At 39.3% G+C, this 132290-nt stretch overlaps 11 protein-coding genes across 15 annotated transcripts; 3 read left to right on the top strand and 8 right to left on the bottom strand.

The window, feature by feature from the left end:
• Positions 1-17124: 17124 nt before the first annotated feature.
• On the bottom strand, positions 17125-18601 carry LOC135437364 (mitochondrial import receptor subunit TOM40 homolog 2). Its single transcript, XM_064695264.1, has 4 exons — positions 18168-18601; positions 17775-18100; positions 17404-17628; positions 17125-17338 (listed from the first exon to the last, which is right to left on the bottom strand). Exons 1-4 carry the CDS (start codon positions 18447-18449, stop codon positions 17218-17220), a joined length of 954 nt encoding a protein of 317 aa, XP_064551334.1. The 5' UTR covers positions 18450-18601; the 3' UTR covers positions 17125-17217.
• A 915-nt stretch (positions 18602-19516) lies between these two features.
• On the bottom strand, positions 19517-20648 carry LOC135435393 (tabinhibitin 6). The gene is made up of 3 exons (XM_064692423.1): positions 20490-20648; positions 20032-20432; positions 19517-19964 (listed from the first exon to the last, which is right to left on the bottom strand). The coding sequence occupies exons 1-3, from the start codon at positions 20622-20624 to the stop codon at positions 19679-19681; spliced, it is 822 nt and encodes a 273-aa protein (XP_064548493.1). The 5' UTR covers positions 20625-20648; the 3' UTR covers positions 19517-19678.
• A 10421-nt stretch (positions 20649-31069) lies between these two features.
• On the bottom strand, positions 31070-32213 carry LOC135435280 (tetratricopeptide repeat protein 12). Its single transcript, XM_064692260.1, has 4 exons — positions 31968-32213; positions 31658-31903; positions 31468-31590; positions 31070-31405 (listed from the first exon to the last, which is right to left on the bottom strand). Exons 1-4 carry the CDS (start codon positions 32078-32080, stop codon positions 31192-31194), a joined length of 696 nt encoding a protein of 231 aa, XP_064548330.1. The 5' UTR covers positions 32081-32213; the 3' UTR covers positions 31070-31191.
• A 20656-nt stretch (positions 32214-52869) lies between these two features.
• LOC135433131 (uncharacterized) lies at positions 52870-53384 on the top strand. The gene is made up of 2 exons (XM_064689099.1): positions 52870-53041; positions 53111-53384. The coding sequence occupies exons 1-2, from the start codon at positions 52947-52949 to the stop codon at positions 53382-53384; spliced, it is 369 nt and encodes a 122-aa protein (XP_064545169.1). The 5' UTR covers positions 52870-52946.
• A 790-nt stretch (positions 53385-54174) lies between these two features.
• Positions 54175-55233, top strand: LOC135434859 (tetratricopeptide repeat protein 12). 2 transcript variants are annotated; one of them, XM_064691592.1, is made up of 4 exons: positions 54175-54405; positions 54481-54720; positions 54784-54906; positions 54960-55233. In XM_064691592.1, the coding sequence occupies exons 1-4, from the start codon at positions 54299-54301 to the stop codon at positions 55174-55176; spliced, it is 687 nt and encodes a 228-aa protein (XP_064547662.1). In that variant the 5' UTR covers positions 54175-54298; the 3' UTR covers positions 55177-55233. The 2 variants fall into 2 exon arrangements, with proteins under 2 accessions (XP_064547662.1, XP_064547655.1); XM_064691585.1 differs by having other exon boundaries at positions 54176-54405; positions 54466-54720.
• A 3330-nt stretch (positions 55234-58563) lies between these two features.
• Positions 58564-59920, bottom strand: LOC135434798 (uncharacterized). Of its 2 annotated transcripts, none has more exons than XM_064691516.1 (2): positions 59513-59920; positions 58564-59433 (listed from the first exon to the last, which is right to left on the bottom strand). In XM_064691516.1, the coding sequence occupies exons 1-2, from the start codon at positions 59792-59794 to the stop codon at positions 58669-58671; spliced, it is 1047 nt and encodes a 348-aa protein (XP_064547586.1). In that variant the 5' UTR covers positions 59795-59920; the 3' UTR covers positions 58564-58668. The 2 variants fall into 2 exon arrangements, with proteins under 2 accessions (XP_064547586.1, XP_064547594.1); XM_064691524.1 differs by having other exon boundaries at positions 58564-59452; positions 59513-59637.
• An 8801-nt stretch (positions 59921-68721) lies between these two features.
• LOC135436960 (sodium-independent sulfate anion transporter) lies at positions 68722-73709 on the bottom strand. The gene is made up of 5 exons (XM_064694743.1): positions 73133-73709; positions 71889-72109; positions 71518-71839; positions 70404-70565; positions 68722-70345 (listed from the first exon to the last, which is right to left on the bottom strand). Exons 1-5 carry the CDS (start codon positions 73632-73634, stop codon positions 69642-69644), a joined length of 1911 nt encoding a protein of 636 aa, XP_064550813.1. The 5' UTR covers positions 73635-73709; the 3' UTR covers positions 68722-69641.
• A 4732-nt stretch (positions 73710-78441) lies between these two features.
• LOC135434833 (uncharacterized) lies at positions 78442-79836 on the top strand. Its single transcript, XM_064691557.1, has 2 exons — positions 78442-78851; positions 78939-79836. Exons 1-2 carry the CDS (start codon positions 78561-78563, stop codon positions 79710-79712), a joined length of 1065 nt encoding a protein of 354 aa, XP_064547627.1. The 5' UTR covers positions 78442-78560; the 3' UTR covers positions 79713-79836.
• Positions 79837-85934: 6098 nt separating this feature from the next.
• LOC135436923 (uncharacterized) lies at positions 85935-87283 on the bottom strand. The gene is made up of 3 exons (XM_064694699.1): positions 87015-87283; positions 86498-86943; positions 85935-86231 (listed from the first exon to the last, which is right to left on the bottom strand). Exons 1-3 carry the CDS (start codon positions 87138-87140, stop codon positions 86147-86149), a joined length of 657 nt encoding a protein of 218 aa, XP_064550769.1. The 5' UTR covers positions 87141-87283; the 3' UTR covers positions 85935-86146.
• Positions 87284-90262: 2979 nt separating this feature from the next.
• Positions 90263-91310, bottom strand: LOC135435140 (uncharacterized). The gene is made up of 3 exons (XM_064692041.1): positions 91100-91310; positions 90575-91029; positions 90263-90495 (listed from the first exon to the last, which is right to left on the bottom strand). Exons 1-3 carry the CDS (start codon positions 91250-91252, stop codon positions 90408-90410), a joined length of 696 nt encoding a protein of 231 aa, XP_064548111.1. The 5' UTR covers positions 91253-91310; the 3' UTR covers positions 90263-90407.
• A 5339-nt stretch (positions 91311-96649) lies between these two features.
• On the bottom strand, positions 96650-125240 carry pxb. 3 transcript variants are annotated; one of them, XM_064695319.1, is made up of 5 exons: positions 124877-125240; positions 116291-116670; positions 108689-108801; positions 100097-100364; positions 96653-98649 (listed from the first exon to the last, which is right to left on the bottom strand). In XM_064695319.1, exons 2-5 carry the CDS (start codon positions 116504-116506, stop codon positions 97204-97206), a joined length of 2043 nt encoding a protein of 680 aa, XP_064551389.1. In that variant the 5' UTR covers positions 116507-116670; positions 124877-125240; the 3' UTR covers positions 96653-97203. The 3 variants fall into 3 exon arrangements, with proteins under 3 accessions (XP_064551406.1, XP_064551389.1, XP_064551397.1); XM_064695327.1 differs by lacking the exon at positions 124877-125240 and adding an exon at positions 117238-117388; XM_064695336.1 differs by lacking the exons at positions 116291-116670; positions 124877-125240 and adding an exon at positions 112642-112762 and having other exon boundaries at positions 96650-98649.
• Between the last annotated feature and the right edge of the window lie 7050 nt (positions 125241-132290).

Raw genomic sequence — 132290 nt, 5'->3', positions numbered from 1 at the left:
TCATGTGTAAGATTGTAAGTTTGCGGCCAAAAAGTGCAAGGCAAAAAAAAAAAAGAAGAAATTAACTAAACATTTTGGCACAACTTTTATTAAAAGCAAGCGCAATGTGCAGGCGTAGTACGATTGCTGAAAATGGAAAAATGACTGTGGATTTTCCAACAATTGACAGCTAATTTATTGATAAATCACTGGCGCCAATCAATTATTTCATTATATGTACTTATATGTTGCGACGGCAGCCCGAAGATAAATGCCAAACTCAAATAGCCATAACCTAAACTAATCAGCAAACAGTCGTGAAACAGCCAACGGGGCAACAAGTAAACTGCCTTTTGGGGAAAACTAAAACTATCCAATCCACCCCCCACCTCCTCCCACTATCCCCATGTGCCCCTGCACTGTCACTGTCAACGGCAGCAAACTTTGTCTGCCGCTCAATACCAGAGGCTCGCGAGCGGGAACGTTTCTTGGGTTTGGGTTCAGCGACACCAACTGCCGGAAAACTATCGCTAAACTAATATACTATATGTCTAGTTAGGGGGCGTGGCTGGTTTGAGAAAATTTGCAGTCAGTTTTATGTTTTTTTTTTTGTTCGCATGGCCAGGAAGTCAACTTTATAGATTTCTAATGCTTCGGCAAAGTTTCAACATCTCGAGCTGCTTACATTTAGACACGAGAACGGGTTCGAATTTGGATACGGAATGGGGCTTACCCCATCTGTGAGTGTGTGTGCTTTGGGTTTTGGCCGTCAGAGGGCGCAGCTGCAGGAAGACCGCTGCTAACTTCAATGCAAACTGTACCAAAAACTTTGGCCCGAAGACCAAAGACTTTGGGTCTGTGGCTGGCTGTTTGGCAACTTTGGCGCTGGCGCTGCTGTTGCTTCAAAATTGTTGGCAAAATAATTGTGTACGCCTTGCGGTCGTCAGACACACACACACACAGACACACACACTCAAATACACAGACAGACATAGAGAGTACGTACGTATTAGCTACAGCATTTTGCCAAATATTTAAATGAAAGAGCTGACAACAACAATGACAGCAACAGCTCCAAAGAAATTGACCCAATTATATTATGTCGCTAAGCTGATGGCAATTTTACAATTCAGCTAACACATACACGCGCTCGACACCTTTGGCCCAATGCCAGAAGGAAATAGAAAGAAATTTGAAATTTTTTGTTGCACACTTTTGGGCGTCTTTTGCTTTGTGTCCTAGCAATGCACACAGCTACAAATATTGCGGCAAGATGGAAAATTTTACTTATTTTAAGACTTAGATTCGAATTTCCAACTAGTGTATAGATTACATTGTGTTGTCATATATATGACTAGCTTTTGAACTTTATATAATAATCCCTTATTCTTTGTATGCAATGATAGAAATTTAGACTCAGCTTGTTGTATATCGAATATCATTAAATAATCAAAAATTGTTTGTCGGGGGTTGAAATCTTTGAATTTCTCTCTTTTTGTTGTTTCTCAAAATGTTTCTCAATGCAACACTGAAGTCTTTTTTTTTATATATATAATTAGCCAGTCAAACTATCGTCACGAGCCATAAATTATACTATCGGTATTTTGAATGAATAAAAATATAAATATAATGAATATAAACTGCAGGATCATATTTCTCTGCTGTGTTAAGAATTAAAATGATTTATCTATAGATATATTTTTTCCATCTTTTTTACATTTCTGATTTCTTGAATATCTCCTCCATTTTTACAAACTACCGAAAGCGATAGTCTTTTACTGTTACCCTGAATAATGTCAACCATATTCCCGGCATCGAATAATTAAATATTAAAAGAATAATTTAGTTTTTCTGCTTGTTTAGTTCTATACGGTTAGTCGCACGTTTAAATCAATCAGTGCTTGATAGTCAAGCTACATCCTTAGCCGTCAGTTAAACTATCTAAACCCAAACTCATATTATCGATACCTCTTTCCATCTCTAGTAAGCGTATAAAATGATCGTAACCGTTCGGTTTTCGCAAACTTTTCAATATTTTAGTTGTAAGGCAGCCGAAAATGTAATTAGTTTCAAAGAAAAGTTATCGTAAAATCTAATCCAGAAATCCTACTACCGCATAAAGTTGTTAATCCAAGTTTGTGCTACAGTTGTTTTATTCAGTTATTATAAGATTTCACAGACACCGCGCCGTGAATTTCTTGCAGTGCACAGCCATACCAATACACACACACACACACACCCAGATACTCTCAGTGCGGCAAGTGTTTGTTAGCGCATTATGCTGACTTAGATGTTGGCTGTTGAGAGGGGGCTTGTGGCGGGTGCGGATGGGGCGACCGGCAACCACTTTTACTTACTGCAGCTGTGAGAGCTGCGATTTGGGGTCTGAGATGCTGGAGCTGAGAAGCATCTTTGGCTCGCTGGTCTCTTGTTTGGCAAGTGGCGTGCTGACAGCTGAAAAGGATTCCGTTTGCCTTGCCAAAGTTAAGCCTTAAAGCCAAGAGCTAATTTTACTTTAAGATTTACCGAGTGCCAAGTGCCCAACATATTTGGCACAAAGCTGAGGCAAATGCATTTTGTTAGCGTCACAAAAACGAAGAAGAAAGAGAAGCTAAGAAATATATATATAGAATTTACTTCGACATTATCCGTTTGTGATTAGGTGGCTGACATGCAAATGTCGCCGGCGCGCTGATAGTTCCTAGGAGGGGAGTGGGGAGGGGGGGGGGGGCGGTATGGTGAGGGAGCTGACTGTGTCTGGGCTTTGCTTGCAATTTATGCACTGTCATTTCGGAACAGAAGAAATGTCTTTCAACCAGCAAACGAACAACTTTTTGCACAGCCAGTCAGGATTTTTTTTTTTATTTTGGCTTTCTTAAATAATAAGTATCATAATTTCAAGGGTTGTCAAAAAAGTCTTTTAATTTATGTCTGCCATTTCCGACCAAGTCCAAGTTGTGCCTAGAAAATCAACATAAATAAGCAAAAGTTACTCGAAGACTCAGCCAGAGACTTCGGCTTCGTTACTAGGTTGAAGGTAGGCAACCTCTTTTTTTGTTTTTTTTGTAGAACCCATTCTGGACCTTGCCAAGGACCAAGTTTGTCTTTTGTGTCAATGTCCCAGTGTATGTGTGTGTGTGTGTGTGCTTGCTGTTGTTGTGTTTATGGAAAGTTGGCAACTCTGTTACAATTGTGCCTAATTTCATGCTTTACTTTGGCTGGCAAACAAATGTTGTTGCCTACTTTCAGGTAAATAACTTTATTAAAATAATGACAAGCCACACTGGCTGCTTGGCTGCCTGGCTGCCTGGTGGTTGGCGGGAAGCGGCTGCCAAGCGGCTGACAAACTGGCAAACTGGTTGTTGTTGGTTCTGTATTTGACATTGAGTTGCAGCACAGTGGCGTAGTCTTGGCGAACAAATGGGCGCTGCTTGTAGATCTCAGATATTTTAGCAAATATAATTTAGAAATGAACTTAACTCAGTTTTTATGCGGAAATAAGTTTTTTGCGAAAAAGTCAAAGTGTGTCTTATTGGGTTCGGTTGAGGTAGACAAACTAACATGCAAAGAACCCTAAAAAGAAACCTAAAAATGGAATATGGAAAACAATTCGTGTATAATTAATGAAATTTTTAACAAAATTAGTTTATAATAAATATAGATCTGTTTTCATTAGATAAAAACCTTAAAACCGTTTTGTACACCTTTTAAAACTGAGCTCTCTGGCCCAAGTAGTCCTAGGCATTGGGTAGATTTTTTTATACAATAATTTTTGAATAATAAATGCATATCAAATATTAAATAATTAAGGATTTATAACAGCTATTTACAATTCTTAATATTTAAGTGATTTTGAAAAAAAAATTAGTTGGTCATAGCTGAAGTCAAACTCGATCAAAGGATTGTTTACTGTCAAATGAAAAATAAATTTAAGTATATTTGAATATACCTAATTACAGAGTGTTCTGATCCTAGCTATATATAATTAGTAAAACCAAAATGAAGTATTCTTTTGATTTTAAAAGCTGCTTCACTTTGATTAAACTCCGTTTTAGCTATCTTCTAATGGATTTAAGGTATATATTGAAAATACATAAATAAAATTGAAAGATTTTCTAAAATGACTTTTAGTATGCGTATATTGTTATTTATATGTTAGCCTACAAAATAAATAAGTTAATAAAAATAATAAAAGTAATTATAGTAACAATAATTATACAAATAACAATATTAATAAAAAAATACTTATAATAATAATAATAATTTTAAAAATAATAATAACAATAATAATAATAAGAATAATTTTAAAGATTTTCTAGACTAGATTCGAGAAAATCTACAATACCTGGTTATTTCAGAATATTGTGAAACAAATAACTAAGTTATATATAGTCGGTTCAACTATATAAAATAAATTAAAATTAATATAAATGATGAGAGGCAGAGCTTCAGAAGTGTTGGTAGAATTTAAAAAAGGTTTTGATTATAACTTTGTTGTCCTGAAAAGTAAATCATTTGAATCTTGAATATTCCGTCTATAAAAGCTTGGCCCCCTCCGGTATAAAAGTCTTCAATTTTCGGCTACAGCTCTGTAAATTACCGTAGCTTACTTTATGCATTCTACAGGAAACATTTAACTAGGAATCGCTGCTGCTGCTGTACCCGTAGTTGTTGTTGTTGTTGCCGTTTGGTGTAATGCACAACGAGTTTTATGTCTGGAGCGTTCCGAAAATGTGACGCTTCTAATTATGAAACTAAGCAGCTTGTGATTTGTTCAAGCGTGAAAATGCTGTCGACAACAGGCGCTCGGTGGTGTTCGGCGGGTCCAAAGCTGGGTGGGGGCAATGGACAAGGCACGACTTTGTTGCGCGTCTCGACACGCAAAATAATATGGCAACTTGTAAATAAGCCGCAGCTGCCGCTGTCCTCAAAGCTGCAACAGCAGCAGCAGCAGCAGCAGCAGAAGCAGAGGCAGCAGCAGGTCAGGAGCCTGGCGAATAACCAGCAAAGCCAAAAGCAAATTTGCCCCCAAAATTTATGCAAAATTATTTTGTAAAGTTTGCGCTGTGCTAGCGCCCACTTTTTTGGTGGCTGCTTAAGCCTTTTGATGATGGCTGCCTCAAAAGCGTTGCGTGCCCCATGCCCCGTGCCTCGTGCACCGCCCACTGTGCCTTGTGCCTGGTGGTCGATGCCCCGCTTTGCCGAGTTTTCAGAATTTGAGTTTCGAGTTTGAGTTCATCGCCGTCGACAAAGTTTACCATTTTGCGCGACAAAGTGGCAAACAGTTTAGCAGAGTTTACGACAACAGGCGATGGCAACGGCGTTGCGTATGCGCCGTGTTGGCCGCCGCAGTTTATGTTGTGCGCCATCCTGTGTGTGTGTGTGTACGTGTGTGTGTATGCAGTGCTTAATAGCAGCTGCCATGCGGCCATGATGCTAATTACTGTTGCCATTTAAGTGGTTGCACCAAATGACGCTGCCATAGGGTATCTGCCTTTTTTATATACCATATTTCATCCCTTCAGCCCGGTTAAATGCTGTACAGGCGACAGGTGCTGGCCAAGTTGCGGCTAGCTTGATGAGAAACGTGTCATTTAGAAGCTGAATTTGTTTTAAGGTATCTTTTTGCGATCTCAGTTCTCGGTTATTTGTGAAAGAGTCGTACATCTTGTTATGCTAAGAGATGTAAATAGGAAATAAATATTTGTGTACAGAATGTGTACAAATTGAAAGTAGGAAATAAATGTGTGTGTATATAACAGTCTGACACTGACTAAAAGATTACTGATCAGCCGGATTTATCTGTTACTGGTACGGAAACTATGTGCGTTTTGTTCCCAACGTTTAATACAAACTTTTGCCTTGTTATGCTTTTCAAAGGAACTTCATTAAATAAAATTTTCAAAGGATTCTGTTGAAATTCATTTTATCGCCCTTTATTGCAAAATCCACGTGTTTGCTTGGAATTATACTTTTGGCTTAGCTTAGTTCGAGCTAACAAAACTCATCAGCAAAGAGAAGAAAATAATCCAAAAACACAAGCTCATCGCTTCGCTTTTCCAGGATGTACTTTTAATAATGCAGAAGTCCACGAAAATTTAAATTCTTATTAAATCATAAAGTAAAAAAAATGTATGAAAAGAAAAGCTTTACTCTGCCCTTTTTAAATGTTCTAATATTTTTTGATAATTATTTATTTATTTATTAATAGATATATGCGGACAAGCAGTTGTTTGTGATTGTATTTATACCCTGAACCCATTAAAAATGTGTAAAAAGGGTATAATGTATTTGTGCAAATGTATGTAACAGGCAGAAGGAAGCATCTCCGACCTCATAAAGTATATACATTCTTGATCAGCATCAACAGCCGAGTCGATTTAGCCATGTCCGTCTGTCTGTCCGTCCGTACGTCTGTCTTTCCGTATGTATGAACGCAAGGATCTCAGAACCTATAAGAGCTAAGGACTGTAGGTCCTCCGAGTGCCCGCGCAGATCGAGTTTGTTTCTGATATTCGATAACTTGCCCCGTTTCCAAGTAATCGATAAAACCCAAACTTGACAGGTAGCTTCTAGAATAGCATATAAATATCAAGTATTTTTCATTTTATACCTATCGCCTGTCGGAAGAAAAGGGTTCAGGGTATCCCCTAGTCGGGAGCTCCCGACTAGAACCTCTTACTTGTTTTAGTTCTAATTGTAACATTTAGCTTAATTCTTAATTATTATAAATATATTTTATGTAGGTTAAATAGTTTCTTCTTGTCTAATTAGCACAAAAGTTTCTCAAAATGAATTCTGCATAATTTAAATTTAATGTGAAGCCCAGGATTTCCAAGGTTCAAAATGCCAAAGGTTTATGGCACAGCTCTCGTCTGCCATATATCAAATATTCAGCGAATGGCGTCGCATTTCGTTTGCCAATTTCTGTAACAATTTGCGAAACACCCCATTCCCACCCACCGTCCCCCTTTTGCAACCCTTTAGCAACTGGTTTGAGTCTTTGCTGCTAAGCCGTTAGACTTCAACACGCTCGGCGCGTGTAATGCGCGTTTAAAAAGTTTACAAACTTTGCCAAGTTTCCGATGTGTTTTCATTTTTTTTTTTGTTCTTGTCGATGCTCGTTTCATATATTTTTTATTTTTTTTGTTGTATTTTCTGACTGCAAATTCATTTTTGTTCCTTTACACCGGGTGCAACTTTGTGCGCAGCCACGCCTACTTTTTTCTGCAGCGCCTGTTTACACTTTCGCGTCGCTTTCGCCGCTTTGATGTATTTGCTGCCTGCCTGGCGCTTAAACTGCAAAACGTGACCATTTAAAAATGCGCCACGTTTGCCAAAAACTTTGCCAATGCCTCGAACTTTGCCTCAACTACCCTCGCACCCTACTCCTACCAAACAAAAAAGAGCAACAAAAACCAAAATTATAAAAAAAATCTGAAAAGTTCGTGACAAAGGTGAGAAGAACAACCCAGCTGTTAGCTGGGCGTGGTGGGCGCGAGTCGTGGCAGTCATATGCAACTGGCGCATTGCAAAATTTATGAAAATTGATTTGCCCAAATGGAAGCTGAAAGACAACTTAATGCCAAGCCCACCTTCGCCCTGAACCTGAGCCAGGAGCATGCTTTTAATGACATTTGACCCGAAACGTGGGTAACTTGTTACAAAAACAAAACAAAAAAAAAAAGAAAGTAGGAAAAAGCTAGGTTCGAATTGTCGCAGATTTAATGCCCTAGCAGCCCTCATTAAACAAGTTACAATAAACTAGTTTTTTAAACATTAATTTTATTTAAAAAAGTTGTTAACAAAATTTGTTCAAATATGAAAAAAAGTTTTAAGGATTGTTTCTATAATATAAAATAAACTAATAACAAAGCGAGAAAGTAAGAATATCTTCGGAATGCCGAAGATTTAATACACTGTTGACATTTGCCTCACGGTTTTGCAGATATGTTAGAATAATGAAGTTCGCAAGTGCTGTGTTTAATGAAAATATCTTTGAAAACGGAATATTTTGTCATACCAGAAACTTATGTTGGACCGATCGTTCCTATGGCAGCTATATGATAAAGAGGTCCGATGCCAATAAGATTTAATAATATATTTAATAAGCATATATTTAGTGAGTATAGTGAAACTTAAAGATTCCTATTTTGGCCAACAACAAAGCTTTCCATACAAGAACCTTCTTTTCGAACGATCTTTCCTATGGCACCTTATGTGATATAGTTGCCTGATCCGACGGGCTCCAACATATCTACTGCCATAACGACTTGTCTGTTGATACTAATCAAGAATATAGTATATACTTTATGGGATCGGAGATGTCTCCTTCCATGCATAACATATTTCATGACAAAATTATAATACCATCTTAAAGGGTATAAAAAGAGGTTTGGGTATTTCAAAAGTTTCGATAAGCAATTTATTTGTCTTCAGTCAAATCGTTAAGGAAAGGGAATCGTAGCAAAAGCAAATAATGAAGCGAAATTTTCAGAATTTTTGCCAAAAACTTAGCGAAATTGTGGCGAATTCGGCTGGGAGAATGAAAGCTAATAAGCAATAAAACAGCTCGCAGCAAATACGTGCGGAAAAATGATGGCGGCTATACCAGTTCTGGTCAAGTTAATTTTCTATAGCGTCGCCTGTCGCACGTTGCTGTCATTCGCCGCTTTTATTGACAGGTCACGTCAGAGCGAGAGAGCGCGAGAGCGCGAGAGTGAGTGAGGGAAAGAGAGCTTTAATTGAAAGCTAAACAGCAGAGCGAAAGCGTTGAGGTGGTGAGCGTTTCGGCTAATTCGGTAATTTGCACGCAATTGCATGAGTTGTTGGCTATATCTATATAATGAGTGCGCACATGGGGCATACCGCACACATACACCCACACGCGTATACAAACACACACATGCAGCATATGGATAAATAGGTGTATGCGTGTGTGTGTGTGTGTTGATCGTTAGCTTTCGGCAATTGACTTAAATGGCAACCTTTGTTGCATGTGTGTATTGTATTTCATTTGGTAGTTGCCGAGGCACAGTCAGAGCCCGATTGTGGCTGGGGGTGAATGCCATATGGCGTATTCGTAATGTTCATTTGATGGGCATGCTTCAAGAGGCGAAACTGATGAGCCGTTTATTTAAGAAACCCATCACAGTGTATCTTTGTTTATTACAGTCGAAGTTTGAGTCGCATATTAAATGCTTCGCTTCTTGATAACTGAACCTCTTTGAAGGATATTGACGTTCACCTATCGCAGAAGAGTCCAACCGATAAATGACGATTATCGCCGCACATCCAATTTATTAAAGCTCGTGCTAAAACTCAATACGTAGTCAAGTGGAAGCTCAATGCTCTGAATAGTTGTTCTAAGACTGGTAGCTTTAAGCAATGCTTTTAAATAAGTTAATAGGCTTGTTTTCGAAAATTGCATATAGAATGATTAAGAAGCGAAGCTTTTGATACGACCACAAAAGCTAGTTGCTGCACAACACTTTATCTTAGCTTAAAGCTCTCTAAAAATATTCTTAAAGCTCGGCATCATAATTATTTAATTGACAAGTAGAACGTGTCCTTACTTTACACAGAACCTAAATAGACAAAGTTACTATTTACGTTATTAAGACCCTTTCGACACATAAACAAAGGCTAGTTGGTCTGTAACATTCGGCAGACAAGTGATCTTTAACTTAAAGCTCCCATAAGATGCTTAAAGCTTTGCGAGACCAACAACAAGCCGAATTTTCTAAATTATCATAACGTTGACATAGCAACCAGCTTATGATGCACAGAAATAGACAATTGATGCAAGTAAAAGCTTTCCACTTGGTGGCAACTGTAATCAAAGTCAGATTTAGTGTGTCGCTGTTGCAACTTGAATAGTTTACTTTAAAGTTCGCGCAGTGCTCCGGCTCTAAGCCCAAACAAAGTTTTCCAGTGCTCTGAAAAAAGTTCTGGGCTTACAGCAGAGCGAAGGGAAAAAGATAGTATGTCCGTGGATGTCTGTGTGTGTTTGTGAGTGTGTGTTTGTGCTTGTGGTTGTGTGCGTGTGTATCTATGTGCGACACGCTGCGTTTAACACAAATGAATATGAATGCGGGCACAGGCGACCGTAGCATGCGCCCAGGACTCCCTGAGGTGGGTGGGCGAGGACGAGTAGAGTGCGCTAAATAAAATTTAATGTAGTGCGAAACGTTTATGAGCTGCAACCGCAACTGATGACGAGAGCCGCCGGGTGGGATGCGAGAATTCGAAATGCCGAGCAGCTGAGAGCTGAGAGCTGAGCGCAACGAACCGGAGCGTTAAATAAACAAGTGGTAAAGTGCTCAAAAGTTGACGGGGTGGAGCTCAGCTCAGCTCAATTTCGTACAGTTCAGCTTCGGTTTCATTTGGGCAATTGAAAAGTTCCAAAATGCTTAAAGTGTTTTCTCCCCCACCCCCCTGTTGCTGGGGCTCTTGCCCACATTGCGAATACGCGTAGGTAAATTGCATTTGCCAGCATTGGTAAAAAAAAAGAGCTGAATTCCTCACGTTATTTTCCACAAAACTGCGTTCAATTTAATTGAATGTGTTCGTCAAATGTAACGCTAAAATCTTCCAATATATATTTGCATGCACACGCATATAGAAATCAGACACAGGTCGGCAGTCGCTATTTGAACAGTTGTACGCCTGCGACAGCCGCGCACTATTTGATTTTCAATTTAAATAAGCTAAAAAAAAAAAAAGAATTGCATTTGAAATACAGTTTTTCAATACTCTGCGCATCTTGTTATGCCTTTCGGTGCGGCCTCGACTGTAATTGACAGCCTCATGACAGTTTAATTATTTTATAGAATATCATTTCAGCCTGTATATCAAAACTAAATTGATTGCATTTCGCGCATACAACTTTTGCTATGGACAGGTCGAGATATGTGTATTATGCACTCACTCTCTACACTGGGATAAAAATCGTATATACATAGTATTGTATTCATATCATGAAAGTTGGCAGCTTCTTTTGCGGACTGGAATTTTATAATTTATTGATTTCTGAAAGCACCATTTTTTGTTTTAAAAGCAAATAAGATTTGATTTTAAAATGAATTTTATTTTTTTTTTTGGATACTTGCAATTATTTTATTTGTGAAATTCCTAAATCTGGTTCAAGTTTATAATATATAAAAGACTGGCTGGCATTACCTTGCCTTGCCCTGTCCACACATTTTGATTTTTATTTTAGACATCAATTTACCACCCATTTCCAGCCCGAGGTAAAGGGTTATCCTTAAGCTAAAATAATAATTATTTTATTTTTTATGATCTATTTCATTTATGCTAAAAGAATGTGAATTAAACTCAACTCAAACTCTTGACAGAAAAAGTTGCAGAAAGGAAGAAAATTTCTTTATTTGACACTGCATTTTTCAAAGCTACATTTTAAATAAATAAATGACATTTGGGTTTAAGTCTGTCTAACTTTTACTTGGCTGCTATTTGATTTTCAATCCAATTAAAGAATAAATTTTATTCACAAGCTCGAGTAACGATGCACAATTTAAAACATTTTTAAATATATTTAGATAAACGTATGTTAAATAAAGCAAACAAATACTTACATGATGTCAATAGCTATAAATACCTTTCCTTTTCTGAAATCGAAATGTTTACCTTGAGCAAACAATAGAATTTGGCCTATGCCAGGGCCGGCCGCCTCTGCTAGCTTCTCCTCTGCCCCTGTCACTGCCGCTGCCTCTACCTCTGCCTCTGCCTCTGCCTCTGCCAGCGCCAATAACAATAAGACAAACAGCCTATACAGACATCACTTAAACTGTCCAACTGTGTGCGGCTCATGGGATACTACAACCCAAAAAAAGTCAAACTTAACTTTTCCTTTTTTTTTTTGTTGCTCCGACATAAAACGCACTTTGGCTTCCACAGACAATTTCCGTTTCCTGTTGTTAGACGAACAGCTGCTGCGGTCTGTTACTCACGAAGGCACAAAAGTGATAGAGCCAATAAAAATGGCCGCCAATTGCGGTCGGCCTGTTGAGCAGCCTCGAAAGTATGCTGCACATAAAATACTCTAAATTCGAGTGGACAACTTCTAGCACTGATATAATGTTCTTAGAAATTACCTTATACAATTTTTATTTATTTTTTTTCCATGACGATTAAGCCTGAGGACCAGGCTTGGCGCGAAAACACCTGAGCTAGCTATTGTTATAAAAATGTGTGTTTTGATACAATATAAAGAAATTAACTACAAAAAAAAAAATAATAAAAATAATAATTTTTTAAACGCCGCAGTCTAAACTTTGAAAGCACATTAAAAGCTTACCACAATTTCTTTAAAGCTTTTGCATTATTTCCTAAGTTGTTAAGTAGGCTGAAAGTATAAAGCGGAGCTTTCAACTCCATAACTCAAGTATTTTACGGTAAAAGCTTACATGGTCAGGCGCTTTATGAGATTTTATAGACTAAAGCTCACAAATCGTGTTGTAATAACAACAAGTAAGAGTATGAATGAAAGATATCTCTCGTACGTATTTCCCTTCGCTTTGCTTAATCATTAAGTGCTATTCAAAGGAAAATCAAGACTTATTCTACCAAAGCGAGCTTTAAGACTTATATGAAAACACTTTGTGCCTGATTGGCACTTCAATTTAATCATAAAGCTTTTTGCCTGAGCACATATCACTGGTCAAAGCCGAGGCTAAGCAGCGTATTAGACCACTACTTAGCTCAAGGTAATAGGTATACCCTACCACTGGGTTTCATTCTCACCCCTTCTGTTACTCCTCTGCCCACTCCCAGCCCTCTGCAATTGCCGTTTTCTTCTGGTCAGTTGGTCAAAAGCTTTGCTGCCTTTTAAGCGCATTTACTTTGCTTTTTCCATGGCTACTTACTTGAAATTCTGTTCGGTTCGGTTTTAGTTCAACAGCTGCTGCTTCTGCTTGCCACTTGTTGCTGCCGTTTCTAGGGCGCGTCTTAAGCCCGTCTCCGCAACTGCGTGCCCTGCCTCGTCCTTCTGCCATATGTGAGCTGATTATGTTAATGCTGTGGCCCATTTAATACGCTGCCAAGTCAAATGGCACTTGGGTGCAAATTGAATTAAAAAGTTCACTGCAAGGCAACATCGCAATTAAATTAAAACTTTTCAATTTTATTGCGATTTTATGACTTGTGCTAAAAAGAAGTGAAATTAAAAGTGGAGAAAGTCGAACAATCATTAAAGACGAGTTACGAGAAGGCCAAGATGAGCTGCTGCTAATAAAGAGCGGTAAAAATAAGTTTAAAAAAGGTGTAAGTAAGATTTTGTTGGGTTTTTTCTTTAGCTTAGAGAATAGAACTAGAAAATGTTGTCATTTTCTCCCCTTCATTCCTTGAGGTTTATTTTAATTACTAAAGTTGTTTTAAGACCTAGTACTTCGATTGTATAACATTTTTAATTTAAGACTTTAAATAATATATTACAAAAATATTTTATATAAGAGACAGAAATATAAGCTTTTTTCCTTTTTGAATTTTGGAAAGTCTATTGTTAACAACAGAATTTACTTCTGGCCATCTTAGAGCAAATGAACAGCTACGCTGACCTGCATTTAAAGCTCCTTAAGTGGTCGTCAACCCTCGGGACATGCCAATGGAGTTTTGGGTGGGTTGGAAGTTAGTGTGGGGCGGTCGGGGCGGGTAGGCAGCAAACAAAAATTCATTAAAATTTTGCATATTTTTAAAACTTGAGTGACCCGCGTGCTGCCTTGGGGCACTTTTGGCCTTTAAAGTGGCTCCCACTGCGCCAAATTCTCTTGTTTATGCCTCGTAATGTGGCAGCTTAAGTATTTTACCCTGAAAAGTATGCAGCAAAAACCTCTAGCGAGTGTAAAATTTAAGCAAATGCAAACAAAATAACGAAAAAAAAGTTTTTAATATGCGGATAGCTTTAATTAAATATGTTTTCCACTTGGAAAAAACCAACGCAGAGGAGAAAAAACCAAAACAATAACAAGAATTACAAAACAAAGTATGCTGTGCTGGTCTCTATGTGTGTGTGTGTGTGTTTTTTTTATTTTTTTTTTTGGTTTTCTTTTTGTTTAACATAAACATAAATGTTGGTTGGTGTGCAAACAAACAAGTTTTTTCCGGTTTTTCTCGGGTTTCTCCATGCTAAAATACTTTACGGGTTACGGGCTTTATTTTCTGCTTACCATGTTAAAACATGGTTTAGCTAGCTTTATTTTGGCATGCTTAAGCATGCTTGTATTAGTTGCCTTAAGTTAAAAGGTGTTTAGCTGCAGAAGTAATTAATCTGACTATTTGTCTAAGAGCCACTTTAAAGGATTTATAGGCCTTATCATTATTTTTATCAGTCTGGAGAAAATTAGTTCAGAAATTGTACAGCCACGCTTTTGGAGAAACGTTTAAGGATGTCAATCAAAAAGGAATTGAAAAATTTACAGCTGTTAAAAGAGTGTACGAAGTGTACAAAAGTAAAATGTATCAATAGAATATTTCCAAAAAAAAAAAAAAGTTGTAAGAAACGCAGGTAAAAACGAAAAAGAAAGAAAGCAAATGGGTGAGAAAGACAGAGGAAAAAGATAGAATAAAGTGCAAAAAATAAGCAATGAAGTATGATTAAGACGAAAGATCAACAGAAAGAGCAAGATAGGAAGTGCTTAACGGGAAGATAAAGTCATCAGAGAAAGATGGATGGAAGTTACAAGAAATTTGAAGAAGAAAAGAGAGAGAGATCGCGAACAACATAGAGGGATTGAGAGGGAGATCGAGCGTGAGAGAGAGAGAGAGAGAGAGAGAGACAGCGAATTCGAGAGATAGACTGATCTCTCTTAAGAGTTAAAAACGCATTAGATGAGATTGTTGAGTGAGAACTTTAATATTAATACGCAATAATTAATATCTCGCGAAATTTTATTAAAAATTCAGCGTTTTATTCATTCTTATTCGATTATCAGGCGCCCAGCTTGAGGGATGCATCATCATTTATGCTACTTGTGTATAATGATATCTCATTATATATTTAATTTTCAGCTCTTCATTTCGTTTATCAGCTGGACGGCATCTTTATTATTAATTTCATTATTAAACATATATTTTCTTATGCTCTTCCTTTGGGTACTCCCAATTCGGGGAAAATCTGCTGAAAGCCTTTCAGCATTCCTTTCCTTTCGCTGCTGCCATTGATAATAATTTATTATGAATTTCTTTATTATTTTGCTGCTGTGCTGTGAATCAGTGGGCCTTGTTGTTGGTGTTGCTTTTTGTACTCGTCTTTGTCTCTTCTCCTCGATTTACATTCTCTTATTCGTTGTCGTGTGCCTACAAGGAAGTTTAAATAAACATAAAATGGCGACACGCGCATGAATAAGGCAGCAGGGCGTACGTCTGCATATGCAGCATATACACAATTTATGCCATGCACACTCTGACACCCTTTCACACACACACACTCACACACACAAGCCCACGCACAACATATGAAAACAAACAAATTGACATGCCGATGCCGAAAATGCAAACAAAATGTTGGCATATAGCGGCCGAGGCCCAGATATGGAAGTTGTGCAAAAATCTTTTTGCTGTTGGGTAAATGTTTTAAAAATTGTTGTAAAATTCATCGGATATGAAAATCTAATGATTTGTAAAGTCGCCGATAAGCGCGAGGCGCCCTCTGGCGGGCGGCAACCGACAACAACAAAAAGAGGCTGAAAAACTGTTGCGATTGGTGGGGAAAGTGTTAAAGGATTTTCCGCATTTATTGAAATATTAATATTTGCCTTTTCTCCCAGTCCTGAGCATTGGATTGTGTGCGTGTAAAATTATTGAAAACTTTGGCATGCAAAGTTTGCCGTAGCTATATTTTCGGGTCTATCCGTAAGTTTTCGCATGTGCGTATACCACAAATGTTTGAACAAAGAAAATTCAATGGGCTAAAAGTTTGTACCCGAAAACAAAATCAATTCAAAGTTTGTGTTTCTGTAACTCTTTTCCCTTTCTTTTGTGGGTCAATGGCGCTTAGCCTTTTCCATCGCCCCCCAAATTGATAAGCCATCTGGGGCCTCACTCGATGCATTTAAGAGGATTAACAGCCTTTAGATAGTAAATTATGCTGAAACTCAGCTGAGGTCTGTTCGCATTTCGCAATTGTATTGTATATATATTTGATTTATTTTAGAAATTTATTTTTGCTCTTAAGCAAAATCTCTGCTCAGTTTCCAGCGCGTGGCATTAAAAAATATTTACTGTGTCTAGACTTTGCTGCGCATAAATCAAATGCATTGGCCGAGGAGAGTCTTACTGCAGTTTTTCGGCCACAAAAACAAGTAAAACAGAAAGCAAAAGTGTGCTACTTGTAAATGTTTGACCAAGAAATACCCTGTACGCTCACTTAAGAGTTAAGAAAATGAGAATTCTTATAGAAAATATTTTATACCTGATACTAGTCGTTCCCTATAGAACTCTTTATTCAATATATTTGGAAAACAATGAGTTTGGAGCTAATTGAATTCGGCATGGATCGACCAAATTCTATAAAGTAGTAGCTCGAGTATACCCTTTCACTCTCTTCTATTACAGGGCATAAGAATATAAAAATAAATAAAATTGTAGCCATAATGTAGTTCTTATTGTGCGTGCTTGTGTGTCTGCGTTGCGTATACTTAATGTGCGGCATCGAGTTCTGTGAAAGTGCCAAAATGCGCAAGACTGTGTGTGCCCGTGTGTGTATATATACATATATATATATTTATGTGTGTTGGTATTTTATAAATTTTATTTATATGCTTTTAAGTCAAGTTTTCAGTTGGTTGCTTTGGTGTTTCCTTGCGAAGCACCGCAAATGTATTTAAAAGTCGAAATGTAAAGAAAAACAGGAAATGGCAATTAGTTTGGTCAAGTGCTAAGCATTGACTATAATTTAGGTTTTTCTATCGATTTCAAGAATATTGTAGCTATTTTCTGCTATAGGAAGTGTTATTGACCTGCGGCTGAGTTCACGTTTGAACTAATTTTATAACAGGATATCTTTAAACGCAACTAGTTTTAGAAAAAAAACTGGAAGTACCAACGTTTATATAATCATTTTTTTAAAGATATTTTATCGAATTCCTGCTTTTGTTTTTCAATATACACCTCCCATTGACTTGCAAATTTTCTGATTAAACACCAAACATTTCTTAAACTGTGTACGACATTATTTGACAATTTGGTAAAAAATATAATTTAAACATTAATATAAACATCTCAGTCGCCGCGTCTCAGACCGCTCGGATCGAGCACAAATCGCATTCCGAAAGCAAAACGATCAGTCGGCAGACTCATCACCACACTAAAGCCCATTTGTATCGGTATATAAGACAGATATCTAACGAATATCAACAATATATGATTATAAGATGCATATGATTATTACATCAGCTAAAAACGTACTTGGTCCACATGAAACCAACCAGCGCATCCGAATCGATCATTCCGTGTACGGCACAGTTCCAGAAATTCCATTGATAGCATATAGTGGCAATTGTTTTGCGTGTACTGCGATTCCAGGCTAATAGATTGGCCATCTGGATTTGTGGATGAATGCGCTGCCAATAGCTAACGTCCAGACCCTGACGGGAGGCGGTTGCCGCAAAGGAATAATGATGATGCGAGTAGCTGAAAGTCGGATAGTAGATATAGACAGAATCGCGTGATGATTATAGTTGTCAAGGTAATTCAAATGTCGGTTCAACTAAGCTTAGCATTCTATCTTCTCTATATATAAGAGGATTATATAATTCAGAGAATATCCCAACACTTACCGCGCAGCAAAAGCCAAGTCAGTCATGAGGTTCTTTGGCTCATTCCACTCTAGCAGTAGCTCGCCACCGATTGCCCAGTGCTGGGTAATGGAACGCATTACCGACAAAGTGCAACGTCCATTCTCATTGCGAACATTGTAAAAATTTGCTGCCCATGTGTCGCTGGGTCGCGTCCACTCAATAGTATATTGCGTTTCCACTGGCACATCCTCGCCAGGCTTTTGCAGAACGGCCTCCAGTCGCAGTGGCTTGAAGGGATAATACAGTATATTCAAATTGGCTGCCAATGTGGTGGGATGTATGTCGCCAACAATTGTTGGCGTCAGCTGAAAAGTCCAAAGAGTTGACGCATGTTAGATATGCTAATATGCTCATGTTCGTCCATTTACTTACCATGAAATCATCTAGTACACGGAACGTGTAGAGACCTCCAAAGCGAAAACCAGCGGCTCTCACATGACTTAATACCCAAGCGGCCGATATGAATTTATTTGGAGCCAATCGATGATAATAGTCAAGCTCGACGCCATCATAGAATTTGGGCATCACATTGTGTGCGAGACTGTGCAGGGTCTGTACATTGCCCGGATTCTTCTTGTTGGAGACGCCGCTGTGTCGCTGAAAACAGGATGGAAACTTATATCCACCAAATGGTGGACAAGAGTTGCAGGACATGCCACACGAACAAAATCAACTTGTCAACTATATGTATGGAAACAGCGTGAAAATGTATCTGAATTGAACTAGCTTTAGGCCTGAGAAATTTTGGGCTTTGTTTTGTTTTGTGGAAAACTGTTAATGTCTATTGTATTTACTAAAGTTTTCCACACTCAATAAACAACTAACGAAATGTTATATCGATCTCAGTTTCTCACTATACTCCAAAAACTCAACTACACAAGTGTAAATGTATGTGTGCGCGTGGCGTGTGCATGTGTGCGTGTGTGTGTGAGTGTGCAACATCAAAAATGTATGATACCCCCAAACATCAGCTGCCAATTGTCATTTTATGCGCCATTTCATGTAACGCCAGACCAAACGCCTGTCAACAGGAACTTACTCTCTCTCTCTCTCTCGCTCATAGTCTCACTCATTCTTGCGTTCTCTTTCGTTTTCTCTTATCTCTCTGCCTGAACTGTCATCCTTTTCGTCCTTTGGCACACCATTAGGCGCATTTCACACTTTTTACATTATTTATAAGACACACAATTTGCCTTGGCAATTCCTTTCTCTGAATACCCTAACATTGAGTTACTTTCATGCAATATGTGAAACGCTGCAGCCATATTTAAAACTCTAATCTCATTTACAATTATATTTTATTTATATTTCAATAAAATCAAGCTTAGTCGGATTTTAGTACGTTCACGTATTGAATTCAAATGGAAATATAAAGAGAGAGCAGTTAATAAAGAGTATTGGAATTTCAACCAAGGTCTTCTCGAATTTTACTTTGCCATTGCCGGCGACTCATTGGCGATTCGGTATTTCATGTAATATTTAAAGCTTTCCACGAGCCCGGCTGATTTAGTTTCCGGTTGGCTGAGGATCAACGTCAGCAGCTACTTTCCCCTACTTGAGGAAAATGTTGTAAGGCAAATGCAGCGCTTGAATAGTTTTTCTTTTTGCTTTTCTCTTTACCGATTATGTTGTTTGATTTGGGCTTGTGAACAATTTATTGCAAAAGATGACAACCGAAAGCAGATTTTGAAAGCTTCGTTGAATTTATAAATCATACAAAACTTGGTGCGGAAATATAATCTATTCAAGTGTATAAATGGGCTTAAGGCTAACAGAGAAAGTTTAAGTAAACGAAAGATATATAAATGCAAATTAATAATAGTATTAATTAAGTATTAGTTCTAGGTACAAGCGGTAGCTGTTCGCAAGCGTGGTTATATCGCTTACCACGCTTTCGACATTCTAATTGAATCCATTTTTCTATATAAATGTTCGTAACTGTATTTCTCCCCACTGGCGCATAGATTACGATATGTTGAGTCCAGATGTCGGCACTTGATGCCGGGACTAACGCCCCAATTGTACATCCGTTGCCCGTCCTGAGTGTCCGCGCCAAAGACGCAGCTGAGCATCAAGTACGTGTACAGGTTACTCGAGTAGCGGAGTACGGCGCACCCGAACTGCGTATTGTGCTCGATCAGCAGCAGGGCTGATTGCAAAATGTTTGTACTGAAAGGGAGAGAGAGAGAGAGAGGGGGAGTTAAAGGACTCTTTGCTCAGCCAGCGTAGCACTTACCTTTCATCAGATTTGGAGGGCAGGTGTAATGATTGGTATCGCGTTATGCTGCGTACCCGCGACATCCAGTTGCTTGCCATACTCTGTAGGGTCTCGAATGTGGTCGAAGTTAGATTATCGGTTTGAAAGCCATATAGTTCGGCTAGTCGGCCAATGGCATAGAATTTCTGCGAGCACATCCAGGGTCGGGGCGCTACGCTGCAGCGTTTGACGTCCAGTCTAGCAAATTCCGCCAATTCATTGTTCCAGGACATTTTTCCCATACGCGCTGCGGGCGGCAAATTTCTATATATTTTGCCACCGGCTACCTCATTGCGCAGCGTATTAAATGTTTCCTCAAGATCCTCTCTGAATTCTCGCTCTTTCAATAGCTGGCCAGACTCGGGGCATTCCAATATTGCCTATGATCAAAACGAAGATCATTATTCAATTTCCTCCAAGTACAATTCAAAACTCACGCCGCTATTATTACATGGCAAATTTCTGGCATAACAAGGACGAATATCACAGTAGGGACTATCCAAATTCCCTGCGCCCACAAATCCCAGGCAGAGCACAAAGCAAAGCGGCAACAGCAACTGGTTAACTTTCATCGCAAGACTAAATTAATCTAGTTAGAAAACTAAGCACTTCTGCATTTATATGCATCTAGCATCTAGCGAGCTAATATGCAATTGTTTCTTTTACCTTGGAATTGTTTAGAACAGCTGGCAAGCTGTTGGCCATTAGATATTTGTAACATAACAACAATTGATTACCAGCAGTTTTTTTTAGAATGTTATCAGAAAATTTAGGCTTAACTTATAAGTTTTCTCTGATTAAAAGAAAGTGGCTTGCGCTTAAACTTTATTAGAATTAATTTCTACAACCACGTAAACATTGTTTCCAGTAAAATGTTTGCGAATGCAACACAAGGCAGACAAAAATATTTCAATGCATGCCGATATTTATCAATTTAAACCCTACTGAAAAGCCAGACAGCAAATGAAAATAAAATAGTTTGTCATATGGAAAATATTTATATAAAGAATATTAGTTTAAATTGTTAAAATATTATAACAAGCAAAATGGATAAAACATAATACAAATGGTCAAAAACCTGACCTATTTTCGAGATGCCGAAGATTAAATACCCTAGCAGACATATATCAGATATGGCATGTACTAGGTCGTTGTTTTCATACGAAATATTATTTTTTAGCTATATATATGTGAGATTTTGATAAAGGAGCAAAAAAGTTATAGTTTTGTCAAACGAATTAACTTGCTTGGATAGAAGGAAACAGACAGAGTCTATCTAGATTATATTTTAATATATAAGAGAGTTCGTCCTGGCTGGTGTTAAACGCACATCCAAAACCTTAACTGAAGCGTTCTTTTGGGAATATTTAAGCTTTAAGCGGGAAAAAACGGTGTTAAAAGAAAGTACGAAAAGTATTAAAATTGTGCCTTGCAGACGTGACGTCATGAGCCTGTGTGTCCTAGGTGTCTGAGCATGGGGTTAACAAATGAGAAGAGAATTGTCAATTGTCAATTTTGATATTTGCTTATATCATTTGTGTTTATTTGCAAATAAAAAGAGCAATAATAATAAATTGAAAAACAACAAAGTAATAATAAACGAGTGGGGTTAACAATAAAGAACTTAGTCTTCTCATGTTTTGATTGTTTTGTCAAGTTGCAAGCGATTGATTCAAATTCAATTCGAATTGGAAAACATGTTTTTTGACAGATTTGAACAGAAGTGTTTTCTTTTGGACAAATTGAGTCAAGACAATAGGGCATAGATGCGTGGTAAAGTGGGGAATTCTATCGGAGATCTATCTGCAGTTCCTTGACAAAGTTATAAAAATGTCTGCAAGGGTATAACAAATTAGAAATACAAAGAATTTGTTATTTCACTTCTTAATCTAGTAAGTACTATATAATACTAGATGCATATAAAGAAAGTATCTGCTATGAAATTTTTGCTGGTTACCAAACCAAATGCATTAGTGAGCATGCCATTTGTTAGGGCATAAATACCAAGAAAATGACGCTGCCTGTTGGCTCTCCAAGCCGATTTCCAGTTGAGTTCATGAAAGCAAATGCAAAACTTGTTTATTCAACAGCTAAGTCGCGGCTTGGACTTAAGTATTATTCTTTCTGTTTAAGAATGAGCAGCCTGGAGAAACACAGAGAGAGAGAGAGAGAGAGAGAGAGAGAGAGAGAGAGAGAGAGAGAGTGAGCGTATACATTAGTTATTTAGACGTCGCACTTAAATTTGTCACTCAAACAAGCCAGTTGCTCCTCTGTCCAGACAACGACTTTGGACAACGCTTCTCAGGATTCAGTTTCCATTTGCCGCCATTTGCTCTAATTTAATATGCTAAAATATTGCAAGCCGCATTCGCAATCGCTAAATCAAAGCGCAGCGACCACAAAACTTTTGCCAACCGCAAAGCCCAAGCAGACCAAAGAGAACGACAGAGTTGGAAATGAGGTTGAAAATGGTAATGGGAATGAAGATGGAGATGGAGCAGGAGATGGGAATGGGTAGTGTATATAGATAGACTGTGTGACAAGGAGTCGGAATTATAATCATAAGTAAATACAGCAAGCCGCAAAATTTCAAAGACAATGCCGCGCCCCGAGTCTTTAAATGTAATTTAATAATGGGCAAGTAGTACAGCTTTTCGCTAGAAAATACATTGTTTTCGGGAAATGGATGTGAAGATGTCAACAAAAATTCTTTAGAATATTGTTTGTAGCTACAAATATTTAATTTAAAATTTTACTATGTTTAAAGATAATATCATAAAATACTTCTTGAGCATCGATATCTTTTGATTGAGAGAACTATCGATAGTTTTCCCACTATCAGTGCGTTGTGATTACCTTGTAAAGCTATTCTTACAGAGATTGATAAGCCCATACAATAGGCATTCACTTCTATATTAAGGTATATTTATATTTATTTATATTCACAATATAATTTTGGGTTCAAATATATTTGTGAATATTTCTTTTATACTGCTTGAATATCATATATGCAATATATGGTATCTTTTCATAGAATTCACTTTTTATGCGAGTTTATTTGATAGCCCATAAATATGTTGAACAATTGAATTTTGTATTTTTATTTTTTAATTTACATTTGTTGTGTATCATCCCTAGACACGCCCCCAAGAAAGACACGGACATTTAACTTATTAGCTTTTTCAATCAGTCTGATAAACGGGCGAGGGAATGTCGCGCCCGAACTCAGCATACACACACAAATGCGAGTATTCAAATGCATATAAATTAAAATTGAAATATAAATGATAGGGCAGGCAACAAACAAAACAAAAAAAAAGCTTAAAATATTTACAGTTCTGGGAAGTGGAAATTGTAAAACATTTCTCATATGCACGAAAATATCAGGAAGGAAAAAAAATGTGGAAAATGCGGAAAAAAAGAACACGAATTGAAAACAAATTCAATCGCATTGCAATCCACAAAAATGTATTTATTTATTTGTATCATATTTTATTTTATTTATTTGCAACTTGTTCGCTTGCGTAAAATGCTTGCTGCAAACGTGTTTATTTTTTAAATTGGTCATCGTTTTTTATGCATTCGCCATATAATTTAATTTTATTTATTACTCGTTAAAAAACACGGAATATACTTTATATATTCCATAGAATTTTTTCGACACCTATTTTTTATGCATAGCCCGCATTTGCATGGATCCATGTTTTTTTTTTCGTCCGAACTACAAACGTTTGAGGCGACTACAGAGGGGCGTGGCAGTTGCCACACTTGCAAATTCGTTATCGATAAAAGTTATTTGCGCTTCTGGTAATCTCGTTGTGGGCAGCCAAAGGGGAAACGGAAGAACAAAAATACAAGTATTAAATGAGAAAAGCACAAATCGCGTTTATTGTTTAAAATATAGTAAATATTTTTTATTAAAAACCTTTTTTTTTGTTATAGGCGTGTATTATATATGGCAAACAAAAAAGTAATAGAGTCAAAAATGTTTTTGGCAGTATATTAATTTCTCTTTGACAATATTCCATGGCTTTAATTGTTAGGTTGACCTAGATTGCAGGCTTATGCTGATTGCTCCCTGAGTACGTCAATTGATCACTATGAATAATTATTGCTTATCAATCAGATAAATAATATAATTTATATTGGTCAATTATGAGATGCTCGCTCTGAAAGAAGTTTCATACATTTTTTGAGCGTTTACGTTGGGCAGAATGTAAATTTTAGAGATTTCTCACACCTCTAAAACTGTAACTAAAACAATAAAATATTGCCGGCAGTAATATACAATCACAACTTATTTTAATGAGAGGAAGGAAGTTCTTAAAAAATAAATAATATTATTAGCAAGTAGTAAAGAACCAGTTTTTTTATTCCTCTATATTATCAAAAACACTTGCATGTCACAATTTGGTCGAATTTCTTTTTCCAGGGCGCATATAGAAAGCTCCTGCTTTAAATAATAATTCAAATCCGTATCTCAAATCTTTCATGTAGCATAGCTTACTTTTGTCTGCTTAACCTAATTAATAATTTATATTATTTTCAATTCACTTTCGCCACAATTTCGCTTTTACAAATAAAACCTTGCATACTTTTAGGCGACCGTGCATTTTGCCTTTTGCCATTTGAAACTGGAAATTTTTGTTGAGCCTGTGAAATTACTTACACTTATGTTTGAATAGTAAACTGAAATGTAAACACATCTCGGCGAGCACTCATACTCGATTTTGCTCTTACTTCTGGTCCATTAAATATTTACAAAAGGGGCGACAAATCAAAGTGACTTCAGATTGACAAACCGAAGCCCCACTGGCACTTTTACTGGATTTCGCTTCTCACAAATATTTGCATACCGTTGCCTCAATGCCTCAATTGCCGACTGACGACACGTTGTTGGCCAAAGTGAAAGAGTTTTCAGTGCCGGCTGGCACTTAGGCACGATTTGCATTACTAACAGGTTATCGATAAAGCAGCGATTGCAGCAGATCCACAATTCGAGTCCACTTGTCACTTGGACCAAGTAGCTAGTGGCTAAGTGTCTCCAGGTTGGGTCTGGCCCATCCATTATTTGGTAATTATTTAAGTGCCTTCCGGGCAGCAGGTGGGTGGTGGGTGTAACTACCCCAGCTACGTCCATCATTGACCAAGACCGGAGCCGGGGCCGGGGTCGGGGACAGGACCAATAAGTGAAAAAATCAAAAAGCCATAAAAACTTTACACAATCGAAACGTGCAAAAGTTGTTTTTTGCCAACGCTAGCAGAAGCAACAAAAACCCCAATGGAAAATCTATATTCGCCGACTATGGAATACTCTACAATGTCAACAACAGAAAAACAAACGAGGAAAACAAAAAACATAGCTATAAAAATAAACGCATTTTTGTACAACTATATTTTAGATCATAACGGAGCTTAAGCAGCTGAAAAATAATAGTCGACGAAAAATTTGTAAAAATTAGTTGCAAAGCAAACTTGGATTTCGACTAATCGTCGTTCGGGTTGAAGTTGTTCGATTCAAGCGGCTAGCTAAACCGAATAACAATTTATAATGTCATATAGATCCTTCTCATATTGCTACAAATTCCATTTATAATTTATTTTACCCTTAGTTAGGGCATACACAAAAAAGGCCAGACAACAAAATCAAAGTGTGGCATGTGAACTTTTGCTTTTCTTTTGTGATTTGGTTTTTATTTTTGGCAAGACTTTCTTTGGGGGCCGAGCACTAAGCGAAAATCGACTCATAAAAAAGGGAACGTTGGAAATAAAAAAGCGCAAGAAAATTACTTTCCGCTCTACAAATTTTGCAGAGGCTTCTCTTGGAGTCAAGCGTGTAAAGTAAGTAAAGTTGCGAATAAAAACCTTTTCCGGCTTTTCGGCTTCGATGACGGCCTTTGAGGCATTATGTACTGACAATTTTCATGATTATGCCGCTTACCCCTTGAGTGTCCAGCAACAACTGTCGCCCACTCTCGCCCGCTCGCCACCAGTTGGCAGCTCTTTCAGCCGTCTAAACGCAGCTGTTAAGCCTTTTCCGTTTCCGTTGGCCTTTTTTATGTGTGTGCGGCTTACTTGGACTTGGCGCCTAGAGGGTCGACTTCTATTGATAGCCATTGACAGCACACACACACACACACACACACACACACAATGCCGCTTCGGGCCAGCGAAACGGAAATGAACATGGGATTTCATTCAATTTTTTATTCGTACATGCTTAAGAGTGTGTGCACAAAACGTATTTTGTGTAGCTTTTGGCCTAGCGAGCTATCACTTTGTGCCACAATGTTGACTATTGCTGGCAGCTTGGCAATTTTCTGGTAATTACAGATAGGTGTCTGAATGCTGTCTGTGTGCAGGTGAGATAAAAGAAAACCCGACATTAAATGGTGCCATTAAAAGCAATGACAATAGGCGAGGCTCGACAGAAATTTACTAGATAAAACTGAAGCTCTATTAAAGTGTTAATATCTCAACAAAAGTTGTGGACATTTTGACATTGGAGAAAGTGCTATTTTATCAATTAATGATAGGTTCATACTTGTTATTATGAATACCTCCTCCCTGATTCCTGCACCTTAACTGGCTGAGACATAAAGACAAACGAAATTAAGATGCCACAAGTGCTTATTTTATTAATTGGCACAACCGAACCAAATGAACAGCCATATAAAATTGTCATAACTGGAAACGTATTGTGACATTTCCAATAAACAGCAAAAATGGAATTGGCAGCTGTGTGCTGCTGCTGCCCGGCTGCGGGTGGGGAATACTGTAGTTCGACTATTTCTAGTTAATTTACTGCGAATACAAAGCGCCCAATATGCAACATAAATAATGCTGAGCATTTGACATAAATAACTAAGGATGGCACAATTGCCAGAACTTTCCTCCAACCGACCGACCTCCCATCTAACCCCACTCTGGAGTGTCACAGCTGCTGCTGCTGCTATTGCTGGATGCTGCTGGATGCTGGCTGCTGGCTGCAAACGCTCTGTAACTGTTACAATTAATTAGAAACTAACAAAGTTCCACTTGCCAAGGCGCTAAACTTGTCCCAGCAGCCCGAACCGAAGACTGTCGCGCACATAAAGCGCTTTTAATTGATTTTCCCGTTACGTGCAATGGCAAATTGTCGTCCTGCGGCAGCTAACTCCTGTCAGTGTTAGAGAGGAGCGCGTGCCGCCCGCTCATTCGTGTCACGAAAACACACGAATACGCTTTGTTCGTGTTAAATAAGAACCCGATTGCGTGCGTCGATTAACACTTTACGGGGATTGAATGTTGAAAACGCGACCTTTGCAGATTCAAAGGATCCCTATAAGTAGCTGATGATAAGCATAAAATATATCATATATATGGTTTAATTTTGTGGTACATATTTAGTTAAGATATGGTCATACCTTTTATATAAATAATTTATGCAATCAAGATGTATTATTAGCAAAAAATTTTATCAAAACTCGTCCAGGAAGTTTTGTAAAAATGATCGTACATATTTTGAACTCTCATATGGTCACACCTTTTACAATTTTTTTTATATATTCAGTACATTAATATAATTTGTACTCTTAAAAATGAATGGAAGATTTATATAATTAACATACATTAAAATATATAATGAAGTACTTATTAAAATAAATGTATTGAGATGAAATTTTTTTGGACTCTTAGGCAACTGGCTACTAGTGTTATTTAAAAGTTAATAATATTATTTTTATATATATTTTTTTTTTTGCCAACTTTGCTTACATATATTTAAAAGTGATATTTAAAATAATGCACCAAGTATTTTATATATGAAAAAATGTATTTAAGAAAGTAAAATATGTTTTCGTGCTAAGTCAAGAATTGGGTTTCATATTCGTTTCATATCAATACGCGTCCGTCCGTCTCTAGTTTGGGGGCAACAGCTGTTACCGTCTTACCCACCGACCACGCCCACAAAGCAGTCTCATCTATACGCCACAATGGTACTGGCAGCTCCGGTAATCGTTCATTCATTCATTCGAATTGTAGTTAATTAATAAATTATTCCATGCGATTGAACTAAGAAAGGCAAAACTTTAGCATGAGTGTCGTCTCTGCCAACTGGACTTTAATTGCCCTCCTCGCCACACTCCTCATCAAGTCCAGCACCCTGCCCGCTTGTACTGAGCGGACTTTTTTCCGCACCATACGCATATAAATTACATTTTTTGCAATTAAACACATTTTGATGTTAAGTGCGAAACACAGAGAGCTGCACGAAAATGTTTACGGCCCGCACATGTTGCGTATACGCAATGTGCTAAGCTCGACACTCGTAAATGGCGCGTGGTCGTGTATTCCTTACACTGTTTAAGAGATATAACCCGAGGTATTAACATCGTGACCCTGCATTGTAGTAGAGCTCTGTTTTCTCAATAAATTACATTTTCATTTTATTTTATGTCCATTTTGAGGTCTGGATGTGGGTGGACTTCTCCTCCAACCCCCCCCTCCATCCCATTGCCCCTGTGGACTGTTGGTGGATCAGGTGTGCCGCACATATTGGAAATTTATTAAAACCGTAAAATAACTTTGCGAATTTCTCGCGCTTTTATGCGTGCTGCTTTGTGGTAAAGTTAAAATTAATTTTGTGGCTTGCGAATGTTGTTAACATTAAAGCGAATATTTTGTTTCAAGAAATTAAATGCATTAAATTTTAATACAGTAATTAAATGACAATATCACATTCAATCAATTAAAATGTTTAACTCTGTTCATGGTTGGGCTTTAACTGACCCTTTGTATATCTTTTGCTCTTTCGCTTTTGTTCATACTCTCTCTTCACATAAGCTTTGGACATTTTCAAGAAACTAGAATCTGGTTTCTTCCCTTTCTGCCAACTTTAACTAGTTCTTTTTCTCGCGAAAGTGAACTCAGGCCCATAAATCCCATAGCTCATTATTGGAGCATGCTTCAACAATGTTAACTTAAATAACTAACAGCTTTTTATTTTGATAGTTTTCTTTTCGACTTTGCTTTTGACGTTTTAAGAAATCAACTAATTCAGTCCAATCGATGTTTTGTCAATTGATTGAATTGAGGTTTTCAGCTTGATTCCCAGATGTCGGCGGCTGAGCTTGATAGTTTGTAACTATTATTATTTTAAAATCGATTTGTCACTTTTAATTATAATGTAACCTTTGTACACATGTACACTAAAAATGTTAAACGCCAAATGTATTGGCTCAATTATGATATGTTCCTCTAGATTGTGGTCTGTAGTTATGCGAATTAAAAGTGAAACATAAATATTTAATTGCAAATCCAGCAGTAAGAGCACTAAAAGTCATGAAAAAAAAAAAACAAAAAGTTACGAATTGCACAACACTGACGCACACAGTGTGCACAAATTGCATTAAACCAAGAGGCAGCCAGATGAAAAATACAATTTTCATAAAAAGTAATTGAATAAACAGCCAACAACATCTAGAAATAGAGGAAATTTCAATGCTCTGAACCGGAGACGAAGCAAAAGGCATTAGCAACAGATTAGTGTCAAGCTTTGAGGAACCGGAGCAGTCATATAGGATTGCATTTCCCATACCAAATCTTGCACAGAATCCAACTCTAAGCCGGAGTCGTTAGCAATGTGACCCAGAAATGAACTAAGCCACATCAAAATTTATGCCATTTGCTGCAATAAATTTAATTAAAAAAAAATCAAGTTGACAGAAAGTGCACCCAAAAACTTGGCCACTTGCCGCCACAGTCACACACACAATTTTTTGAGGCCTGCCCGGTTTGTGTTTTGCGTCCAGTTCTAATAACCTGCAGGCAATGGTTCCAGTTATCCGATTTTATTGCACTGCATTTTATGCATAGTTCAGAGTCAGGCCTCTGTCTAAAAAAGAAAATGAAATGATTGTCAATTATTTTTTCAATTGCGTTTCTTTGACCAATCATAAAAATCAATTGCTCGGCTCTTGGTTTTCAGCTTTCATTGCTGTCCTGCAACGCATCCTTCTTCGACTTTTATGAGCGAGTTACTTGCAGTTAATTAGAGAATGAAAGTGCACGGCTAATCAACTGAAAGTTGTTCACAGAGCTCAGCTCGCAGGGCGAAGGTGTTGTCTGGCCATCAAGTAGCTAGCGATGGCGTCGATAAGTCAGCCAAGCCATATTGAAGCGGAAATGAGAAAAAAAACGAAGAAAATGAAGAAGCAAGCGCAGGGACTGCCATTGTGGGCGATAATCCTAAATGATTGCCCCTGCTGATGGCTTTTATGTTCTGGAAAAGGGTTGGCTAGACTCCATATCCGCTAAAAAGGCAATCGATTAAACCAAGTGTTAAAGTGCGAAAATTAACTCACGGCATTTTGTATGAAGTATTCGTTGGGTCTTGTGCATGTGTAGAGGCGAGACATAATATTGTCTTGCTAAAAATTTTTTCTATTTTAAAATTAGTTGTGGCAGAATTCTTGCTTAGACTTAGACTCTTCACTTTTCTATTGAATACCTTTAATAGGTAAATACCTTTTGAACAAAGCAAAGCTGCCAGTAAACGTTTACAAGTGTCTCACAAAGAAATTAGTAAATTTTAAATTGTTAAAACGATTAAAGATGTCGCACAATGAGGAAATAGAAAATCGAACAATTTCCAGAGAACGAATGAAAAAGGAAGAGATAGAAAAACAATATTGACAGTTAGTTAAACGTGAAGTTAAATAAAGGGCCTGTTTTTAAGTTAAACGAAATGTTTTTCTTTTAATAAATAAAAACCATTGCCACAAACGATTAAGGATGTCGCGCAAAGAAGAAATATAAAATCAAACATTTTCCAGAGAAACGAATGAAAATATAGAAATGTTAACAAGGTATTGACAGTTAGTTAGACGTAATGTTTAGTGGGTCTGATCTTTAGCTAAATGAAGATTCATTCTTTTAGATTGTCTTGATTTATGACAATATGCCTTTAAGAGACACAAATAGTAAATAGTTAAGTTAAAAGCCTGTAACACTGAAAGTGACTAAAATAATAACAATATTTAAATGTTGCAAATTTCTAATAGAACCTGGTCAGATGCGTGTATTTTAACTATAATTTAGGTTTCTAGAACTTTGTAATACCAATAATTTACAATTAAAATATTTACACCAAAAGCGCGTTTACAAGGTGCGCATCTTTTCCAAAAAGCTATCGATAAACTGCATTTCCTTCGTGTTCAGACGCTTCACCTGGTGAACGCATTCTTCATAATTTTTCTCATCGTTGAGGCGCTTAAAGGCGGCAGCCCGATAGAGCCAGGCGCGCATATATTTTGGATCCAGTTTATTTAATATATAGTCACAATCCATAATGGCGCGTTTGAAGGAGCGTAGTCTATAAGGCAAGAGTCGGATTATTTCACAGAAGAATGCTATCGAAACGTAGAGTCCATTTACTTGAGATAGCAACAGGCGCGATTTATATATAGAACGGGCGTATCGCAAATATTCTCCAAGCCCTTGTTGTAAAAATCAATGGCTGTGTTGAACTGTTCTCGGCGATATGCCCAGTTGCCCTGTCTAGGATAATTATAATAGATGTACATTTTTCGTCATCCTGCGACTTTCTTTTTTGTTTTTTACCCACCTGCGGAAACTGTTGGCTATCCGTTCACGCTCAAGGCGCGACTGGACGCGCTCCTCAGTACTTTGATCGAATTGCCGCATGAATGTGAATTGATTGGTATTTGTCGTGAACTTGATCCTTGCCTTCGATCTCTTAACCGACATACGTCCGGATAGCGAACGTTGAGAGATGAAAAAGTTGTTATCCGTAACTTCTGCACTGTGATCCACAACGGGCTTCGCCTGCTTTTTCTTGCCATCTCGTGTGCTATTCATATATATTCTGGCATATATATTCTGGCATATTATAGAATTAATTGTCTCTCACTTACTCTTCCATTTTGTTGGCATCCGCCATAATATCGAGAAATTGTATAGCATCTACCACTTTTGACGGTTCCTTAAGAAATTTTTCATCGTACTGCGGATGGTTTGTGTACTCCATAGTGTGGTTGACAGAACTTTATTTTGTTTTTTTTTTATCAACTATATTCTTTTTTTATTTTTTGTGCTTTGTTTTTTATTTTTATAGTTTTTTATGTGGTTTTTTATGTTTCTTATGTTTGTGTGTACTATTATAGTGTGATATGTTTTGTTTTGTTGGGTGTGTATGGGCTACTTGTTTTTAAATTCATATTTGCCTTATTGTTTTAAGGGTTACTATCCCAACTTAATACTTTTTTGATTCTTTTAGGAATTTTTCGTCCTTTCTTCTAGACGTCTGTTTCTTCATCGTTTCATCGTTACTATGCATATAAATGTGGTAAGTGAATTTAATAATTTATGCATATAAATACAATTTTACAATTTTACAATATTACAATACAATTTTACCCTCCAAAGCATCATTTCATTTTTTCAGTCTTCTTTATGTCACATTCTTAAACTTTTTACATAAGCATGCTCTTATTGATACACAGATGTTATCTCTCTTCATCTCAATATCTCTCTCTATTGAGAGAGCAATGTGTTATTTCATTTCCTTTTGTGCGTCATTCTCTAACGTTTTGAATAATCACTCAATTCTTGATTGTTGGCCTAAAAGCTATTCGTAAGCCATTTATCTGCCCGATTAGTTGCCTGAACTTAAATTTGCGAAGCAATTAATTTATTCGGTTTTACGTTTATTTATTTATTTTTCCTTTTAATGTAAAAATCTCTTTAGCTGCTCAATTTGCAATCGTGCTGCAGGTGCTGTCGCCTGCCGCACTTATCGCAAAATTATTTTTGGAGCAAGCGACTCTTAATTTGAATTAAAAATGCATCAATGCGCTGATTTTAATGCACACAATTAAAACAGCAAGTCAGGAAATTGCGAAAGCATTTAAAATCCATGGGAAAATCAGATGAGCGAATTCAATGAGCGATTGCAAATTGCGAATCGCGGTGCCAGGATAAGCCAACAACAGCAATAACAGCGTGGAAATTTGCAGAAAATGCATATAAAGAAATTGTGACGCAACAAGCTAATGTGCTAATGCACACACACGAACACACACACACGCACACACACACTCATACCCACTCAAACACTTTTCTCCCCCTATTTGGATGCGTATGTGAAGGCTGATGCTTAAAAGTTTTACACGCTAATCGCTAATTGCTTTTAAAGACAGTGTTTGGGTTCGCGGATGCTTTTGTTTCTGGTTGATGGAGTGCCAGGGGGGGGGGGGGTGACAGTGGGGGCGACATGAATGGGGAGCTCTACCCTGTAATTGTCGCTCTTTAAAATGCGCAATTTGCAATGCAAATGTACGCATAAGTTTTTAGCGCCAACAGCCAACAGATGGCGCCAGCCCATGCCAAAGAATAGCGTGTTGGAGATATTTAAGTGTAAATGGGGGTTTGGAGCGTGTTTGATGTTGGGGATCGAATGTGTTTGGGTGTTTGACAACAGCTTAGCACCCAATCAATTAAAATATTTTGTGAATACTCATTGACTAAATGCCATCCAGTCGATAAATAAAGCAAAATGCGAATTAGAAATTTGAGACGTTTTATTTTAAATGCAAGATAGGCTAGCAATCATTATAAGCTCATATATAGTAATGCGTATAATATTACTAATGTACATATTTTTTTAAAATTAACTCTACAATTATCCTGTCCTTTTCTTATTACTACTCTTTAACTAAAATCTTACGATCAATGAAGTAGAACAGAAAGATAATTATTATAGAATCTCATTATATGTGTAGATTTTAAGCATTTGGTCCTGCTGGGTTGTCAATACACACACATACACTCAGAAACACACAGGCACGCAAAGTAAATGCAGCAATTAGTTGACTTAACTTCTATGACACACAATTGGCAATTTATTAAGGCGCAACAAAAGCATGGCGGCAAGGAAATTGAGTGTCCTTGCCAAGCAGGGATTTATTTATGGTTCATAGATTAAATACTAATTAACACTACGCAACACCAGCAAAGGCCAAAAACACACGCACACACACATAAGCACACACATTTGATTTATGCCAAATGAATGCAGAATGGCCGCCATCTCTGGGTCCCTCTCCCTCTCTCTTTGGCGTGTGTGTCCTGTAAGGATTAGGAAGCAGACAAAAACAGAAAAAAATTCACAACAGAAAACATTTGCCTGGCCGTTTTTGTCTGGGCCATTGACCACTTTTTGAAGAGGGGCTGGACACTGCGTCTGGTCTGTGCTGCGCATCCTTAGCTTAATGCCATAAATTGTGCTTAAATTATTGGGGTTGGTTAACACTTAACTACACACACACACACACACACTCATTAGGCATTTTCTCTTTTCTTTTGGTGTATTTGCTTAATGTTCCGTTGAACTTTTGCTGCTCATTTGCTTTACCGTAATAACCACTTGACCATGCTCGCACAGCCAATATTCGAACTAGAGTTCAAAAAATAAAGACACTGCGCCAAATTGGACTTGATTGTAAAAGGCAATAAAGCAAATAAAAACATATATATAAACTTGATCAGCATTTTCAAGCCTATTTTGTGTAAATATCGATTTCTGATCTAATCTAAACATAAGATAGAATTAACAAGATTTAACATTAATATAAGATACAAGGAAGACATTTATGTTTATTCTATCTGTGTATAAAAGAGTTTGTCCTTACTGACTGACTAAAGTTTCCTTGTGGGTTGAAAGTGGGGGGAAAATGTGGGAAAATGTGTATGAAAATATCAGAAATAATGCAGCCATATATGTTTGCCTTCGAAACGTGATGCCATGCGTTTGTGTGGCTGCGTCGGACCCACTAGCGAAACGCCGCCAGTTCAATTTGAAATATTTATAAAGGTTTAATTAATTAGTTAATATACAGAAACAGAAAAGTAACACAACAACAAATGAACAATGAATGTAAGTTAACAAAAATGATTAAAATTTTTCTTTTGTTTTATGAACTATTCAAATTAACATGATTATATATCGGTATAAAACCGAACTAGTGCGGCTTACAACTTTACTCTCTTGCCAAAGGCGAACGTGTTCTCGAAAAATATGTTCGCCTGGGCTCGCAGATTATAAGCATACATTGTGGAGTGTGTGCTGCGGTAGGGGTAGGGAAATCTCAATACAGGGGTCTATTGCATTGTTTTCAGAGTCTTTTGTATGTAAATCGTTGCGTATTCAGGCTGCAGTCCCTCTGTTTCAGCATGGAGTCGAGTCTGTGAAATTTATGTGTCTGCGTGTCATGAGACCGCGCATAAAAAACGGCACCAGCATCAAAATCTGTCGGGCATAATCAAGCGAGACAATGCGCCAACAATCCCCATAAACTGTGCTCCATGGTCCGCACGATATGAAGGTGGATATAGGTTTGGGTGCGTTGATTAACGCCGGCCATAGCCCAAAAGACAACTCGACTAGGGACCGACTGTCATTTATTTGGATTCGCTTGACACGAGCGTTGATTTTAATACCAGCTTTACGCTTAAAGCATGCATTAAAATGAGCTTTAAAAACGCTGAAAAATTAATTGCAAATTTTTAAAATATTATTTTACGAGTCGACTGAAGTGGCCAATGCAGAACACAGCACGGGCAAGCCATACAAAATCACTCACACATTTTATGAATAATTAACTTATAATTTTAACAAAATTTATCAAGCTTTTGTCTGGACTGTATCTTTTTAAAATATTTAAAGGAATATTATTTGTGGTGTTCTTAATAAACAAAGTTAATTAATGACAAATCTTAAATTTTCTTTGTTAAACAATTAGATATATTTTTTTAAAATACTACCAAATCTTTACATTACATATATTTAAACAATTTTTAAGGAGAATCTTGTGAAAAGGTTTATATCTTATTCCTACCTCTGTCCTTAAAAACGTTTAAGAATATGGCACAAAGAGGAATTGAATCAAATTTAATGCAAAAGCCTAAGCCTAGGCTAAAGGTATGTCATTTTTAAACCATCCATTGGTAAATGATTCCAAATTATTTCCATTGCATTAATTAAACGCACTGCAAACGTTGTACTAAGTGTTTAAGTCCGCGAATTAAAATTCTTTTTGGTCGATATGGGTTTGGGCCACACACATATTGCTCCCTCTCTCCCTCTCTCTCTCTCTCTCTCTCTCTCTCTCTCTCTCCGCTTTGATATTATTATAAAAAATGCAATACCAGTTGTGCATGTTTTTTTTTTACCACTTAATCGAATTAATTAAATTTTTATAACAATTGAACGGGCAACAAACAAAACCATAAAAGTCTGATATTCGCTGCAGCCCACAATAATAATAATAATATTGTGTCTTTACGTGGGCGTGATTTAAGTTCTATATTTATTTAAATTTAATTATAGAAGTAGTCAGTAATTCATATATGGTATAAAGTTCCACTCATGAAATCGAAGCGCATTTCAGTGCATTGTGAACTTTTTCATTTTACAAATTGCGGAGTGTGTGCTGGCTGGCTGTGTGTGTGTGTGTGTGTATGTGTGCATATGCACCCGCAATTAAGCAATAATAATAAGCATCATTAATAAATCATCACAAAAATGTTGCGCCAGTAACGAATCATACTAAATACAAAGAGTATCAATATGGAATTTTTTTTTTTTTGCAATAAAAGAATCCGATGTATGCTATTGATGGATGTGTGTGTGTGTGTGTGCCTGTGTGGGTGAGCATGTGTGTGGTTGAGTATTGTATTCGGGCGTTGAGCAGTCCAATTAACTTTTAAAACTCAATGCATGCCATTTTATTTAACATTTCCAAGCAAATGAAAAGCTCTATTGAATACACGTTTTCAATTCATTTCTAGAGCAGAAAAAACATGCCAATTGCCAATTCACAATTGACAGTCATATAATAAGCCCACCTTTCTACTGATTAAACACTTATTTCTTGGTATTTTGCAACTATTTCGAATCTTTGCAAACTGATTTTATTTGCCTGATTTGGGTCATTTTTAAGCTCTTGGTGGAGCGGAAACTTGTCGAAATTTAAGTCGAATTGGAGTTTTCCTATTTGTGTTTTATAATTTAGTTAATTGGATGGCACGATTATTGTCTTCAAAGAGATACGAAGAAATATATTAAACACGTTTCCAGCTTAAATATGCCTTTAAGTTTAAAAAGCTGGACGTACCCTGAGCCCAACACCAAGCTGCCTTTCCAAATTTTTTAGCTTCCTTCTACACTCAAGCATAACACAATGGGGAATGCTGGAATAGATATGATATTTATTATCCGATCTTTATGAAATTTTTAAGGAATACATCATTCAAATATGTATACTGAATTCTACTGAAAATATTGCAACAATTTAACAATTTTTGAATATGTTATTTTAATGTACACATTTTGTAAGGATAGTTTCAAAAATAGAATTCGAAACTCCGTCTATTGAAAGCGCAAAGTCAGTAGCATACATATGTGCAGATCCTTGAGTACATTAAATACTAGCTGGTTATTGCCTATAAACTAAACTAAGTTCTGAAATTCAATTTGTTTCTTCTTCTTTTTAGCCATAACTCATCCATCAAAGGAAGTCACGACTTGGTTTGCACAAAAGCAATTAAAACATATTGTTGTCATGTTTCTTGGCTGGTTTTTCCACTCACTTGGCAGTGCTGCTCTCTCTCTCGCTCTCTCTCTCTCTCTCTCTCTCTCTCTCTCTCTGCTCTTTTTGTTGAGCAGACTTTAGTAAAGTTAACCGCTGGCTTTTCTTTCTTTCATTTTTGTGTTCTTTCGATGCTCTCTCGTAAATTTCGCAATGGACGTTTTTATGTGTGTTTGGCGGGCACTTCAAATAATTTTGTGCACTAAAAATTTATTGCAATTTTCGGTAATGAGAGTGCAGAGTTCAAAAACGGTGGCCGCACAGCGGGTGGTGGGTGGCGGGTGGTGGGTAGTTGGGTGGGTTTGCAGTATCTCTCAGTTCTTTAATTTTGTTAGTGTTTGCCTGGCGCGCGGTTTTTCTCTGTTGCTTGTTTGAACTTTGTGGCATTTCCGTTGCATTTCTTTTGTATGTGCTTGTGCGTGTGTCAGTGTCTGTGTAACGGAAACGGAAGTTTTTAATGTTGCCCATTACCCGTGGGTTGACTGGCTCTTGCTTTATACTCCTTGTGGCCGCCCTTTTCGGTTGACCAGCATTGTTTTCTTCAAATATAAAGTGAAATGGATTTAATGGTATACCAAAAAGTTGCTTAAATGCTTTAAAGTTGATATCAACCGCCGCTCTTATAGCTTTGCAGCTCTTCCATGGCTGCCCCACCCTCCCCCCATCCCATTCCGCTGACCACCAAACTCCCTCCGCTTGCCACTTGTGTGCAGCGGGCACAAAGCGCATTTCGCTGTTTTATTTTCCCAGTTTTTGAAGCGGCTGCCCGCATTTTTGTTGGCCGCTCTTATGCCAAAAGCCTACCAAGCAGCCAGTTCGCGGCCAGGCAAGATAAACACACACACACACACACAAACACACTCACATTCTGTGCGTTTACGTTTTACCCCAAATGCACGGCACTCGTAAATCTCGCGCGGTAAAACATCAGTTTTGTTATTGCTGTTGTTCCGGGCTCTGTTTCTGGTTCGGCTCTGTACCAAGTTGTCCGACGTTTGTTGCTGTTGTATTACCCCAAAACTAAAATCTGGGCATAAAAAACACAATATTTACGTTAGCTACAATGTGGTTTTCAGATTAGATTTCATGAGACTTTCCGCTGCAGTTTTTTCTGGGTTCAATTCAAAACTGAGCGAAATTTGCTCCTTGCAATGCGTTTCAATTGCGTTCAAATAACTGCAAAGGAATATTTGCTTTAATGATATTTCTAATAATAGTTAAGCAGGGTATATATTATTTGAAATTCATTGTAAGACAATATAGAAAGTGTACTTTTACAAGAGATATCTGATTTAAATCTGAAAGGGACGGGAGCTGAATATATTTTTGAGTCGTTTTATTTTTATCGGGTTTCTGATTATATTTATTATTTTTTAATTTTCGTATATTATTATTTTAATAAATATTATTATTAAAATTATTATTATTATAATCATTATATTAGTACTATTATTATTTTTTTTTTAAATTTAATATCACTATTATTATTGTTAAGAAATAGTTTGGTAAAAACCATTCGTTAAATTCTATCCTATATTAGCTTCCCAAATAAGTCGAACTGTTATCGAACTTATTCCGTGCAAATCATAAAACAAAAATTATTAATAATGTCGAATATATCACAAAAGAAAATTCATAAAGGACTTTAATCTTATAACAAATCCTATTAAATCTGTAATATTTAAAAATTGATTAAAAGCTTCAAATTTTGACTTAAGAAGGTGACAGATAGTTAAAAATTCGTAAAAAATACACCCTTCATAAAATGATAAGAAGGCATAGAGTCTACTCCTCGGGGTTTACGTAAACCCGATTATTTCAGGTGCTTGACTGGATGGTTACAAACGTTCCCTGCACCTGTCATATGCATGTTAACCACTTGTCGTGGTCACACCACAGACACAAACCAGACAAAGCCGTAGCCCCCTTATGCCCCAACCAGTTTGGTCATTCCATATTTTTTTTTTGTTCCTATCTTATCTTTTTTATTTGTTTTGTGTTGCTCGGCAGCTTTTGATGTTTGCTGTTTGTTTTGGTTTCATTTTTAATGCTCGTGTCTGGAGCAACCCTAGCGGACAGAATCGCCCTCACCTGCTGCCACATCAACCCCGCCTAGCGCTTCGCTTGATGCTCTGATACAGAAATTAATTGCGTGGATCGAGTGGCAACAACTGGTTGAGTGCGAGAGTGTTGCCAAAATGTTGACGCATGCTAAGCCAGAATCACACACACCCAAACAGACACACACACAAATGGACACACAAACACAGACACACACAGACACGCACACACACTCGGAACCGCAGCGCGCTACAAGTGACAAACGCAAACACATTTGCCCGACTATCCGCCAAATATTTTATATGTAAATGTATCTGCAACTGTCGCTGTATCTGTATCTGTATCTGTGTGTTTGTATCTGTGTATATGAGCACTTGACGAGATTTGTTTATTTGTCTATGCGAGCCGACCGTCTGTGGCTAACTGTCTGTGTTTGGATTTGCCGTCTGGCAAAACCCAAAAAGGAAAGGAAAAAAAAGTTAAAAGAGAAAATCTGTAAAAATAACAGCTAAAGGAAAATCTGTCAAATCCTTTGTATTGTCTACTGATGCATCAAATTTCCTCTGAAGGACCCGCAGAAAATGCAACTTTCAAATACATTTTCAAGCGTACTCTCATTTGTTATAAGGTAATTTTTGGACTGAGAAAAAAAGTTGGAGAAATGAGGGAGAATACGTATTATGGAAACAAGAAAAGTATAGGGCATTTTATGGGGTTATGTTCTTCTCCTCTATAAAGTATTATAATTATTATAAAATGAACAACAATTTCTAAACCAAAGCCAGCATCATTTGTGCACACTCTAAATCAAATGGATTCATTATAGAGCAACCAAAGCGAAATGGCAGCGAATTGGTTTGTGAGAACACATCAAAGAGATGCATAGGTCCCCTCTATGATCCATTAACGCATATTTCGGGCATTTTCAAATGAATTTAATGAAGTGCAGTATCAGCCACGTGCAAATTTTCAATAAGTTTTGCAATTTCAATTTTTGATTGAATTTTGCATTGCATCCTCAACTGGTTCACTTTGATTGAGTGCGCAATTTGTTAATTTGATTTACCTCAATTGCCATCTCGCTCGCACACCCACGGCAGCTGTGAGGCGGTGCGAGCAGGAAAGCAAGCTTAATCTGATTTAATTATTTAATTTGATGCTTGTTTTATCCGATTTTGAAACGAGCCAAATGTCTGCAGCGAGGCCTTTTAATTATGCAAGTGCGTGTACTTGATACCCTGTAACCCGCAGACTATTAATTTTTAAATTAATGTTTTACAATCACACATGTCTTATAGAATTGATAGAATTAAGCATATCCAGGTGGAAACACTGCCAAGCTATATTTTAACGGGCAGATAAACTGCCTGATAAATGTAAAATATTGGACAAAGATATTATGAGAAAGCATTTGGCATTTTGATAAGAAGTTGTTAGCCCCGACATTAATGTTAAAAATGTGAACCTCATCACTATCGATTTACGTTTATCTCTCGTTAAGAACTATCCTTTTACCATAAGTACATGTTAAGGTCCATTTTAAAGTGCTTTTGGCTAACATTTGGATTCCGCAAGGGGTATTACTCAACTGAGCACACTCGACTAGCTGACTTAGCCCTGTTTTGCCGTATTTGCTTGTTGTTGTGCATAATTTAATGGAAATTCTGCTATACATATATAATTAATTATTAATGCGCATTTTCTATAGATAATGTTGTTTAATTTATTTTTATTTGCTATTAAATTTGTTTCCCTGATTATTCATTTGCTTATTCGCATATTAAAGAATACATATTGTAAATTGTGTCTATTGTGTGCACTTTAAAGAGTGCATTTTGTGTCGACTCATAATTTTATGATGATTAAATAATAGAAAATGTGGCTGCAAAATTAAATTCCCTTAATAGGAATCTCACATGCTCATTTGTAAATTTGATATTAATTTACCTACTTAACATTAGATATCATAAACATCTATTTAAGACATGTACTTGCACTTGATTTGCACAATAAATAAGAAATACCTTTTCCCGGAAATTCTGGACAAAAACAATATTTGACCAAAGCCTCTGACAAAGCTGCTCTAGAGTTGAAAACGGTTCTGGCTTCTGCTCCTTAACCGGGTGCTTCATTCCGGCTGGGTCACATTGGGCATGGGCGTAGAGTTTAATTGAATTGAGGGGTATATTCATGCCTTTTTAATAATTATAAATGTCTAGCAATTCTTGATGTACTTCATATTTATAATTCATATTTTTTATTTATTTATTTTTGTCATTCCTCTTTGTGCGACTTCGTAAACGTTTTGATCTGTGTTTTACACTTGCACAATTTGTAGGGACCATTTCATAATTTTAAATTGATAGCAAAAGAATAAATGATTTGACTTTAAGCAGAACCCTCCACCCCCTATACTACGCCTATGCCATAGCCAATTAATTTGCGTCCGCATCGCGTAAATATTTATACGCAATCGCATATGTCGAGTCGCTGGGCAGCATTTTCGGCATTTGCTCATTTGTGTAAGTCAACACGATTTCCATAATGCCAATGCCATAAGCTGGAACCCAGCTACCCAGGCCCCTTGATCCACCCACCTAGCATATTTTGGTCTGGCGCAGCTGGAGCATTTGGATTTGTGTGTGTCTCTACGCTGTAGCCGTTGCCGCCAGGTTATTTGTGCATTGTGATTTATGCATTCGGCCAAAAGCCTTCGAGCCTGCGCCACGAATTATGCCTTGGCTTCTTGGCAACCGGTGTGGGTGTGACCGCCCACCTGAGTGTCCCCACTCCTTCACTTGCAGTTGCATTATTCAAAAGCCTCGGCAAAGCAACCACCAGACCCCGCTGTCTCCCGTGGCCCGCAACCGTTGAGTGATTTAGCGTGCGTCTCGCCCGTTAACCGCAATGCAATTGTAATTACCCGAACTGCTTCCTTTGCTTCTATCAGCCCACAACTCTACCTCCACCCTATTCAGAATTTTCATCGGCAACGCTACCCATTCCGCTGGCCAAAACCCTGCTGGTCTTTTTTTTTTTTGTGTATTTACTGGTCGTGCAGTGCGCTGCAATTAGTTCCAAATCATAAACGAGGCTTCCGCTTGGTCAACGGGTCCCGCAGCCTCAGCTCCAGCTCCAGTTCCCGTTCCATACTCTCGCTAAGCCCCAACTCTTATTTGACTGCACAATTGCGTGTAAATTTAAAATTTTAATCGTTTTTGTGCACGCACTTCAGCAACAACAACAACAACAATTGCATTTTGTATGCAATTTTTGTAAAATGCATTTTCAGTGCTTTTGGTTTGCTTTTGCCCTTGGTTTCGGGCTACACAAAGGGTTGCTTTAATCCCAGTTGATTCCAGTTGATGCTGTAGATTTTGAAAATGAAATTTACGCACAGATTTGGAGTTTTGCGCACGCATTTGTGTGTGTGTGTGTGTTTCTATCGATTGTTTCTAAAATAAATGTAAATAACAGCATGTTAAAGTGTGCATAATGATGTTATTCACATTTCTGTTTTAGAAATGTTCATAACGTTTTTGAATTGAAGAGGCAATGAGTTTTTATCATTTAATATTGAACTTTTGTTTAAATCGAGGTAATATTTTATTTTCTTTTTCGAGTATATATTTTATGTAATTTGTGTATATTGCAGTACTTTTTGTTCAATAAAAGCCAGTGAGCATTCTCCAGTCAAGGGCAGGGGTCTAGGTAATACCCCTAACTCAAAAACACACATCACAAAGCTGAGCACAATGATTTTTGATGAGCATTTTTTTTTTTTAATTTTGTGAGATTGGGAGAAGGCAATTATACGTAAAATATACTTCATTTGTATATACTTTACGTGAACATCCATACTAAATTGTATGTAATAGATAATTTCAGAGATTTGCTTTAAAAACTTCAGCTGCAAATCGATATTTATCGATTTTCGATGATTTAAAGAGCAATAGGCTCTTATCGATGCGACGTCTGAGATCGTTATGCTTCCGCAAATGAACAGAGCGAGTTATGGTCGTGGCATGGGTCACCCGAATGTTGAAGCTGATCTTAATTACGTATATATAAAGTCGATAGAAGCTACGTGCTAGCGTCTGTTACAAACATTTGCACAATTTAATTAAACCCTATTTGCTGACCTGCATGGGTACAGGGTATGCGAAATATTTAATGTTATTTTTTTTTACTATTTGTTTTTAGACCGAGCAATTTTATGAACTTTCAGCTAAATTGAATTGTACAGCTATAAAAATATAGAATTTGAATTGATTGTGCTAAAAACAACAACGAAAATCTCTGTCATTTGTTTTTTAAATTAACGAAATTTAATTTATCCCAGATACAACAGCCCACAGGCCCCCAAATTAAACTCCATGGCCATCTTTATACAGTTTGCTGGGTTTTGCCTGGGAAGGGGTGTGCGATTGAGTGCATATCGCATTCATAATTTATACGCATTGTCAGCAAGCGCAGGTTGGCCGACCACCTCCCCCTCCTCCCCCTCCTCCGCTTTGCAGGCGTTGCACCAATTCACGCATTGCGCATTCAGTCGTTACATGCGATTGTTTTATGCCTGCCCCATGGAGCATTGTTGCATATTTAGCAATAATAAAATATTTAGTGCCATTGCAATCAATTTATTATCGTTGCTGCGAAACACACCCGCCCACACACTCACTAACACACACACAGATGGCAGGTTAAATATTATAAATGAGAACATAAAAATTGCAGCCGCATTTGTCGAGATTTGTCTGGGCACACGGGGCGTATTATCAATTTCTATACAATTTGCATTATGCCGCAGCCAGCCCCAAACTCCCATTATATATGTATGTATATATAAATATATAAAATATGCACTTATATCAACAAACAGCGAAAATCCTTTACTGCCTGCTGCCCGCAGCTTCTGGCGGCCAAAAGGACATTCTGCATGGGAAATGAATGCTGGCGCACACACACACACATACACAAACACACAGTCACATGATAAATTGCACACACCTTGCAGTGAAATCTCTGCAGATGCCACTTGCCTTTTGTTGCATTTGTGCATTCCGCAAATATTTAACAAGCATCTCAAGCATATCCAGCAAAATGTTGAGGCCGAGCAAATGGCAAATGCCAGCTGCGGCGAACATTGGCTTACCCAATGCCGACAGACAATGCCTTGTGAAGAGTGATACTTATACATCCATAAATAAATTCTCTATGATTTAAAAATACTTTTCTTATTTTTTTCATTTTTTAAATTAGCTGAAAATGGGTATCATAGTTTTGTATAAACGTATGTAAACGATAGGCGGGCTCATTTTTGATTCGATAAAATCTCTCGATTTCTTAGCAGCGGCAACAATCGATGCGATTCGCCTGTCTGTATGAACACGTCGCTCCCAGAGAATATAATATCAATAGGTTTAAAATTTGTATTAAGTTTCTGCTGTACACCTTACACAGACCATGTTTATTTTAAATTATGATCGATTATTATCGATTTTCAGCCTAGGCTGTTAAGATCAGAGATTATAGGGGCTAATGTTCTTGTATTTCTTATATTCTTTCCTCTGGTACCACCTAAATTGAAAATACTCTTTGCTAGATAGTACATATATCTAAGTATTTTGTTTCCATATTTACACAAATTTCGGATCGTATTATGAATGCCGGAGTTATTTATGGTTGGGTTTTCTATGGTATCGGGCAGTAGTTAGTAGTAGTAGGGTATCTACTAGTCGGTCACCTGTTATTTTAATATAATTTTTATCGTATATATTGCCGCTAAATGATAATCATGAAATGTATATTTATTCGCTATCTTCGGGTATGGGATGATGAATGGGCATAGGGTCGCATTGAGTGTCAATTGTGTGAATAAATGTTGAACAGATTTACGGTATTTATGGCCGGCACATGTACGCGTGTGTGCCTGTGTGGGTGAGTTTGACTGTGTTTGTGTGTGTGTGCGTGTGTGTCTCTGTGTGTAATTGTTTGTTATGCTTTTGGCAACTTTAACCCAATTCAATTCTATTCAATTTAGCATTTAAGTCCGATCTGCGGATTTAAATCAGAAGTATTCTAAATGAGGTATGAAAAGATTTAAAATTAAATAGTTTTTGATTAAATGGGAAATATCTTGAACAATCGGAATTTAAAGTAAAGATTAAGTTAAAAAGTAATATTATTTTTTGCCTTAAGGCTGCAAGCATACATTTTTGAAAATAATGTATTGCTCATAAATGCCTAGAATTGATCTTTGTACTTTCGAACTAGGGTTGAAGACGTTTTGAAATTGTAATAAAAAAATTTATATTTTTAGCACTTGAAAAATTCTGGATAATCCGCTGGTTAGATTACGAAGTTCGTTTGCTTAAGCGACTTAGTTTTATTTGATTTTGATTATATTTTTTCTCGATTTTCCTCGAGCATTGGGAATAATGAATTCTTTGTATGACTTAATTTGTTTCTCAACGGGCATTTAATTTGTTTTAAAATATTTTTGGCTGGTTTAATTCATATATATATTTAGTTATTGTGTTAAGATATTTAAAAACTAAATCCATTTTGTGGAGGTGGAACCTGCCTTCGAGATGAAATTGATTGAGGTATTAAAACATTGCACAGAACTTTAACTTTTTACAACTATAACTCGGCTGTGTGAAGTTTTAAAGTTTTATTCTCATCAATTGCTGTCGACGCACACAAAGCGGAGGCAGAGGCAGAGGCAGGAGCCGAATATAGGATCATGGCCCCGGACTGCAACTAAGCAGCTAAAGTTGCTTGCATTCATTTGAAGGAGGCAACATTTCCCGGTCCGGCAGTCGGACAGCTGCAGCACGCAGTTCCTTTTGTTAATGATACTCCTGCTGAACATCAGAAAGAGCCACGGAGAAAGGCAGCCGGGGGCAGCATCATTATCATCATCATCATCGTCATCGTCATCGAAAGGATGCCAGCCAGAGCCACAACAAAAAGCGATTCGGGGGAATTGGGGGGCAGCAATTTTGTGGATTTATTGACATTCTGTGATGTTATTAAAGTTGATTGCCAGAGACTGCGCACGTTTTGGCTTAGACGAAGTGCCCGCCTCTCATAACCTTGCGACGGGGAAAGCGGACTCAGTTGTGGCATCAACATGCAGCACAGCTATAACTACAACTTCGTGTGTGCATTGCCAACAGATGGAAGGACGGGCGGGTGTAGTGTGGGGTGCGGTCAGTTCGAAAGAAACAATGGCCAGGATAACACGAATTTTTGCCTGTGCGCATCTGTGTGTATCAGTTTGTGTGTGAGTGTGTGTGTGTATGTGTGTGTGTGTTTCTCGGAAAATGGCAACAGTCAAAGTGCATGCACAGGCATGGGATGGACTGAGCGGGGAGCACGGTGTGTTTGTCATTGTCATCGCTATCATCATCAAGTCTAATATGCGCATTATTGGTTTTTGGTGCTTGGAGCTGCAGTTGTCCTTAATATGACTTGCATGTTAATATGCTTATCCTGCCGCATCCTGTTTTGTACTGTCTGATCAGAAAGTGCCTGCTCTGCGCGCACCATGCAAATATTAAATGCAAATTCTCTGGCACTATATTAAAAGCTCAACTTTATCCCCAGCACACGCTCTCGCGTCTACACACACATATATATACATATATATTTCGCCTGGGAATTTAATAAAAATGGCGAAACACACAAATCCTTTTGATCTGGCTTTTTTAATTTCGCATTTTAAATATAATTTTGTTAGTTCATATTTATTCTTTTTCTTTTTGTAGGCACAACACATGGCGTATGCGTAATAAAGGCACCAAGCTCCCAACGAAATTTTCTTGCATGTTCGTTTTTTAAATGAATTTGCAACCGCCTTTTATTTGTGCCTTTGCTGTTATTGTTTTCCGTAAAAATATCATAAGATTCATATTACATTTTTTTGTTAATATGCTTTTTATTTTCTCGACTTTTAAAATTTGTAATTTATTTTTTTATCTGCTACAAAAACTTTACCTGTTATTTGCTTTGTCGCTTTGGGTTTTGAATAAAATAAAATATGGTTATTTTATGGTTGATTTAAATATATAAGATGCATAAGTACGCTTTAGAGACTTGATCTCTTGATAGTATTCGTAACAACATAAAAAACATACATGTTGATCTTAAAAAATATAAATGGCAGAAAACTAATTTTTAAATATAATTATATTATTATTATTCTGTATCCTAAAAGAAAATAAGCAAAACAAATTTAAAAGAGAGTGAGGAATTAATTGTTACTATGTGAGTACACGGGGTATCAGCTAGTCGCGCATAGCCCACTTCCACCGTTTTTTTCGCCTTTAAATCTTTAGGCCTTAGAAGCTATAGAAACGCATTGCCAGCGCAGCTACAGTAAGTCAGCAGAACAAATGCCTTTGGCTTGAAACAAATTTCAACAGATTTCCACTTTTCACATCGCCATTTTGTGCTCTCAACAAACACACACACACAGATACAAGCGTGCGCACAGTTTGTCAACATGAAAAGGTTAACAAGGTAAATAACGCAAAAAGTGACAGCATGAAAGGAGAATTCGCAAAAAGAATGGCGACCAAGGACACAAAAGGCGCACACAAACAATGTTGCACACAATCAACATAAGCAACGTCGCCAAAGGTGGCAACTCTGGTGGAGGCTGAATCTCAGCCAAAGTAAGCGCGTTTGTGTGAATAACAACATTTTAAACGTGTTTACTTTTTATTTTGTTGCCAGCGCCAACGCTTATGCAATTTATTTCTGCATGTAAGCCCCCCTCCGCCTTCCCCACTTCACGCCTTCACTTCACGTTTACAGGCCCAACAACATCTCGAACTCGAACTCGAACTCCAACTCCGACGCCATCTTCGTCAGTTTCACCTTGTCTCTTGCGCCATTACAAAGCATGCCCCGCGGCCGGGCCAGGTATAATCTTTTGCTTGTCTTTCACTTTAGGAACAGGAACAGCAGCCGGCCCTTTCCTCTGCTTGCGCCAGGCACCAAAATTTAGTTTACCCTTATTTAAAAGTATATGACAACTTTAACAATCAGGCAGGGATTAGCTGGAAAACTTATTAAATGTGAATGACATATAATAATATAATACTTAAAATATTATATATAAGTTATTCTTATTCTTCTTAACTTCTTGAACCCGTTCGGTGCACTCTTCGATAAGTTGCCGTTACCGTTGCTCGGTAGGGTATGCCAAATTCGTTCTCTTGACTTTGTTTTTTATTTCAGCCCAAAAAGGTGAAAAGGCACGTTAAAAAAGCCTTCGGGCAGCCCATGGCGGTCAATGCTTTGGCTTTAACATAAACTTTTGCATAGCTCTTTAGATAGATATTGCTTGATCAAGTTAAGAGCGCCCGACTAGCGGATACCCTGAAATTTTCCATGCATACAAGATGGCGCTTTTCACTTGCATTTTTGTATATGTTTGCATTGAAGGAAGTTGAAACAATTGCCAAAGGCAGCTCGGCGCGGGCTCAGGGCATCTCCCACTAGAGGACTCCTACTTGATTTTAGAGGCGGGTACAGGCAAAGGCAATGCCAACACAGAAGCTATATTCTGTTTAGTACAGGGTATAAACAGAAGATGAAACTAGCTGAAATACTGGCAACTGCGTGCGCTCGACTTTATAAGTGTGGCAGAAGCGGGCAGAAGCCGGGTAACATTAAGCCAAGAGTAGTTGGTAGTAGGCTACCTCACCCCCAACCGAGTGAGTGGCAGGCACGCGCAGACTGCTTGCTTATGCAGCACAAGCTGCCACGCGTGACACATTGCTCTGGAGGCTGCCGCACGTCGTCGTCCAGTTGCCGATGCCTCCGCTTGTCAATGCAGTCATCAATGTCGGCGTGTCGGCATCAGTGCCCGTAAGTATTTGATGCTTCTGCTACGTACGCACAACCAAACGACCCAGCATGTTGCATGCCACAGTGTTTCTGTGCCAATGACCAGCCGGAAGAAAAGCGTGGCAGATCCAACTCAAATATTAACGAGCAAATGCTGCGAAACGTGAGCAAAATTTTCGAAACACTGTGCGTTTTTGTCGATTTTAATATTACGAGATCTGGCATGAAAATAGTGAATATAGTTAATTTAAAAGAAAATCCATATTCGATTGAATTAAACCAAAATATTCAAATATTTAAGGAGGGGACATTCTTTGGTTCTCTTATTTACCATTTAATTTCATAGGTGTACTTCCGATTAGTTGTCAATTGTGCACGCTGGCGTATGCGTAATTTGGCTGATTATAATCATCTGAAATATATATTCATTTTGATTGGCCGACGTTGTTGCCACGTTTGATTTTGAACCTTTTGGCATCTGCAGCACGTTCTACGCCGTGTGACATCCGCAAAAATTAAAACCGAATAAAATAAAAGTTGCCACCGACCTGAAAAGAGTCACGTGCAAAAACTTTCTTAATTTAAAAGAAATTTTTAAACAAACTCAATTAAATATTGTCAGGCGAAACTAAAGATGTGTACGACCCGCCAGAAGGCAGTCAAGGGAATAAAATACATGTGGCTTCTATTTTTTATATTATTATTTTTTACCCTGAACCCATTGAAAATAGATAAAAAATAAGCAGAAGGAAGCATCTCAAAACACATAAAGTACATGCAAGCTTTGCCGATCTAGCTATTTCCATCTGTACGTCTGTCTGTTTGTCTCTCTGTCCGTCTGTCTATCTGTCTCTCTGTCTGTCTATCTGTCTGTCTGTCTGTATGAACGCAGCGATCTCTGAATCATGCGAAACTCAAAATTGACAAGAGCTAGATACACCAAACTTGATATGTAGTTACTCGTACAGATTATAAATATTTAATTTCCTGGAAACCACTCTCCATTAACTCTTCTCTTCTCTGACCATTCCTCACAAAAATGTTTTTTTATTTTGAAAGAAGAGCCTTGGGCCTGGGTATATAGACTTTTTGACGATTGAGCTATAAAGAGCGTACACTCATCCCAAATGATTATTTTGAAATTTTGTTTGCGAATACCATAGTAGATCAAGCGCTGTTTGAGGTTGTCCTCCTCCCAGATCCCTAATCCTAAAATTAATTAAATTAGGAACAATTTTCCAGTTCCGCTAGGAAAAGAAGATTAATTTTTAGCTGTCGTACGTGGTTTTCTGCTGCTGCAACATTTTTTCGTACTGATTGACTTTAAACGTCTCGCTCGTATTGTCGATCTCTCACAAGTTCTGAATTGAATGCATTGTGCAGCGATTTAGCGCTGTTTTTGTTTATTGGGCGTAATTCCGATTTTCCGGTGGATTTCCCAGAAATTTCCTTTTACGTAAACTGTGTACTAACAAATAGAAAACGTATTTATGTGGATAGTTTAACATACATTTTAATTGGGTTTCGGTGTCATTGTCTTTTAAAATTGCTGCACAGGCTTGATTTTATCATTATACAAGCAAGTGAAATAATATATACGCATGTTATGGTTCCGAAGCATTCTTTGGAAAGGCGTATTCATAGGAAGAATTAAATTTTCCGGCAGTATGCTCGTTTAACCATTTATGAAATATTATCTTATAAAGTAATTGTGGTATGGTTTCGTAGGTAAACAAATGGCTTACTGAGAATCGAGCCACGTCTAAGAAACGTGCAACATTCACACACTTACTGAGAGCTCAGAGGAGAGGGGCTAGTTTTATGGCTTTTGGCAAATTTCTCATATTCCTTTGCATGTGATTTCGTATAATATTATGATGTTCGAAAACGTTATTCCTGCGCTTTTCCATGTTGACACCTTCGTGTGGCTTGCGAAAGTTTTTGCCCCACTTACATAAGATAATGTGAATTCAAATATGTTAATCGAGTTGAGCTGTATCTAAGCGAGAACTTACAAATGCGGTATCACAGGTAATAAGGCATACACCTTTCTGGCAGAGTCCTTTTTGGCAATAGTCAACATGTTAATCTGGTATCTTCAATGTTCCACGCATATTATAGGAAGGCTCTTTGGCCCTGTAGATCACATATCCTTGTCGGGGATTGCCATATATGCATAGTTTAAGGAACTGCATCTAGGAGGATGCTTTCACTTACTGCATTGAGAAATACCATTCTCAAACCTTTTAAACTCAATATGCAATTTGATCTGTGTTCCATTTGCTTAAGAAATAAAGGGTCTCTAACTAACGTTGAATGGCAATGTTTCATAGCCTTATGTCATCCATACAATTGTACAATCATTTTTATACGCTCGGAACCGATTGTGAATGCGTAAAAGCGTTTTTACGGTATTGCGCAAATGTATGCCATCCGGATCGGTTAAGAAATATAAGAGTTGAGGAACGTGAGGCTTAATCGATTAGTGGGTAACGTAGAAGATGTGGGCCGAACTCAAGCCCCTCATGTGTGTATATGTAAATGTGAATGTGTATGTCTATATGAACTGATGTGTGTATGTATTAATGAACATAATTATTCATTGACAAATTTAATTAACTAAATATGTATGTCTGCAAAACATCAGTTGATGTAATCGATGCTTATTGCATAACAATACCAGATTTTCACGGAAAATAAGTGTATAATGGTATTGTGGAAGTGTATTTAACGGGCAGAAGGAAACGACACTCTGTTTGTCAGTCCATCCGTTTATCCGAACGCGCCGATGTCGGCAAATATGAGAGCTGGAGACTCATATGACACGCACAGATCAGGTTTGAGTGCAGATGTGTTTTGTAACGGAAGCTCGTGCCTAAGTTCAGGGTATCTCCTAGTCGGTCACTGCCGACTAGAGCACTCTTGCTTGTTTTTTTTAAGAATACCTCTTTTTGCAAGACAATTTTAATGCCACAAAATTTTAATTGAGTTAATCCTAAAAACCACATGCTGGCTAACGAGCCAGCTGCTAGCCGGGAATACCCAGCCATGGCTAATTTGCTGCTGGCCAGTCAACCAGGGCAGAGGGGCGGGCAGGGCAGGGCAGGGCCGGTTGGTGCTGCGTTTAGATGGTGTTGCAAGCGCAAATGCAGCCGCATCGTCACAGCTGCAGCAAATGATTATTACTGTTCGCCAGATTATCTAAGTTGGCTGTGCGGCATTTGATGAGGTACAAGTTGGAGCTGCGATAAAATTCAATGCCATAAATTGAGTCAAACGAACAACTTCGACATTCACATATCACAACATATCACATTCAAAATGAGTAAGTGGAGACACAGTGAATTGGAGGAGGATTTCTTGCGCAGGCCCTCAAAAGTGGATGAACTTTTCAAGTTCTTGGACGAAATATCAAGGTCGGGAAAGAGGGAGTGAGTTCTAGAGTCAAATAGATCCATAGTAATAAGTCTTTGTGGTTATTACAGCAAAGGCAAAGGCAATGATGATAAGGCCGCGGCTGTTATCATTCCGGACGTTACGGACACAAATTTTATTGTTATGCAGCGCGGCCAGTACCAGGATAGAAAGAGGACCAAGCGTAGCACCTTTAAATTTAATATGACAGCGAATCTCAATCAAATGACTTTTATGCGCCAGATCGATGTCAGCGAGGCGGAACAGACGTCCGCGCGCCAGACGAATATGGGACAGATCAAATACATTGAATATTTTCTAGAAAAAATGAGATCTGAGTTCTGATTGTTTAAATTTCATAAAGTTATATTGTCGAAAAAAATGTATAAATGGAATCTTTTGACCAAGAATTTTCTACAGCTTTTCGTATACTTTCAGTATTCGTTGTTGTTTACAATAATGGGATTAACAAACTTAACAGTACTTTTTAAGTTTTGTAATTATTCGATTTGGCTTTGCTTTATCTAAAGATCAGAAGACGGGCCATGTAGCTGGTTGACTGCTGTCGTAAAAACTCACTTATCAAGTGAGCCTGCGGCTTGTCAAGGAGTTGAAACTATTTCCAAAAAAAAGTGTTTCCATTCTGTATGAGATGGTTGTCTTTAATATGATACCCTCTACCCAATTACGTAAAAAAGATTCGCTATAAATAATAAAATTAATTACTAATTGTTTCAATTATCCGATCGGATGAAATGTCCTTGGCCTAAAAAGTGAAAAATTCTGATATTCTATATTTGAGATTCGATTCTTCCTATTAGTATATACCTCAATTCGATATTTTTCGATTTAATGAAAACGGGAGGAATTACCTTTTTAAACACATATTCATAATTTCTCTGGCTCTTATAATCTCAGAGATCCTGACTAATATATTAAGAATACTTTGTGGGGTCACTTACAACTGTTTGTTATACATAATTTACCAGGTTAAAAAGAAACTAATGAAAATAATAAAACGTAAGCTCGTTATGCAATATTTAACAGCTAGAGAAACATAATGTATGACAGTCAGCTGGCTCGAGCAGCTGTTGGCTGTATTGGCCAAGTTGGCTGTGAGGTAGTTAACAAGTCATGTGAACTTTCAGTATTAGAAACTGAATTAAACAAACAACACCAAAAACAACATCACACAAATACTTAAACACAAATACTTAAGCACAAACACTAAAACACAAATACTTAAACACGTAAATACAATGCGTGCCGCGAAACACCGAGAGTTCGAGGAGGACTTCTTACGTACAGCCTCAAAGGTGGACGATTTCATGAAGTTCTTAACCGAAATGGGCAAATCTAAAATGGAGTAAGTCCTAGAGCCTGTGACACATTTAAAGGGTACAGACTTTGATTCTTGATACCAAAGAAAAAAAAAACCTAGCGCCGGCAAGGACACGGATGCCAAGGTGGAAATTAACTATAGTGCGGCTGTCACAGATGACAATTTTATGGTATTGGCGCGTAGCTTGTACTTTGCAAGGAAAACGAAGATGTCGTCCAGAAAGGTAAATGTTAGATCAAATATGAATCAAATGAGTTTCATGCGCCAGATCGATGCCAGCCATGAAGAGCGGATTAAGGCACGTGAGGAGCGTATACGCGTTGCAAGCAATTATCGCAGGTAGCTTTAGATAATTCTCTCGAACTCCACGCATCCATTAAGACGGTATTAATTCGAACATAGGCTAGGCAATTTTGAGTATCGTAACAGAAACTTTGAGAAAGCGATTGAGCACTATACCAAGGGCCTGCAATATATACCCGATTCGCCAGTTCTCTATACAAATCGCAGCCTGTGCTACATCAAGTGAGTACAGCGACGAAGTATCCATTTATCCAACTAACTACAACTGTCAACAGGAAACGTGAGTTTAAGCGGGCCCTATTAGATCTTGACTTTGTCATCATGAACTTGGATGGACGCTGCCTGCGTGCCTGGCTCTATAGGGCCGGTACCCTAAAGCGCATGAACGATGAGGCTGGCTATCAGGAGTGCATTGATAGTGCTCGTCGACTCAATCATGGCGAGGAAGAATATATTGAGTATTTCATTAAACAAAGTCGTACGGATCTTTAATAGTAGTCAGTGAGGTTCAATTAAACTACATTTAATACATACTTTGCATACTTTAAATGGTTTCTTTTTTGATTTTCTCTTTCTGATAGTTGAGATGCAGTTAAATTGACCTCTTCATGGGGTTTAGTTAAAGTATTAATGAAAATGTGGCGACGCCTCATCCACAAGTTGACAGCAAGTATTTACCAGGGTGTTTAGAAAACTAGTTCCGCGTTTTTTTTACATTGAATTGCACAATCAAGCATTGATTCTTACACCTTGACCCCTTGAAAATGGCTAAAAAAAAGGTATACAGGCAGAAAGCGGTAAACTATATTAATTGATATTTGGAACATATATTCCCCTATAACATACGCAAAATGATATTTCGTCCCATCTCCAATAAATCGATAAAATCGAATTTGTGAGCTATGCTTTTTTAAGCATAACTTAAAAACTGTAAGAGTTTGATTCCAGAAGATTGGCATTCGCATAGACTGTAAATATTGCCCCTACACCTACAACCAAAAAAATAAAACAAAATATATTTAAGCCAGAATCTTGCGATTTGGAATAGGCACGCACATTTTGGTACCACACTTATGCTCAGAAAATTTCATAACGCTCAGAATAAATTTTCGATAGTGTGCATTAAGTGAGTATGTATGTCTAAAGAAAGTTTGAATTTTTGTAACGGCATTTCGGCGTGGGACACAGTGTATCTGCCAGTCGAGCACTCCACTCGAGTATGGTAGTAGAGTAGTCTTGTTAGTTTTGCATATTTTGTTAACCGAACTTTAAAGAATAAATATGTATTTAAATTCTTATGAATTTTCTGCCACATAGAAGTTAACAGTAAACGCTTTCAAAACTTACATAAACAACGCATACTGCAAAACAATTTAAAAGTCATAGAAAAAGTATAAAAATACTTGCACAAAAAAAATGTGCAATTTTTGCATAAATTCAATAAAAATTCCTAATGTCATGAGAATATTTGCCAATACAATATACACAGTACATACTCGCACTGGCCGATACAAGCAGCCCGCTTTGGTAACCCTGAAACCCAGAACTGCCGAATGCCTGCGGCCCCAACCCAACTGGCTCCCGTTCCCATCGACTTCAATTCCAGCCACGATAAGGGCCACTTATACGCTTCGATTGGAGCACGCTTCCCCACAAAAGACTGACGCTGCGGTTAGGTAAAGTGGGAAACTGGTGGGCTGGTGGTCTGGTGGCCTCTGTGGTGGTATGGCGGGGTGGCGGGGTGACAGCCACACAGTTTTCAATATGGCGCCAACAGAATTTGCATTTGCTGTGGCTAAGCCAGGCGGTATTGTACCATAATGAAATGCAGTTCAAATGCTTTGGGTATAAACTTTTGTCACAACTGGCAGCACAAGGCGTAGCAAGGCGTGCTTGGCGGCAGGGAGGGGGCTTGTTGATTTGTTGTCGTTGTTGCATTGTAAACTGTGGAAAACAAACGCAACGGAAGTGCCACAAAAAGGGTTTCACAGTTTGTCAATTGTATGCGGCCGCCGAGTCGACACCTAAAGACCGCAGCACCATCCCAGCCCGCACCCCGCACCCCGCACGGCATTCTCTTTGCCAAGCTGTGGCATTTCCCATGACACTACTGACACGCTGCCCTGGCTCTGGTCACACTGACTACTGCAGTCCGTTGGCTTTGCATCTAAGAAATGCAAAAATCCTTGTGGGCTAAACTCTAATCAACGGCAACGGCAACGGCAACTGCAACGTGGCTGTTGCCACGCCCATCGCCCACGCTTGTAATCAATGCTGTAAACACTTATTTTTGTGGTTGCAACGTTGCAACAACAACAACGTAACAACAACAACAATTGCCTCCGCCTGCCGGCATCCAATTTTGTGGCACAGTCAAAGTTTGTGGCACGCTCCAACATTGTCCTGGCCCTGGCCTATCTACTACTTGTGGTCCTGGTTGTCATGCCGCTGGCTGTTGTTGTCAGTACTTTGCGCTTTTTGCAAGCAAACAAGGCTCAGCGTTGGTATCAGGGTCGGTTTTTGGATTTTCGTGCTGCAATATTGCGACATTTTATAGGTGTGGCACCAGGCAAACCGACAACCTGCAGTTTTAAGGTAGTCCTGCGACTTGGCTTGCGGTTGTCCCAGTTACAGGCAATGATGCTGTTTACACAAATGCCGAATGCTTATAGAAGAATCAAAATCTTTATTAGCCACACTCTTCGCAGAGTCAGATACTTTTAATTGTAAGCCATACTCTTGTGAGCTTTAAGCTAAACGCCAAAAAGCTTTTAAGCTACTGATGTCAAAGTTGCTAAATATATCTTCCGCTAGAACAGATTGAGAATTTTAAGTGGAATTTGAAACTGAGTGTGGATCTTTAGTCTTAATGAAATTGAAATTGAAAGAGTAATGTAGTCTAAAGCAAAAAAGCTGTATTATAAATAAATTATGACCAATTTTTGTGCAAAAATTTTAAAGAAACTATTTGTTTACAGAGATACAATTTTACTATGCTTTAGTTAAAAAGCCCTACTATAACTAACACTTGTCCGGGGAACACAAGAACACCCTTAACAAAACATAATGCACAAAACTGCTTGGCAGTTTCCAATGTTGCTTACTCACGTGAAATATTAGTACAACGACCCTAGAGAAATACCCTGGCTTAACCCTAAGCTTTATGGCTTGAAGCCAATGTCAACAAACAGTTTCATAAATCAGACTGCGCTTGATCTCGGTTAACAGAAATTTCTTTCTGCTGCCAGCCTCAATTCTCAAGAGGATCACTATAAACCCATTTCAACATCAACACGCATTCAAACTATATTTAAGCATCTCAGTTGCTTTTGACTCTCATCCTCTTGCCCTGCCCATCTGGCAGACTGTCCAGCGCTGTGTTTAGTTTTCAGCTTGCGGCTCGTGGTTTCGGCATCTCGGCAGCTTCTTGGCCAAAAAGTAATTTGCCCTTTATCTGTATTTGCGGTTTAAACAGCCAAGCAAGAACCAAATCAACTGTTCGGTCGGTTGCCATGGGGAGTTGTGTTGGGTACAGGAAGTTCTCGGCTCGAGTCTGAGCATGTATGTGGTACATTGTCTTTGTTGTAATATGCCTGTTTCTGTTTGTTTAGCATCTTTTAATTCCCATACCCTGTGCACATAAACGGCTGACTAACGGGTCAGCATGTGCTTTTGACTTAAGTAAGCAAGAGAGACAACATTGTCGATAATATACCAAAGCATATGGAAGTATTATATAATATTTTATTACTAGGATGAATATGGAAAACCAAGTACTGAAACCGAAGCCAAAGGCAGGAAGCTGGTTCGAACCAGCGACAATATTTTCGTTGATTTATTATCGGTTAACTATAATGAATCGATTATATTATTCACGAGTTCCCTTTTATATATACATATAGTATATGTTTTTATTTTTTTTAAATATAATTTTCAGATTGTAATTCCTTTATCACACTTATATCGTACAGAGACTATCTAAATCTAAATCGAGAAACGCGTCCAACGTACCACTACACTCTCGCGTATCTTTGGCGGGCCGGTCGCATCGAAAATCGGTGCAAACTTTTCTGGAAACTTATTCTTCAGACAGCTGATCACCGTGCCAGTCAGATAGTAACGCGATAGCCAACGGCACTCACACGGCGGTATACACTCTCCGCAGTGCTTCTCAGTGGCCATCCAGGTGCTGTGTGTGACCTGCTTGCCCGGAGTCAGGCAGCTCAGACGCCAGGGCAACAATGTATCCCGCTCTGTCCACCAGCATTCGCAGGGCGGTAGACATGTATGACAATAGTTATCATCGAAGCCAGATTCCGATGTGGTCTGACTTGTACTCTCTGCTGGGGTCTCGGGGCACGAGTACAAATTATAACGCGGCACGGCTCCAACAAGCTCCGTGTACTTGCGTTCACGTTCGCGACGCAGCCACAAATCGAGCATATCCCAATGATCCAGGGAAGGAGAACGTTCCCGTATGAGTTGCATGCGTCTGTACAGATCCGAGCGACGAACTGCATCATAGTTGAGGCCCGTCTGCGTGTGCCACAGCAAATAGAGCTCGTTGGGTTTCTCATCCGGCAGCGAAATACTGTGCGAGAATTTCGTCAGCTCAAAGTGAAACAACATGCGAATGCCATAGGTAATGTGCTTAATGTGATCAAAATCCTTGATATTCATTGCCGACAACGCATCGGCGTCCAGTAACAACAACTTTCGACCCCAGATCATATTCTGACGAAAAGTGTTCTGTGGATTTTACAAATGACTATGATATAAATAACACAATACATAATTGAGGATTCCTCTGGAAGTGCTAGAAACTCACCATATACTGTGGATACCCATAGCGGCAAATCCATAGCCGTATATTCATGTCGGTCCATTCAAAGACCGAGGGCAGCGGCAGCTTATCGACTACATTAACACATAGCTCGACGAGGCTTACAGGCGAGGCTCGGAACTGGATGGGCCATTCGTCATGACCGTACTGGACTCGACATGTTACCAAAGTGTTATGTCGAAATTTGATTGGAGGAACAGGGCTGTGCCCGTCGGTGTCCTTCTTGACCCTGAACTTGGTGTCCGTTACGCCATATAGATAAGGCATCACCTACGCTTATTAGTTAGCACTAAGCTGACTGCAAGAAAGTACTAGAAAAAGCACTGTACGCTTTTAGTATGGGGTGTTTTTGTGTGTTTTTGTATAGACCTGACTTGTGGAGGGGTGCTTACTGACTGATCCATGTTCGACATACAAACACCTATGTACATATTTGTTGTTTTTGCATGCCTCAAAATAGTTGGAACAGCATTAAACTCCATTAAACCTCGTCGATATTGACATCAAATACGCTTGGCGCATTCACTAATAATTATTTTTCTAAAATATATATTTTTAAATTAAAAATTTTGCTTGTATCCATTTAGATTTATGCATAATTATCGATTGTTTGTTAAGTTTTCCATTAATTTGGTTATTAACAGATCCTCCTAAAGGATTAAGCAACATTAACTTTCGAGAGTCTTGATTGAAATTTAAACACAAATATGTTTGTTAATATTGTGTACTTTTTGATAAGCAAGTTCCAAACTTGAGTAATAAATACTCCTTAAAAATGCCGTGGCCGAAAGTAATTTATTTTTGACACATCATTGAAACAGACATCTGCGAAACTACCTAATAGTGTTTATATAGATGTTATTATTAATTATTATTATCATTATTGTTATTATTATTATTATTATTATTATTATTATAATTATCATTACTAATATTCTTATTATTATTTCTACTATTATTATTATTATTATTATAATCCTTATTATTATTATTATTATTTTTCTTAGTATCGTCATTATTATTACTATTATTATTATCATTATTTTTAGTATTATTATTATTATTAATATTAATATTATTATTATTATTATTATTTTTATTATTATTATTATTATTATTATTATTATTATTATTATTATTATTATTATTATTATTATTATTGTTATTATTATTATTACTATTATTACTAATATTATTATTATTATTATTATTATTATTATTATTATTATTATTATTATTATTATTATTATTATTATTATTATTATTATTATTATTATTATCATTATTCTTATTGCTATTAATTTTATTATTATTATTATTATATACGTTTCCCCATCCTACCACTATTTTTCTACCTTATCATCTACCTTCTTTTATATGTACTAAATTAAAAATCTATACTAATAATTTAAAACTATCGATAAAAGCTATCGATTCCTTTCGATAGTCTCAGAGCACTTTTAATGTGTTGGCTCTTTAGACCTAGGGCATCGGCCAGTCGAGCAGTTTCTTATTTATATTTGCATTAATTTTGTGTTGCGGAGCCACATCCGGGACTCATTTTGGTTTAGCCAAAATTGCACTTTGGCCGTCTGAACTTAAGGAACTTGAGATTCTTGGCCAAGTTGCCGTCTCGATGCGTGTTGTGTATTTTGTAGTTGGTTCGCTTGACATCCACCAGAAGTTGTACTTGCTGAGCGCCAAGTTTTTCATTAAACCAGCACGCCCCCGCACCTCGCCCCCTCGCCACCCCGCCAGTACCACCCTACCGCCCACCCGTCGGCAGCAGCACTTGACGCTGATGCTGTCATTTTGTGGCTGGCAGTTCATTTAAAGTTCTGGGAATCTCGTTTTAATTAGCATGCCAGTTTTCTTTAGCTATTTTCCACGTCTCCCGCCTGGGCTCCTTCGGCTTCCCCATCAAGTCGAATGACCAGAAATCTATTGACACTTTTGCGCTTTATTAAATGTTTATTTGCTTTGTTGATTTCGATTTTCTCATCGAGCGAGCAGCGAATGTGAAATGCAAACAACAACAACAACAACAACACGAGAACCCAAGCGAGGGGCGCATCATCAATATGTGTGGGCGGGGAATGGGCAGGGCTTTGCTAGTGTTTCATTGCGACTAGCTTAAGGCTAAGGATAACAAACAGATACACACACACACACACTTGAGAGAGGGCGAGCTGTGTATGAGCACGGCTGCTAGCAATGAACGGTAAATAAGGAAAATCTATATGGGAGAGAAAACGAAGTCTCACTCCCCACGCGTTAACATACACGCACAAACACACACATACACATACACATACACACACTCGCACGCACATTCGCATTATAAACAGCTGCAAGGGGAGGTGGGGAGTGACTGGACGGCACAAATAGAATCGCCGAAGACACAGTCGCGTCTTTCCCTGTGACTGTTACATTTACTGCTACTGCTACTGTTACTGTGACTGAATTAGCAATTGACTATATTGGCAGGGTGTGTTGGTGTCGGCCAACAATACATACAGCCATTGGGCCATACACTGAAAAAAAATAATAAAATTCATAAAATTTCAAGCATATTTTATTATTATATTTGATTTCAATATTGGTATTATATATAGTCATATTGTAAATATTATTCATACAAAATGTTTCGAATGATAGCCCTTTGATATTGTGCTCCGACCCAGCCGACTCAGGCAGAATATGGGTATAACTTACAAGCTGTCAAAATGTTCGCATCGAAAGGCATTTGGGGATCCATCAGCCTCGTTAATCTTAATCTTAATTTTAATCAATTTATCCGATCGAAATATAATATAGGGTATATTATATGTTTAATATGTTTATACGAAGTAAGCAAGTAAACAATGAGAAAAGTAAAGTAAACTTTTGCGAGCAGTTCACTCGAAAGTTTTTCTAGTGTGTGTGCTGCCGCAGCTCCCATGGAGCATACTATTCTCCATTTCCCATTTTCCTACACACACACACACACTCACACACTAAAACTCTGGGACCAAAAGAAATGTATTCACGTTGCTTTTTCATTATTCATGACAACTTGCTCTTGGCCGTCCTCGCTGCTAGATGTAACTGAGTCAAAGCAAACACTAGACACAAATACAGACAAAGGGAGAGCTAGGGAAAAACAAAATAGTGAAATAAAGGTGGGAGGGGGGCCGGGGAAATAACAAAGATGACAATAAAAAGCAGTAAAACAATTTTCCCTCCTACGGCCACGCGCAGAGAAAGTCAGAAAAATAGCGAACCCAAAGGTAACTAATATTTTAAGAAAACAAGACACGGCCAGCAGCGGGTGGTGGGTTTATCTTGGAATGGGGGCATCCCCCCCCCCCCCCACACACACACATACACATACACACACACATATGTGTGCGTGGCAAGAAGGCAACAGTTTTGTGTTGTGGGCCTGGTGCTGGCGGTAGGGTGTTTCAGCTTTTGTGCAAGTGGCCGTCGTCAAATTCAAGTGACATATTTAGACAGCTAAGCGACTCCCAAGTGTGGCAGCCACAGCACAAAGCAAAGGTGAAGTGGCATTGCCACAGCTCCAGCCCCAGCCGCAGCCGGCAGCAATTTTGCAGCAACTCAGTTGTTATTGTTGTAGCCCTTTTTTTTATTTTTTGGCCATGCAGTGAGGGTTTTTTGTAGCTGACAGCCACCACAAAAAATAAAAAAGAAAGCAGCGACCATCCCCACAAAAACCGACGACGCCGACGACGACAGTTGCTTTTAATAATAAAATCATTGAGCATCAAAGCATAAAAATCAGTCAAGTGCAACATAAGCTTAAAGAGCCAGTCGTACGGGTGGGTGGATTGGATGCTGCTGCCAGGGATCGAAGGTAGCTAAGGTAGCACTCTTCCCGCCTGCTCCGGCATAGATGTCTTCGATTCTGCTGGGGCATTCGCCTTTTGCTTTTTTTTTTGTTTATTATTGCCCCAGCAAGACGAAATGAATGTGATTTAATGTTATTTTTACAGCCAAATTAGTTGGCTTTTGATGTGCGTTTAACTTTTGTGGATGCCGCTTTAGCTTCGAGCCTGACAAAGGTAATGTTCAAGATGGAAGCTTCCAACTTTTGAATGCTCTTTGCCGTATCGAAATCTTATCTTGACGGAATTCTAGCTAAAGGACCCGCACACATAATTTTCAAGTTTTCAATATACTAAGTCAACTTAGAACGTATGACAAATATATATATATATATATATATATATTTTTTTATATCTGAAAAACAAACCGAAGGTTTCTGTTCTTAAAAAAAAAAACAGGATAAATGTATATCTCTATATTCAATCAGATAAAAAAAATTCTTTTTGTTTCGTCGACACAAGTCGTGAATTATTTAAAGTACATTCTGGTAGGATATGCAAACTGTTGGCAACAGTTTATTCGGCACGCATTTTTTGCGTAAGTTTTTTGCGGGCTGGCAAAAAGTGGGGTGGCAATGCGGTAGCTGAAGTCACAAAAGGTGGTGCATGCAACCATAAAGAGACACCGCAGCGCCAGCTGTGCCCTCTGCGTGCAGCCATAAAAACTCATAAAGTGGATTCAAGGAGCGCGCTATGAAGCGCACACATACATGTATGTGTATGTGTGCTGAATGTATCTTTAAGATACATTGCCAGTTACTTTAGCTTGCGGCAGAGCAGTCAGCTTATTGCCACACTCTTGGGATTGGCATCGGACGGCAAAAGTTAAGTCAAGTGCAATCACTTCAAGCTGCTGCATTCGTAATTGCATGAAGTACTCACAATTCATATGCCTAGCTCGTAATGTGGCAGATGTTGCCCTCTAGTCGGCGGCTTATATTGAAGTGTAGATACTTGACTATGATGCCACTTGTTGGGGCTGAGGGCCGAGCGAAGTGTCGGCACGTTCCAAATACAGTAGTTGGTTATACGCACTGCCCGTTTGATATATGAACTATGCGAAGATTTAATCTTTGCTCAATTACTTTTTACTTAGCAGTTGACTATAATTTTAATTTATTTTACAGGATATGCCGCCGTCAAGCATAGCCGGGTATTATTATGTTTGTCTAAGTCAAGTGCTGTCCAAAATACACAATTTTCATTTTCGAGCAGAAAATTCCCAAACGCGTTAGCTGAAAAATGTTCGAGTGTCTGGTTAAAACCGATTTGATTAGCATTATCAATTCAGTTGGTGATGTGGAAAGCTTTTTAAGCACTCGCATATCAAATAACACCAGTTCATGTAATTATTATTTAGCAATAAGTGGTTGACCAAAGAAACTCGAGTGTGCTAAAAGCTGAAAAGTAAATAAAATGAAAAGCTAGAAAATGAACTAATCAACAGTTCTGTTAAAGTGTTGTAGGATAGGGCCAATCTACTACATCAAAAAACACTAAGACAACAAATGAAAATAATGGACAGCTGTTCTTAGCATTCCCAAGCAGTTGTAAGCATCAATAATATGAATACTATGGAATGCTTTATGGCTGTAATTACTTTGCTTACATTTTCTTTAAATTCTTTTTAATAGCTATACGCAAATTGTTCACTGTCACAAGAATTTAAATAATGTGGTATTTAAGCTGTTTATTCATTACATAAATAACTTACATTTCTATGTTATCTTAAGTGCTCTTGTTTACAGCTGTTAGTAAAAGTTGACATGTTATTAACATTCACAATTGGTTTGATCTGGAAAAATCTGCACACGGAAATGGTCAGTTGATTCTATGGAATGTATGTATTTAATGTATGTATTGTACGTTATTCATAATTCCAGACAAAATTAAATTTCAATTCAATTTTTTTTGCCTTTCATTATCAACAGATACTTCCTTCACTGTTGCTTTAACAACTGAAGCCGAACTCATTCGTGAGTTGCCTCAAACGAATTGATTTATAATTTAAATTAAACGTTTCTCAGTCCACAACAATGAATAGAACAAATACACAGGCGCACGCAACAATACAATCCGCCCTCTGGCACTATCCGGCAGTAGCAAGCCATTTAGCAAACTTAACTAGGCAGCAGGACTCAACCCGTTAAGCAGTTTTGAAGATTGTCTGTTGTCCTTTGCCCCCAACCCTGCTCCGTACAGTACCCTAAGCAACCCACCCGCAGGAAAATCAAACAAACAGAAGAGACAGAGGACATTGGAAACGTGACATCTTAATGTCAGTCTGCTTAATAAAACGGGAATCCGACTCCTTGCCTTGGCATCCTTGTCCCGTGTCCCGCATTTAACTGGAGGCCAACACCGCCGACATCCTTTGTCCTGTGGCTCACGCGCATAGTTTTTCCCGGCTGCCTGTTGTGCGGCTCATTGACATCATTTGCTTTGTACTTGTGAGCTTGTTATTTTCTACAAATTGTTAATTATTTTCATTGCGCTTATTATAAAACTTTTTGAAATGGAACTTCCCCACCCACCCTACCACACCACACCCCACCCCACCCACCCCGTGCCGTGCATTACCAGTCGAAACTCTGCTCAGCTTTTCTCTTTGTGTCGCTTGTTTTCCTTACGGATTTTTGGCATTTAATTAAGCGCAATTAAATTGACATTTTAAACAATTTAAACAAGCAAATAGACGTCGCAATTGCCTACCCTTACTCCATGCCAGGGCACGCCCACCTCGTCCCCACTTCGAGTATTTTTGGCGCATATTGAAACGCTTAATGACCAGAGGCCAATTGGCATTGCCGCCTGTCGTAGACTTCTGAAAGCTTTGACCAAGAGCAAAACAACGAAAAAATCGATAAACGAGTGGACCAATTTAACAACCGCTCTCCCCCTCCCCTCGAATACAAGCCCTACCCCACCCGCAGCCCCGCAAATGCGTCTATTAATTATGTCTTTTGCCATTTTGTCGCATTTAAAGGCGACGCAATTAAGTTGCCAGTAGGCAGGGGCAGGAGAAAATATTGTTGTGGGTCGCAGCGGGGTGGGGTGTACCGTAATGTATACCCGGTCAGAGTCACATAATACGTATCAATGGACACGACGTGGACATGGACATGGACATGGACCTGCTTCTTGCCCGTCTCCCATGCCCACTTTGCTACGTGACCAGCACAGTAATTCATATGAAAATTTAATTTGTTAGGCCATACAACTAGGATAGGGGACGGTGAGAGGAGGAGGAGGGGGGGGGGGGTGCGGTGGGGTAGACTTAGTGGTTCGTGGATGGAGAAGTGCAAGCGGGGGAACGGTGGCTGGGCAATGTAACCAAATGGTTTTTACATTTCTAACCGCATATGAAAATAAATATTATTAAAAATAGCACAATAAATGCGCTCGACTACCAGATACCCATTGCTAAAGTATCTTCGATTTCATGTTTGAACCAGCACATTTGATCTACTTAGCACATATAAACTCTGGAATCAATGAGTGTAGTCATATGTAAATGCAAACCTGTAGATAGACTTGTATTATTATTGATTATCTTCTTAGTGTTGATTTAGAACTTATATAATTTTTAGCCCATTTTTGGGAAATTGCTCATTTCTCAGGCCACCCAGCTGCTTGCTGATATATAAGTATATTTATGAAACTGACTGACTGTCTGACCGACTAATTGACTGACTGAGTGGAAATCAGCGCACAGCCCAAATATTGTTGTTTTCCTATGTGATAATACGCTAAGACAGGTTTTTGAGAAATTCCATCCTCATATGTGGGAAAATCGAGGAAAACGATTGTACGAAACTTTTTTGTTTCCCTTGCGATCGTCCTCAAACTTAGTTCAAGGTTCAATCATACTTGATCGACCCCGCTGCAATGCAAAATGCGGGTCGAATGTTGCATGAAACCCTGCTTAAATCCACCTTTTTGCTCTTCATTTGCTAGACTTTAAACTAATTTTTAAATATCTTTGTAAAACAAGCTTAAATTTTTCACAAGCGAAAAAGGGGGTAAGTGATGTCTAGAAATGGAAACCAGAAAATACCAGAGACTAATACCATATTCGATAGGCTCGTATGCCCTCATAACTTAATGAAACCCATTTTACGCTTTGCTATAGGGTATAAAAACCTTTCATGCTTTCGTTTCGCATCATGAAATATTAAAAAGTTTGCACATTTGGCATAAACAGGCAAAATGCGGTTTGGCTTGTTTTTGCATTGTCAACACGTGGCTGAAAGCCGCAAAGTATGCAATGCAGTTTTCCGCAATTGCAATAATTTTTGTGATTTTGATTGCACGTACCGCAATTTGAATGATATTTGGTTTACTCGCGGTCGCCGCATTCATACACATGTTTTTGGCTGACATCGAGCATTTATTGATACATGTGTTATATTGTTATCCATTTCGCTTTTCATTGCCATAATGCATTAGTTTATATTGTATATAAATACGTATCTAACTCAATAAGTGTCTTTCTAATTAGCATGAAAATCCCTCTCAATTTCTGCTTGATTTCTACTGCTTGAAGATTATCTGATCACAAATACTTCTGCTCTAAGACGACTATATAATAATTCGTATAAATACTATTATATTGGTTTGAAGATGACTTCATTAACCCAGCTGCATTTGGAATAGAACAAGAGTAGGCCACAATGCATTCCTGACTATTGACAGGTTCGATGCATTAGCTCATTAGCTCAGCTATGCAGAAAATGTCCAGGGCGTAGAGCGCGAAGGGAAATGGGGATCAGGGAAACGGGGCTGGAGCTGAAGACAATTTAACTGAATAGCTTAGCAAATAAAGACCATTGAAATAATTACCAGGAAACCAGATTTGCATGGTCAGCGCCACCTGCCTGAGATGGTTTGGTGGCTTGGTGGCTTGGTGGTTTGGTGGTGCTTGGTTTAAATTTCATTAAATCTGTTCACTTCGTTTGCCAATGCAATCAACATAGCGAAGTGAAAATGGAAAATCAGAAACAAGGCCCGTCATTTGCAACGCCTCAAGTGCTTGAAATCTATTTAGATGCCGGTTCTGTTCTGATCTTCTAGGCTGTTGCCGGGACGCGGGGCAGTCGAGAGCGCTTAACCTTACGTAATTAACTTGCTTTGCCCACGTTTTCTATTTTCCCTTCTACAGGCACTCTATAAGAAAGGGTATATAGTGTTTGCCATGCAGTTTGACCTTTGGCCAATGAGAAATATATTTCTTTCTTAGCAAAAAGAGAAGTGCTTTATTTTAACAATCGTTAGTTTTTTTAATCTTTACCATAAAATGTCAAAAAATTTACTTCCTTTATTATTATTAGTCTTCTAAATTATATAATACTATTTTATATTAATAATTACAAATATTTTAAAAAGATTATTTCTATATTAAAATATTGTTGCTTGAAAAACTGTTATAATGATATTACCCCCGAGCAGGGCGTCCAATGAAAATTCTTATCTGTTCAGAGCATTTAAGGTTCGTTAGTTTCGCCTCTCAAGCTTCTTCTCTTTTTGCCCTCCCCCTTCCCTCCCGCACCCACTCTCTCTGTCTCTTGCGCTTACTTGCCATATAGCTCGTATTTTCTTTTGCTGTGTTTTTCTTAGTTTTATCCAATTTACGCGAGCATTTTAGTATAATTCCTTGCAGTTTTTTCCTCAGTTTTACTGATTTTGTGCTTTTCTGCTTTTCAAATACTCAGGAGGTGATTCGAGCGTTGAGTTTGCGTTGCGCTTTCGCTTTTCTCTAATTTCTTTGCGCTATTTTTCACAATTTTTTTGTCCATTTTTTTGGTTTTTGTTTTTTTGTTGCGCACGCTGTTCGGCGTTCTAAGTGAAAAAGTAAACAGAAATCCATTAGCTTGGCAATCATTGACGGCGCCGCCAGTGGCACGCCTCCCCCTAAAGCAGGCCACCGTCCCAGCAAGCGCTTTGTGTGTGAATGTGTGTGTGATTGTGTGTGGCTGGCTGCAAATGAGTGGCAGAGGTCAGTGTGGCTTTTATAAATTGCTGCCATCAGCGCATTTGCTCCACTTTTTCACTTTTATGTCGGTTTCCGGGCTTCCGTTTTGGACAGAAAGCGACAATATTTTAGATATTTATAGGAGATATATTTTTGGGATTCAATAGCTGAATCCAGGACTAAGCCAGAACGAAAAGGAAAGCACATTTAAATAAATAATATCTAGAGACCTAGTGCTATAATTCAATATGTTCAACTACTCGATATCAATCTTATACCCCAGATCTATGGAGGCACGTATGTGCTCCTTCAGATTGATGTGGCCATTGCGCAGGGATTCCTGCGTGAGGAACTCCCTGACCTTGGCCTCATTCTCGCAGAAGACCAAATTGTCGGTCAGATCGATGAGATGCTGCAAATGCGCTGGAAATCTGTAGAGAACTAAAAGAATCGAACTGGAGGCATCCGATTGCCGGCACAAATCACTCGACAGCTTCGATATACCCTGTGCCGCTGTGTAGTCCAGTCCCGTTATCTTGTGGCCATCTATGACCACCGTGATCTTGAAGTCGGCTTGGGTGCAGGCTTTCAGCACAAGACTCCTCAGATGATTGATGGCCGGAAAGTAGATGCCGTTGCCGGGCACTACCGAAATATACTGCATCCCATCCAGCTCCTCTATCTTCACCAGTATCTCCGGCCGTGCCCACAGAAACAGCAGATGGAGCGCCGTCACCACGATGCTCACAAGCAGACCCACCTCCACGCCAAAGAGCACGCACACACAAAAGCACAGCAGCCAAATGCCGAGGTCGCGCTTCGACTCGCGCCATAGGCGCAGCGGAAGTCTGAAGTCCAACAGCGTGAAGATCGAGCAAATCAAAATGGCCGCCAGCGTCGCTTCCGGTATGTAGTTGAAGTACGGACTCAGATAGCCCAGTGCCAGCAGCACAATGATGCCTGAAAGTGAACTCGATATAGATTTCGGAGTCAGCGTATTACTTGCAGCTGCACCTACCCAGATACAAGTTGGCCATGGGCGTCTTCAGGCCACAAGCCGTGCTGATCGCATAGCACGTAAAGGCGCCCGACGAGGGCATGGCCTGCACACAGGACCCGAACATGTTGCACAGTCCGACGGTGAGCAGCTCATGATTCGTATCCACCAGACCCTTGGGTGCTGTACAAAATGCACCAGTTAGTGAATTTAATCTAAACAAGTAAGAGGCTCTAGTCGGGAGTTTTCGACTAGGGGATACTCTGCACCCTCTTCATTTGCTTTAGCAATAATAAAAAAAAATTTAAAAAAAACGTTGGCTCAATAAGACTTGAACCCGTAACATACCTTACTATTTGCCATTGCCTCTACTCAATAGGCACACCGAACATTAATTTTCTAAAGAAAAAAAAACAATTTAAATAGCAGCATATAACAACACCCCACAGAATACAATTCAATCGCAATTGCAATGCTGTTGATACAATTCAATAAAGAAGTGCATGCGTAAATTCTTGCAATTTGCGCTAGCTGCTGCAAGCACGAGGCAAGCCAAAACACATTTTCGTTAATAACTTCTATGTTTCTTAACCGATCTTGCTGAAATTTTCAACAGTACATCTTATTATGCTATAGAATTTGTATATTCTCAAAAAGTCAATTGCATTAAAATTGTGCCTTAAATTTATAGCTATGGGGTGGTAAGCGGGAAGGTGGCGATAACTATAATACTCTATATATATATATATACTATTCAAGAAGGTACATCTCAAGTTTGGTGACTCTAGCTCTTATAACTTACGAGATTTGCTCAAAAACTTGGAAACGGGGCGAGCTATCGGCTATCGGAAACAAACTCGTATTGCGTGGGCACTAGGAGGACCTATGTTCTGAGATCCATGCGCTCATACATACGGACGGACGGACAGACAGACGGACATGGCTAGATCGACTCGGCTATTGATGCTGGTCAAGAATATATATACTTTACGGGGTCGGAGATGCTTCCTTCTGGCTGTTACATACATTTGCACAAATACATTATACCCTTTTTACCCGTTTTTTATGGGTTTAGGGTATAAAAAGCCAGAGATAAAGAAAACTAGTTTCTAGTTACATCCAATTTGGTACTCACTCAGTTTTCCAATAGATATATTTGTGAGTATGCCCACAATGGGGATGACAACGATGCCCACGCTGAGTTCACTGAGGACCTGCCAGAAGCTGTAGCTTCCTTCCGGCGTAACAATAGTCAAGCTGGGCACCGCAAAGTCGGGTAAACTGGAGAGCGCATTCTGGCTGAGGGCATAGGGCAACTTCTCACTGTAGCCCAGCCAAATGTAGGAGACAATGCCACCGATGAGCACAATAAGCGTATTCCTCGAAGTGGATAAATAGCGACAACAGATCCGCAAAGCTTTGCCACGTTTCTCACTGCGTGCAACGCGCTCAAGCAGCTAAGGGGACAGATATACATATTTATTCTCTAGATATGCATGCACTCACCTCTAGCAGCAGCAGAAAAATAATGGCACACGAGCCCATGATCAGATCGCCCATGTTGGCCTCACGGATGCGAGAGCTCAGGGTGCTCACCGAGCTGATGAGGCCCGGCACTAAGTACTTGATGCCCAGCAGCACCTTGATCTGGGATTCAATAACAAGTACCGCTGTGGCCGAGGAGAAGGCTTTGATCACCGGCATAGATATAAACTCAAAGACGAAGCCTGCAATCAAAATTATTGGGTGAATAGTTTGGCTGGAGAAGCCGGAATTAGTTGCTCGGAGGGGACCGACAGAGACCTGTTAATTAAGTGCTAATTAAGTCGATTATCATCATAATTACTAAATTAACAACCCTGCTATAATTGAAACAGATCTTTCGATTCGTAGTGCCGGCACTAATTAACCCACCTGCTAATTGTTGATCAATCAATGAACATTTGACAATGTCTCTCAATCCGACTGCATGCCCATTTATTTGCATGCCTCAAATTGGATATGGCACGAGAACCAAAGTGGCTCGTTTCTCTAATCAGCATAGCACACCCAAGTTCAGGGTGAGTGAAGCCAATGAAGATGTTATATATAATTGACACGAGCTTGTGAGAGGCCAAACACATATTGCACTTACTTGTGCTTAGTATTTATATATCTAGCTAGTGATATAGATTATACAGAAATCTGAGCAAGAGCTCTACTCGCTTTATTCTCCTCCAGTTATGTGTGTCACTCGAACAAAAAACCAGTTTATTAAACATTTTATTTAAATCAATTGACAATGACAGTAAGACGCCCAAACTGTTACCGGATACCAGTAGAGAGTCTGAGAAACGTGTCATTTCTCACGGTATGCCTTCTAAGGTATACATCAAGATACAGATTCAATTATATAAAGCCCGAAAACTGAGCTTTAAGCCGTGGAAGAAAATTTAATTCCCTTCGGATAGATTTGCCGATGAGTATGAGACACGTTTTAAAGAATTATTCCCAACGATATTTGGGAATATGTTTGATGCCGTTTTTGGTGGTGAACAGAAAGTTTTAACAACTGATTTTCACAATTGTTCAACATTTACCAAGTCCCTGTTTTGGTTTAAGTGCGACACATATTGTCAAAGAAAGCCTCACTGCAGCAGGTAAAACTGCTCAAGCTCTTACCTGCAGTTCGGCTGAGGTGTAGGTGCAGGTGATTGGCTCACCATGCATCACGTTTATTAACTATTTGCTTTGTAGCCATTGGTACTCACCCATGCGCAGAGAGCCCATAATGATCTGGACAATGCCACTCAAGAAGGTGAGCAGAAATGCAAACTCTACGGGCCGTCCCACGGTGAATTGTACGCTGACCAGTGCCACAAGACTGGTGGGACCAATGATGACCTTGTCAATGGAGCCGAATATCAAATAGATGAGGGGCCCTATGAAAGCCGAGCACAGGCCATAGCGAGCGGGCAGACCCGCAAGCAGGGCGCAGGCAATGCTCTCGGGTATGATGGTGAGGCCCAGCGTGATGCCAGCTATGAAATCATCAATGCCCCATTCCATATTGTAGGCGGGCAGCCATTTAAGCACGGGCACATGACGCAATAGAGCGCGCCTCCATTTGCTGGATGGTGGCGGTGCCTTCTTGGACACCTTGTCATCGCTGGCGGCACCTGATCCATCTTTTGTATCGCGGTGCCCGGCCAGAAGACGCACCTTAGTCGCCCGCTCCGTCAGCTCAGGGTCCACTTCCAGTTGCGGGTACATGACTAGTCTATGTGACTATGAGTCGAGGTCTGTTTCCAGTGAGTCGCGATTTGATAATGAAGCCCAAAACAGCGCGCCAGTCACTGATGAGCGCTTATAACATAGTCGCAGATAGCACCTCGCAGATCGCAGATGCCAGTTCGGGGATCAACATCACAATTTGAGTCGGCGTTGTTTGCCTTAAGTATCAGAGCGTCTCTCATAGCTCAATTGTGAGCTGTGTATTCAGCAAATTCAGATGCAGATACAGATACAGATATAAATATAGACATAGGCATAAATACATATGCGGCTGACAAATAGAGATAGTCAAAGTCAGTTACAAATACAGATATGTATATTTTTATACAAATAGATGCGGATACGGTTCAACAAAAAAAAATATAGATTTAGATACAGATACTTTCGCGGATACTCTTACCGATATAGCTGCAAATACATAAATAGATACAGATACATATATGGCAAGATTATATCAACCATATCTCTCAACATCTTTGACGGCCCTCGCACCTGTTGCGCTCTTTGTAAGTTGATCGCATAATTTCATAATACAGATGCTAAATGCTGTGTGAACCCGTGGCTAGTCGTGCCAGGGGGCTTTGCTCCAAACTGTTTGATTCAATGTTGGATCCAAGCTGACACTTTGGTACCAGATTGCGCTCTATGGGACATCGTTTTGGAGCCTCTGTTCGAGTCTCCAAAATAAATAGTCGTTTTCTCAATTATCGAATAACTATCAAAATAAGCATGTGCCGTTTGGGATTCATGAATCAGTAACTTGAGTCTATAAGCAAAGGCATTTTATATCTGCAGTTTATTCTAATTCTTAAATAAATAACTAGAATTTTGCTTCAGTAGCAAGCTCTTTAATAAATTGCCCGATATCAAGCATACTATTTGTCATTCACTTAAATGAAACTTTTTATTGTGTTTTGTTTTTAAAATTTTGTTATTATTTGTGAATTATTTAGGCAGCCTCATGAAAAGCGCATTTCCCTGCCAGCCTACAATTATTTTGAAGCAATTGTTGGGACAACTTTTGGACTAACTTTTCTACACATGTGTTGGCAAAAACATGACTTCAATCTAATTGCTGTTACACATGGCGTATGATTAATATTTATATTGCGTGCTTTTTCATTTAATGTTAACGTTCTTCCTGCGTGTCTATATTTTCTGTTATGCAAATGTGCTTTTATTTTATTATTTTTTTTTTTTTTTCGTGCCCAAAAAGTTTGACTGCAAGTGACGGCTGCTGCTTGGTGCCGAGTTTGCTTGCCAACAAAAAAATTAAAAATTAACAACAAGAAAAAAAACAGAAAACAAATATTATATAAATGGGACATGGCAAATTTCCGGCATGTGGAAGCCAAATAAATTTGTTGTGTTAATTTTAATGCAAATTAAAGTTACAAAGTTTTGATTGACTTGAACATATTTTTGTTATATTTGCTGTGGGTTTTTTATTTTTGTAATTTGTATGTTAAGTGTAAAGTTTGGCACTGCCGACAGCTCGGAGAAGTTAAATATTAATTTAAATGCTACAAGGTTGCATGAAGCATGAATCAATTTGCAAAGGGAAGAGTCAATTGAAAGTGAAAATAAATTAAATTTGAAATAAATTTCCATATGCCAAGCATGACAAATACCTAGGTATCAAAGAGCTTTTCTGTTGCTTTCTATGGCTGATTATTGAGTTCAAGGATAATATAACCAATTGCTCATTTAATATAATTAATCTATATATAAATGGCTGGTAGAGTTCTTTTAAGAAAGATGAGCATATGATTCTTGTTCAAAATCCACCGTGTGCAGAAATATACATGGGTATTTTCTAAATACTTTCCGTTTTCAATAGATGCACATTTTCTTTTAGTAGCCCGTACAACGAGCCTTCATAATGCAGATTTGCAAATTATAATTATCCTATATTACTTATTTTTTAATTTATGTCAGAGCTAACCTCACATTGTTCGGAATGGAATATATATTTACCGTGCACTGAAACGCGTTTAAGTATAAATATAACTCTAATTCTATTTACACAAATACTACACCGTGCTAAGCTGTTCAATTGCAATATAAAATCAAATTTGTCGCTTTTGTGTTGCGGTGTAAAATATTTGTCAGCCCCGTTCCTTTACCAAATCCCTAAAAATCTCTGCCTTAATTACAAAATGCACGCTTGGGATTTTGAAAAAAGATTTATTGTATTTCATTTGCATTTGCAGTACGTGTCATGTCATTTATAAATTAGTTAATTTTCAATCAATACCAATCCATCCGTAATATTTCAATTGCTTAAAAAAAAAAGTGCAAGCTATTTCCACTGAACGCGTTGCATAGCAGCAACAGTAGCAGCAACAATGCAAATGCCGACTATAAAGTTATGGATTTGCTGATGGGCAAATGCAAATGTAAATGTAAAATGATACGCAAATTGTATTTCGCGCAAGTTGTTGCGAGTTTGCACAAAATCAATTAAATCGAAATGCAAATCACCACAAATTAGCTCCAAGCGTTCCAGTTGCACAAAATGCGGCTGTAACAATTATAATTTTGAGATTTGGCGTACTCCCAGGCGTATGCGTAACGTGTATTATTTTCTATATATATACATATATATATATATATATATGTTTGTAAAGGCTTATACAGCATTCGCTTGTTCGAGGCTCTATTTATCATGGAGGATTTCTTGATACGAATACATATACTTATATATATACATTCCTCTATATGTCAATTGATTGTAGTTACTTTTTTGGCATAAATACTAACAATAAGTTGTCCTGCTAAATGCGACCTTATCAAAAACTTTGAGAACTAAACTTTAGAAGCTTAGTATGTGGCTTCTAACAATTTTAAATGCATGACATATAACATATAACTGTATATATGCGTATACTCTCCCATTTCGTATAGGGTATCTCATAGTCGTTTGTTTGTATGCTAGCATCCATACTTGTTAAATTGTGACCATATTATATTATAGACAAGCTTGTAAGATCAAAATCCAATTTAGTGTCAGTTCTTTAAATGCAATTTTCAAAATTGCTTTGCAAATACAGAACTGCAACATTTTCGCACGTACTTTTCACACTGAGCAACAGCAGCTGGGCTTAAGGAAAACTTTACAAAATGATGCACTTAAAGTTATTATTTCAGCCGATTATTGCAACTGCCACAACGCACGATTGCACATTTAACGATGTCTTTATGTGTGTGCCACAGCCATATTTAAATGCAATTTTAAGTGCTCGACATCAGCAACAGCCCACGCCGCGACCAAACAGCACTGCTCGAGACAAGGAGAAAAGGTGAGAGTGAGAGAGAGAGAGTGAGAGGGGGAGAGCGAGAGGGGGAGGTAGACTTGATGTTCTAGCTGATTACTATTTCCAGGCACACTTCGTTGTGGCATTATTATAATGACTGTTGCAGCAAAATTCACAACGCACCTGACTCGCATAACACTTTTAAGAGGAAGCTGCACGCTTTGAGCGAATGTCCTGCCAGCTGCTGACATTAGTCCATTAGTCCACAAACAAACAAACAGACGAACAGACGAACGGACGAACAGACGGAAAGTAGACAGAGCTTCGGAATTGGATAGTCTACAGTCCACGGTTGAGCAGTTAGCCTGACCTCAGACTATGCCAGACAAAATATATTTAAATGTCAAAATATTTTCGCCTCTACTAATTTCATCAAAAGTTTCTACTTATATGCCCTTTCCGTGAGTCCATCTGTTTAGCAGTTTGCTGAAGTTAAAAATTCGTGTAACAAAAGTAAATTGCTTTTAATAGACTTTTATAACGATAATATTCCTTTATTTTAAAGCGGATAAAGGAAATTACAAATATATAATAAACATCTCTCCAAAATATTATTTATTGCTATTTACAAAAAAAAAAACAAGGTAAAAAAAAAGCTGAAACTTTTATTTGGACTGAGAGTTATTATGTTTGTTTTAGGAACGTTTCTGTCTGCTGAAAGCATACTTGGAAATTGAAAAATCGTATATTAAGCATATTCGAAGACACATAACATTTCAGACTTCAGATCAGATCAAGCTTCTCGTTTTTAGGATTATAAATCTTAGTTTTTAATCAAGTTTAATATTATCTTTCTGTGTATAATAATGTTAAACTTTGGCCACGAGCACTTCAATCTCAAAAATATCGAAACCCCTTATTTAACAGTTTCATCGTGGCTGCTTAAGTAATTTTTTAAGTATTTTTTTAAGTGTAACATAAGTATTTAGGCACTTTATAGACTCTCGATCTCTCTCTCTCTCTCTCGCTCTGCCTTTGTGTTCAGGTGTTTGCTTTCCGCTTGAAAGATAATACTAATTAAAAATCTTCTTCAGTTGGTTTAATTAATACCTGAACTGTTGTCATTTCATTTTGTTGCTGATATTTTTTTTGTTTTGTTTGAAGATCGCCTGAGATTAGCGTGCACGCGTCAGCTGTCAGCAGGTGAGCAGGTGATTCAGCACCTCAATAAATGCTCAGATGCGTCATGCATTGTGGGTTTATCTCAAGCTCTTATGAGGCTGATAAGCAATCCAAGTCAGTTTCATAAAAGGGATTCAAATGAAATAGTGTGGTTGAAATGCAAAAAGTTAAAATAAAATGGTTTATAGAGCTGATTCTAAGAATTTAATTATAAAACTGCAATGATAAGAATTTTCTTTTATTAAGTACGGGCGACCGGACTAGCAGTAAATGTTGACAAATGCAAAGCAAACTTAAGTAACAACTAAATGTAGTATCACGTGCTTTTACAGTCGCTGAGTTCAGATAAATTATATCTTAAAGACTCAAAACAGCAAACACACATCAAAAAGTCAACTTCCATATAAAGACTCAACATCTATTATAGAAGCAATAAGGAAGTGTGTGTTTACATTAACGAAGCAGTATGGCTTATTTGTATGGCATAGCGGATACCAAGCTTAAGACTGTGAAGGAGAGGAAAAGGGTCAAAAAACAATGCACGGTACCACCAGTTAAGTATCGAACCGTTGCTCCATACGAACGCCACCAGAAATACGATCGTGATATATGCCCCATCCAGTTCCGAGTCACTCCCGCGTCCCTCGTCGAGCTATGTGTTAATGTAGTCGATAAGCTGCCGTTGCCATCGATCTACGAGTGGAACGATAAGAATATACGACTATGGATTTGCCGCCTGGGCTATCCACAGTATATGGTGAGTATCTAGAGTTGGTTTTGAATGTAATAAAGGGTTCTTTACGCATAAAGAATTTAAGATCCAATTCTATTCCTCAACACACAGCGCACATTTCGTGTGAATTTGATATGGGGTCGAAAGTTGTTGTTACTGGACGCCGATGCGTTGTCGTCAATGAATATCAAGGATTTTGATCACATTAAGCACATTACCTATGACATTCGCATGTTGTTTCACTTTGAGCTGACGAAATTCTCGCACAGTATTTCGCTGCCGGATGAGAAACCCAACGAGCTCTATTTGCTGTGGCACACGCAGACGGGCCTCAACTATGATGCAGTTCGTCGCTCGGATCTGTACAGACGCATGCAACTCATACGGGAACGTTCTCCTTCCCTGGATCATTGGGATATGCTCGATTTGTGGCTGCGTCGCGAACGTGAACGCAAGTACACGGAGCTTGTTGGAGCCGTGCCGCGTTATAATTTGTACTCGTGCCCCAAGCCTCCAGTCAAGCGTTTCAATCAGGTCACATCGCGAACTAGGTGGGATGTTGTTCATCAAACTGACTGCATGCCGCCCTGCGATTGCTTCTGGACAGAGCGGGACACAGCTCTGCCCTGGCGTCTACATTGCCTGGGTACGGCCAAGCCGACCGGCAAAATCACGAAGAGCAGGTGGTTGGCACATGAGACCAAGTGTCCCAGTTGTGTTCCGCCCTGCGAATGCAAATGGCTATCCCGTCATTATTTGACCGGTACGGTAATAACCTGCCTGAAGAAGCACTTTCCCGATAAGTTTGCCCCCACTTTTGACTCTCGCCAAAACGTAAAGATACGCCCCAGTGTGATTGAATATTGGACTCGCTTCTCTATGTAGATTGTTGTACCTTACCCCACCCATATATATGCATATGGGTGTGCCCATTCTTGTTGATTTGCCTTGCTCAATATTGGGGGGGAAATTTTCTAAAAAATATAAATACATCTACATATATTTTAAATTTATATGACTTTCTTTACTACATCAATTGAAGATTCGAATTGCTTGCGATATATTTAAAGATAAGATAAAATACTTTTATGTTCTCTATAGGATCTTTAGATCTAGACTTGTCTCCGCCCATTAAAGACAGGTTATTTTTTGGTGCCAAATGCGAAATTAAAATTATTTGCAACAGCAGCGATTATAATTAAAATATTATCACCGCTTCGCACGGCGAACACACCTGGCGAGATCATAAAAATACATTAAAAAAATAAATGAAATTTGAAATAAAACGAAATTTTATTTTCATTTTTTTTTGCTTTTTTTTTGTATTATTATTGACGTGTTTGGCAATTGCCCATATAATAAAAGCAAAGTAAATATTACGTGCATGCCGCGTGTAGGCAAACAAAATATTATGGTGCACGTACACAAAATGCCACGCCCAGCACGCCTATGCACAAACACACAAACACATACACGCACACACACGTACACACGCAGAGATCCACTCAAAGGCGACGCCTTTGATTTTTAGTTAAGGCCACGAAACGGCGACGATTTTGCCAATTTTGACAGACGCCGCATTATTTCCGCCAACTGCCACGCCCACCTTGTGTGTGTGCGCCAAATATTGAAAATTGTACCTTCTCTTCCTGTGTGTGTGTGTGTGTGTGTGTGTGTATGTACATGTGTGTGTTTTATTCGTGCTGCTGCTGGCAAACGTGCCGTGGATTTGTAATGAAACGTGCAGCGACGAGATGAAAATACTCATACGCCGCGTGAGCCGAAAATTTTTACGAGAGTTGTTAGGCGTAATTTTAATGGCTCAAACATGCGGCCCTCTTAGTCAGCCATCCACAAAAAAGTTGGCAAGGATACCAAAGTGTTTTAGGTAGCATTACACACACCCTCGCGCGCACACATACACCTGGAGTCGAATGCTCTACCGGAAATTTAATTGTGTGCGTGCTGGCACAGTCAAATTTGGCTCCGTGTGCTTGTAAACAGGTGTAAAAATAAAAACTAAGCCACTCGCACCCATCATTGTGTTTGCATTTGCGTTTATTTTTATGATCATGTCGCTCGTTAGAAATAATGCCATGCCGCAGCCACCACATGACGTCTTCCTGAGAGTGAGAACGAGAGAGAAAAAGAGAGGGAGAGAGAGAGAGAGAGAGATAGAGATAGGCTTTCTATTGGATTTAAGGCACTTTGCGCCAGGCACTTGCACCTCCCTTTCGCCCCTTCTGCCGCACTTTCTATGCCATCCTCTTCTATCTTCAATTGTAATTGGCAATTTAAATGGGTTTCACTTTGGGCTTAGCTTTTCTCACTCACACCTAAATTTGGGTTGGGTTTGAACTTAATTAATTGTTTTAATTGTTGTGAGCGTAGTGTGCGTGTGTGTGTGTTTGTGTGCGTTTAAACAGTTTGACACGTCGGCTTTAAAGTTTTGCGGTTAATTGTAATCATAATTAAATGCATGTATAGAAATTTTTAAATTTATAAGTCGAAGCTGCCTTCATAGCTAGGCGATTACTCGCCTCCCTTTACAAAGTTCTCCTTATATACCCATTGTCAGATAACTTAGACCTTTTTTTTTAAAGCAAGCTACCAAACTTTTACTCATTTTTCAATAGTTTTCATGCTTCCTTGACTGTATCTAAAAAATGTTATGAAATTTCATCATTGATTTGGGTATTCAAAAAAAAAAACCACACAAATTAAGCATTTCCTTAAAAACAAGGCTGAAATTCCAATTTATTTTATTTAATTTAAACCTTAAACGAAATGAATTAATCAAAGCAGAACGTCGGGCCTTGCAACCCCGCCTAAATATTAAATCATGCATATTTCATTTATTTAACAGCTCGTATAGTAGCCACTAGTTCCTTTCTGATGCCAATTATGCTTGCGACTAATCATCACAGATCTACGTAGCTCATTGCCGATGACCGCAACAAGGTACGTAGCCGGCTAAGCTTCTCTGATTCCGGACAAACAAAGATTCCTCTCCAATCAACGCTAATAGCAATCGTGCCCATATCTACAATATACTCAAAGTGCTTAGAAAACCAAAAGCCAAAATGCTTAAGGTACAAACACACACACTCACACACACTCACACACACTAGGGCGGATAGACACACAGTCATGCTCTGAGTTGGGTTTTACGCTTGTGCGGATGTGCACATACATCGACACACTCACACAGCCACACACACTCACAGACAAAACTATTAATTAATTTCCCAGGCGTAGGCACTGCAGGCCATAGTCATTGGGCACATGGGCATGGACATGACTACCGCTTGCCGTTGACATTTGAGTCAAAGGCAAAACCAATACTCAACCAATTGCAGGAGATCTGTGTGTCAACGTAGATGGTGTGAGGATTTCACGATGACACCAGCTGAAAGAGGCACTTCGAGTTCCGTTATGAGAGCAGACAGAAGTTTAAGCAAGTTTAAGCAAGTTTAAGTTTCAGCTGTTACTACAAAAAGGTTTTAAAAATACGAACTTACAAGTAGGCCTTGAGCTTATTGAATACAATTAATGGGAGCTAAGCTTTTCAAGCTTTTAATATGAAGTCTTGCAAAATATGGTTAAGCTTTCAGCCAAAGTAGGTTTAATGTGTTTTCAGATTGTAACTCAGATTTTTGGGGTATATAATCTCTTGTGAGCTTGCAAATCTTATCAATGTACCCAGAGCCCAAGAAGTGTGTAGTTAGCTAGTTAGACAACACAATTAATCTATCTTAAAACTTTAATCAGCTTTGAAAGCTTGCTTAGATGGAAGCAATGTAAAATCATGAGAATCTGTTAAGCTATTAAATATTATTATTTTCAAGATTAATCCAATATTTAAGCGGCATTCAACCTGCATAGCCTTAATATGGAAAATGGCAGACAGTGAAAACTCTATATTGTTGCCTTGGTAATTGGCTTAGACGTGAATTGCGAGGTTCTGCCACAAGCAGCATCCAAGTGCCTCCAAACAAGAGCAGCTATGTGAGAGAGTGTGAAGGAAAGGTGGTAGAGGGGTGTGTGTGTGTATGTGTGTGTATCTGTAGCGATGTTATCAAACAAATTGAAATCTTGCAAAATTCTTGTTCTCGAGCACTCGATGTTTGTCTTAAGTTGTGAGCTGAAGCTCTAGGCCAGAAACTATGCCAGTGTTGGTAAGGGTGCAAGGGCGTGCATGTGTGTAATTTATGTTGAGATACGCACAGCAATCGTGCTATGAAAATTGCAGCACTTGACTGTGCATTTGCATAGATTTGAGGGTTGCCAACTATACACAAAAGCAGGATTTTTATCTCCAGCAGAGGCACAACGCATTTTGTTAAATTGAATGCGTGTTGTGCCTGCGTGTGTGTGTGTGTGTGTGCAGGTACACACACAAGTGTGATGTGTGTGAAATTGTTGGCCCACAGGTGCGGTAATTGAATGAGTCCAGGCTGGAGCCATTTACATTCAATTAACAGTTGTGCGGCAACCACACCGGCATCTATCTAAGTATGCATGAGATAAAGATACAGATACATATACTCGCAGTCGCCTGTTATGACTCTGCCCCTTACATTAATATTCATCGGAATCAGATAATTAGGGCCTCATGAGCTGCTGCAGCACTCGATTCTAAGTAGCTGCCGATTAGAGAGCTCAAATGCATATTATTTTCATATAGATAACCAAATTATGGACGAGAATTAGCATTGTGATAAATAAAAGTCACATTTCTGTCAAGAGTCTAGAGTTGTCAAAGACAATTTCCATAACTTTATGCAAGCAACTTTGTAGATCTGAAATCAAATACTTTTTTGGCAAGATTTTAATTTATTTTAAAACTTAAATGATTTAACTTGAAGCAATTTCTTTTGGGATTAACTCAGAAGTAAGAAAACTGTCACTTTTTCAGTTGATTGAGATTGTTTTCAACTCAACTCAAAACCAAACCAAACCGATTGCCAGTCAATTTGCAAGCCTCAATCGATGAGCATCGACAACAAGTTAACTTGTTCTTCAGCTTTCGTTATTATTGGCTTTGGCTGGCAGAGATTTTAGCAGCTACTTAATCGTTGTAAACTTGATTTCAATGTGCAAACCGAAAGCAAGAGAGGCAAAAGCAACGAGACAGCGGGAACAACTAGGTGGAACATGAAGAAGAACAACATTGAGATTGTAAGCAAACAATGTAACCAAATTGTATCAACAAATAAACATAAACAAACGAAGGACCGCAACGAAGCAAGCCGGGTGCGGGTGAGTCTGGGCAGGGTTTGAAGTGTTGTAGCTGGGGCTTGCCGCGGGTCAAGTGGCAACAAAAGAAACCGTACACAGAATAAGTGGGCAACCGGAGCTGGAACAAGAAGCCGCAAGGAGCTCAAGGGGCTGCCCAAGCTGGATATGTGTAAATGTTAAGCAAGAAAGTGTTGCGTGATTTAGTTGAGCTACGTTTACTTTTATGGCTCCGACTGTGTGTGTGTGTGTGTGTGGGTGAGTGCGGGAGTGTGTGTTGATTGAATCGAGGCAAATAAGCAAACAAGAAATCAGCAGCAGCCACAACAACAGTTTGCGGACCCTTAGCTAAGCGAAAAGTGATAAGCGCATAAAAAGCGAGAGACGGTGCCAGCAGAATGGAACGTATCCAAAGGATACGCTCACATCCGGCACGGCAATTTCAAGTATTTGCCTAATATAAACAAAGCTGCTTCATTCAGCATTCCCCCGTCCCTCTGGCCATCGGACTGCCCAGAGATTGCCCGACTCGCAGCACAATTAAGTGCCTGAAGAAACTGTGTGAATCTGTCATTAAGTGGAGCTGCCAACCTGTGACATTTGACAAAGTGCCAAGTCAGATAGGTATTAAGTTATCTGCAACAATGCCCGAACTAGTCTTTGGCCTCCTTCACTCCGCCTCCAAGTCGATTTCCGAGTGGTTTTGCTTTTGACATGACAGTTTGTTTTGTTATCGTTATCAGACAGGTTGAGACCGATAAAATGCAAACACTTCGGCATCCAAGTTCACACAGGTACACATGGCCAGGCAGCTCTGTCGTCTATTTCAATGAGATCACTTTGTTTTTCTAGCTTTTTCTATTTTGATAATTTTCAATTTCATTTCAACAAATTTATATTTGTACTTAAACGGATCCAAATATTGAATTTGTGTTCAATTCAATAATTTGACATTGCGATCAATTATAAATAATTAATTTATCAATAATTATTGACAGTCAAAAATAGTTGAGGATTATGATGCAACCAAATAATAATAGATTATTCATTCATATTATTATTAATAGCTATCTTAATTCACATATTACTCAAATTTGAATATTGATTCATCGACTTTGTATGCACAAATAATCGATAACAGACAACCATCAAATTGGAATTGGTTTTTTTATATGCATCAATCCAAGTCAAGGGTTTGTTTTCCATTTTTATTATTTGATAATTTCTTGTCTTCATACGATTATGTCAATTAAGTCTATATTAAAAATTGATTGCGATTGTAACTACCTGATCCATAAACGTAAAGCCAAGCAACGATAAGAAAATTTCGATTTTCTGATTGGAATATTGATTAGCGAGTAGCCGACGACCCGCTCAACCATTGCCCAAATAATGACGGCAATTATGGTTTCTCATTGATAATGAGTCGGGCATTAATTAATTGCGTATCACAAATATACACATTACATACAAATAAAAATCTTAAGAATTGACTGATTTGTTGTATCAATCAGTCGCAATGCTATCAAATGTTTTGCTGTCTGTCGATAAGGTTCGCCGCCAATATGGAATGCTGCGTACACGGGGCGTATGATTGATTTACAACGCACTTGCGAACTAGCAGATTCCCCTATTTCGTTTGTTGTTGTCGTTGTTGTTTCTGCTGTTCGAGCTGTTGTTGTGGGTGACCTGTTTGGCTATCTAATGTTATCTTTGCACCGTGCTGTGCTCAGTTTTGTTATCTTATCTCACATGCTTTGTACATGGCGCGAGCAAATTAAAGCGCCAATTGCTAAAAACAACAACAAAAATACTGGTAAAAAAAAGACGTTAGTTCAATGAATACGAAAAAAGTAATGCACACAATCGTTTTTTCCTCTGGAAGTGTTTTTTATTTTTTTAGCTAATTATATTGTTGTTTTTTTTTACCTAGATGCGTCAGTTGTGTGTTTTTGCTTGCTGACACCGTTTCAATTTTAAATAAACACTAAAAACTAAATAAAAGTCGAACCAGTAGACTAATAAAGTAAAATATGAGGCAAGCAAAGAATTAACGAGCTTAGCAATTGGGTTTTTTCCTTTTAGTGCGCCTTGATCAGCAGCAGGGCCAGGGCCACGACGCCAGAAATCATGGGCAGCGACTGGGCGGCCGAGTTTCTGGTGCAGCTGCGAAAGGAAAAGAAGAAGAAATTTGTTTCATATTAAAATTCATTTCTTGTCGAATTCAAATATTGCTTATACTCCTAATTATACTATAAAACACTCAACAGTTGAATTGTGCAGCACCTAATGGAGTTTTGCAACACTATACGTTGAGTGTTGTGAAATACATTTTGGAGCATAGTAATTGTGCAGATATTTGGCAGTTTTCAGAATTTGAATTTATATCCGTTTCTGAATTTATGTAGAATTGTGAATTGTTGGTAACTTACCCCTGTTGTGTGATATTGGCATAGGTGTTGTTCAGGAAATTGTTGTACAATGGGAAAGCACCATCGTTGACCAACTTAATGCCCGCAGCTGTGTATTTATCGGGAATGCCCAGAATAAATCCGTAGCTGGTGCTGTTATCCGAGGCATTGGTATATCCGCAGCCCGTGACGTAGGTGTTGTTGACAATTTGCAGCAGCTTGATGAACACGGGTGACTGGGCTGCGCTGCCCTGGTAGAAGGTGACGTTGTAGCCAGTCTTGGCGTTGGCCACCAGCGTCACATTGGCCGTCTCGTCAATGTTCTGGAACAGCGACGTGGCGGAGCTCGAGTGCGAGGCATTGATGCTCAGCGTGACTTTGTCGTCTTTTAGGCCCACCGTGAACTCCAGGCAGGCTTTCGCATCGCCAATCGGATTGCGGGCCACCTCCTGCCAGGTGCCGAACAGCTAAAAAATTTGCGAATTCACGAATGCAGCTGTTATAACTATTCCACTTGGGCTCAGACCGCAACACTTACTGCCGTATTATTCCAGTCCAAGCTCTCGGCGATTGCGCTGCAATTCTGTGGCCCAGTCGCTGCTGGCGTATCTTGGGCAGAGACCAGGGCCAAAGTGGCTACGAGCAAAATCACAAACTTCCACATGATCACTGTTTTGGCTTTTTTTTGTTTGGGTTAAGGGGGTTCTGCTTTCTTAGCTTATCACTGCACTTAGATGTAATATCCTGACCGACACGTTGTCTAGCCTCGGTTCGCTTCGGTTCGGTTGACTCGTAAAACTGTCGCTGCGCCCTTTGCTGTGGTGTCTTTTATAGCTATGGCAATCAGATACACACTACGTATCTGTGCTGCGCCTTATCAACACCCACACACACGCACACACGCACACACACACACACACAGTCAGTCTTCGGTGCAGCTTACTGTCTGACTCTGGCTGACGTCTCTTATCGCTATCCATTTTGGCACAGTATCTATAGTCTGGAAGAGTGTAGAAATTCGAGTGTTTCGTGCTATGACTAAGCGCATTGGCTTAGGTTATCACGCACGCCCATGTACCTGTAGTTAATCAAAAATTTCCCCCTTTCTTGCACAATTGTCAAACTTTTAAGCTTCTAATTGCGTACATGTGCCATCCAGGTGAATTCGCTCCATAAATATAGCAGCGTTGACTAATGCATTAGAGCAAATAAGAGAGTATTTTTGAACTTATCAGCTGAATATTTTCTATCAGCAGAACATCAATTTATCTACTCATAAATTGTTTATACTTCAGTTATGATATCATTCGTTTTATCTTATAAAGATATACAATTTCCGCTTTTCAAAATATATCTGATATGTCAATGTGTAATTTTATTTTATTATTCGTATATTTTACCCATTTATTTATTTATTCCCTTGCAAAAGGTTTTATACATTTTCATTGAATGTGTTATAGTTGGGATTTTAAAGATATTTTGAGATCTTGTTAAATTATATACTCTGCTAGCGAGTGCGCAATCGATTTCTTTAATTCACATATACATGAATATTAACAAATTATAAAAAAGAGTTAAAATTGACAATTGCTCCGTGAGCTGAACCGGCGACTCCCCACATGTTAGTGCGACGCTCAGGCAGCTAAGCTCTTACGGTTTTAGCTATGCGTTCGTTAAGATACATCGATGTATATAAACATTTTTTCTCCACAATTACTCACTTCTTACTCATTGCCTAGGAATCTGAAGCAAGCAATAAACCTGGAACAAAAACGTTTCAGACAAAGAGCTCATTATCACTTCTATTGCACGAGGCAAACGTTTCAAAATGGGATACAAAATTCCCCAAAAGCATTTAAAATTAATTATTTAAATAGCAATAACAGTCTTTGTACACCTATTGGTATAAGTACATATGCTTATATGTGCGTAAATTGGCTGTTAAAAAATAAAATAAAATAAGGTCTACTCCTATAAATCAGAGGTCAGTTGTGCTTATCAGAGTTGAAATACTGTGTCTATCTATTCACATATCGGTTAAATATTTTAACTATGTATGAGAGGCATTTGGCAGAAAAAATATAATATAAATTCTACACATACATGCATAATAAACTTATTTGTAAAATGTTTACCAATTATATAAAGAAAAAAAAGCACAGCTCCAAATCGAATTGTTTCTTTTATTGATAAGAAGGGGAATAACTCACGCGATAGCCTTCTTCTAGGTATTTCCTTATCATCAATGTAAGAATAATATGCTATCAATCTATTGTTAAATGTTTGCAATGAACATCGTACACTAAAATCCGTTTTAACTTTTATGATTAATTTTTTTTTGCCTCAATCCTGATTATTATTGTATTCATATTGTATTCATTCTCATAGATTGTTCAGATTGGCATATATATAAAGCTGTTTGAGGTTCCGACATAATTTCGCACGACATATCTACGCCGATCCACAGGAAAAGGCCACATAATTCGACAGTCAAATGACTTTAATCAACTTGGTTTTATTTTGTTAGAGTCGAATTTACAATTGGATTTTATAAATGTCAATCAAGAGAGAGAGTCCAAAAATGGCACAACTTAGATTATCGTAGGTCAGGCTTTATTAAGCTATAGTCAAAGGGTAGTTATTTGGCGGATAGGAGAAAAAGGTCCCACGGGTGGGAAAAATGGACCGGAATATAATGAATATATATGCAGCTAGTATACTTGCGCCATATCCTTATCATTTTGTGAGTCATAAAAGTAAGCACATATCGTATTTTACAATAAGAACCCACAGATAGCGCACAAAGCTGATAAATTGCGAACAGCGTGACAGAACTAATTACCAGGCAGACGGACAGATATGCTTAGCAATTCGCAGATATTGCTATATCTCTGTATATAAAACTATTTGTCCTGAATGACCGAATAATCGGTTATCAGCGCACATCCCAAGCCGCAACAGCTAGGAATCTGAAATTTTCATTGTAATGCAATGAAAGGCTTTCGGGAAATTCTACTCGCAAATGTGGAAAATTGCGAAAAATTATTGTATAAGCCAAAACATAAAATAAACTTAATTAACGCTTTAGCATTGGATAAACAGCGCTTGCCAAGCAATTTATCGAATATGTGTTTTATCTCTTCTCAATTCTTACCCTTTTTGTATGGTAAATGCGGGTCAAAGGTTGTACGAACTAAAGTTTATTTTTTGACTTGAAGATTCTCACCACGAGACTCAAATTTCGAAAAATGTTGATTCCAACTTCTGGCTCTAAATTTGATTGACTTCAAGCTGATTTTTAATAACTATGTAAAGCAGAACTGGGACGGGGAGTTCAAGATAATACGGTTCGATTTCAGTTTCCCACGGGCGGAAAAGTTGGCAGTTTATGTCTAAAGTATGTAGCAAAAAACCTAGACCAGACTAGGTGGGGAGATGCCAGCTAGTATATGCAGTATCAGGTAGTATTATAGCGTGTTACGCAACACTAGAAACAATTTATATTTTCTAAATAGAAATGTCTTCGGAGCTTATTTATTTTATATAAAAAGAAAATTATTCGAAGTAAGTTTTTAAAGATAATGCATTTCTTACAAAAGCTATTTATTAGTTTTTTTTTCTTGAGGAAGAACATATTGCATTTACTTGTAATGCCTTTGTAAATGAAAACCAAATAAAATGCATTGCCTGTTAATATGGTAATTCAGACGGGCAATTAATTCGTTACATAACAAAATAAAAAAATAAATTCGACATTTTAAATGAATCTAAACGATTTCTAAACTCATTTATTAATTTGCTTTAATTCTTTTGTTATAATAATTCAAATGTTTTTATATTAAGGTTTTATTAGAAGTGTATTTACCAACAATGTAAACAGCTAGACCCATTCCTACTAAGTAATATTGCTTTACAAAAATTGTTTGGAAAACTATTTGGTTAGGAGGTAAATAACCGTGGCAAAAAGAGCATAGAATACCGTAAAAGCCGTTGAGGGATCAGCACCATTTCCCTCACAACTGTGAACAGAGATACAAAAAGATATAGTATATATTTATAGGACATGTGATAAATGCCAAATGCTCGAACGCTACTCACGTGCCGTCTTGTGTGATTAGAGACATGCTGCCATTGAGGAAGTTATCATAATTAGCGGAACTCTGACTCTCGAGCTTATCCAAAAGGGTCGTTGAGACCGTTCGATTTCTGGCGACAATCATGCCAAAGGCCGTCGAGTTATCTGTGGCATTGGTATAGCCGCAAATGAAAGCGTAGTCCGTATAATCAGTAGCCAAGACCTTGAAGACTGTGTAGGGCGTATAGACAGGGGGATTCCAGTAGGTAAAGTTGTAGCCATCCGGCGAGGCGGTGGCATTAGCAACCGTCAGTGTTGCATTCATGGTCTGATTGACCCACGGATAGGTATACGTATTGGAGTAGGTTGTATCGATCAGCACATTATCAACGGTTGTGTTCAACACTGTAAAGTTAATTTTTGTGCAGAACATGGAACCAACCGGTTGACGTACAATCTCCCACCAAATGCCCGAGAACTAAGTACGAGCAAATACTTGAGTAGCTTTACGAATATGAATCATTGAAGATCATCTGATATTCACGTACCTTCTCCAGATCGAGGGCTATGCTGGTGCTCACATTGCAGGCCACGGGAATCGTGCCGTCATCATCTGCCTGCACCGTGTGACCACAGAGCAGGCCCAGCAAGAGGAAGACCGACAGTAGGCTCAGTTCCCATTTGTTGGCGTTTGAAGACATTCTGCAAATGCTTTGCGTGTGGCTTGTTTTCCGTTACCGAACCTTCTGACTTTCAGCTGTCCACTGAACTGGCAGCAACTCATCATTTGCGCTAATTAGCTGCTAATTAATCATATGCTATCATTGCTGTGATAAAAGTAGATTTGCATGCAGTGTTGGTTAACACGCAAAGTCCAAGCCAACATGCAACAATTTGGAACATTTGCCTCATGTGACGGCAACCGGTTGAGCACTTAATACCCACAACTGCAATTACTTTCGACTGCCGCCGAATTCAAGTTGTGTAACGTTTGATATCGTCTTGAACTTTGGTGATAAGTAAGTTGATAGTTGGCAATTGAAGTGGCCTGCAAACATTTGGACTTGAAGGCCCAAGCGCCACATAAATACTTCTATATATGTTTTTTTATGATAAAAAAAAACGCCACAGGGCTGTCACAATGGGAGCAATGGAAGCGATATAAGGCGAAATGAGCTCAGGGTTTGTTTAACAAAACAACGCTGCTTGCATTAGTCTAATAATTTAATTTTTTAAAAGATATTTTATATTATTATTTACTTTATACATTCAGGCGAGCTATTGTGTTATAGAGATAATTAATTAACATTTCCAAGATTTTTTATTTTTTTTTTATTATGGTGTCTTTTTCGGTGTTGAGCAACGTTCAGCGAATTTTTTTTTACAAAGCTGTCAATTTCTATATATTCGTATATTCTTTCGGTACGATTTCGGCCATCGACCTAAATTTTACAGTGTTAAACAACAGCCCAAGCATGTATAGAACTAACGGTAAGCAGTTAACGGCAACTTGTAGCCATGTTGTCTTGTTGAACACTTCACAAGCAGGTCGAACAGCTGCCAGGCACATTAATTTTAAACGACTTACAAGCTTTAGTTATAAGATCTTAAAATAGCAAAGTATAGCGAGAAAGAGAGGGCGACAGCGAGAGGGAGGCTCACAACTTTCTAGTACAGTTGACACACATTTACAGTTATTTGGACATGGGCGGCTAAATGGCACCCGAGACGACCAAAAACTTTCGGCACTCCAAACATATTTAAACTAGTGAGAGAAGCCTGTGCCACGCCCACATCTACACATGGAGTGTGCCTTAACTTTATTCGAGGTGGGAACTCCTGTGCCCGTTATTTAATTAAAAACTATTGCCAGTTGTGCCAAAAAAGTTAACAAACGTGTTTTTCGGCTCATGTCTCACATGTCTTAATTATTTAATTGGGCCATGTGTGAAATTCTAATGAATAGAAGCCCTCTACCAAAAACCTATATACATCTATATATATATGTATATCTGGCACACTGGGTGCGAAAAGTTTTGATTAACCTAAAGTGGAGAAGCGCACAAAATGCAACTCTGGGCAAAAGTGCAGAATAACTTTTGTAGAGCGATAAACGTAATTAGTTTTATAGTTGGAAAGCGCATGAAATTTCAATTAGCAATTAGATAATTTTACAAATATCAAATGATTTTAGAACCAACCGTAAATATATATAAATAAATGTACAGATATTCGATTAACTACTATCTACATCTGCTGCATCACTTGATTAATAATAGCAAAACAGGAAAGTATTTCCACGAAATATAAGATACTGAACGCAGTTGATAATAAAAATGTTTTATTGTTCCCCGAACTCGCTCCGATAACATAATAATTCAGGAGGATTTTATTGCGAATGTCATTAAGTGTTCAAAAAATATCTGACAGCAGATAAGTTCGTGGGTGGTGGCACGAGCTGGACGAATCCGTCAGCATTAAAAACTATTCCAAACATATCGAAGCCGCGTGATAAGAGCTAATAAAAGGAAAGATCTCAAGTTAAATGTATTTCTTGTAGCCTTGCCACACTTTTTATTTGAGAAGTTTTGCAATTCTGGAGGCTGAAGCTTAAAGCATTTCAGTGTTAATAAATGCTTGAATAAGTGATCGAAAAAGTTTGGGGTCCTGGAGTTTAAGGCTATTCAGTGTTAATTAATGTCGAACAAAAAAAAAATTGACGTTGCTTTTTGCGTGTTTCGCAGCGCAAACATGATTTTGATTTGTTTTTTTTTGTGCCAAGCTCAGTTTTTCAGTGCTTCGATATGTCTGTGTGATGAGCGACAAATTCAAAAATATATTTTCATATGTAAATATATGCGCAATAAAATGCAAAATATTGAATTTAAATTGGGCAAATATTATTAAACAAAATTTGTATATTTACCATTTGAACACCTGTCTACGTAAATGCACTACGTTTCTTGTCGCTCTGTATGTATGCAGCATATTCTGCTCTCCTGCTGCTGACTGTGTATGTACATACGTATGTATGTATGTGTATGTACATATGTGCACTGTGTGCGTTTGTTTATATGTACTGGAGGCACCGCAAAGTGCCTAAGTCTTCTTCTTTTTTTTTGCTTGCATGCATTTGCGCTCAGTCATAAGGAAATTGAAAGCTGCTCACTAATTGGCATACTTGATAACACACCTACACACGCTCTCTCAGGCACACACACACAGACGCCGACTTGCCAAAAGTAAGTGTGCATGTATTTAATTACTCAACAAGCTTTGATGCTTTCATTAACAGCTCACCTTGGAGTTAAGTTTGCCTGCAACTGTAACTGGCTCAAGTGCATATCTCGTGCTCCAACCGCAGCAGAGTGCGAAGGCACACACACTCACGCACACACTCACGCACACAGGCGCAACCCAGGAAAATAATTAAGTTGTTTATCTTAATGCGAGCATTTCTCTTGCTGCAAGTAACTGTTAATTACACTCTGAGCGCTTTATGCAAAAGGAGAAAATAGAAGAAAAAACATGTGGCAGAAGCGCAATGCAAACTTTCTATTAAAAGGAAACTAGCACCAGACGCACATGCACACACACACACACACACACACAGACACAGACGCACACACACACAGACATATGAGCCTTGTCTGCTTTTACCTCCAACTCTCCTTTAATTTTGTGGGCTCTGCCAGCTCAAGTGCGCATTGCGCAAGCCAATTTAAATTTTAAAATAAGCACATTAACTGCATCGCATCGCTCTCACTCACTCACTCTCTCTCTCTCTCACACACACACGCACGCGCACATATTTATTATGCTGCAGATTTATGTCTGTTGCTAGCTTCCTATTCTTACGCTGTGCAGGTCCCGTTCACAACTCAAGCAGCACATGTTTACATTATGTTATTAACATACTGTTAAAAAGAGCCTCCATCGATCCTGCTGTTAAAAGCCTCTTCATTCCAGTTATTAAGTTTGTTGCCTTGTTTTGTATTCATAATTTGATTTTAATTATTATCCATATCTGCTTATAGAGAGGGGAACTAATTGTTAAATGGTTTTACAAAAAATTTATAAACTAACTATATTTGGCATAATTGCTAATCATTTAATTTAATTGATATTAATGTACGATTAACTGGCGTTTAACATTATAAATTCGATTAAATCGTTTTCGCTTTTTCATATTAAAGACAATTGGAATACAGAGCCTCCTAATTCTTTTAGTTATACAAAAATTAGCTTCGGTATACTTAGGATCTTGTATAGACCCAATGCTGATATGCTGTCAGAGTTCTCATAACAAAATGAAAGTTAACAAAAACAAATTTATTTACAAATCATTTCCTTGTTTTTATGTTAACACAAATACTTAGAAAGTTATCGATTAACAGTAGAGTTGTATTCCTTATTTATCAGTATAGTTTTCTTTCTTTCTTTTTTTTGGAAGAACTACAGCATTTTGTTTTACGATTTATTATTGACTTGTCATATGTACAGAAGATGTCGATAAAAGTATTTCTGAGTTTAATGATAGTTTAATTTACGCACAGTAAAAATTGTTTTTGTACTGATATTGATAGTATCGGAAACCAGGTGTGCTATATTACATAAATGCGGGTCTCTAAGCCCAAATCCCAAATTGATATGTAATATTCAAAATCAAGCGATGGGCGGGAAATTAAAAGACTAGGATGTTTGAAGCAGAGCTCAAATATAAGAAGTCTAAGTGTTATATATATGTGGTTATATATCTAGTTTGAATATATGTATACATTTATAGGGTTATCTGGCTGCTCGAATTCGATAGCTTTTTTTTGTCACTCGTTCAATGATTGTGCTTCTGCATAATTTTCAATATTTCAACTTTTTAGCTTTAGCTTTAGCTCATTACGTTTTTTATTAATTTTTTTTTTTTAGTTAGGGTATTCGGTATGTAGATATCCAAAAATCACAACGACTTGAACTGTTAGTGAAGCATTTTCTATGGCAAGGACAGGAATGCTCAGCTGATGAGGGGAATGAGATGTATGCTAAATGCTACCAATCCTAACTCTTAGTTTTATGGTTTAGATATTTCTATGTACAGCATGGGCTCAAGTTCTAGTTTTATTATATGTATATATATATATATATGTATAGACTACTAATTATAGGATACATTGCATTGTGCTCATAGTATATGAAAATTTAACATTCGCATCGTACAGTTCCTTAGCATGTCCTAAATGGCTATGGCTGTGGAGTTCTTATTTGTCTTATAGGTTATCGCATGCTATTTACAGTTCTGATACAACCTAGCAAGTGTTTCAATAGGCGGGGGCCATTAACATTTGGGGTAGCCCCTCACTTAATACTGCGGCTTCACTCGATTTACCTAATGGGTGTTTAGTTTCACACAGTTTACAAGCGTGTCATCAACTATGTTAGTTCATATATAATACAGTTTATTGTTTTTGCATTGGGGTAAATATGTTTTATTATTTAGTTTTAGTTTTAATATGTAAACAGTCTTGTAAGAGCCTTTTAACAGAGCAAAGGCTACATGAAATGCAATTTCTTAGCTGTAAAAAATAAAAAGGGCTGAAAAATATGCGAATATCAAAAGAAATCAAAAATAAATCAGTGAATATGTTAAGCAAATGTAAAGTTTAACATTAACATATTGTATCGCTTAAGAGAGCGCTTCAACATTCTGTTTACGTCTTGCATTTAAGCTCCGAGCCTAAAAGCATGCTACACATTATTGGCAGCAGCTGCGTTTCGAATAAACTGCGCTCAAAAGTATGCAACCGTTCTTGAAATGTCACATAATTTCAAACAAAGTTTCATAAATAAACATTTTGAAAAGTAGAGTCTTTAAGAACAACACAAAAAGTTTGTTAAAATTTTTTAGAGAGAGCTTTTGACATCGACGCACTAGTTAAAACCCAATCAAAGCAGATACCCTGTAACATGGTGTGCTTTATACAACAAATAAAATTTTGCAAACTGAAAATCCGCAAGGGTATAAAAAGCCAATTGAGTTTTAATTTTGTGATATCTTTTAATATTTTGGTATTGTTTTTTTTTTTTTTTTTAGTTTTCTTTCACGTTCGTTTTTTTCGGTTTGTTCTTTTGCTTAAAAACTAAAATAACAAACAAAAGCTTATAAAATGCAGTTAAAATTACATATACTTAAGGTTGGACAATAAAAAGATAAGTTTCTTCATAATTTACGTTATAAATTAGTTTGTTTTCAGTTATATTCATTATATTAAATTGTAGAATTTGGCAATCACATTGGAAAAACACTTAGACGCTATAAGTTCTTTGCTTTCTAGAAGTTAAACTGACTTTTAACTTATGGCAGCCCCCAAATTGAATATCTATATACATATACATATATATATATATATGTAGGGGGCGGGGTTCCTAACTTAAGCATATCTATAACATATGTCTATTGCTTTCACGATGTACACGCAGCGGCGAGAGAACAGGAGAGAGGGTAGAACTACACCTAGTTATATCAAATACAGGAGAGCTTAACATCTAGGCTAACTACAAGCTAACTGTACACATATATTGAGAGAGGAAGAGAGCCTTACGCTCCCAGTTTATATACACACACACGAATGAGTCGGGTCTCGGGCAATACCTTTCGGATCTACGCCGGGGATAGGCTGGCCGAATTATTGTTGTCCAGCTGCGAGGTGACCGTGGAGCAGGCGCTGTTGTTGCTGTTGTTGTTGGGGCTGGTCGCCTCGTTGTTGCTGTTGCTGTTGCTGCTGCTGCTGATGGAGGCGATGGGCGTGGCAGTTGCTTTTCTCGCCCGATGCCAGCCAAAGCTCAAGGCGGCGCTCAGCTTGCTGGGCTTAGGCAGCAGCTGCGGCTCGGCCAGATCGTAATCCTGGCGACCAATCGAGCTGGCCGGCGTGTGGTGACTGTAGCCGGAGTCGGAGCCAAAGCTCGAGTCGCCGTAGGGTTGCCTGTAATCCGCAGCTGTTGTCGTTGTTGTTGTTGTGGGCAACAGGGTGGAGGCATAGGGACGAGCCGATCCGCTAGCACCGGCAACGGCAACGGCACCGGCACCGACGCTGTCATAATAATAGTTGGCATTGTACATGGGCTCCGCATAGCCGTAGGCGGGCTCCGTTGCCAGCGGCGCCGCATGGATGCGGTGATGCTGATGCTGATGCGCCGCCAGACGGCGGTCCACGAGCCGCGGCTGGGTGCGCGCCCGCATGGTGGCAGCCAGCAGGCCGTTGGCACTGTTTGGCGCATACTGCTGGACGCTGGGATAGCGGATGCGCTCCCGATAGATGGTCGCCAGCGGCGGCACCGGCGCCCGGCTCAGCTGTGCATTGATGCGATTCCGGCGCTCCACCTCGTGCTCGAGCGTATTATAGAATTGCGGCGCCGTCGAGCGCGCCAAATAGCCGAGGGACATCATGTTGCTGCGATTATCGTAAAGTGGCGCCAGATCCGCAATCTCCGCCGTGGAGCTGCTGTTGTTCAGCTCGTCCTGCGCGCGCTGCTGTCGGCTGCGGGGAGTGCGGCGCAGCGGGCCGCCGCTTGCCAGCTCGTGACTGCTGCTGCTGTTGTTGTTGTTGTTGTTGTTGATGATGTTGTTGATGTTGTTGTTGTGGCTGCTGCTGGCGGATGCACTGGCCGTGGAGGCATCCTGCGCCGTCGAGGAGCCAGAGCTCAGCCCGCTGTGCCGCTCCTGCTGCAGAGGGGGCGGCGGCAACTGCATGCCTGCAGCTGCAGCTGCTGCTGCTGCTGCTGCTGCTGCACTGCTGCCGCTGCTGCCGGAGGCGCGTTCGTGGTAGGGCGTGGCTGCAGGCGCGGTGCTCGTCAGCGGTATGCTGTTGGCCTCCTTGTGGAAGCTGCACTCGCCGGGCAGCGACAGCTCGTCCTCGGCAAAATCATCGTCGGAGTGCAGCGGCGGCTCCGACTCGCCGTCGGAGTCCACGCGTCCGGGTCCCAGCTCCTCGTAGACATTGTCATTGGAGCGATACGGATCCGGGCCGGGCGAGGAGCTGACAAGGAAGGGCGGTGAGCGCGTCATCGGATAACCGCTCGGATAATGTATGCTCTTGCCCTGCAGCAGCTATAAAAGAAAGAGAGAGAGAGACGGAGGGAGAGAGGGAGTTAGTGAGAACTTTCATTCGGCTTGTGAAAAGCGATTTACAGAACAGAAACAGAAACAGAACTGACAAAGCCTCGGGCAAAACTTTAAGACAAGGCGAAATGTGTTGGGACAGAGCATAAGCCCTAGCACAGTTGACAGGCATGCTCGACTAGCAAACACCCTGTTAGACGAAAAGTAACTAAAGCGAAACATTTGATATTTACCTGTATCTACCCACAACTGTTCAATGACTTTACAGGGTATTTACGGCTCAATATATGCAGGGTATAAGCCAATATAATATAGAAAGTCATTTGGTTAAGACACAGTAAACCTTGTCAGGTGTATACCCAACGATCGCAAATGCCTTTGCAGGGTATTTGACAGAAAGTAAAGGAAACCGTAAGCAGTTGTTGAAACAGCGCTCAAAGCCGACCAAAGGCGACCAAAGGCAAAAGGCAAAAACAAATGCCGCGAGAAATGAATAATAAATATGCGGAGCGAAACGGAACGTAAACAGGACGAAACAGGACGAAAAAACATGCTTAAAGTAGGTCAAAAAATAAAAAAAAAAACCAGCATAAAATTAAGCACGTGCAAATAAAATGCTTTAAAAATTATAAGCGGAGGAATTATGTTAAAGCACAGGATGTCAGTTGAGCCCAGTCAAAGGATAGCAATTAGAGCGCCAAATGATTCAGATTTAGAGTCGAGGACCTGCTGGCTGCCCCGCTGGAACGCCAAGTAGAGGACTTGAGCTGCCCCTTGGCCAGAGGGAGCTGTTTATCAGACAATAAAATAAACACGCACTTCATTTTTAGCACACACAGGACGAAGGCAAATGGACCATAAAGCGGCAGCAAGAAATATGATGATATGAGCAAGAAGAAGACAAAGAAAATAAGAGGAAATAAAAGGGGACAAAAGGCGTCGAGAGTCGCAAAAATGGCACAAAAGGCGCACGAATTAAGCCGAAAGGCAAAGCAGATAATGCAGCAGGATATATATATTATATATATATATATATATATCTGTCTTTGAATATGAATATGAATTTGATATGTGCGGCTGTCAAGTTCAAGTGTAAATTGAGTTAAGGAAGGAGCACAAAGCAATAGAACAATCAATGAATGCGAAGAAAGGATCAAAGCAGAGCTCTCATTTTACACAGTTTTAACAATTGAATTAATGTGTGTGTGTGTGTGCGAGTGTGTGAGTGTGTGCGAGTGTCTTGTGTGTGTGACAAGTTGACAATGACAGTGCAATGTTTTGACAGGAATTGTCGTAATGTTAGCCCCAGCTCGAAGCCTGACAACAACTCGCAAAAAAACAACACAAAACTTCCTGCACGACAATTAAACAGCTTGCCGAACAAAAGGACATCAGGGGGGCAGAGAGGGAGGGTGGGGATTCACACAATACTAACCTCTGCATGCGGATGCTGCTGATAATGATGATGATGGAGATGATGATGATGCGGATGCTGATGATGCGGATGCTGTTGATATTGATGATGCCGCATCACCAGCGGTCGATGATGACCCAAATGCGCATCGGGATCCTCGTACATGGCATGATGATGATGCTGCCCACCGTGCGCTCCGCCCCCGCCGCCGCCCAATGGCAGCGTGCCGCTGAGGGCGCCACGCGTCGGCGTCTTGCAGGGCAGCAGATTCTGTACCTTTCGTTTGTTTCTGTAAGCATAGAAAGAGAACGAGAAATTGTTTATTAATACGTGTTTTTAAATACTTATAAAAACTTATCAAACACTTTAAGCGCAGCAAAATCTTAAAGCTATATTGTGAGAGCCGCAATAAGAGAAAGAAAATAAGCGGCTTTAATACAGACTAACCGAAAGTGCTCGCAACAAATTTACAAAATACAGAAAGCTTTCAGTTCAAGTTGAAATCGAAAACATTTAAGTTCGATCAGTTTAAAGCTCGCAAAAGCTCATTAGAGAAACATAACTTAAAGATTTGCATTGAAAGCCAAGTCACAAAAAAGAATTCTGCCTGATTTAAAACCAACAGCAGAGTGTCAAGCTTAAGTCAAGAGAAAATCAGCTTAAAGCTTTCTTAACAGCGAGTCATGCAGCAAAAGCTTCAGACTGTGCTAAAAAGCTCAGATGGCTTTAAGTGTCAGGCAGCTTAAAAGAAAAGAGGGGGAAAGCGCAAATATTATACAAGGAAGAGTGAGAGAGAAAAGAAGAGAGAAAGATGGAGCTGCTAGTAAAGACTTAAAGCTAAACTTAAAGCTGGAGAGAGAGAGAGGGACACAAAGAGAGCGACTGCATAAGCTCATTTGACTTAATTTGGCAAATCAGCTTAAAAGAAGAGACTCAAAAGAGAAGAGACTTCACAAGAGCCACGTTGATGACGTTGTTCAAGCTGCGTTTCGCTTAATAGAGCAATAAGTTTTCGGTCAGCGACAGCAGAGGACGAGGACGAGGACGAGCACGAGGCAAGACAAATCGATTTGTAATGGCTGCAAAATGGCAGGCTCAGACATGGGCGTGTGGCCAGGTGGGCGTGGCTGGCCATGATAAATGCCAAGCGGCAAACGGGCCGAGGCTTTGGCCAGGTAAACACGCATCTAGCAAAACGCCGGCAAATATTTCATTTAGTCTTTGGCAAATAGCCCGAGCAGCTTGACAAAAGCAAAGCAAAGCAAAATAAAAAAAAACCAGGAAAAAAACATGGAATGCCACTAAAAAGTGTGCCACATAAAATTCAATTTAAATAAGCAGCTAGCTGCAGAGTGGAGGAAGAAGAAGAGGGAGAAGGAGAAGAAGGAGAAGAACGCTAAGCACACAAGGACAAAGGCACAAGGAAGGATGCGAAAGCAAAGTCGATGGCGTTTGGAAACCGCGTGCCATGAAAATAATGAACATAATTAAGTGTTGCCCATGGCAAAGACAACATCAGCTAACAGCTACAAAACCACCCCACCCACCCCCTCCCCCTCTATTCCATCCGTGCCCCAAACAGCCGAGCGGCAACCTCTTACAGCTGCCATATGGCCAAGTCTCAGTTCGCAAGCGCGCTCAGCATAAGCATAATGAAAAATGTGGAATTAAATTGACGCCACGTAGCATGCCCCAGGGCCAGGTATACAAAATGTATGAGTAGTGGTTAGGGGCAGTGGTTGCCGAAGGGAACGGGGGAGGGGGAGGGAGAGGGGGAGGATGAGTGGGAGTGGGAGAGTTGTCGGCCTTGTAATGTCTTGTAGGTAAACATGCTGCGTTGTCAAACGGAAGTCGCTCGTAAAAACTCGCATGCACAAGACCAAGGAGCCACCCCCCTCCCCTCTCGACCCACAAAATAGAAAGCGAAAGCCAACCATCGTATCAGCGCATCTGATTGTCGGAATGGGGCATATAAACGTACATATACGCACATATATAATATAATATGCTAGCCTACTTTCGGGCAACGGGCACGTTCTAAAACAAAGAACCGAAGTCTGCATGTGCTTTCGTCAAGAATATAGGAATTCGCATTCGATTTTGTACAAACAAACGTTTACGAATGCCGCACAAAGAGAAATTCATAAATTATTGATAGCATGTCATAGCAATTAATAGCAATGAGAGCTTATGTCAGGCGACGGAACGTTTGCGAATGCGCCGCACAAAGAAAAGATTATAAAAGTGACAGCTGTACGTTTACGAATGAAGCGCAAGAGGGAATCAAGAAGCTTTGAAGGGAATAACAAATTACGTGACTTCTTGAACTTGACAGCCAGTTAAAACTTTAAGAAAGACTCGCACAAAGGTAAAAGAAAAACTTCATTTAAATACACTCAAGAGAGAGCAAGAGCTCGCTTGGGAGAAAGGCAGAGAAAGCGTTTATGTCAACTTATATAGCTGATTGTCTACATATTAAAAAGCAAATTTTAATGAAAGTCTCTGCCAGCTGACAAAAGCTACTGAGAGCACAAAAGCCATCAAGTTGCAAATTAACCCCGCTCGAGGAGAGAGCATAGTGTGTGTGTGCTTGCGTGTGTGTGTGTGTGTGTGTGTGCTGAGGTTAAGAGTCGCTGGCTGAGCCAGTCTGAGGCTGTGGCTGCCTGTTTGCCTTTCGCTTAGCGCGTGAGCGAGGACTGTCAGGCCAGGCTGTCAGGCTGTCTGCGTGCCTTGTAAAATATTCTTAAAAGTAAATTAAATAATGTGGCATGCCACAATATGACGCACAAGCCAAAGGAGGCGAAACAAAGGCGCAAGCACAGAAGGACAGAAGGACAGCAGCGGGGTCTTGCTTTGCTTTCTTCCTTCAGCTTATTTCATTTCATTTCACTTACGAGGCGTAAAAATGAAATCAACGCATGCGAGTTTAAACGCAGCTTCGAGTGTGTGTGTGTGTGTGTGCGGGGGTGTGTTTGTGTGCTTTAACCCCTTAAGCATCATGTTTGATTTCTCTGAGCATTATGGCCAAAGCTATTGCAATGGACGCAGCGTCCCAGGAGTGCCGTACAATTTGGCCAGCGCGTAAAAGAAAAGTTCTAGGAAACTAAAGCTCAATATAAGTATATACATACAAAATGGGTGAGGGGGTGTTCCTTAAGCAGCTGCCCCATGCGGCATACCTTTGGGGCAAGCAGCAAGGGTTGCCTCGTGGCATAAGCAATTTACAATAAAATGTAGCCGAGGCAACAATGCGATTGTACGTGAGGGTGGAACTAAGATCGAGTCGGCTTTCGAAGGGGTTGCACAGGGGTAACACAGAAGGGGGGATGGGGGGTTTACGATGCCCAATTCTTATAATATGCAAGCGTATCTTTTATTTATGAACTACGCGTCCGTCTTGAGGGTGGCAACAATAACAACAACAAGATACAAAAAAAGAACCAAAAGACAAAGTCTTTGACTTTGATATGCAAATGGGTTGAGTGGGGATTGTTGCGGCTGCCATGAAATCTAATTGTCTGTATCTATTACTACACACATGTATGTATGTATCTGTAGATATAGATGCATATAAGTATATGTGTGTTGAGTCGTTTGTGGCATGTTCGCGCTTTGATCCTTGCTTCAGGTGCAGCTGCCGCACGCCAAGCCGCAAACCACATTTGCGGCCAACATGCAACAATGGACATCGAACTGCATGGTAGGGATATAAGGGGAGGGGGCATGGGCAAGGGCAAGGGTAAGGCTTTATTAGAGTGCATAGCAGAAAGCCGCAGCAACAAGTCAAAGCATTGTAAATCGTAGGCGAGACCTTAGAAGAAGAAGCCCGTTCCCAATTTCAAATTCAGCTCGTTGTCGCTAAGAATGTAAAGTTTTTGGTTATTTTGTAACAAAAACGATAATCATATGAACGTGAAAAAGGAAGCATTAAATCTGTGCCAAATGTCTAATTCAATATATATAGTGTATATGTGAATTTCTTAAGCAATGTCCACGCAAAAATGTTCCGAAATGCAATTTCAACTTAATTACGTTAACTAAACGTTGATTGTGATTTATGTCTTAAGCTGAACCAACATGTGGCAACACTCGCAAAAGTAAAAAAAAGTTGCTGCAAGCCTATTCGAAATTCTCGTGAAAATGCTGTTCCCAAATCCAGCTTCAACGCGATTTCATCAAAAATTATAAATATAATAATAATGAAATTGAGAGCATGACAACCTCAAACAAATAAGTTTGCCTGCCAGTTTAAACGTGTATTCTTTAGGGTCTGCTCTTGATTAAAAATTGCCAGGGCAACCCTGGCCAACGAGAAGCAATATGTAGACAATTTTGTAGCACGGCCATAAAGCGAAAATAAAAGTTGATGCGGCTCGAAAGTAGCGCAAATTGTGATTCGTTATTGCACACTGCCTGACAGGGTTGTCATACTTTTGTTGCGAGCGACAAGGGGCGAGAGGGGACGCGGCAGGCAAGTGAAATTGCAAGCAGGCGAAATTGATTTTATTTATTTAGCAGTCAACATTAATGACAAGACACGCACGCACGCACACACACACACACACACACACACACGCAGATACCGCAGCAGCCCATGGGCCATAACTTTGTTGGGGACCCTGTTGCCAGGGTTGCCAGCGCTCGTATCTATTTAATATGCATGAGTGCGCGGCCAAGTGGCATCTCAATTGACTTTAACATGCTTCAGTTGGGGGTGCAGAAAAAAAACAACAATATTAAATTAAAAAAAACAAATGCACACGGAAAAAAACTTATCGAAATTGCAGCGCAAACGTTTCAATTTTTATCATTGCTTTTCATTTGTAATTATTTGCATAAAATTGAGCTTATTTATTGAGATATTATTAACTGGCGACAATGTTAACAGTTTGCACGACAAGCGCTTCAGATTTTTTCAACTCTCGCCAACAACTCTACCAACCTCTCTCCCTCTCCCTCTCGCTCTCCCTCTCCCACTCCCTTCACCCAACTGCAGCACATGTTGCATACTTTTGGGTGGCATCGCTCACATTTTATGCAATTAATAAAGTTCAATGTGCAAACATTTGCAAAAAGTTGGTCAGTTTGGAAGGGGTGACGGTGGGAGGGGGAAGGGGGGAGGGGGATTGATAGTGTGAGGTTTCAGCACTCTCTGGCGGTTTATTAAAATAATTAAGGTAATTATGAACAGGCGACTCCATGGACTCATAATAAATTCCATTTATGGTTTGAACGAAAAAAAAAAATACTAAATGGTTTGGTATTTCGCTTTAAAAAAAAAACTGTATGTGAGAATTCAACGTATGTGTGAATGGAAAAAGTGTTGTAATTATGAGGGGTTTTCGAGAGAGAGAGAAAAAAACAATTAGGAAATCCCTGAAGAGTATGTAAATTAAAAGCTGGCAGCTACAAAGGGGACTCTAAAAGATAATATGCTACAAAATACAGGTGGGCTAAATGAAAGGTGCGTAAGCTTAAGCTTTATTGGCGTAAGCTTTATTACAGACTAAACAGTAGTTAGTTAGTCGGTAGAGAAAAGTTCCCCTCCCATGGCAGCCATAAATGTAATATTGTAGTCAAATATTAATAGATTTCTCAACATATTTAAGTATATAATATCCCTTAAAAGGGCTTAAAAGAGCGATTTTACAATTTATTAACTTTTAATCTTAAGGCGCTTTAAACAATGCCTGAATTCCTTAACGATTCCCGTTTTACAACACTAATAAAATAGTACCAGCTATCGACTATCGAATGCTGATACTTTAGCTCCTTTTGCAACACACTTTTATTGGTGTTGAACAAAAAGCAAATTAAATTAACTTGGCTTTAAGCAACTGTCTATTGCCGTTCCCACTCCTACTGTATCTGATATCGTTTTTTTTTTCACGCCCCAAAACAACAATACAAAAAAAAACAAGAACAACTTTCGGCTTTTATGTGTTGACATTACGATTATTTTATTTCTATTATATGAGACGAAAATCAAAAGGGAAAAAAAATAAAATAAATAAAATTAGTTGCTATTTTATTTATAGGTTTTCTATGTCGCTTTGTTGTCGGCACACGCAGCACGATAACCCAAACGCACACACACAAACGCACACACACAAATATACATACATATGCATAAATGTATATGTATTCACATTCATATTCATATTTATTTGTTGTTGGCGCCCATAAAGGCAAAAATAATGTGCCACATCATAAATGCCACGAAAATGGCGCTAGACTCAAGTTGTTGTTGTTGTTGTTGTTGTTGTAGCTCTACTTTCTTTTTGCCTTCTTTTTTGCGTTGGACATTCATAGTCATTCACACACACACACACACACACACACTCACGATGAGCAACACGCACATGCAGATAGCAAATGGGGCAAGTTTTTGGGGCAACACTTAAAGCAGCAGCTTTTGCTATGCTGTGAGCGTCTGTGTGTGTGTGTGTGTGCGTATAATAAAGATGCTCGTCTGTTTTTTCTATGTGTGTGCGTGTGTGTGTGTGTGTGTGAGCTTGTGCGTGTCCTGGTCATGGCCATAACCTCAAAAATGATGAAGCACAACAGCAGCAGCAACAACAACAACAACAACAACGGCAACAACAACATTTGCGTGTATTTGGTTTGCTCTGTTTGCCTTGCCACACGCCCCTCCCCTACCCCCGCTCCGCTGCTCTCTTCTCGACCGCCTCTTTATCCGGCCTGTGTGTTCGTGCGGTCAGCAAACTTTAATGAATATGTATGAAAAGCGCTTGTGGCAACTGCTCAGCAGGCGACCCCAGCCCGCCGCCCAACTCTGCCATGCACCCTGCTTAATTTCAGTGCCATGAATATTGCCCACTTTTGGGCGTTACAGCCAAATCGAATGTTGCTCTTGTTGTTGTTGCTGTTCCTTTCTAACATGTTACTTCAACACTTGTTGATGCTAGCGAGAAGAAGAAGAAGAAGAAGAAGAAGAAGCACGAGCAACTTGCGTTGAGTGAAAGAGCAAAGCTTTAAGAGCAGCAGCAAAGTCGATGTGGGTGTCGCTGCTGCTCATAACTTGGGGCGACCTTAAAGGAAATTATATTTTTAAGAGCGCACAAACATTACGTTTGCTTCAAAGATCTTTCAGCCTATTTCTCTTGGGATTCATTTCCTGCACACTCTTAAGCTCTTAGTCCCGCCATAAAGCTCGCACACTCATGAAATCAAATAAATGTTTAGCTATAATTCATATGCGCAAAGCTAAATGCAAAAAAAAAAAAAAACACCAAAATTTGGTTAAGCCATTAAAACGTACAAACACACGCCGTTCACACTCTCATACGTGCATGTACTCTCTTACACACACACCTACAGACAGACAGACCGCAGGCGAACTTTTTGTTAAAGCATGTAGAGTTGAGCGGCTACTAACGCTGCTCTTTCCCCTGTCCGCTCTCCCCTCTTTAGCCACACAAAGGCACTCTATGCTGGGCGTGCAAAAATCTTTGGCTCTGCTCTCCCACACATATGCACTGCATATGTAAATTAAAGCCAAGCACCGTTACGTGCGCCAAGTTGTTTTTTTCCTGTTTTCCTCTTTCTCTCATAGTTTGCTTTAGCTGCGGTTATTTGGCTGCAGATTTTATTTGTTTTTTTTTTTCAGCTTTTTGTTGGTCAAATTGTTTTATTTTTTCTCTGAGCTCTCTCAAAAAGTTGATGTAACTGCGTGTGTGTGTCTGTGTGCGACCATTACTCGTGTTTTTTTTTTGACTTGTGTATTTAAAATTTCAATTTAATTTAGTTTTGGTTTTTAGAGTGAGCGCACACCCACACACATGTAGGTCAGTGTTGGAAAGTAGACTACATTAATTCTCGTTTGGTCGCCATTGCGTTTTACGTGCTTTTGTTGTTGTTGCTGGGTTTAGTTGTTTGTTTTTGTGACTTTAGCAAATGGGTTTTTACAGTTATATATGTATGTATGTGTACGTACAGTTGCATAGTTTATATTGTTTATTTGGCTGCACATTTGGCGCATTGCTTGCATTTTTCATGTGGCGCTAAATTGCTGGCTGCCCAACACTTTTATGGCTTATGCATTTTTCTCTTTTTGCTACTGTGCAACACTTATTTATAGTAAATTAATGCAGTCGACGCTGTGTGGTCCCAACGTTGGCTCAGTGACGCCCAACCAAGAGGTGGTTGGCTGGCATATATAAAAAACAGCAGAGAGCGCAACAGCAGCCTGCCACATGCAACATGTTGCAACGCCCTCTGCGGTAAAAGTTGCCCAGAAGGCGCTCAAAACCGCGATCAAAGCCGAGACAAAACCAGACAAGCAGCCACACAAGGCGCTCCACTCAAGCACACGACTGTATGAGTGTGTGTGAGTGAGTGTGAGTTCAGTTCTGCAATCAAGTTATCTTGAGCCACAGGCAATCCAACCACATGCCACAAGTCGAAGCAGCATAGTTTAAGCATAGACACACACCCGCACTCAACACTCAGCCCAGACAAGCACCCGCGTTAGTCAATGCAGAACAGAAAGAGGAAGCAAAGCAAGCTGGACTTAATTAGTCACAGCATGAGCAATGCACGCTTAACAAATATCTATGTTGCTTTTGTTATTTGTATTCTCTTTGTACTTACTTCCAGACAAACAGCGAAGAGATGAGCACAATGAGCACCAGCAGCAGTGAGAAAACCGCTATCATCGCTGAGGTGGCCAGTGATTGGCTGCTGTACAAGCTGGCGTCCAATATCTGCAAGAGAGTCAAAAAGAAAAGAGCGTAAGTTGAAATTACTTGGCAGTGAGTGAGAAGTAAAAGTAAAAGCAAATGGAAAAGAGTAAAAAAATTGGTGTAGCCAATGCAAATCACGACGCAACTCAAACACAAAGCCATTTTGCATGCCAATAGAAAGAAGAGGAAGCAGCGAAGCAGCTACAAAATTTTGGTAAATATGCCTAACGAATAGCAAACAAAAGCGCGCGCGTCTGTTAACCTTTTTTTGATTCGCTCAGAATTATTGAAGTTGGCTACAACTGGGCGCGAGTGGGAGTGAGATGGGGCTACAACGTGCTAGCAATCAACGAAATTAAGGTCAAAACATGGTGAAAATTGCCTACACAGCATACAGGAGCAACAATAAAGCTGTGGCAGAGCAAAGCTCAACTGTATAAAGTGAAATGAAATTCAATTTGAATTTTATCACAACTTTCAACTAAATTCCAACTTATCAAGCTTGCGCTGTCACAGATAAATTGTCATTTTTATCGCAAGAAACTTTTGTTTTCTATAATTGAATGTTCTTTTTTTTTTTTTGCTGGTCAAAAAGTTTTCGAAAAACAATGAAAATCACAAGCACCTGTCATTGGCCTCAACACAAATACAAGCACAAAGATAAACATACACACACACACACACACGCATACACGCGCCGAATAAATCAGTCAAATGCATTGGAAAAATATTTTGGTGAGCTCAAAGAGCGTGAGCCAGAGAGAAGGAGAGCGGGAGAGAGGCAAACAAAAGCTGCGCTCGAAATGAGGTCAAGCTTTGACAGCTGTGCAAATAATTTCGCCTCTGCCAGTCAGCCAGTGTGTGCACAACTGCATGCGTGCGTGTGTGTGTGGTGTGTGTGTGCGTATGTGTATGTGTGTGTGGATGCGCGTATGTAGGCCGCGCTTTAATATGTAATTGCATTTTTGTGCATACACTAATTTATTAATAAATAGTTGCTCGTTGATTTATTTGCGCTGACACAGTTTCCATTGGGCCCGGAAGCGATCAGGGTCTATCTGGCTGCCAGCGCCACTCCCCCCGCCCCCCGCCCACTCCATCGCTGACACTCTTTGGCAATTAATCATTAAATATGCCACAGCTGAGCGCATACAAAACAAACAATTACAAAGACTGAAAACCCGCTCCCAATTTCATCCTCAATGCGAGATAAGCTATTAAAATATTGACAGGCATTGCCGCCGTATGGCGAAATTGTTTAAACTATCGAAAGTTGGGGGGCAACACGAGTAGCAGCTAACTCCCCCCCGCCACCCCCCTGCCCCACAGTGCATCACAAGCTGTACGCGTTATCATCAAATTTTAAAGGAATTTGTTTTCATTTCTTGTCGTAAATTGTTTTGAAAACCATTTACAGACAAATCCGAAACTGAGCCAAACAAATAAATAACAATAAATTAAACAATTATGCGAGCTGCAGGGCAAAGACAGACGCAGCTCCAGAGCAAGAGAGAGAGAGAGAGAGGGAGAAAGAGGGGCGAGAGTCAAAAGTTACCACAAAAAAAAAAATGAAAATGAAAGAAAAGAAAAAACTCTCAAAGCTCATTGCGCGTAATCAAATTGATTAATGAGCTGCGGCGTGGCACAGTGTTGTGAAGTGTCGAGGCAAGGCATGAGAGGAGAGTTGAACAACAAGTTGCGGAAACTGCGAGTCTTTGGTGACCTGTTGAGTGCGCTACATCAACACTTGAGCTTCAGTCGACTTGTCAATTTATGAGAAAATTCAAATTTTCTAATTGAATTGCAATTGGAATTGGTTTCAGTTTCCGAAGTGCATTTAAATTTGAAATCCCTCTCTATACTATACTCTGTCCAATATGCTCGACCACCTACTCCCCTACACTGCGCTGCTGTACATGGCTGGGTTGGGCTAGCCTGAAATCTTAAAATCTCACTTACGACATTCGATTTTGTAAAAGTAAAAAAGAAAGAAGAAAATAATGAAATTTCTTTTGTCTTGTGTTTGTTGTATATTCTTTGCCTATTTTACTCGCGGTTCGCGTGTGTGCGTGGATAATCGATAAATCAATGTGAATAGGCGCGGGGCCTGATGTGAGTGCGTTTTACCTACTATTTGTAATGCTCGTTCCGGGGCAAACAAATGGGCTTCATGAGTAGCTGACAGCGTGAGTGAGGGGGAGGGGGGAGAGGGGTTGGGGCAGGCTCTTGCAAGGGACTGATGTAAAAGGCAAACATTGCGACAGCTCGACTGCCGCCGGCTTACAATTGCCGCTCGTCAGCTGCAAATAGGGATTAAGCCCAACTGCTCGCGAGTCAGATAAAAACTCAAATAGAATCTCACACCGAACAAAAAAAAGAGTTGTTCGTCTTATCGATAACAGGCAGCCCGTGGCAGCGCACCTTCTGTTTGCCCAGATAAGCGCATTTTCCAGTAGGAGTTGCGTGCGGGCCAGGGCATGATTGAAGGCTTTCCATCGAGGCGAGTCGGGTCGAGTGGAGTCAAGTCGGGCAGCCATAGGTAGCCGCAGTCGTAAATTAATAACAAGAGCCGTGGGTAAACACTGGCCACCAGATAACGATAACGATAACATTTTGAACGATTTATGTGTAGGCAAATAGCCAAAAAGTAAATAGGAAAACAAAAAGGGGCCCTCTTGTGCGATAAAATAATTAAGCCACAAGACATTAGGCCTAAAATGAAACAAAAAATGTGCTCATCGGGAATTATGGCTGAAAGTTAACGGCATTAAAAGCTGTTCTGATTTAGCTGCTTTGTGCTTCAGGGTTGCCAGGGCTGCGAAGTTTTTTTTTTCGAATGAAATTTCGACACAATTTTAACAAAGCGCTTGCCTTAAAGTGTTGCTGCGTTCAGGGTTGCCAGCTATTGCCAGTTTGTGCAGCTCATTGGATTGTTGTGTGTGCCTACACCTGCCTTCCCCTCCCTCCCATCCAACCCCTTCCTTCAACCTTGAAGCCAACAACTTTGTGCACAAAGTTGACGCACGCGTTTTCATTTTCCTGATGTGAAAAACACAAAACTTTGCAACTCTGCCCGTTTCAGCCGCACTCAGAAACAATCGCAAGTGTTGCATGGAGGCAGGAGGCTTGCAACAAGCACGTGCCACTTCCAGGCTCAGCGAGAACAACAGCAACAGCAGCAGCAACAACAACTTGCCACACTGATAACATGGCAAAAGTTTTCTACATGCGTTGCGTGTGTAACGCCTTTTTCAACACTGGCGCAGGCGGCAGCTCACTTCGATTTCATTGCACGTGCATATCGACAGTTCTTTTACAGCCCCTCCAATATGCCCCTCTCTCCCACCCCCCACCCCCACCCCCATCCCACTCTAGTGCGCCTAGAGTGGTTGTGTGTGTGTGTGTGTGTGTTTATGTTGGCAACTTGGCGCAGTTTTGTAACCACTTGACAGTGCAATTGTTTGGAAACAACTCGTGATTGAGATGCATTCGAGTTGTTCCATCTATCTGTAAAAGTCTCCACTCCCATTTTCCCTCTTTCGCCCATTCTCGCACTTACCTTCTGTGCTGCGAGAAAGCTACGGACTGCTGAAAGTAGCATGTAATGAGTTGAGAAAATTCAACTTACAGACAAATGCCAACTTTACACCTCTCATTCGGAGTAGAAAAGTTGCAGCACAGCTAGTGCAGCATTTAAGGACAACGCATAAAGCAAAATGCAAAAACTAAACGGTGTCACAAGAGAAATTGCCGGAGAGTGAGAATGTAAGCGTGTTGTAACATATAGGACGAAACGTTTACGAATAGCATACACAAAGCAGAATGCACGAAAACAAATGTACAGCTAATCCATAAACTCACACGCATTTCTTCACATCCGAAAGCTATTACTTAATCCGTATGCCTAGTTGAATTGAAGTTGAGCTGGCGCAAAGCTCATCTGGATAAACGAATATTATTTTCTTTAGATTTTCAATGCATATACATATATAAATTCAAGTTTGTTATTGTCAAGGAAAAACTGCCAGACGATTTTTCATTTCGTTTTTGTTTTGCCTGTCTGCAGCTGTGTCTGCTATGTGTCAACTGTAAACAACCTTAGGCTACACCCTTGGTTCTCCCTCTCCCCCTCTCCCGCCCCTCCTCTCAACACTTCCCCATCATCATCCTCAGCTGGAGCGCGCGCCCAAAAGCAGACTACAAAACTATGCAACATTTTGTAGACAATGGAATGTGCGACTATTTCGTATGGCATTCGCACGACATTTGATATCAATGTCAAGACATTTGCACCCCCGCCACATGCAGCTGACCCCCCTTACCCCCCCGTTAAGCCCCTTCAGTGTTTGCTTATTTAAAGCGATTTTTCGGCAAAGTTGAAATATTTGGAGCTGAAGCCAAGAGAGCAAAGAAAAAAAAACGAAGGCAGCAAAAAGTAAATCAGAAAGGATTATTTTGCTGCCACGCCCAACTCCAATCAGTGCGAGCTGCTTTTGCTTTTCCAGCTTCTGCTCCTTCTTATTTCTTTTGCTGCTGCTTGTCAAATTGTTGCTGTTGCTTTTTTTTTTATTTTTGGATGCTCGCGTCGCGCACCAAATTTAATTTCGCATGTTTGACGCGTCGTCCTCGTATTCCTGTCCCGGCCACGGTCTCCTCCTGCTTGGCTCTAAAGCTCAATCGGATCCTTTGCGTATTGTTGGCACTTTAAAGATTTTGGTATACCCTGTAGCCACTTGAGTGGGGTATATAGGGTGAAATACTGCTTAAGATTTTGAAATGTTCCAAATAGTTTCCCTATTTTAGCCAGGGTATCATTCACGGAATCACTTTTGATTTAACGTGACATATACTCTTGATTTATAAGTTTATTCTTTATAGGGTAACTAATAGTCTTGCAAGCCAAATTATTTACTTCGATTTACAAAAAAACTTCACAATATACAAAATATTTAATGTCTTCATAATGTTTTTTAGCTTGTAAATATTTGTCTTACAGGGTAACCTCATGGTCTGGCATGCCCAACTTTATCGTCTGCTGATTTCTCCTTTGCCAGTTGACAATTACGCCCACACACACGTACACATACACATACACACACACACACACATACGCGCACACACACTCTGCTAAATTGGCACAATTCCCGTTAAACTTATCAATTTGATGAGAGAGAATTTCGCACACACACACACACACACACACACACACACACATTCTCACACACACACGACGTAGACGCTGCGACTTCCGACCCGTAGCACCCACCCATCCCCATCCCCAGCCCCATCCCCATCTCCAGCCCCTCCGCATTCACCGTTGCCTTGAGGTTGGCATTTTTTAACGCTAATCCATTAAATTGATGCTGATGGCAATTGAATTTAAGCTGCTCCGCACAGATTTCCAACGTATTTTACCTGAATGCCAGTTAGTGTAAGCATGAAATTGCATTTCGATAAACGATAGACACAGTTATCGATATACGGAAAGTGGGGCGTAACTTAAAGCTGACATTAAGTTCATGTTAACATTTGATTTGTCAGAGAAAATGAAAGAGAGGGAGAGATAGAGAGAGAGGGGGAGACAGTCTGACGTGCTCATATGAAATTGCATTTCGATAAACGATAGACACATTAATCGATATACGGAAAGTGGGGCGTAAGTTAAAGCTGACATTAAGTTCATGTTAACATTTAATTTGTCAGCATAAAACAGCAGCTATCAGGTCGAGATAGAGAGAATAAGAGAGCGAGAGATAGAGAGAGAGCGAGAGGAGGAGACAGTCTCAAGTGCCCACACACACAAAATCCGGATCATCATATTTCGTTATCTGGCGCTCGGAAGACCACACACATTTGAGTTTGAGTTTGCTTTTGGTTTTGGTTTTTTATTTATTGAAATTTTCGTCTGTTACATAAATGTCCAAAATTAAGTGGAAAGCACTTGAGTTTTCCGACGTGTTGGGGCTGCCCCAAAAAGAAATATACACATGCACATATATGGATGGGAAATATATGGAAGAGAGGCAAGCACACACACACACACCAACCCACACACACACACAGACATATCTCTGGGCACGTGAGTCTCGTGTGCTTATCACTGTGTCCGCCCTCGGCTGATGTGTTGATGTGGAATTTGATCTTCTGTTTTGGTTTGCTTCTTTGTTTTTCTAAATTTTCGTCTGGTTTTTCCGCCTGTTGCCTAAACAAACAGGCCAGCGATTAGACCAAGTGCCGGGTTACACTTGGTTAAGGTTCTGCTTGTCTTTCTCTCATTTCTCTCTTTTTTTGTTTAACAGTTTTTCTTTATTTTTTAATAAAATAATTTGTAACATTTTCGTGTAACCGCTGACAATCTTCAAGTTGGCTTTGTGGTTGGGGAGGAGCTCGAATTTGTTACGCCTTGCATGGCCATATGTTGCCACGTTACAACCCCCTGGCCCGCCAACCCCCGCCCCATGGCCCGTTGTTGTTGTTGTTGTTGTTGCCAACTACTTGGGTTGTCCTTTTTGTGCCCTGACGCTTAACTTTTCATTGTTATTGTAATTTGTTGCTGTTTCCCGGCCAGCAGGCCGCGCAGGCAGGGCCAGGGGATTGGGTTGGGTTGGCTCTGGCCAGCCTCATAATGATGACGTTTTTTGTATACATAAATATATATACATATATATATATATATATATATTTGTTTTTTTTTTGGCAACAGCAACAGCTGCTGCCAGGACTTCAAGAAGCAAAGAGCCTTAAAGTGTTGCCTTGTGGTTGTCTGCGAGCCCAAACAAAAAATAAAAACCGGAAAAAATGTAACTGGAAAAGTGGGCGTCACCTTGTTTCTGGCTGTCTTTGATTTTAAGTGGGCTGGAAATTTAAATGGCTTTAAAGAGTTTTACGGCTTTAAGTGTTTACAGCTAGTTAGTTAACAGCTTGTGCGAACATGTAAACATTTGATGTTAAGCCTTACAGCTATGTTAAGAAATAAACTTACGAATAAAGCCAGTTCGACTGTAAACTGATTGTTCGTGCTTTTACTCTCATCTCAACTGTACCATATTTAATTAAAGAGTTTTAGCATAACAGTTGTGCTGCGCTCTCATTAACATATCCACTGATAATGTTAATTTCTGCTTAACACTTTCAACCTTTTTGAAACAGATTTTTGATCAGATGTCATAAATCGAGGCACACAGACAATGCACAGCAATCAGTTCAAGTGTCAAACACTCAACTTTTAGCACTTGTGCCATGAATCCCCGAACCGCCCACAGGCCCAACCCCCTTGACAGAAGCAACACCCCAATTACAAGAAGAAAGGGCGCATTATTATTATTATTAATATTACTATTGTTGTTGCTCGTATGCATAATGCAATAATTCAATAAGGCAACATAAATTTCGGACACCTTCAGATTGCTAAAGAAAATCTCAACAGCTGTGCACCCTATGCAGGCCCAGCTCATTAGGCGTGCGAGGGTTGCAACCCTGGTCGCATGGGTTAACTATAAACAATACTCACCGGCATGGCCTGGCAGACATCGCTCTCCCATTGCTGTTGCGCCAGTTGCTCCTCGTTGCAGTCCTGCGGCACCACCGTGTACTCGGCGAGGGCCGGGGGTCGCGGCGGCGGCGGCATGAAAAACTGCGGCGGCGGCGCCAGCGGCATGCCAGCGCATTCATCGCAATCGAACACGAAGAGATCGGCGTCCATTATGGTATCCAACATTTTCCACATTTGTTGTAACTTGTTTTTTGGTTTTTGATTTTGGTTGTGTGCGTTGAGTGTGAGTGACTGTATATGTGTGTGTGTGTGTGTGTGTGTATTAGAGATCTTGGACTGCGTGTCAAATGCGTTTCCTGATCGCTGTCATCGCTGGACAGCCGTCAACGGCGGCGGCGCTGCAAAGAGAAGAAGGAAAATTCTATGGTTAGTCGAGGATTATGAATTTGTGGCCAGGACATGCAGAGGACATCAGACAACAGCTGTCACTCTCTCCCTCTCCCTCTCTCTCTGCATTGTCTCTTCCAATTATCTGGCAACTGTACTGCTCGGCACGTAACATTTGCTTTGGCTAATAGCTGGCCTGATCCTGGTCACACTTCCTTTGGCACATGCAAAGAGTTTATCGGAATAAAGCCCACTTTGCAACTATCAGGATATTTTTGAACTTGAACCCCTAACAATTGCAACGATCCTAACGTGCGCTCGGACAGAATCCACCCCAAGTTTCTAGCCGCGGGGCAGCTCTGCCTGTTAATTTTTATTGATTTTGTTTAATGCGTTTCTATTTTTTACGTATTTATTTTTATTTGCTTTGGCTTTTTACTCCTCTTGCCTTTGTTGTTGTTGCTGCTGTTGTTGTTGTTGTTGTTGTGCGTGTGTGTCCTGTTTTTAGCCCTTCCAATTTTATTACTGCTCAGCTAAATATACATTTTCCTTGTCATATTTTTCCCTTTTTCCTCTACCTAAATCTGTCGACTCATCGGCAATTGTTTTAACCCCTCTGCAGTCAGTCCTTTCTGTTGTTTTTCTTTTTTATGATTTTTATTATCCTTTTGGCTGCGGTTCTGTTGTTATTTTTCACACATATGCTGACAAAATAATTGAGAAATTGCGTACAGCATGATGAGAATATTCATTTATTTAGTTAGCAAAAGATCAAGTTTCGTGGATTGATTTTGACATCGATAACTGTCAGACTTACAATATGGGTTAATTTTGAAATGTTATCGATATTTGAATGTTAATCGATATTATAACTTTTACTTTTGTTATCATTTGCTAACGAATTGATCGCTTATTTCAAAAGAATAAAAGAGTCGAAATTTGGCATTTTGAATATTCAAAGTTCAAGTCTAAAAAGTTTCTATTCTGTTGCTGTTTTATCGATAGTTCCGCCGTTAGTTATTTGCATCTCTTACTACCCTCACTTGAAGTGTGATCGATTACTTTCTGTTAGCGACATTCATCTTTCCAGATACACTGATATTAATGATATGTTAATTGACAGTTGATCTGCTTTAGATTCCCTTGAACCTCAATCGATTCTCTAGCAGTTATCGATAACTGCCAGCATCTGGTTGCCGTTAAACTTGACAGTCGCATTCAAATTGGTTCCATCAATGCAAAAATGCCAAAGCCGAATCTCTCCTTGCCTTAAGTCCATGTGGATTACGTTGCGGCTTAAGCTCTCGGCTGTCTGCCAGCTACTTGACAGCCGGGAAAACTCAAGAGCTCAAGAGTCCATGTGGCTGCTGCGTGGGGTAACCAGGGAAAGGCCAAGACAAGGCAGGCGAGAGAGATACGACAGAGGGAGAGAGAGAGGGAGACAGAGTAGGCAAGTGGAGGCAACATATGTTGCCAGTTGGGCCATTTAATTAGCTGCACAGTGAGCTGACAGTTGTCAGAGAGTGTGGCACTGACTGCAGAGAGAGGAGAGAGAGAGTGAGAGAGAGGCAGGCAGGCAGGCCAAGTCAACTGATAAGATCTCAAAAAAAAAAAAAACTACAATTGTTGTTGTTGCTGTTGCAGTTGTCTTGCAATCAAATGTAAGCCGCTGTTGACATTGGAGATTAAAAGATATTAAAAACGAAGACGACGAAGCGAATCTGACACACAATGTTGCACGGGGCAGAAGAAAGAGACTCCAACTTGAACTCGAAATAATACAATGAAATGACGGACAGCCAGACAGACAGCCGAAAGAGAGCGAGAGCGAGAGCGAGAGGGGGAGAGAGACACACACAAAACATGTCAAAGATGAAATGTTGTAAAGAAAATTGAATTGAATTGAATGGAATTGAAATTGGAATTGAAACGAAGTCAAACTTATAAATAACAAGAAAAAAAAAACATAAATAATAAAACAGGCAAGTGTGCAGAATGCACGACTGCTAGATACCCTGTAGTCAGCGCCAAAGAGCAACAGGGCTTGATGGAATGGGGCGAGCAGTAGGGGTATGCAAAAAAGTAATTTAAATTTAATAAATAATAAATAGAGAGTTATCAAAAATGTTAGCTAGCCCCGTGCTAAGTATGCCTCTTGAGAACATAAATACCAATCCAAATATTTGTGTACTTCCTCTTTTACAGGGTATACAACAACAAAAATGCAGCACTAATGCAATATTGAATTGCCACAGCAAAATGCAGCCAAACAATACAAAAACTCAACTTAAGGCTTTAGTTTATAGTTGTTTCTTTTCGATTTTTGAAAATCGATTGAATTGTCTCGCATCTGGAAACAGAGGCTGCGACTGCGACTGCGACTGCGACTGAGACTGCGACTGCGACTGCGACTGAGACTGTCTGTTGATTAGCTTTTGAAAGCGGCCCATTAAAAGCGCTGCTGCAATCCCCAAGAGCTGCAAAATAATGAAATAAATCGTGTTGAAAAACTTCAACTTGGCCAAAACAGCAGAAGTGAAGAGTAAAAAAGAAAAGACAAGGTAAGGAAGGGAAAAAGGAAAGCTGAGCTGGAGCAGACGAGACAACGAAATCGATTTGTTTCGAGATTAAGTCTGGGACATCGCATCCAGAGGCTCTCCAGGGACGCACTGGCAGCCCGTCGAAGCGTAAAACGGAAATGTTATGGACGCGCCAAGGAAGCGCAAATGGAAATCAAAGTCCTGTCGAGGTGAGTAGTCAGTAGTCGGGTAATTAGCGAGCGGGGCAGGCAGGCGGGCAGGCGGCATTCTGATAAGAGAAAATCAAAGTGAAATGCTAGCAATTAGATAATTGGCTTAAAGTTGGGCTTGAGATACATTTGTGGAGCAGGCGCACACTTGAAGACAGCTGCGACGCGCAGCTTGTTATGATAGCGCCAGGCAGGCACTCAAGGATTGAGAGATTGAGAGGAGCGAGGGACAGGGGGAAACCCCTTTCATTGATAGAGCACACCAATTAAAGCTGGCGACCCCATTCCCAATTAAAGTACCGCTCCATAGAACTAGTTACGCAATACACTTACTCTCCACTTACTTTCTCAGCACTTTCACCCAAGCCTGATTTATGCCTTATGTAACTGGCGTTTGGGCACTTGAAAGGAGAAAAATGACAACAACGAAACAACAGCTGTCTAGGAATATAATTGAATTGTTCTCAGCGAGAATTTCGATTGGAAATTGTCTGGGGCAATATCCAAAAATTAGCTGGACAATTGTCAGGGATTGTTGTTGGTGGTTGGTTTTCCTGTCCTTTTTTTTTATTTTTTGCCACGCATTTAAATGACTCAATCGTATCCGACCACGTTTTGGGTCACAAGCCGAAACAGAAACCGGCAACAAAAAACTCAGGTAACAGAATGGGAAACACATTTATTAGCTACAATGATAAATGTTCTTTCCAAGGATCGACAGTTCTCTCTGTCTCTATCTCTTTCCGTATCTAGCCAGCTCTTTCGCACTGTCGCGACGTCTGAACGTGTAATTTTAATTCGTTTTGGGCCTACACACACACACACACACACATAGATATATATATATATATGTAACTGATATGGGTGAGGCTCAGGTAGTCTGGCAAGAGAGAAGAAAACCCAAACTGCATTCGGCATTGAAAATTGAGACATTTAATGTAGTTAGTAGTCTTTGGTCTCCGGGCAAACGATAAGTGTTATGGCCACAGCGGGATAACAATTTCCAATATGTGGAACAAATGTAACAGGCCTGAGCTGGTAAACGATGGAAATACATACATATATTGGCAAATTGATAAAGGGAAGCGATAAGCCCGCTGCCAAGTAGAGGCAATAAGGTGCTGCCAGACAGGAAAGGTTGGCAGAGAGCAAAAATGGGTTTAGTACAGGATGATGATATAGTATATACTTAGTATATATGCTATATATTAGGCTATATTTCATTAGATTCTATCCTGTAGTATACCATATTATATCATATATAGCGTGGCATATGATATGATATATTACGGCAGAGTATCTGCAGAAATTGATAATAGAGCTTTTCTATATCTCAGCATACAATTATTATAAAATTAGAAAACTTATTGGAAACATCCTAAAAATATATATACAACATATACTATATATGTAACAAGATGTTTATATAGATATTTTTTATATTATCTTTGCTTTTCAAAAAGAAATCATTTTCTTGTGCCAAATGCGCCTTTACAAAGCATTTTGAAAATATTTTATTATTATAATAAGGCTTATTATACCATACTTTAATTTTCTTAAATAGAATAAATAAATAGGATGCATTAATTATTGCAGAAAATTATATGCGGAATTTTAATAATTTATTTTCTTTATAAAATGTATAAATGTAGTGCAAAAAATATAATTTTTAAAATTATTTAAAAATTCTTAATGCTTCCCATATATTTATTATATTCTTAAAAATTAAAATATAGCAGAATAATAATTTCAATCAGCCTTTTAAAATATAAAAAAGCTAGCTTTTTTTGAATTGTTGCTTATCTCTTATTTGCCTGCACTTGTTTGAAACATTTTAAATGCAGTTTTTCTGCTGCATTCAGCAAAGTTTTGGGCAAATACTTAAAATTGTTTGTCGCGAAAAACTTATCTATTCCTAAGAAACTACTTCAGCTAAGTGTCAGCAAAAACGATCTACTTGTAAGTTGCTTTTCAAGTTGCTCCCAGCAAGAAAATAGTTCAAATTAGTTTAAGCTTAAACTTATCTATTCTCAAGCTTCGCCCTGCGAGTTCTGCCTAAGACTTATTAAGAACTCGCGTACGCCCCAAAGCATGCTACAAATTGCCAAAAAAAAAAAAAAATCTAGGCTAAAATATGCGTTAGCCCAAAACCATAAAAAAAGCGTAACAAACGCAAAGAAGTTGAAGCGGCAAAAAAAAAAACAAGACCTACAGCAACTTGTGCCTTAGTTTACATATCATTTATTATTTGTTGTGCTTGTCCAGTCGGTCGAGGTGTTTGTGGAGGGCAGGAGGATGGGAAGGGGGGGGGGGGGGGGGCAACTAACAGCGTCACGCCCCTCGTGCAACAAACACACCGCCCTGGCCGCTCCCTTTGGCCCTGGCTGCGGCCACATTACGCAAAACTTTTAAATAAAGCAACGCGCCTCGTTGAAGCAGGAAGAAGCAGCAGACGAGGCAGCGGCAGAGGCAGCGGCAGCGGCAGCGGCAGCGGCAGTTGACGGGCATGTCACATCAATGTCACTCAGCATTAAGAGCTTGAGAGCGTGAGAGGGGGGTTGGCGAGGGGGGAGGGGAATTACAGTAAGCATGTCCTGCGACGGCTGCGATAAAGTTTGTTTTCTTTGCGCTCTCGCTTCTCTCGGGCCGCCGTCGCCGTCGCCGTCGCCGCCGGGCAGCTGAGCATGAAAAAACGGCGGCATTTGCCCAGCTCCCCCCCCCCCCCCCCCCTCCTTCGCGCACTCCCCATTCCCCTTGGCGGTCGTGTTAGTCCTGCCTTTTTTCACGGCTTTCGCTTTTTGCGCTGCGAGAAAATTACAAGCGCATAACAAATATTTTGTTTTCAGATTTCTTTCTTTTCTTTTGTGTTTTGTGTTTTTTGTTTTTTGTTTTTTCTATTTTCATTTTCCGCATGCCTCAAAATGTACTGTAACAATTTTCGCGTGCGTTTTGTTTGTAATTTTTTACTTGGTCTACTTCATCTTTTAAGTTCACTTCTCTTCTTCGTTTCTGCTCTTTGGACCTATTTGCATAAGGTGCTTAGCGTGTGTTTTTTTCTAAGCCGCTTAGCATATGCCAACAGACAATTGAATGAGCTTCAAAGCACAGTTGCAGTTGCCTCTGCTTCTTCTTCTCCTTTTGTTTCTTCGACTATAATTCACAATTGGTTCTGACGTTGTCAACTATAAGTAAGTTATTTATTCAATTATTAGCATGCAGTCAATTCCCACGCGGCTGACTCTAATAAAGCCATTACAAGTCACAAGTCACAAGTTTTGTCAACTCTTTTCAGCCACGAAGTTGCCTTTTCTTATAAAATATATTTCAGCTGAACAAAAAACGCGCTGGACATACTAATTAGGCAGCGTTTGTCAGAGAGAGAGAGGGGAAGGGAGGGAGTGAGAGGGCGCAGGCAGCTCAAACAAATAAATTTGAAAGCAAACAGCAAACGGAAATCCTGTGAGCCTTTGCCACAAAATGAAAATGAAAAAAAAAAAGGTAAACATGTGTAGCAGTCGGTGCGTGTGCGCAATTGAGATTCAATTTGGTTAGCGCAAACTTCAAAATTCGATACGAATGTATCTGCAAGATACAATTTATAAGCTGAGATTTTGCAGTCGGCAACATTCGCTACTTTTCCAATTTTGCGTAGGCTTTTGAGATTGAGTTATTATTTATCTGGTGTGTGGCGCGTTTAACAGCTCATTTAGCGCTTGTATCTGGCAGATACGCGCCTGTGTATCTTGCAGATACACACGAGACGCGCTCGCCGCGCGTTGCCCACTTGCCGCGACGTCATAAATTTTGTTTTGGCACAAATTTATGAGTTATGTTATGCCTTGGCTTGTGTTTACCCAAAGGATTAAGCTAAGGCAAAAACGGCTGGGGGAAAAAGAGTCAAGAAGAAATAACAGAAAATAATGAAGCTGCCGCCAAATGTGGCAAGCACTTGTTGCGCCTGCCTTTTGCTAATAATTTAAACAAATTTACTTAAAACAAAAACTGTTGACACTTTGCCAGACGACGGGGGCAGAGGCGGGGGCAGAGGCAGGGCCAAAGGCAGAGGAAAAGGCAACCCTAGACAACAGACGACACAGCTCGCTGGGCTACTTAAACAAAGGTGTGTGTTGTGCGCGTGTGTGTGTGTGCGCGTGTGTGTGTGCGTGTGTGTTGCTTAACCTCATAGATGACATAAGTGCTATGCTGTGTGTGCATTGCTTCTTCTTCATTTGTTGTTCACTTTTTCTATTTGGTTATAATTAAAGCTTTTGTCGGCACTTTTGTTGCTGTTGTTGTTGTTGTTGTTGTTGTCGTTTTCTATGCCTCAAGAATGAACGCGCGCTGTGGATTTGTCTTCTTCTTCGGTTCAAAAATGATTTGTTTGCTTTACAGTTTGTGGTTTTTGAGAGAAACTAAAGAATTAAAGCAAGAATTTCGCTTTATCTGGCTTTGGACACATGCCTTCTCCCAGTTCTAAATTAATAAAGTACTTGATAAAGTGCTTCAACAATTATTTTCTCGTGCTTTTCATATGCTGTTGTATATTTATATCAATAACTACCATATAAGTCCATGGCAATACAACTATTTTCAAATTCTACATACTTTATATTACATTTTATTTTATTAAAATAGTTTAAACAGACTTGATTAAACAATTTCATTTTAATATCATTAGAAGAATTCTTAGAATTCTACTACATAAACAGTTATTATCACAGCTCTCAGATCACAAATTTTCTTTTACCATTGGCTAATTCCTGGAAATTTTCTGATTTTCCTATCTCACTTAGCGTGTGGCGCATTTCCTGCTTCTATATTATAATCAGAAATATTTATGAATCTATAAACATAATGGCATATGCATATATAACTCTTATAAATTAATAATATTATTCATGAGTTTGTCATGCACTTTGTGACGAGCTGCTCCGTTATTTGCACACATAAAAGTTTTTAGAGCATTTTATTTAGATTTTAAGCACTCTCTATTATTTATTAGAACAACAAATTGCTTTCCTAACTGTGTGCTAAGCCCAATCTGCGTAAGCCACTATTAAAATCGAAATAATTCATAGCTAATCCTCATGGTAAAGTGCCTTGTATTTAGCTGCTGTTGCATTGCTTTCGGCTTGTCGATAATCCGTTATCGATAAACAAATGCAAGCAGCTTGCAACTGTTTTACAGTTAGAGTGAACTTTTAGCGTCCATCAGCTAAGCCAAAGCCAAAGCGTTAATCTGCTGCTGCTGCTGCTGCTGCAGTTGCTGCTGATAAGCTTTTGGGTCGACCCACTCAAGAGTTGCATCCGTTCGTAGTTTTCTATCGCCCACTGTGTTTAGCTTTTTTTTGCCGCCTCACGCCGCTCAAAAACTCTAACTCTAGCTGAATGTGGACCCGCTTATTTGTGTTTTGTTGTTTTTTGGCAGCCTTTCAGCATTTTTTCCACGCGCTGCTCGGCGAACTTACCCGCTGTTTTTTACTGTCCGCCGAAAAATAAAAGAAGCTAAAAGGACTCCAAATCAACTCTTGTGGCTGCTATTGTTGTTGTTGTTGTTGTTGCTTTCGTTATTTGTATGGAATTTTGGCTTGTTGTGACACAGATTTGAAAAATATTAAAATATGAAAATTTTTGTTAGCACTGCTTGTTATTCGCTTTAATTTCTTGCACTTGTTTTGTGTTGATTTTGCATTTATTCGTTTGAACACTTTTTACAATTTTCATTCACATTTTTCACGTTCAGTCTTTTGCGTTTGAGATAAAGTTTCGTATTCGTTCATTCGTTTGATTTTCAAAATTTCACGCGAGGCGCACACGTCCGTTGGCGGCGACTGCGAGTCAAAAACTGAAACTGAAATCCAAAGCGAGAGGCGAGTAGCAGCAGCAACAGCAACAGCAGCAGCAGCAGCAGCAGTCGGCAGCGGTCGGCAGTAGCGCTGACGAATGTTGCCTGGCTGTACGCACACACACATACACACACGCGCACGAGGCGCGCTCGCATGTTCAAGCACGCTCGCCTCGCATTCGTTGCTGTGCAACATTTCCTGGCTTGCGTTCATTTTGTGCACGTAAATGAACGACACCTACGCTCGCTCTCTCTCGCGTTCTCTCGCTCTCTCACTTTGGCTTTGCAGTGCTTGCCATTGAACAGTTGAATCCGAGCGCTGCTTGTCGCATGTGTTTGTTGCTGTCCTCTGCCGCTAACATTGGCGGGCTTTTTGTTTTTATATTTTTTTAGCTTATTTTATTTTGGTTAGTTTGCAATTTAAGTCCAAAACTCTTGTTTGCAAAAAAATACATACATGTGTAAATATGAATATGTGTGTATATGTACAAATGCGTGTATGTGCATACATACATATGTTTATTCTTGTTTTTTGTATTACTTGAATATCAGCTTACGACAACGCATGGGCTTCTTTGCAAAAAAATCTGTTTTAAAATTGACAATTTTGTAATTAAAAAAAAAGAAAAAAATATATTTATGAAAGCAATTGAGTAAGCAATTTATTTAACAGACTGTGTTCAAGTTGGGTTTCCAATTTCCAATTGACTGATAATTGCGAAATAGATAGACATAAAAACAAAATAAACACGGCCGCCCACTGAACGTAAGGAATATTACAGTTATAATACGCAGCTGTTTCGTTCGTCCATTTCTAACAAATCCCCAGAAGGCATTTGGCCAATGCAAAACAGACAGCAGCCAAAGCCAATGACGAATATACGACAACAACAGCAACAACACGAACAACAACAACAACACGAACAACAACAACGATGATGATCAAGGTCAATGTCTCGCAGTGCGCTTTTCCAGCGCTTGATTTTTTGTTCAGTTTTGCTGTTTTTCTTCTTCCGTTTTGCAGCATGTAAAATTACAGCAGCAACAACAATAACAACATCCACATTTTGAGACCGGCAACAGCGGCAGCTCAATTTCGAAATTCGAACTACGAAAATGAACGCTAGCTGCGCTCTCTGGCAGCACACTCTCTCACTCTCTCTCTCGTTCTCTCTTCTGCTCTCATCGCAACATTGCGCTCTAGCAGCATGTTGCTAGCTGCACTGAATGTTGCTGCAAACGCATTTCTAAGTTTTTCCTCAATTTGTTTACGTATTTTCCATTTGCTGTTTACGTTTTACTTTCACCTTTAGCTACAGTGTACGCTCCCCCTCCCTCTCCCCCTCACAAGTCTATTTTGTTTATCAACAATTGCTAGGCCCGCCGTCTGTTTATTTTCAATGCAATTTTATTCCCACCGGCACTTGGCTCAGGCGTTGAAAGGGTGCCGGACGGGGGGTGGGGGGTGGTGAGGGGGATTTGCAGCGGGTTGCATCAGGAATTGTTTTCAATATTCTTAATAAATTGTTTGCCTGTTGACAGCAGCCGCAACTTAGTCAAAGTCGCGACCCCAGCCAAGAGATAACACCCCGACCCCGACCCCGATCCCGCCCCCGCCCCCACCGACGACCCCCATTTAACCCCCACCCACAGCTGAAGCTGGCCCGAGGTTTGCGGCTTGCCTGAACTCATTAGGCGCGTCAAGTGAAATGTTTGTTGTTGCCGTTGTTGCCGTTGTTGCCACATGCAGAGCCCTTTTGGGGCAGCCAGCACCCGAAACACATTAGCAGCTCATTTCATGCAACATGGCCGCAAATTAAAGGCGCATTAGTGGCCAGGCGGCACGGGGCGTGGCAGCGCGAAAAACTGGAAACCGCACCAGAAAACTACAAGAATTTCTCAAGAAATTTTACAAAACATACAACCAAAAATAAAACTGAAAAAATGTATCTGAAAGATGCAAAAGTATTTCCACTATCTAAATGTATCCGCTAGTTGCAAATTACATTTTTCTCTTTCTTGTTGATAAAAGTGAATGATATTAGAATATCTGCAGCTCGCTTTCGAATCTGAATAGCAACAATATTTTGCAGATACAAAACATACAAATATATCTGACGGATGCAAAGCAAACTCTGTCCAGAACTGAAAGATATATGGATACGTAACTTATTGTTTCTGAATGGAATAAATGTAGGGAGTTTTATTTAAAAGAAGACAAAATACATATAGATGCATGCTAAAGATACAAAAGTATATATAAGATACATAAATACGCAAAGAAAGTATCAAGAAAGAATGTTAGAATAAAAAAGTATTATATAGTTACAATACTATCTTCAAGTTTTACAAAATACGCAAAACTTTCAAAGTATCTAAAAGGTGCAAATTTATCGGACAGATTTAAAGATACAAATATATATATCGATATCATTATAAAAACATTCTGAAAGATACAAAATATTCTTTCAGAGCAATACAAAAATAGCAAATTGAGTTATTTCTATCATTTAATAGATATCAAAAGGATAAATATAAATTTCTCATCAATTTTGGCCTTAAGCAAAACAATAAACTCTTCAGATATATTCTGATAACTTTTCAATTCAAATGGAAATAATCAGAAAAAAACAAATATGCAAAGGAAAGAAATTTTGAATGGAGCATGAGATGCAAAAGAATTTGCTTAGTTCTTTGTGGCAATTAAAAAAGTTTTTATAAAAGTGCCCAATAAATCTCGAAATTTAGCTGGCTGCTAAAAAAGATACAAATGTATCTTGTATCTTGTATATTGATGTGATCACGATAGAAAGTTGCGTTGTCTCCGAAAGTTGCAAATCTCGCTCGCCTGGCTAATTAGTCATCTCCAGTTGTCCTTTTCATGTGGCACCACAAACCCACACAGGCACACACACGCACACACCCGCACACACCCGCACACACACATGGGCAGACAGCTGAAGCAAGCCTCGTGCTTTGCAGTTATAATAATTAATAATTCCAGGGATAATCCGCATGTTTGTCAAAGTGATATGACCCAAAAATGTTTGCGAAACTCATACACAAAACACCTAGCAAAAGATACACACACCCACACACACACACACACACACACTTTGATAGGCAGATACATTCATATTTGAAATGTGTGAGTGTCGCCTGGCCCAAAAATAAACCAAAGATTTTTGCCCGCTGGCAGCTCGAACAGCAACAAAAACAATTCCGAAATGCTCGCACATCTGCATAAATACTTATGAGTCCAGGTTGTTGTTGTTGTTGTTGTTGCAGTTGTTGTTGTTGTTGTTGTTGCTGTTAGGGGCTGTCTGTAGGGGCGGGGGTAAAGTTCCTATACAGAAGGCAATGATTGTATGCTAGAAGCCAGGACAATGCTCGCACAGGAGCTAGACACTGAATGCACACATGAAGTAGGCTACGTTTGTGTCTTATTGTTAACACACACACACACACACACACACACTCGCACACACGCACACAAATACACAATTAAATAGTTGTAGATAGATCTTTATAGACGCATGTTTTCTATATTATAATCTCTCCAAGTCCTTTTTGTCATATTTCAGCTGTTTGCGTTTGCTTCTGCTGCTACTTAATAAATCATTTTTCGATCTTTTTTTTAGTGGCTTTTTGTGAGATGCGTAGAGATTTAAATTTTTAACGCACTTAAATATATTGATATTATAGATATCTGATAGAATTTAAATATGTTTTCTGAAGACTTTCATTTTTATACCCCAGTAGAGGGTATTATAATTCTGTCATTAAATGTGTAACGCATAGAAGGAGACATCATATTTTTTAAACATTTTTTCATAAATATATTCAATTAAGTTTTTTTGAAAAGAAAAACAGTTGACAGCAAAAGATAATCTAGTTGTTGAGTTTTCCACACGTCTTTATCTATATTAAATATCTACAGATTCATAGATCTAAAGAGCAATATATTTAAGGTTTTTTCTATATATCTTTATGAAATAATATTTAAAAAATTTTTATAATAAATAAAGAAATCAACTAGAAGCAAAGACAGCTGACAAGTTCGCAAAAGGAGTCTAGAGAAGAAAATATCGAAAATTCTTTACAGATCGTATCTGCGGCTCTTTACAAGTTCTTTGAGGTCACTTTCCACTTTTAAACTTTATAATCAGGTCCGCATGAAACTTTCTAAAATCAATCCACATGAAAAACAACAAAACAAAGCTCAAAGAATAAAATTTCTTTCAGCTATATCCAAAGTTTAAATAGGAATTTCCTTGGGATATGTGTTGCAAATTATTTGTGCTTTATTTTACTTTTATATAATATTGTATATTGTTGTACATTTTGCTGTTCTTTAAACGTATATAACTCATTTACACGCATTTCCCAATATGACTTAAGAAAATCGCAATATTCTCTACATTTCGATACTTTTCGAAAATGTCTCCGCGCTTGTCGTCATTAACTACACAATGAAGAATCACACTCATCGTCATGAAATCAGTTCATTTATCTTGATAATGCACACAGTTGGACACCTTGGGCTATCTATAAGAAATTGAGCTCAAGTTCAAGCCTCGTGCAACTGAAATAACTGAAGATAATCTCTTTACTGTGGAGTCCCTGCCGCAGATACATTTCTTGCCAGATAACAATTGTCATGCTGCACAAACACCCCCCCCCCCCCCCCCCTCCCCCTTCTTCCTCTCTCTACGGCCAGAGGAAACCATGTGCCAATTTCAAGTGCAATTATAATTTTTGTTTGTCATGCAAAAACCAACAAAAACAAAAACAACAGCGACAAAAATGAAAATACACAGCAAATATTAGAGAGGGGCTGGCAGGTAAACAGCAGGTGTGTGTGTGTGTGTGTGGCAATACGTTACGCCCACAAACAAAGTGGGTCACACGCAGACAGACAGAGAGACAGAGCGACAGAGCGACAGACAGACCGCAGCGACTGTTACAATTTGCATATGCACGAGTGTGCGTGTGCGTTTAGGTGTGCGTGTAGGTGTGTGTGTAGGTGTGTGTGTAGTACATGCTGCTGATGTCCTGCTGGGCGGCAAACCATCCCCCCTCCATCCCCCCTTCAACCCCCCGCCCCCCCCCTCCCACTCTTTACCGTCATGACTTCCATTTTTTTGCCCGGCAATTCTAATAAATTTGCGTTGAGGGCAAGAAACGGCCAGCAAATCGCCAGCCAGAGAAATATGCAAAGTCACACGGCGAGCAGCAGGATATATGCCAGGATATACATATACATACTATAAACATATATATGTATATATATGCCACATATATATATCTATATATATGCATTGCTCATAAATCAGCGCCCAGTTGTGTGAGCCGAGAGCCAAGAGTTGAGCGTCGAGTCGAATCGAGTGAGCTTTGTGCTCCCGACTTCCTTCTTGTCCTGCTGCTGCTCCTCCTCCTTCTTCTCCTCTAATGTGGCTTCTCGTTTTCACTTTGTTCCGCATTGCATTTGCATGCATATACGTATGTACATATATATCCTTGATATAGCCTTTGTCGTTGTGGCGTTATTCTAATATCCATGTGCCGCATTTTCCCAGCTTTGACTTTTGCAATCGAGTTCTATTTTTGTTGTTGTTGAACTGGCGACCTCGAGATATGCTCGAGTGTGCGTGTGTGTGTGTGTGTGTGTGTGTACTCATTTGCATATTGTGTTGTACCTGCTGACCCCTTCCTGCCCCTCTTAGCCAAGCCACACACACACACACACACACACACACACACACACTTGACACACATTCGCTGCTCGCTGCAGTCGCTTTGTGGCTGTAATTAAAGGTGTTAATGCCGTTGATAATTACACACGCCCCCTGCCGCCTCCCTGCCCTGCCGCCCACACGCACAACACAATGCCAAGCGCCAAACTTTCCTCCCGCTCCAGCCGCTAGGCCCAAGGACTTGCCGCTCACCTGGCCCAACCTGCAGCTATCGCGTTGACCATAAATTTGTGGGCTAGCCAAAGCGCATGCAGGCACATTTTATGCCCGTAAGTAGTCGCTATTTATGGGTCTTGCCGGAGACAATAATGGGCCTCGTTTCACTAGGTCACCCGGAGAGAAGATGACACCGAGAACGGGTGGCTGAAACAACGATAGCGAAAGTGGTTGAGAAGGAGTGCAAGGCATACATATAGACAGATATATATATTAGTTTATATATATTTATACAGATATAGTTTATATATCTCAGATACATAAATTAGTTGCTGAGCTTAATAAATAGACATGGCTTTAAATAATTTAGAAACTTTAACATAGAAATTCATTAACTCATTAAAATCACTTTGCCTTGTAATTCGCAACGCGTTTTAGCTGCGAGCTAATGGCAAGGCGAACCTGGAGTTGTTATCAAATGGCAAATCGAGAAAAGAAACGCGTTCCGGAATCCTGCTCACTTTTCTTTATGTTTGTATCAAATCAAGATGATAACAACGAGTATTAGATATCTGTTCTTAGATATTATTTAGAGTTATGAAAGAAGCAACAAACTCGCGCAAACTCCGAAGCATTGCATCCCATCTCCAGCCCAACCGATTGAAGATTATTTAAATTATATTCATAGCTTGTCTATAAAACTTCTCACTTTGCAATCTATAAATTCTCAACTATCTCATATCTCTTCAATTTATTCTCTTTAAATATGGGAAATATCAATGCATAATGTTCAATTTGCAAAAGACTTGGCTAAGCTACCTGTTTATTTGCTCTGGAATTACACGAATCGCTCAGGGCATTATTCTTGTTTATATGCATACCATAACCTGCGTACCCTCCCCCTCCCCCCACCAGCCCCCCCCCCCTCTAGTACACGCATAGCAACAGCAACTGGCATTTGCCCAGAAAACTATTTACAGTTCATTGGACTTGGATGGAAATTGTGTGGACCGCCTGTGGCTGCAGCATATGAAATTACATGCGAAAACCGAGTTGCCCTTGGCCCCCGCTAAAAACAACAACAAAGGGCGAGTGAGTGGGAGATGGAGAAGGGTGGAGGGGGCA

Source organism: Drosophila montana, unplaced genomic scaffold (genome assembly GCF_035044405.1).
Source record: "Drosophila montana isolate Dmon_TW-CO22-7 unplaced genomic scaffold, ASM3504440v1 contig_1505_1, whole genome shotgun sequence".
Classification (NCBI taxonomy): Eukaryota; Metazoa; Arthropoda; class Insecta; order Diptera; family Drosophilidae; genus Drosophila; species Drosophila montana.
The sequence above is the reverse complement of the archived record's forward strand: the minus strand, read 5'-3'. Positions and strand labels throughout refer to the sequence as shown.

What these genes read in the sequence shown, in the direction of transcription:
- LOC135437364 (XM_064695264.1), bottom strand. Translation starts at nt 18,449, where the DNA reads ATGTCCTGCAACTCTTGTCCACCATTTGGTGGATATAAGTTTCCATCC. An exon ending in GTGTACTAGATGATTTCATG is followed by an intron (nt 18,101 to 18,167) that starts GTAAGTAAATGG and finishes TGGACTTTTCAG; the next exon opens with CTGACGCCAACAATTGTTGG. An exon ending in GACTTGGCTTTTGCTGCGCG is followed by an intron (nt 17,629 to 17,774) that starts GTAAGTGTTGGG and finishes TCCGACTTTCAG; the next exon opens with CTACTCGCATCATCATTATT.
- LOC135435393 (XM_064692423.1), bottom strand. Translation starts at nt 20,624, where the DNA reads ATGAAAGTTAACCAGTTGCTGTTGCCGCTTTGCTTTGTGCTCTGCCTG. An exon ending in TGCCATGTAATAATAGCGGC is followed by an intron (nt 20,433 to 20,489) that starts GTGAGTTTTGAA and finishes TTTTGATCATAG; the next exon opens with GCAATATTGGAATGCCCCGA. An exon ending in CCCTCCAAATCTGATGAAAG is followed by an intron (nt 19,965 to 20,031) that starts GTAAGTGCTACG and finishes TCTCCCTTTCAG; the next exon opens with TACAAACATTTTGCAATCAG.
- LOC135435280 (XM_064692260.1), bottom strand. Translation starts at nt 32,080, where the DNA reads ATGGAGTACACAAACCATCCGCAGTACGATGAAAAATTTCTTAAGGAA. An exon ending in GATGCCAACAAAATGGAAGA is followed by an intron (nt 31,904 to 31,967) that starts GTAAGTGAGAGA and finishes ATATATGAATAG; the next exon opens with CACACGAGATGGCAAGAAAA. An exon ending in ATAGCCAACAGTTTCCGCAG is followed by an intron (nt 31,591 to 31,657) that starts GTGGGTAAAAAA and finishes TAATTATCCTAG; the next exon opens with ACAGGGCAACTGGGCATATC.
- LOC135433131 (XM_064689099.1), top strand. Translation starts at nt 52,947, where the DNA reads ATGAGTAAGTGGAGACACAGTGAATTGGAGGAGGATTTCTTGCGCAGG. An exon ending in TTCTTGGACGAAATATCAAG is followed by an intron (nt 53,042 to 53,110) that starts GTCGGGAAAGAG and finishes TGGTTATTACAG; the next exon opens with CAAAGGCAAAGGCAATGATG.
- LOC135434859 (XM_064691585.1), top strand. Translation starts at nt 54,299, where the DNA reads ATGCGTGCCGCGAAACACCGAGAGTTCGAGGAGGACTTCTTACGTACA. An exon ending in ATGGGCAAATCTAAAATGGA is followed by an intron (nt 54,406 to 54,465) that starts GTAAGTCCTAGA and finishes TTGATACCAAAG; the next exon opens with AAAAAAAAAACCTAGCGCCG. An exon ending in GTTGCAAGCAATTATCGCAG is followed by an intron (nt 54,721 to 54,783) that starts GTAGCTTTAGAT and finishes ATTCGAACATAG; the next exon opens with GCTAGGCAATTTTGAGTATC.
- LOC135434798 (XM_064691516.1), bottom strand. Translation starts at nt 59,794, where the DNA reads ATGCCTTATCTATATGGCGTAACGGACACCAAGTTCAGGGTCAAGAAG. An exon ending in ATGGGTATCCACAGTATATG is followed by an intron (nt 59,434 to 59,512) that starts GTGAGTTTCTAG and finishes TAAAATCCACAG; the next exon opens with AACACTTTTCGTCAGAATAT.
- LOC135436960 (XM_064694743.1), bottom strand. Translation starts at nt 73,634, where the DNA reads ATGTACCCGCAACTGGAAGTGGACCCTGAGCTGACGGAGCGGGCGACT. An exon ending in TATGGGCTCTCTGCGCATGG is followed by an intron (nt 72,110 to 73,132) that starts GTGAGTACCAAT and finishes TTTTGATTGCAG; the next exon opens with GCTTCGTCTTTGAGTTTATA. An exon ending in TATATCTATTGGAAAACTGA is followed by an intron (nt 70,566 to 71,517) that starts GTGAGTACCAAA and finishes CATTTTGTACAG; the next exon opens with CACCCAAGGGTCTGGTGGAT.
- LOC135434833 (XM_064691557.1), top strand. Translation starts at nt 78,561, where the DNA reads ATGGCTTATTTGTATGGCATAGCGGATACCAAGCTTAAGACTGTGAAG. An exon ending in TGGGCTATCCACAGTATATG is followed by an intron (nt 78,852 to 78,938) that starts GTGAGTATCTAG and finishes CTCAACACACAG; the next exon opens with CGCACATTTCGTGTGAATTT.
- LOC135436923 (XM_064694699.1), bottom strand. Translation starts at nt 87,140, where the DNA reads ATGTGGAAGTTTGTGATTTTGCTCGTAGCCACTTTGGCCCTGGTCTCT. An exon ending in TGGACTGGAATAATACGGCA is followed by an intron (nt 86,944 to 87,014) that starts GTAAGTGTTGCG and finishes CAAATTTTTTAG; the next exon opens with CTGTTCGGCACCTGGCAGGA. An exon ending in GCCAATATCACACAACAGGG is followed by an intron (nt 86,232 to 86,497) that starts GTAAGTTACCAA and finishes TTCCTTTCGCAG; the next exon opens with CTGCACCAGAAACTCGGCCG.
- LOC135435140 (XM_064692041.1), bottom strand. Translation starts at nt 91,252, where the DNA reads ATGTCTTCAAACGCCAACAAATGGGAACTGAGCCTACTGTCGGTCTTC. An exon ending in TAGCCCTCGATCTGGAGAAG is followed by an intron (nt 91,030 to 91,099) that starts GTACGTGAATAT and finishes GCTCGTACTTAG; the next exon opens with TTCTCGGGCATTTGGTGGGA. An exon ending in CTAATCACACAAGACGGCAC is followed by an intron (nt 90,496 to 90,574) that starts GTGAGTAGCGTT and finishes CTCTGTTCACAG; the next exon opens with TTGTGAGGGAAATGGTGCTG.
- pxb (XM_064695319.1), bottom strand. Translation starts at nt 116,506, where the DNA reads ATGTGGAAAATGTTGGATACCATAATGGACGCCGATCTCTTCGTGTTC. An exon ending in ATGTCTGCCAGGCCATGCCG is followed by an intron (nt 108,802 to 116,290) that starts GTGAGTATTGTT and finishes ACTCTCTTGCAG; the next exon opens with ATATTGGACGCCAGCTTGTA. An exon ending in TCTTCGCTGTTTGTCTGGAA is followed by an intron (nt 100,365 to 108,688) that starts GTAAGTACAAAG and finishes CTATGCTTACAG; the next exon opens with AAACAAACGAAAGGTACAGA.